Source organism: Oryctolagus cuniculus, chromosome 7, assembly GCF_051225735.1.
Source record: "Oryctolagus cuniculus isolate XC-2025 breed Fujian yellow rabbit chromosome 7, ASM5122573v1, whole genome shotgun sequence".
Classification (NCBI taxonomy): domain Eukaryota; kingdom Metazoa; phylum Chordata; class Mammalia; order Lagomorpha; family Leporidae; genus Oryctolagus; species Oryctolagus cuniculus.
Window position 1 is genome coordinate 55,163,361 of NC_142873.1, and position 106,792 is coordinate 55,270,152.

At 49.3% G+C, this 106,792-nt stretch overlaps 1 protein-coding gene and 1 long non-coding RNA gene across 2 annotated transcripts; one reads left to right on the forward strand and one right to left on the reverse strand.

Moving 5' to 3' along the window:
* Window positions 1-7,809: 7,809 nt before the first annotated feature.
* Window positions 7,810-23,444, reverse strand: LOC138850568 (uncharacterized). Its single transcript, XR_011390509.2, has 3 exons — window positions 23,306-23,444; window positions 13,952-14,234; window positions 7,810-8,188 (listed from the first exon to the last, which is right to left on the reverse strand). It is a non-coding gene; the product is annotated as an uncharacterized LOC138850568 (long non-coding RNA).
* On the forward strand, window positions 23,208-94,889 carry CASQ2 (calsequestrin 2). Its single transcript, NM_001101691.1, is given in 11 exon segments — window positions 23,208-23,524; window positions 50,358-50,442; window positions 53,479-53,579; window positions 55,574-55,685; window positions 63,308-63,381; window positions 68,383-68,513; window positions 73,197-73,242; window positions 80,391-80,445; window positions 89,499-89,599; window positions 92,129-92,203; window positions 93,486-94,889. Coding segments are annotated over 11 exon segments (1,230 nt in total). The 5' UTR covers window positions 23,208-23,290; the 3' UTR covers window positions 93,702-94,889.
* Window positions 94,890-106,792: the final 11,903 nt, after the last annotated feature.

Sequence of the window (106,792 nt, forward strand, 5' to 3'; positions counted from 1 at the left end):
GGCTCCTGGCTCCTGCCATTGGATCGGCGCGGTGCGCCAGCTGCAGCGCGCCGGCCGCGGCGGCCATTGGAGGGTGAACCAACGGCAAAGGAAGACCTTTCTCTCTGTCTCTCTCTCACTGTCCACTCTGCCTGTCAAAAAAAAAAAAAAAAAAAAAAAAAGAGAGAGAGAGAGAGAAGGGGAGGCAGAGAGAGATAGAGAGAGAGTCTTCCATCCAATGGTTCACTCCCTAATTAGCAGCAATAGCCGGAGCTGTGCCGATCTGAAGCCAGGAGCCAGGAGCTTCTTCCGGGTCTCCCATGCATGTGCAGGGGCCCAAGGACTCGGGCCATCTTCTACTGCTTTCCCAGGCCATAGCAGAGAGCTGGATCAAAAGTGGAGCAGCCAGGTCTCAAACCGGCGCTCATATGGGATGCTGGCACTGCAGGTGGTGGCTTTACCTGCTAGGCCACAGCGCTGGCCCCAGGATGTTGGGCTTTAAACATCTGCATAAGTTTGGAACTGAATCATTTTCAAACCATAGCACCATATGTTCTAGTGAAGTGTACTGAAATAATTGGGAAGTTGAATTCTGAGTATTTATTAACTTCCTTTTAATATAATTCACTGAATTATACATTTATATAATCTAATATGGACCAGGTTTTAATAACCAACTTACAAAATTTGTGAAAAATTCACAAATAAATAATTCACAAAAAATAATTTTACCTTTTCTGTAATTTCATGTAGTCTTTTATCTGGCTTCTTGGATTAAATATAATTCTCACAAACTCACTCATGTTGCTGTGTATGTCACTAGTTTGCTCTTTTTTATGGATGATAAGTGGTCCGTTGTATGGCTATACCAAGGGGTTGAATCTGTTCGTACTAGTTTGCTTCTATTTTTCTTTTTTTTAAAGATTTATTTATTTATTTGAAAGTTGGAGTTACACAGAGAGAGGCAGAGGCAGAGGCAGAGGCAGAGGCAGAGGCAGGGGGTGGAGGAGGTCCTCCATCCATTGGTCCGCTCCCCAGTTGGCCACAATGGCCGGATCTGCACCGATCCAAAGACAGAAGCCAGGAGCTTCCCCAGGTCTCCCACGCAGGTGCAGGGGCCCAAAGACTTGGGCCATTTTCCTCTGCCTTCCCAGGCTACAGCAGAGAGCTGGATCGGAAGTGAAGCAGCCAGGACTGGAACCCACGCCTATATGGGATGCCGGCACTGCAGGAGGTGGCTTTACTGGCTAGGACACAGCGCCAGACCCTATTTTTCGACTATTATGCATAAGCTACTATGGAAATTCATTCATGGGCCTTTGTGTGGGCATGAGCTTTCAATTGTGATGGATAAATATCTATGGAGTTGCTGAGTTGTATAGCAAGTGTATGTTTAAAAGAAACCACCGAATTGCTTTCCCAAGTGGCTGTGATATTTTTCACTCTTCCTAGGAGCAAATGAGAGCCCTGGTTGCTCCACACGCTCTCCAACACTGAATGCGCTTGGTCTTTTTCATTTTAGCTATTTATAGCAACATGGGAACGTCTCACTCTGATGTAATATGCATTTCTCTAGTGACAAGTGGCACCTAGCATCTGCACCTGTATTTATGTGCTATCCAAAGTTGAGGGTATTTCAAAAATATGGGAAAACGGAATTAAAAGATACGTTTATTTTGGTACAAAATACTTTTGAAGTGCACGTCAGCATGCCTGGGTTTGAGTGTGAGCTTTGCCCCCAATTCCAGTTTCATGCCAATGCACACACTGTGAGGCAGCAGGGGACAGTTCAGGGACTTGGGTCCCTGCCACCCACGTAGGAGACCCAGGTTTAGCTTGAGACTCCTGCCTCCAGCTCGGCCCCGCCCTGGCTGCTGCAGGTCTCTGGGGAGTGAACAGCACATGCGAGACCTCCCTTTCCTGTCTAACTCTCTTTTATCACCTCTCTCTCCACGTCTCAAAATAAATAAATACCTGAATAAATACATCTTAAAGAAGCAAATGACTGATTTTTAAAAATCCTGCAGATAACTTCATAGTGAAATATTGAATGCATTTTTTTCCTCCTAAAATTTGACAGAGACCAGCTGTCACTACCTTTTATTGAACACTGTACTAGAGGGATAGTGCAATGAAGCAAAAAAGGAAATATAACGTGTACATATTAGAAGAGAGAAGATAAAATTATATCATTTGTGGATGACATAATTGTCTATGTATAAAATTCTAAGGAACTTACAATAATAATTTCTAGAACTAATCGGTGAATTTAGCAAGGTTACAAGATATTATATCAATAAACAAAAATTAAGTGTATCCTCAAAGGCCCATAGTGGAAAATTGGAAAAATAATTTAAAAGTGCCACTTATCATAGCAACATTTAGGGAGATAAATGTAACAACAAATGAACAAGACCTGCATACTTAAAACTCCAGAATATTCTTAGAGGAAATACAAGAATATTTCAACAACTAAAGAAATACATCAGGATAATGGAATGGAAAATTCAACTGTGTGAAGAGTTCAGTTCTTGGGGCTGGTGCTGTGGTGCAGCGGGTTAAGCCACAGCCTGCAGTGCAGGCATCCTATGTGGGAGTCGGTTCATGGCCCCAGTGTTCCATTTCTGATCCAGCTCCCTGCTAGTGGCCTAGAAAAGCAGTGGTTGATGGCTAAGGTCCTAGGACCCCTGCACCCACATGGGAGACCCAGAAGCAGCTCCTCGCCCAGCCCTGGTTGTTGCTGTCATTTAGAAAGTGAGCTAGCGGATGCTAGACCTCTTTTTCTCTGTCTCTCCTTCTAAGTCTGCATTTCAAATAAATAAATAAATCTTAAAAAAATATAAAAAAGATATCAGTTCTCCCCAAAGTGAGCTATAAATCCAATTTAATCCAAGTGAAAAACCTCAGGAGCCAATTTTGTAGAAATTGACAAGCTAATTTAAAAATTTATATGGAAATACAAAGAATGGTGAATAATGAGAACATTAATCAAAGTTGAAATTCCTTTATATTTCTCATTTTGTCAAAAGCTTTTGCTCCATTTATTGAAATGATCATATAGGTTTTTTGTTGTTATTTTTCTGTTTATATGATAAATGACATTGATTTTCAAAACTAATCCTGCATTCCTGGAATAGATTCCACTTGACCATGATGTATATATTGTTGGATTTGATCTGCTAAATTTGTTTTAAGATTTTCTTGTCTATTATTAGAAAAGATTTTGGTCTGCAGTTTTCTTACAATATTTTTTCCTGGTTCTGTTGGACTCACAAAAATTAGTGGGATTGGATTTCCTTGTCTTTTATATTGTGGGAGAATTTGTGTAGAGTTAGAAATTATTTCTTCCTTATATGTGAAACTGTTTGGGCCATTTAAAAATTTTTTTAAATATATACTTATTTATTTGAGAGGCAGAGTTACAAACAGAGAGAGGAAGAGACAGAGAGAGGTCTTCCATCTGCTGGTTCACTCCCCAAATGGCTGCAACAGCCAGAGCTGGGCTGATCTGAAACCAGGAGCCAGGAGCTTCTTCTGGGTCTCCCACATAGGTATAGGGGTCCAATCTCTTGGACCATCTTCTACTGCTTTCCTAGGCCATTAGCAGAGAGCTGGATCCAAAGAGGAGCAGCTGAGACTTGAACTGGAGCCCACATGGGATGCCGGCACCACAGGCGGAGGCTTAATCTACTATACCACAATGTCAGCCCCTGGACCATGTTTTTTGGGATGGTTTTTTGCTTGTTCATTTGTTTCTCTTTAGATTTCTTTATTTATTTGAAAGTTAGAGGTACAGAGAGGGGGAGAGAGAGATTGAGGGAGGATGTGAGAGTGAAAGAGAGAGAGAGACACAGAGACAGAGCTATCTTCCATCCCATCCACTGGCTCACTCCCTGGATGGCTACAACTGTCAGGGCTGCGCCATGGAAGCCAGGAGCCAGGAGTTTAACCCGGGCTTCTCACTTGGGTGCAGGAGGCCAAATACTTGGGCTATATGTTGCTGATTTCCTCGAGCGCATCAGCAGGGAGCTGGATCAGCAGTGGAGCAGCTGGGACTTGAACCTGCACACATGTGGGATGCCAGCATTGCAGACAATGGTTTTACGCAATACACCACAGCTCTGGCCCTAGGAAGGTTTTGATCCAACAACAAATTCGCATTTCTCAGTAGATATAAGGCTATTCTTTTTGAAAGATTGGCAGTGCCCTCCCTCAAATAAATAAATAAATGCATAAATAAGTAAATTGAAAGCCCACTTCCTGTAAAAGAGGACGCCTTGCCACACTGGCATGTTTATCGCGTCTGGCCTGCATCAGGAGGTCCCATCCGATGATTGATGGACACCATCTTTGTTTGTGAAGGCCCCCTCTGTGATGTTCACACAGCGATGACATCAGCTAATGATGCATTTCTCAGAGCACATTCCAGTCATTAAGTGACACACAACTGTGTTTGTTTTTATATACTTCTGTTGCACCTATAACATGAGATCCCTGCAATAGTAAACACTCATCTCTCCCATCCTGCCCTTCGTGCTACTGTTATCATGCATTCCACATTCATTTGTGCTATAAACAAAACAGTGCATTCATATATATATATTTCTCCCAACAGTCATCCTCACCAGAACTTTCTGGAGCTATTCATTCCCTTTCGGAGTGCCATGTTTTCATCTGTCTGTCTTCCTGGAGAACTTCCTCTAACATTTCTATGAATTTTTAATGTGATAGCATTTATTTATCTGAAGAAGCCTTCATTTCTCCTTTTTTATTTTATTTTGCTTTTTTGGAGACACACATACACATTCTGTTGGTTCACTCCCCAAGTGCTGACAGTGGCCAGAGAAGGGCCATGCCAAAGTTGGGAGTGTGGAACTCAATCCAGATCCTTTGTGTGAGTGCAAAGACCCAAACATTTGAGCCATCACAACTCACATCTTCCCGGGGTCTGCAGTAGCAGGAAGCTGGGGGTCAGGAGCCAGAGGCAGGCATTGAACCTGGGAGCTGTGATGTGGGGACATGCGCATCCAAGCCAGTGTCTTCCAACTGCTTGCTCAAATGCCTTCCCCAGTTATTTTCCAAGTTCAGGAGTTCCATTTGGGTTTGCCAGTGGGAATGTATCCTTGTTGCTTAGACTCTTAGATTATTTGAGCAGCTTGCCCAGCATTTAATAATGCTAAGAAATTTCTTGGAAGTAACCCAGCCCAGGATATGGAATTTGAAATACAAGGTCATGAATCACCTGGCGTATTCACTGTGCACCTTCACTTCTCTGGGTTTAAGGCTTCTCATGTTCAGCACTGGAGCGAGTGATAATGAAGCTGAATGTGCAGGAATCTGTTAGAGCAAACAGGTGGAGGGGTGGGTTTAGGGCTCTAGGATCCCTTCTCCAGCTCTAGACGTCAGTGCTTTGGAAGCTGGCTTTAGCCATGAGTCAGAGGGAGGATTAGCAGTCCCTTGGCCCTGGCAAGGAGTGGCACAGGAATGTTTCTGAACGTAACAAACCCAGACCGCATGTTGCAAGACTCAGGAGCTGTACCTGGAGCCTCACCAAGACGAAGGTCCGGAGATAGCCCACGGGCGTCAGGGGCCACTGCACCAGGGCCAGAAGGTCACCTGGATTGCGGTCCATGCACCCTGTGGTGCTGGAGAACCCTGCCCACAAGACAAGACACCACAGAAGGCTGAGCATCCCGGCCCCATCAGGCAGCTCCTGGGCAGGGGACTTCAGAGCATGGATGGCTGCTCCACCAGGCTCCAGCTCACATAAAACCTAACTCTGGGAAGCTAAGAGAACCAGGCACGCTGCAAATGCTTGCCCAGAACAGCTAAGACTGCAGTGTCTCTCCCAGTCTAAACAAATCCCGTAGCTCAGGAGGCAAGGAGACAGAACTATAAAGAGCACAGCCATCAGCCAGGGCTCACATGCTAGACAAGGAGTGAAAAGAGGCGCCCATTCTCCAGGGTCTGTGGGCAGGGTCAGGATTCCCGCTACTCAGGTCACAGGAGTTACCAAGACCCTGGGTGATGGCCACAGCGGGGCAGTCTCAGCGAGCGCACCCTGAGCTCTGTGTTAGTGTAGCCCAGGCCTTTTCAGCCTCGGAGCTAGTGACGTTTCTGGTTGGAAAAATCCCTTCATGTGGGGGAGCTGTCTTGCACACTGTAGAATGTTCCATGCACTGCTGGGCTCTATCTAGTGGGGGTTGGAAACACCCCAGCCTCCTTGCTCTGAATCAAGACCCTCAAAAATGTCCCCAGGCACTGCCGCGTGTCTCCCGGAGTGAGGGCCACTGATCCGGCTGCTCCTAAGCCTCAGAAGAAGTGGCGGTGTTTGAAGTAACATTTCCTGAGACCAGAGCTTGGAGTGGAACACAGAAACCTCTGCATAGTTGATTTTAGATCTGTGATGCCAGAACTGTTGTGTACGTAAGCAATTTGCCCCAGCACCTAACAAAAGCCTCCCAGCTTTGTCACTTGGTACTGCGTGACCCTGGGCAAGGGAACGCCACCTCTGCACCGCTGTGGCTTTACCTGTAAAGTGCAGATAACAACGAGCACTTACACTCAGGGCGTGTATGTGAAGGTTCACACCCACTGTTGCACGTGATATGCCCTGCACAGCACGGGCACGTGGGAGTTCTCCCAGCGACTTCCTCTAGCTCCTCTCAGCTGTGGACTTGTGACAAGGTCCCATTGTTCATGATCCTAATGGCATTAAGGCTTCTTTCTCAATTTTTAAAAATGATTACTCAGGCTGGCGCTGCAGCTCACTAGGCTAATCCTCCGCCTTGCGGCGCCGGCACACCGGGTTCTAGTCCCGGGCGGGGCGCCGGATTCTGTCCCGGTTGCCCCTCTTCCAGGCCAGCTCTCTGCTGTGGCCAGGGAGTGCAGTGGAGGATGGCCCCAGTGCTTGGGCCCTGCACCCGCATGGGAGACCAGGAGAAGCACCTGGCTCCTGCCATCGGATCAGCGCGGTGCGCTGGCCGCAGCGCACCGGCCATGGCGGCCATTGGAGGGTGAACCAACGGCAAAGGAAGACCTTTCTCTCTGTCTCTCTCTCTCACTGTCCACTCTGCCTGTCAAAAAATAAAAAAATTAAAAAAAAATGATTACTTAACCTACTAACTCAAGTGTCTTGCCACTTAAACCCAATGGGGTAGGTGTTTAGACCCTGGTTGGGAAACCCTCATCTCATATCAGAATTCCTGGGTTCGAATTCTAGCACTGCTGCTGAGTCCAGCTTCCTGCCGGTAAGCAGCCTGGAAGGCAGCAGATGAGATGGTTCAAGCAGTTGGGTCCCTGGCACTCACATGGGAGATCTGGGTTGAATTTCTGGCTCCTGGCTTCGGCGCGGTCAAGGTAGGCATTTGGGGAGTGCAGAAGTGGATGGGAACACACACAATCTTTCTCTCTCTCTTTAATAATTAATTAAATACAAATAAGATAAAATGCTGAGCACCTGCAATTAGACATATTAGCACACACGGCCTCCAGCGGGACCAGATGGGCCAGCCCTGACTCAGGCCCGTAGATTAACCTTCGCCGGCCACAGCGATTTTGACTGTTGTGGAGTTTTTGACTACTTTTGTTCTTAGTCATTATGCTGCCTCATTTGCACCAAGAACACACTGCCATTTAAAGACAAGAGCTACAAGAAGAATTGGTGCTGAAACAAAGGTAAGAGGAAGCAGATGCATGCTATTAGTTCCGCAAATTCATCCACAGGAGACTTCGTAACTCCATTCATCAATGTATCTGACCCCAATACCAATTTGCACATCAAGGTGTTTCCAAAATATCTAAAGTCAGAGTCCAAAACATAGTCATAAAGAATTTGGATTTTCATTTATTAGGAATGAATGGTTTCACACATCTATGTTTTCCCCCAAGTGCTTACAAACAGTGTGGTGCCCACCCAAGTGGGCTGCTTCCTTAGAGTTGAGTGTTGTCCGGTGTCCGGCTCCTTCCTGGTAGCCCAGGGCCACCGGGTTGCCGACCCCAGAAGATCCGAGCGATGCAGTGCAAGTGCATCTCCCGGCCTCTGGTTTCCAGGGATGGGCACGTGACTCGCTGTTGGTAGGTGAGCTGGAGGAGACGGCTGCTGCTGGTATCTGGGGACAGTCTCCACGCTCTCTCCCTGCGAGTCGGAGGGAAGGCCTGGAGCCCAGATGTCTGCAGTCATCTTTCAGCAACACGCACGGCCAATAACCTGATAAGGGTTTAAGACAAGAGAGGGCTGAGCAGGGAGGTGAAAACAGAAGATTCCCCGAGGCATGGTGGGGCGCCTGAGCAGTGCTGGCCTTGTCACGGACGAAAGACCAAAGAAGCCAAATGGCACTGGAGGCTTGGGGGAGAGGCACAGTTACCTTATTCACGCGTGTGGGTTTGACTGGGCTCTGTCTCAAGAGCGAAGCCCCATCCTCTGTTTTGCCCTACCTGTATACCCTGAATTTAGCAAGGCAGTTTTGGGGCACTGTTGGGGAGCACACTGTCATCTTAGGTCCTCAGGGATCAGCAAGTCACAGCTGCAAGGTAGGATGCTTTTACAGACAGGAAGGAGTAAACTATAACTTAAAGACAATTTCAGGGGGCACCCACTATCTTATCGTAGGTATGCGACTGGGCCTTTATGGCACGGGGGAAGTGGTTACCAAGAGTCTGTAGTGTTCCCTCCAACTGGCTCCTTCAGGGCAAGCGGGAGTGGGTCTGTAACAGCCTGACGCCCTGCCCTCCCTGTGTGGTGACGCAGGCTATGCTGCTGGCGCTGGGTCTTTCTCACCAGTAACCCTAACGCAATCTCACAGATACACTTTGAGCGTTTCTAATTACTTAGAAACAAACAAAAATCTGGTGAAAATGAAACTGCTTGGAATAATGGCAGCCTGCAAGAATGACCTACATGAGCTCATGGGAGCTTTTTCCTCTGCTTGCTTGTGCAATCAAGCCACGGTTGAGAGCCGCAGACTGAATATCTACGTTGCTTCCCACCCAAACTGACAGGATGAGCACTCAGTGTGATGCTGTCCACAGTGGGGGCCTGTGGGAGGTGATCAGGTCCTTATAAGAGGGACCTCAGAGAGGTCTCCCCACCCTTCTCCCATGTGAGGCTACGGGGAGCAGGCACCCGCTGTGGACCCGAAGCAGAGCCCTCATCAGACGCCAAACCTGCCAGCACCTTGTGAAGTCACCTCAGACTTCACAAGCCCCAGAACTGTGGGAAATAGATTGTTTCTATGCCACTTCATCTTTGGCATTCTGTTGTAGCAGTCTGAATGGAATCAGACACTCCATTTCCATTTTCTAAGACTTCGCATTCCAGCAAAATGGAAAAACAGGGGTCACTTTCCCTTCTTAACTGAAATAACAACAACAACAAAAATCCAAACAACAAATTATTTTTCAATCCTGCAAAACTGGGTGGCGGAAGAACACGATCCCTGGCAGACAGGAGGCAAGTGACCTGAAGCCCGCGATGCCCCCTGCACACTGCCTGGGGAGGGCTGATGGGGGTGACCCAAGGACAGTAGCAAGGGCAGAGTCTTTATGGTGAGAAATGGCGCTAAAGGTCCCAGGAGACCAAGCAGGTTGAAGGTCACAGGCCTCAGAGGAGAGAGCTGCACAGTGACCACCCTGGAGACCGGCAGAGGGCAGCCCCATGCGCTCAGTGGGAAACCACACAACACATGGGGAAAAGGACAATCCAAAGGACTAGACCAAGGGACTAGTATCCAGGGCTCACACCCAAGCAGCAATGCGCCTACCTCCACATTGCATCATCTACAGGGCAGTGGAAGACCTGTGAAGTCTGCTTCCATAGTGGAGAGCAGTTAGGGTTAGGCCATCTGCTGCTCTGATCCTGTCCCAGAAGAAATCCTTACAAGGAATGGCACTGGAGAAAAGAGCCTTGGAAGCTGTGGGGTTCTTGTCTTCATGCAAGAAAGAATTCAGGCATGAGACAGAGAACACAGTAATAAGGTTTTACTAGGGATAGGGCATCCGTCAGATAGAAGGGACACAGAGAGAGTGCCCAGTCGCTTGGACTGGGGGAGAACACAGAGAGAGTGCCCAGTCGCTTGGACTGGGGGAGAGCGAGGTCACCTGGCTGAATGGAGAGAATGCAGAGTGGACAGTAAGAGAGAAACAGAGAGAAAGGTCTTCCTTTGCCGTTGGTTCACCCTCCAATGGCTGCTGCGGCCGGCACACCGCGCTGATCTGAAGGCAGGAGCCAGGTACTTATCCTGGTCTCCCATGGGGTGCAGGGCCCAAGTACTTGGGCCATCCTCCACTGCACTCCTTGGCCACAGCAGAGAGCTGGCCTGGAAGAGGGGCAACCGGGACAGAATCCGGCGTCCCAACCGGGACTAGAACCCCGTGTGCCGGTGCCGCAAGGCGGAGGATTAGCTTAGTGAGCCGCGGCGCTGGCCAAGGAGCATCGGTTTTTAAGGGAGTCTCTTTACCTCCTCCCCCTTCTCCTCCAGGACTAAGGATGAGAAAGGGTTTGTTGGGTGAAAATACAAAAAATTCCTTTCCCAGTTTACCACTGAGGTGTCAGACAGGGAAGCCTTGCTGGTGTCAGTCAAGGGGCTTCTCTATAGAGTGCCCGCCTTAGGGGAAAGATGTTTTTCAGGCCAGGTGGAACGGGTGGAGCCTGGAAGTGTATCAGGATCTGGGTAGGACTTGGAGAAGCAGATGCTGCACTGGGACTGCCACAGTTGTCAGTTTCCTTAGGCCCTTCTCACACACTTAGGCTGATTTCTAACTTCTTGCCTAACAGGAAGACTTGAGTGGATCCCACTGTTTCCAAATAACACCACTGCACTCAGAACAAAGGGCAAGAGGACTTGCAAATATGTGAGAAACACAGCACGAACTCAACTCTCTAGTCCAATTGGAGAGGGCTGAAGAAAGTTCATGGAAAATGAAATGAAAAGACAATGCATATTTTTTCGTAAATGTTTCAGGGCCCTCTCATATTATCATTCAAAGAAGCAGTAAAATATGACTCACGATGGTTAGAATAATAATTGAAATGGACCCAGATTGACAAGCAAGTTAGAATTACCAGACAAGAACATTAAAACAGTTACCATAACTGCATTTCATATGCTCAAAAACCTAATTCAAAACAGGAAGGCTGTGGGGTGAGCATTGTCATACAGCAGGTGAGCCCGCCCTGGGGAGGGCCACATTCCACACTGGAGAACCCGGGATAGAGTCCTGCCTTTCTTCCCATCCAGCTTCCTGCTAGTGTACCTGCGAGGCAGCAGATGGTGGCCCAGGCTCCTGCTACCCATGTGGGAGCCTCACATGGAATTCCTTGCTCCTGGCATTGGCCTGGCCCCATTTGGAACCACAAAAGACCTCAAATAGTCAAATCCCCCTGTGGGCATTTGGGGAGTAAACTAGGAGACAGAAAATCTCTCTCTCACTTTGTCTTTAAAATAAATAAACCTAAATAGAGGGAAAATGTAAAAAAGATCTCAATCAGACTTTTAGAGATAAAAAACATAATGTTCAAGATGAAAAATACAATAATTGGTATTAACCAAAGAGTGCATTTTGAAGAAGAAAAGATTAGCAAACTTGAAGACATGGCAGTAGCAACTACCCAAAAATGAAATACAGAAAGGAAAAAGAATTTTGGAAAAAGAATCACTGAGGTGAATCCAGGTAGCTTATTCTATATATGAATACAATCATGGTCCTTAAGAGAAACTTGAAGAAACAATGCCTGAGCATTGAACAAATCTGAGGGAAACTAGGAACGCACAGTTCCAAGGAGCTCAACAAACCCTAAGCCCAAGAACATGAAGAATGCAAAACTACTAAGCAAGACACACCATAATCAAACTGCCCAAAACTGTTGATAAAAACAGAACACTGAAAACAGCCAGAGGAAAAAAGAGAAGCGATGAGCCAGGAGACAAAGATAAGGATGACAGCAATTACTGGCAGGAAACAGTCAAGCAAGATGACAGTGCAGCAAGCTCTTCAAGGTACTGGAAGCAAAAATCTATCAGCCTGAAGCTTTTACTGTCAAAGCGCCTTCCAACAGAACCAAAATGAAAGCATTTCCAAACAAACACAAGCCTAAGGCATCCTCATGAGCAGTCCTGCACCCCAAGAAGGTTACAGGCAGTCCTGGCAGAGGCAACCGGGAGCGACACAAAGCGCTTCAGACTGGCAGCGTTCCTGAGCACAGGTGTGAACGCTGCCATCACCGCAGCCCCAACATCTATCAACAAGATGCATGTCACAGCCAAATGGGATCCTACAAAGGCTGAAGTGGATTCAACTTTAAGAAATCAATCAGTCTGATCCCTGCAATGAAGATCATGAAACACCGATGGAATCAATTGAAAGATATCCTATGTTCATGGATTAGAAGAATAATCTTGTTGAAATGTCCATTCTACCCAAAGTGACCTATAGATCTCATATAATCCCTAACAAAATACCAATGGCAGTCTTTAGAATCCATTTGGAACCACAAAAGACCTCAAATAGTCAAAGCAATTCTGAACAAGAAAAGCAAAGCTGGAGGCATTATAATATCTGACTTCCAAGTACACTGCAAAGCCAGAGTAACTAAAACAGTGTGGTACTGGCATAAGCCCAGACACATAGACCAATGAAACAGAGCACCCAGAAATAAATCCACATATTTACAGCCAACTGATTTTCAACAAAGGTCCAAGTATATACAGGGGAGAAAGGAAAGTCTCTTCGACAAATGGTGCTGGGAAAACTGGGTATCCATACATGGAAGAAAGAAAATAAATTCCTGTCTCTTACCTTATACAAAAATCAAAGCAAAATCCACAAGACTTTCAGTTCCCAGGCCCAGTGTGACTTAGCTCCAGGCATTGCGGGCATTTGGGGAGTGAACCAGTGGACAAAAACACTCTGTCCATCTTTCTGTGTGTTTTTCTCTGCCTCTCAAGTAAATAAAAATATGGAGGAGAAAGATCATTTTACACACACACACACAGACGTGTGTGTGTGTGTGTATATATATATATATATATATATGTCTTTATTTGCAGATGGTCTACTAGCCATGTAGAAAATCTAATGGAAGCCGGCGCCGCGGCTCAATAGGCTAATCCCGCTGTCTAGCAGCGCCAGCACACCGGGTTCTAGTCCCGGTCGGGGTGCCGGATTCTGTCCCGGTTGCCCCTGTTCCAGGCCAGCTCTCTGCTGTGGCCAGGGAGTGCAGTGGAGGATGGCCCAAGTGCTTGGGTCCTGCACCCCATGGGAGACCAGGAGAAGCTCCTGGCTCCTGCCTTCGGATCAGTGCAGTGCGCCGGCCGCAGCGCGCCGGCCACAGCGGCCATTGGAGGCAAAGGAAGACCTTTCTCTCTGTCTCTCTCTCTCACTGTCCACTCTGCCTGTCAAAAAAAAAAAAAAAAATCTAATGGAACCTACAAGGGTCTCTAGAATTAATTAAGGAATCTAGCAAATTTACAGGATAAAAGATCAATTGTATTTCTATTTACTATCAACAAACAGAAATCAAATGTAATATTTATCACTTAAAAAGTTTTTAAAGACTTATTATTCATTTGAAAGAGTTACACAAGAGAGGGAGAGACAGAGACACAGAGATCTTCCATCCTCTGGTTCACTCCCTAGATGGCCACAACAGCCAATGCTGAGTCAGGCCAAAGCCAGAAACCAGGAGCTTCATCTGGGTCTCCTCCACGAGGGGGCAGGGGCACAAGTGCTTGGGCCATCTTCCACTGCTTTTCCCAGGCCACTAGCAGGGAGCTGGATCAGAAGTGGAGCAGCAGGGACATGAACTGGCATCCATATGTGACACTGGTGTTGTAGGTGGCAGTTTTACCTGTTAGGCCACAGCTCCAGCCCCCACTTAAATTGTTTAAAAGTTTACTTATTTGAGAAGCAGAGAGAGAGAGAGAGAGAGGGCTATCTACTGGTTCACTCCGCAGATGCCCTCAACAGCTCCTACCTGGGGCTGAAGCTGGGGACCGGGAGCTCAGTCTGATGCTCAGATGTGGGTGGGAGGTCCCAAGCGCTTGAGCTGTCATCTGCTGCCTTCTGGAGTGTGCGTTAGCAGGAAGCTGGATCCAGGAGTGGAGCTAGGACTTGAACTCAGGCACTCTGGTACAGGACGTGGGCATCCCGAGCAGTATCTTAACTACTAGGCCAGATGCCATCCCCAAATTTATCACTTTAACAGTATTCAAAATATAAAACACTTGCAGATCAATCTAACTAGAGATGTAGAAGACCTGTAGGGTGAAAATTACAAAATATTACTGACAGAAGTTGAAGACAAATTTATGGTAAGAAATATCTTGCTCATGTTCAAAAAGACTCAGTATTGCAAAGATGGTAATCTTCCCCAATCAAAATCTCAACAGATAATTGTTAATGATTTTTAATGTATTTGTTTTCATTTCATTTGAAAGGCAGAGGGGAGACCTTCCCTCCGCTGGTTCATGCCCCAGATGCTTTCAACAGGGTTCTGCTGAGCCAGGGGCTCAACCTAGATCTCCCCGGTGGGTGGTGGGCGATGGAGCCCCCGCCACTGGAGCCGTCATCACCTGCTGCCTCCTATGCTGTGCGTTAGACGACATGTGTTTTTAAACTTGATAAGCTGATTTCAAAGTTTACATGGAAATGCAAGGACCCAGGGTAACCGAAACAAAGCTGGAGGGCTGACTATCTGATCCAAAGACTTTCAAAGCTCCAGGCATCAAGATGAGATGGTGTTAACATTTAAAAAATAAATAGCTCAAGGGGACAAAATATAGAGACCGGAAAAAGATGTGCACGTTAACAAAAAAACAATTTTTGACAAAGGTACAAAAGCAACACCATGGAGATGGAAAATAATTTCAAGAAATGGTACAAAACTATTGGATAGCCATGTGCAAAAACTAATAGCAACTTTGATCCTTTCTCCACGTCTTTGCACTAAAATGAATCACAGAGCCGAACTTACTAGTGGAAGCAGCTTTACGGTGAAAACAATCCAAACCTCCACCAATGAGGAATGGGCCGACTATAGATGTTGACACGAGGCAATTCTAGTTAGCAATAAACATGATGGATTATTGCAACAGGCAGCCACGTAATTGACTCTCACAATAATTATGCTGAGTGAAGAAGCCCAACAACAGAATAATGTATGATTCCTTTTACACAAAATTCTACAAAATGAAAACTAACCCATAGTGTCAAAAAAAAAAAAAAAATGAGAGGCTTCCCAGTGCCGAGGTAAGGGAGGGAATGACAGGAAAAGGGAGGAGTGATGGAATATAAAAATCTCAGGAAACTGTGGGCAGTGGCTATGCTCACTATCTTGATTGTGGTTACATGGCTTTGGGCACACATCAAACATCAAAAGTTTAGCTTATTGCATGGCAATTATATCTTGATTTTAAAAAAATTAAAAAGAAAACATTCCAATTTTTCATTTCTTACATATGTATTTGTTTGCCAAAACAGTATGCTATTTAAGCATCTGTTGACAAATCGATTTTTCTCTTGCATAATTATTTTAATTACGTTAAACAGAATGAATCATTTAGAACCTGGCAAACTGAAATTTATCTTTGCTCTCTGTATAATAATAATTATTAGAAGAGGAATTAGAATGAACGTTTTTTTTTTTTAAAAAAAAGGCTTTATTAATTTACTTAAAAGGCAGAGTTACAAAGAGAGAGAGAGAGGGAGAGAAGGAGATCTTCCATCTGCTGGTTCACTTCCCAAAAGGCTGCCAATGGCTGGGGCTGGGCCAAGTCGAACCCAGGAGGCTGGAACTGTGTCTGGGTCTTATGTGTGGGTGGCAGAGCCCAAACACTTGGGCCATCTTCTGCTGCTTTCCCAGGTACATTAGCAGGGAGCTGGATCAGAAGTGAAGCAACCAGGACTCGAACCTGTGCCCATATGGGATGCTGGTGCTGTAGGTGGCAGTTTTACCCGCTGTGACACAGCACCAGCCCCAAAAGGAACTTTAATAGAGTCAGGAAAAATAGATCAATCTAAAATATTTAACAATCATTTCTTTTTTTTTCTTTTTTCTTTTTTCTCTTTTCTTTTCTTTTCTTTTCTTTTCTTTTCTTTTCTTTTCTTTTCTTTTCTTTTCTTTTCTTTCTTTTTTTTTGACAGGCAGAGTGGACAGTGAGAGAGACAGAGAGAAAGGTCTTCCTTTGCCGTTGGTTCACCCTCCAATGGCCGCCGCGACCGGCGCACTGTGGCCGGCGCACCGCACTGATCTGATGGCAGGAGCCAGGTACTTATCCTGGTCTCCCATGCAGGTACAGGGCCCAAGCACCTGGGCCATCCTCCACTGCACTCCCTGGCCACAGCAGAGAGCTGGCCTGGAAGAGGGGCAACCGGGACAAAAACTGGCGCCCCGACCGGGACTAGAACCCGGTGTGCGGGCGCCGCAAGGCGGAGGATTAGCTTAGTGAGCCGCGGCGCTGGCAACAATCATTTCTTTTTAAATTTCCCAGGGGAGAGAATGGAGACTGCATCATCACAGAGACACAAAGTCAGGACAGTAATGCCCCTCCCCCATAGCAGACGTCTTGGGAGAGAATGCCATGTGCTCAGAGAGACACACATCCCGGCTCCTTGAAAAGTGGTGGTCAAAGGGGCCGCGCGTGTGAAGGGCCTGGTCCTCGGTACTGGGCGGAGCGTCCCATCATCTTCTGGAAGCCGGCGGCAGGCGAGGGGAAGCTCCAGCCTCCCACGGGTGAACAGCAGAAGCCCTCCTTCATCCCAGGAGTACCGCTCCCCTCCATGGTAGCTCCGGCTGCTGTGGCTCTGAGCTTAGCACCTGCACACCACAGCCACTTGCCCACTTGGATGCCACCTCCAGAGCCATTTTTTTTTTAAAGATTTATTTATTTATTTCAAATTCAGAGTTGCACAGAGAGAGGCAAAGACAAACGGGGTTAGGGGTGGAGGTGCTTTTATCTGTTTGTTCACTCCCCAAATGGCCACAATGGCTGGGGCTGGGCCAGGCTGAAGCCAGGATCCAGGAGCTTCTTCAGGGTCTCCCACATGGGTGCAGGGGCCCAAGGACTTGGACCATATTCTGCTACTTTCTCAAGTACATCAGCAGGGAGCTGGATCAGAAGTGGAGCAGTTGGGACTTGAACTGGCGCCCATAAGGTGTCGCAAGTGGCAGTTTTACTTGCTACGCCGTAGCTGGCCCCTTTCTGTTTTCTTATTGCTGTCCCTGCAAAATCTCTCTTCCCCTCTGTTTCCATGACAAATTAGCTCTGTGTTTTCTGCTGATCTGTTCTCTGCTACTTTTTTTTTTTTTTAACCAGGCAGAGTTAGACAGTGAGAGCTATAGACAGTGAGAGAGAGAGAGAGAGAGACAGAGAGAAAGGTCTTCCTTCCGTTGGTTCACCCCCCAAATGGCAGCTATGGCTGGCATGCCGTGCTGATCTGAAGCCAGGAGCCAGGTGCTTCTCCTGGTCTCCCATGCGGGTGCAGAGCCCAAGCACTTGGACCATCCTCCACTGCCCTGCCGGGCCACAGCAGAGAGCTGGCCTGGAAGAGGAGCAACCAGGACAGAATCTGGCACCCTGACCAGGACTAGAACCCGGTGTGCCGGCACCACAGGCAGAGGATTAGCCTAGTGAGCCGCGGCACCACCTCTGCTACCTTTTCTTCTGAACTAAGTTCATCCCTCCCTCCCTCCTTCTAAACTATTCTAGCTTCTCCCATGGAAACATGAGGTTTCTCTTAGTGTGTGCTGTGGTTCTATGCAATCTAAGCATTTCCGTTTTTGTTTTTCTCCGAAGCAGCCCCAGAGAAGCCTCCGTGCTTAGCGGAGAGCCAGGGGCCATCACAAGCCAGGCAGACCTGGCTCCAAGTCCAGTCTCTGCTGTGTCCCAGATGCGTGGTGCGGGCAGACACTTCACCTTGCTGGCCCTCAGGTCTGTGAAATGGGGGGCCAGGCGCCCAGCTTGGTGGGGTGGAAATGGGCCGAGAACCAGGACCCCGCTCTGATGGAGCAGCTGCCCCTGTGGGCAGCCAGCTGAGGCTCTGCTGCAGCTCCTGGCTTGTCCCCGTGACCCCATGAGCAAGCAGCAGAAGGCAGACACAGGGGCTCACTACTTAGCTCAAAGCCCAGCTCTCCCTTTACTGGTCATGCAACCCTAGGCAAGCTACTTAATCACTGTGAGCCTCAGTTTACCCATCTGTTAAATGGGGATATGAAAATGCCCAAGCTCAGGGGGTTGACAAGAGGATGAATGAGTCAAATTTATAATGACTTAACATAAGGCCCCTGCACAAGGTTATGCTTCCACTCTAATTAACACATATTTGATAAGATGCGCTACTGGCTCCCCGGGTGGCTATGAGGAATACTGTGAATGGGTACATGTGGGCGAGGGGCTGCAGCCCCAGGGGAAGGAGTGCTCCCAAGGAGGAGAAGGACATTGAGCAGGGGAGTGACGTTAGCCCCCGAGTCATCAGGAGGGCCTCCTGGAGGAGGTGGCATTTTTCAGAACAAGGAATCCCTTGATGGGACTTTGAGGCTCTTCCTGCTAGCATTGCTCTCTCTCTGCTATGTTCTGCTGAGAAGGAGTTTCCTGGTGCTGGGGAGGTGGGAAGGCTCCTGGGATGTTCGGGAGTTAGGAGGCAGGGAGGCCTCGGGGCTGAGAACAGGCCTGAGTTCATGGAGCTTGGGTCTGGACACAAGCATTTCCGCCCTCTCTCTACCAGGCTCACTTGCTACCGCCCTGCCCACTGGCCGGGCAGAACTGGAGGGAAGAGTAACGCCAAGGAAACAAAGGTGCCATGTTCCGCTTTGTCCACTGGGGGGAGTGTTTTAGCCACAGACGGGCGCCTCGGAGCCGCTAGCAACTGCGGGAGAGGAGCAGACTTGGGGCCGACGAGAGGCGGCCCATCAGAACCCTGCCCCACAGACGGCATTCGGGAGACTCAGGCCTGCCCTGGTGCCAGGAATCCAAGAGGCCTGGGAGATCCGCGAACCTGACACCCGGAGCAGGGCCGGAGGGCGGGAGGCCCGAGGCAGGTGGGATGCAGGTCGGGAGCAGCAGCCTCCCGCCTTCCTGGTGGAGGCGCCCGCACTTCAAGCCCCCTGAGTTTCTCGGTGCCCCGGAGGCTCCTCGGGGTGGGGGTGAGCGCGTCTGCGAAACAGTCTGAGCGAGGACACTGGTGCTGGGCCAGGAGGAAGGAAGGGGTGGCTGCAAGCCCTGGTAGCCCGGCTTCCCCAGAGCCCCTGAGAACGGCGCCAGCCACCTCCTCCCGGGGCTCACTGCCCTCGGCAGCTTTCCGCCTGCCCCTCACCCTCCTCTCCCAAGCCTCTGTCCTCAAGGATGCTTTGCCGGTGACCTGTGCGACACTCCCGCCTACAGCCGCTGGCTCTCAAGGGTTCTTCCAATTGTTGGGCACAGTTCACGCCTGCTTGTCATCACACACACACACTTTTTGTCCATTTCTTGTTGAAGGGTACGATCCCTTATAGGAGGTGAGCTCGGTGAATTCAGGATTACAACGTATCCATCCTCTCCCCCTGGAAAAGTGTCTCCTACATACAAAGTGCTCCATGGAAGTATCTTTATAATCTACAGGTTACTGACAGATCCTGGCTTCACATCCTTCCATGATGAAGATCACTTAAAGGACCCCTGGAAAATCGTCCTGCCACCTGTTGGAAGGAACTCCTGGAAGCTGGGTTAGCTCCGGGTTTTGGCATGGTGCCCACGCACAGTGACGCACTGGAGCTTCAGTAAAGCAACAGGCCCGCGTCGAGGTTGGGACGGTGGCTAACACCGGCTTGGGTTGATCTGTTCGTTTTGTTTTACTCCATTCTTGTTTAAAAAAAAAAAAACACACAGAAAGTACCTGCCAATGGCACAGAAAAACACACAGCTTGGCCTGACCCCAGAGCTAGGAGCACATGCGGATCCCACTGGTTGGGCCGCCTCTCGCTCTGCTGTGAGGCAGCTGATTGGCAGGATGCGAGGGTGGGGCTTCCTTATGGACAAGCTAAACAAGGCTGGGAGGCAGTGAGGCAAAGGAAAAGCAAAGCTTGGGAAAAGAACAGCAAGTAGGAAATCAGGACGGTACCGGGAAAGGCATCTATGCAGCCTCCGTCTCCTTGGAGGGAGCCCGATCTGCCAGCGGGGGGACAAACACTCACCCCAGCAGTGGTCCCTGGCTGCAAGGCCCAGGTCCGCCTCTGGGGCAGCCACCTGCTCAGTTAGCTGGGTTGGATACAAGCCAGTAGGAAATGCAAAGACTCTGACCTTAAATATTTCTCTCTCTCTCTTTTTAGTAACAGCTCTTTCTTTTTTTTTAAAAAAGCACATATTAAGAAAAGTGGAGCGAATTCTAAATAAAGGTAACCCAACAAGACTGAAGCAACTGGGAAATGCTTTGGGAGGCTGACCTGGAAAACACAAGGCTTACATTGTCTCACCAAGACTTCTCTTTCCTAAAGAGAGCAGAGCCCCCACACGCGCCACAGCTGACCATGCCTTAGAAGGCTTGTTCTTGGTTCCATCTTTTTTTAAAATTTTTTTTAAGATTTATTTATTTATTTGAAAGTCAGAGTTACACAGAGAGAGGAAAGGCAGAGAGGGAGAGAGAGAGAGAGGTCTTCCAGCCGATGGTTCACTTTCCAAATGGCCACAATGGCCGGAGCTGCACTGATCCAAAGCTAGGAGCCAGGAGCTTCTTCCCGGTCTCCCATGTGGGTGCTGGGGCCCAAAGACTTGGGCCGTATTCTACTGCTTTCCCAGGTCATAGCAGAGAGCTGGATCGAAGTGGAACAGCCAGGACTAGAACTGGCATCCATATGGGATGCAGGCACTGCAGGCCAGGGCTTTAACTCGCTGTACCACAGCACCGGCCGCTCTTGGCCCCATCTTTGAAAGCCGTGGAGACCACATGGTTGGAAAGAATGCAGTCTGGGGTGTCCGTGATGGGCTCTCCAAGGCCCTGGCTTCCTGGATGCGCACAGGTGGAGCCGAGGCCGCGGCTCTCAGCATTGAGGCTCTCGGCTGCAGCGCAGGCCTCGCCCCCACCCCCCAGACTCCTGCCTTCCTTCCAACCCCTGTGAAAGCTGCAAAGGACTCTCCCAGCCCAAGGCGAGGGAAAATGGCTATGATGATCAGGACCTGAGATCCTTGTGGCGAGTCAAAACCACGAGGGGACCAATGTCTTCCCAGCAGAGAAGGACTAAGGAAAAAGGATGGACGCAGGAGAACTGTTGGGGGCAGTGCCGAGCGCTCCCATGGCAGCTGGCACTGCTGCTGTCTCAGAGCAGTCTCCGATCTCTCTGAACTTCACTCAGTGAGCTCATCTGTCAAATGGGGACGTGTCACTGCTGCCCCAACTGCCCGCCGGGCTCCAGGGGAGAGTGGACAGGAAAGGGTTGACGAGCCGTTAACACTAGAAACCAACATAGAGTTAGCGATGGCTCACGCCTCCACAAGGCTGAAGGTTAGCAGGTGCTGTTTCCCAGCAGCCTTTGGTTCTGTGCTTTTCCCTCTGTTTCTGGGCTTCCCCAGCTTCCACAGAGGGGTGCAGAGAATGGGATCATCCGCTATTACAAGGCAGAGCCGGGGCTGGAGCTCTGATCTGTCTGGCTTCCAGACTTCCTGCAACCATCTGTCTCCAATGAAGAGGGAAGGGCCATAGTGATTGATTGGGGTTAATGGAAGGGGAAAAAAATTGAAGGAATATGACAGGAATGGCAGCAAGGAACCTCAGAGGGTTTCTGAGCAAGCCTGTTGAACCTCTATTTATTTAGTTTTTTTTTTTTTTTAAAGATTTATTTATTTGAAAGAGTTACAGAGAGGCAGAGGCAGAGAGAGAGAGAGAGAGAGAGAGAGAGGTCTTCCATATGCTGGTTCATTCCTTAAGTGGCCACAATGGCAGGAGCTGGGCCAGATTGAAGCCAGGAGCCAGGAGCTTCTTCTGGGTCTCCCACACAGGTGCAGGGGCCCAAGCACTTGGGCCATCCCCCACTGTTTTCCCAGGCCATAGCAGAGAGCTGGATTGGAAATGGAGCAGCTAAGACTGGAACCGGTGCCCATATGGGATGCTGGCACTGTAGACAATGGTTTTAGCTACTATGCCACAGTGCCCACCCTATTTTATTTAGTTTTAAAACAAGGACATTGGGGCTGGCACTGTGGCACAGTGGGTTAAAGCCCTGGCCTAAAGCGCCAACATCCCATATGGGCACTGGTTCTAGTCCCAGCTGTTCCTCTTCTGATCCAGCTCTCTGCTATGGCCTGGGAAAGCAGTAGAAGATGGCCCAAGTTCTTGGGCCCCTGCACCCACATGGGAGACCCAGAAGAAGCTCCTGGCTCCTGGCTTCAGATTGGCGTAGCTCCAGCCATTGCGGCTATCTGGGGAGTGAACCAGAGGAAGACCTCTCTCTCTGTCTCTACCTCTCTCTGTAACTCTCTTTCAAATAAATAAAAATAAATCTTAAAAAAAAAAAAAGGACATGCTTGATATGCTCCCCTGATGTGGACAGGGCTTGGCGGCAGCCAGGAAAGGAACAAGGAACAAGGTGGCCTGGGGCCTCTTGCAGCCCTGTGTGTGCAGGGCTGGGGCAAAGGGTGTCCTCATGTCCCTCTCCCAGGGGGCACCATGCACAGGGTTTCTCTCAGGGTCTCTAAACAGGGAAGACAGGTGCAGAGCATGGAGCTGCCCCCTGGGGCACTCCCTTTTGCTGCGGTGTTGCAGTGGGTAGGAGGGGTGCTAGCCTGCCAGGAGGGGCCAGGCTGTGTGGCCTCCATAGAGGCACTCAGCAGGGCATTAACGTGCAGGCTGCGGCCTGGCCATCTGCTCATGGGAGCCACAGAGCCAGCTGCCCCGCCTCTCACTTTTCTCTCCCCTCGTCTCCGCGCGCCTCCTCTCCTCTGACCTTCCGGGCTCGCATCCCCCTCGTGTGCCTCCAGCCACTCCACCAGGCTGACAGGCTGTATCAGCGAATCCCTCCACAGTGTCATATCTAACTTTTTTATTCATTGCATGATTTATTTTTAGCCCGAAACAACTGCATCCTAAAAATGGAGTTCCCAATGAGACAGGGGCTGGGCCGAGCTATGTAAGGTATCCGGGGCTGGGCCTGGCCGTGCGCATGTGGCGATGCGCCGCCCCTCGGTGTCCTGAGCCCACGCATACAAGGAGCTGGGGGCCCCGGGCGGAGCTGGGCAGAGGTCAGCCTCCCTGTGTCCTGCCCAGCGGGCTCATCCAGGCCTCCAGGAATCTGCCGTGCTCCCTCGGGCACACAGCACGTTTGGGGAAGGAGACGGGAAACTTGTCCCAGATGAAGAGAGCTCACCTGTTCGTCGTGGGGGTCTACCTGCTGTCCTCTTGCAGGGCCGAAGAGGGTCTCAACTTCCCCACGTACGACGGGAAGGACCGGGTGGTGAGTCTTTCGGAGAAGAACTTCAAGCAGATTTTGAAGAAATACGACTTGCTGTGCCTCTACTACCACGCGCCGGTGTCGGCCGACAAGGTGGCCCAGAAGCAGTTCCAGCTGAAGGAGATTGTGCTCGAGGTAGGGGGCGTGCGGGGCGCGGGAGAGCGCGGCGCCTGCGCACCCACGGCTGCCGCGTTTTACTTCCCGGTGGTGGGTGGTGCGGCCGGGCTGGGGTGTGTGAACAACGGGGCGGCGGCGTGGGGGCAGGGGGTGCGTCGTGGTCCTCTTGGTTTCCCAGGGGCTCTTGTCCCAGCCATGGTTTTGCCCCGAAGAACGTTGGAATCCTTGCTGGAGCTGTAGTCTGAAATGGAAGCCAGAGGGAACCGGTGGGCTTCATCCACTGTGCCCATCCCGGCTCCTCCCTGGCTGATGCCTCCCCAGGGTGCTGGGGGAACAGGAGCCTGTTTGGCCTCGGCTGTTCCAGGGCCGGATGGGGGCTGCACCCCAGAGATTTCTCCTCTTGGACGATTTCCTTTCGGACAGTATTGTGGAGTGCAGATGTGTGCAGCCAATGGGTTTATCTCCTCAGAAAGTGCCTGGGCAGGGTTTGGGGTGGAGATGAAGTCAGTTCTTATTTTATCTGCATTACATGGCCTGTTGGTGGCCTGGCAAGGGGGGCCATTCCGACTGCATTGTGAGAGCCCCGGAGCCTGTTCCCGCAGCTCCTCCTGGACAGCTGGAGATCCCTTACACCATGGGAGTACCAGCGGCTGCCAAGAATGTGGCAGGCACTGAGACACCTCCCGTGCCCAGGCCAGTGCGGGATGAAAAGGGCTGTCTGAGAATCATGCAGTTTGCTAACCAGCGCAATCAGAGAACTGGGGTTAACGAGTTTCACAGAATTCCCATAGACAAGCATGTGGATTTGAGCCCCCCTACCACCGCAACTGACTATAACAAAGGCCAGTACAGCTATCCCAAATACACCACAAGGTGTAAAAACCGCTTCAGAATCCTGTCTCCTGATTGTCATACAAACACTTATTTTCATGGCATTTATACATGGTGGTGTGGTCATTTCAGAGAGCGCTGGCTGCCAAAATGCTAAGCATCTGAAAAATATCACCACTACCAGCCTGGGGTTGTGGCACAGCATGTGAGGCCAGCACTTGGGTTGCTGGCATGCATTATGGGAGTACCTGGTTTGAGTCCTGATAATGTGCCCGGGGGGCAGCAGATGACGGTCCAAATACTGGAGTCCCCTCCTACCCATATGGGAATCCTGATGGAATTCCTGGCTCCTGGTTTCAGCTCGGCCTACCCTCAACTCTGGCAGGCATTGGGGGTAAATAATTAAGTAAATCTTTTTCAAAAATCAAAATAGCACTGCTCCTGCGCGTTTGTTTGTCAGGCTGCATGCTGGGTGCTGGCTGTGGAGGGCCAGGTCCCTGTGTGGGGAAGCAGCCTCAGTCGCTGGGTCCTTAGAGTACAGAAAAGGGGCAGTCACAGCCGGGCAAGAGCAGGACCCAGAGCGTGGCTGCTGCTCAGCTGCTGAGGTCAGCCCTCACACGGCTGTCTCCGTCTGCATCGCCACCTGCCGGGCTCGGCTACCCTGCATGCCTGTCCTTGCCCAGTTAGCCCGGAACCCAGAAGGGTGCCTCTGGGTGGCGGTGCAAGTAATGGCACCCATTGCTGACTCCCTGTCAGATGAATTTGCATGTATGAGGGCACTCAACGCATTCATGGAAGGATAGAATGAAAAGACCAGGTACATAAACATTGAAATCTATGCATCTTGTTCTTATAATATGCGTTTTCCAGGAATTTTTAGAAGACCTCTCATAGGCATGGATTTCAAAATGTTCTTGAATCAAAACAAACTTACCTTTTAATTTTTTTCCACAAGCGTTTTGAAGTCCGTGTGTATGTGTGTGTGTGTGTGTGTCTCAGTATAAACTCCCTAAAGACTACGTTGGGAACCACCATGAGGAGGGGATCCCCTCCCCCCAGGCACCTTTGGTCCCACGCTGCCCTTTTGGGCGTGAGGGCCTAGGCCCAGCAGAGGCTGGTGAGTGACAGCTCAGGAGCTGGTCCCCTGCTGCTGCCTCCTCTAGCTCAAGGAGGCATCTTTAGGGATAGGAGATCTGGATTTGGGTTGTGGCTGGGCCTCTGCTAGCCACATGACACGTGACACAGGGCAGGTTACTTTCTGGGTGCCTCGTTTTTCTTATCTATAAATATGGAAAAACTAGTGACTACCACCCAGGTGGATGGTGATTCTGTAACAGTGATTAGCACGCACGGAATGGCCGCTGTGTGCAGGGACCACAGTGAGCACTTGGCATGTGTGTGCTGGGTTAAGCTCTGCAGAGGGGCTGTGGACCAAGTGCGGTTATGACCTGCATTTTATAAACGAGGAAACGGAGGCACAGTGTGACCCAGTTACCCAGAGCCACACACCTGATGCAGGGACAGGCAGCTTAGGGTCTCCGGGTCACTCCTCTAGCACCGAGAAAGCAATGCACAGGGAGCCGCTGCGTATCCCGTGCAGGAGCACAGACAACAGCCTTCCAGAAACACGTGCTCAGCCTCCCCCAGCCTGGCCTAGTGAGCCCGGCCGTCTCCCCAGCAGGCTGAGGCACACGCAGCCCTGAGGCACAGCCCGGGCAGGGTCCAGGAGCAGGCCTGGGCTCCTCTGTGAATGTAGAGAGGGCTGGCTCTTTGTGGAGATACCTGTCAGCTGCAGGCTCTTGACTTCCAAGTAAATAAATTACAAAGAGAGCGAGCAAGCAAGTGAGCAGAGGTGAGCCTTTAAGCTTTCTGCACAGGTCAAACAACTGTTTTACCCTCTTACTCCCTTGGACCCCAAACTTACACTAAGAAGAATATTCTCCCGGTCCCAGGGCTGTGGAGGGAGGCGGGGAGGCACCCCAGCGCACACCCCTGAGGCTGACAGCTGCCGTGGAGGCGGGGCCTCTTCTCAGCTTAGGGAGGGGCTCCTACTATCTTCAGCATCTGCGTGTCCCAGGAAACATGGACACACATGGAAAATACTTGTATTTCTTTTTTAAAGATTTACTTATTTATTTCAAAGTCAGAGTTACACAGCAAGAGAAGGAGAGGCAGAAAGATAGAGAGAGAGAGAGAGAGAGAGTGGTCTTCCATCTGCTGGTTCACTCCCCAATAAACTGCAATGGCCAAAGCTGAGCTGATCTGAAGCCAGAGCCCAGGAGATTCCTCCGGGTCTCCCACGTGGGTGCAGGGGCCCAAGGTCTTGGGCCATCTTCCATTGCCTTCCCAGGCTACAGCTGAGAGCTGAATTGGAAGTGGAGCAGCTGGGACTCAAGCTGGTGCCACCCACTAGGATGCTGGCACAGCAGGTGGCAGCTTTACCTGCTTTGCCACAGTGCCAGCCCCAAATACTTGGATTTAAAAGAAAAACTTTTCTTTTTTGAAAAGATTTATTTATTTTGCTTGAAAGTCAGAATTACACATAGAGAGGAGAGGCAGAGAGAGAGAGAGAGGTCTTCCATCCACTGGTTCACTCCCCAGATGGCTGCAACGGCTGGAGCTGCACTGATCTGAAGCCAGGAGCCAGGAGCTTCTTCCGGGTCTCTCACGTGGGTGCAGGGGCCCAAGAACTTGAGCCATCTTCTACTGCTTTCCCAGGCCATAGCAGAGAGCTGGATTCAAGTGGAACAGCCGGGTCTCGAACCAGCGCCCATATAGGATGCTGGCACAGCAGGCGGCGGCTTTAGCGGCTATGCCACAGCACCAGCCCTAAAAGAAAACTTTTCTATTTTTATTCTGTTCTCTGTTTTACTTATGAATGATTGATCCCAATCTATTAAATGTCACTCCCAAGCCGTGAGTTGCTACCCTCAGATGGAAATACCCGAGGAATATTTAGGGGATCAAGCTTTGGAGTTGAAAGTCCTTATCCGGCCAGTGCCGCGGCTCACTAGGCTAATCCTCCACCTGCGGCGCCAGTACTCCGGGTTCTAGTCCCAGTTGGGGCCCCGGATTCTGTCCCAGTTGTCCCTCTTCCAGTCCAGATCTTTGCTGTGGCCCCAGAAGGCAGTGGAGGATGGCCCAAGTCCTTGGGCCCTGCACCCGCATGGGAGACCAGGAGGAAGCACCTGGCTCCTGGTTTTGGATCAGTGCAGCGCTGGCCGTAGTGGCCATTTGGGAGGTGAACCAACGGAAGGAAGAACTTTCTCTGTGTCTCTCTCACTGTCTAGCTCTGCCTGTCTAAAAAAAAAAGTCCTTATCCCTCAAGGGCTGGGTCAATCTGGTAGAAACCCAAAGGCACTGTGGTCAGCTGTGTGTATGTTGTCTGCTGCTCCAGCTGTGTCAATGAAAAGACTCAAAAACAGCCCCTGGGGTCGGTGCTGTGGCGAGGTAGGTTAAACCTCTGGCTGTGGTACCGGCATCCTATGTGGGTGCCTGCTCAAGTCCCGGCTGCTCCACTTCCCATCCCGCTCCCTGCTAATGGCCTGGGAAGGCAGCAGAGGATGGCTCAAGTGCTTGGGCCCCTGCACCCATGTGGGAGACCCAGAAGATGGACCCAGCTCCAGCCATTGCGGCCATTTGGGGAGCGAACCAGTGGATGGAAGATCTCTCAGTCTCTGTCTCTCCTTCTCTTTCTATAACTCTGCCTTTTGAATAAATAAATAAATCTTTTTAAAAAATAAAAACAGCCCCAGCCACAGGACAAGGGAGTCCTTCTTGAGATGTCCTTCAATTAGTCTTGCACTTGCCACTTCCTCTTCAGGGGCCCTGGGGTTGGTACAGGGGGAATGAGACACTCCTGAGGGGAAGACAGGCAATAGAATGCAGACAGTCCCTGTGACCCAGAGCTTCTCTGGGAGTGGCCAGGAGGACTGGGGGGGGGGGCGGGGAGGGGGGAGAAGGGAAAGAAGAGGGCTCCCACTTTCTGGAGGAAGCTTTGCCAATTCTTGCTCCCTCTGCGCTTAGCGTTTTTCCTGGCCTCAGGGCCCTCGTTGCTGGAGGGCATGGTTTTTATTCTGCTTGGTTGAGTCCCTCTGGCAAAATAACATTGCCAGTTATTTTCACCTCTGTATAGCCAGGTCTGAGTTCTGTGCTGGGAACACGGTTTGGACAGGGGAGAGAATACAAGGTCACTGCAAGCTTAGCGGGAAAAGGGCGAGTAAAGTCTTGCCAGCTGCACCAGACCCAAACCCTGCTTTCCGGTTTGAGCAGGGTCCAGCTCCGGGGGCCTCGGGGCCAGTGCATGCCACATGGGTTCGGGGGATGGTCTGTTAATACTTGTCGAATGAATGAACGAAACGTTAGTGCTCAGAGGAGCCTCAACGTTGGGAATCATCTCGATGGTTCTTAGGCTCTCGCTGCACGGATGTGGCCTTGACCTAAGCAGTGAGTCGTCCCAGCTCCTGGCTGGGCACCCCTCATCAAGAAGATAACACTCATGCATTTGCCACTGTTGAATATGTGGGAAGGGAGGGAGAAGGCCATAAAAACAACTGCCTAGCCGTAAACATGTTCACATTCTGCTGAGACTCTATGTACAAGTGCACGTGTTTCAATCAGGATTATCTCATTTATGCAGTTTTGTTTCCTGCACATTTCATTTCCACCTATTGTGTGTTCCTGTGGCATTTGAAAGTTTTATGTTCTTTGCTACCCTAGTGTTTATGCCAGTGGGGCACTCCATTTTATCCCTACTCATATTTGAAAAATAATTTTCCTGTTTGAGGATCGCACCATGATTTTCAGGGTTTTAAAAATCTTTGTCTATTTAGATTTCCATTGTTGTTTCACAGAGCATTTCTTTGGTTTCTGGTTAAATTAAATTTTTTCATCTTATTTTTTTCTATGCATTTGCCCCATTTTTCTTTCTTTTTTAAAAGATTTATGTATTTATTCAAAGGTCAGAGTTACACAGAGAGGAGAGGCAGAGAGAGAGAGAGAAAGAGAGAAAGAGGTCTTCTATCTGATGGTTCACTCCCCAGTTGGCTACAATGGCTGGAGCTATGCCAATCCGAAGCCAGGAGCGAGCAAGGAGCTTCTTCCAGGTCTCCCACGTGGGTACAGGGGCCCAAGGTCTTGGGCCATCTTCCACTGCCTTCCCAGGCCACAGCAGAGAGCTGGATGGGAAGTAGAGCAGCTGGGTCCCGAACCAGCGCCCATATGGGATGCTGGCACCTCAGGCTAGAGGGTTAACCCACTGCGTCTGTCCCTGCCCCATTTTTCTAGTGGGGTGTCAACACTGAATATAAAAGGCTTTAGGGTTTTGTATGCTGTCTACCACAGCTCAGCTAGGATAGCAGATCCAGTCACATCACAGTGGCCGGCTCCTGTTAGCATCAGCTGAGACCCAGAGGCAGGTACTGGCGGTGGATTCAGTCCCTCCCTGCCCCTTGTTTTCTGCCTCCTCTTCCTCCTTGAAACCGCTCCTGTCACATTCTATAAATACTATGGGAGAAAGTCCTCCAGCAGCGCCAGACCACTCTCAGGTTGACAAGCTCGAGAGACATGGTGTGCTCAGTGCCGGCCTCTGCCACGTGGACCTGGGTTCATCTCCTGAGCAGGCAACGGCTGTGTTCAGGTGCCTGAAGCAGCAGATGGTGTGGTGAGGGGGGAGCGAAGGCCCCCAGGCAGAGCCAAGTCATAAACGCTGGGTCCTGTTGACCCTCACTCCCCAACTAGGTCCAGACATGAGCAGCCCACTCCATCAGTTCACAGGTGGGGGCACCAGGCCTTGGGAGCTCCAGCTGGGGAGGTGAGGGCGTGTTGCCTCCCAGCAGCCAGCTGAGCCCTGAAGGAGGAGTGACTTGGCCATGGTCAGACTCTGGCCACCCCTGACTTGTCAGTGGCCTCGCTGAGCCTGTGTCAGCTACAACCTAGTAAGCACCACTTACTAAATGAGGCCTCTTCTGCGCTCCAAGCTGCACAGCTCAATCTCACTCCCCTGGGAGGAGCTCCAGGGTTCCTTCGAGCCCCCTTCTACCTTTTCCCTGGTGGAGACAAATGTAGGGTTTTGCCCTCTGCAACGCTGGCCTCCCAAGAGCAACCTGAATTCAAGGCGAGCTTGATCCCAGGGGAAGCCAAAACAGAACAAAGACACTGAAACAATGCAGTTCACATTGAGTGAGAAAGATCAAGAAGCTGCCTGTAGATCAAAAACACAATGGGGCCGGCGCCGCGGCTCACATGGCTAATCCTCTGCCTGTGGCGCTGGCGCTGGCACCCCAGGTTCTAGCCTCAGTTGGAGGGCTGGATTCTGTCCCGGTTGCTCCTCTTCCAGTCCAGCTCTCTGCTGTGGCCCGGGAGCGCAGTGGAGGATGGCCCAGGTCCTTGGGCCCTGCACCTGCATGGGAGACCAGGAGAAGCACCTGGCTCCTGGCTTCGGATCGGTGCAGTGCACCGGCTGCAGCAGCCATTTGGGGAGTAAACCAACGGAAGGAAGACCTTTCTCTCTGTCTCTCTCTCACTGTCTAACTGCCTGTCAAAGCACACACACACACACACACACACACACACACCGGAACGTGACTGGCATCGTGGCACAGAGATCTCAGCGGCCGCCTGCAATACCAGCATCCCATATCGGGGTATCTGAGTCCTGGCTATTCCACTTCCAATCCTGCTCCCTGCTGATGCACCCAGGGAGGCAGCAGAGGATGGCCCAAGTACCAGATGGAGTTCTAGACTCCTGGCTTTGGCCTGGCCTAGTCTTGGTAGTTGCAGCCATTTGGGGAGTGAACCAGCAGATGGAAGATCTCTTTCTATCATTGTGTCTCCTCTCTCTGTGTCACTCTGCCTTTCAAATAAATACATAAATTGTCACACACACACACACAATTGACTGGATTGAGGGGTCTCGTGGCAGTGTGGCTGTGGAGGCCCTGATGTTAGAAGGATCCCACTGGCCATGCCTAAGCGATAATGGACATCCCTCTGGGAGCTCCTGCGTGCTCTGGGAAAGTGTCCCTGTGCTGCCCAGCACCAAAGCCAGAGGTGGGTGTCATTAATGCTCCCCTCCCCTCCTACCTTATCCCTAAACCCCAGAACAATCTCCCTTCCTCTGACCCATTGCACTGCATAGCAAGAAGGAAGGAAGACGACCAAAGCTTTTACCTGGTAGGCTTCATCTTTGCATGGAAGCAACTCTGTAGCCACATAAGCCTCTAGACAGAAAGGAGAAAGGAGATGTGCAGGGGTCCCAGACTAGTTTTAGGATCTCTGGGCACTTTTTATTTCCTAGTCACACACTTACAGTTAAGGCTGGTGCTTGTCACTGCCTTCACGTGTGTTGGGTGGTAATGGGTTACTGTGATGGGAGCAACAAAATAGAACAACCTGTAACCAAGATGCAGTTTTGCAATTTTTTAAAAAAATTATTTGTTTGAGAGAGAGAGAGTTACAGAGAGAGAGAGAGGGAGAGACAGAGAAAAGTCTTCCATCCAGCATGGCTGGAGCTAGGTGGATCCGAAGCCAGGAGCTAGGAGCTTCTTCTGGGTCTTCCACACAGGTGCAGGGGCCCAAGGACTTGAGCCATCTTCCACTGCTTTTCCAGGCTATAGCAGAAAGTTGAATCAGAAGAGGAGCAGCTGGGACTAGAACCGATGCCCATATGGGATGCTGGCACTGCAGGTGGACGCTTAGTTTACTGTGCCACAGTGATTGAGGGAAGCCACAAGGGATTTTCTCAGGCCAGTTAGTGAGTGTTTAGCACATGGGAATAAGATCTGTGAATCCCTTATTGTTCATTCCTTCATCAAACATTCATTGCTCTCAGTAGACCCTCAACAGTCTAAGCACAGACACGAGATGGGCTAAGTGCATGTGTGGATGGAGAGTGAGCGGTGCTTCCCAGTGCTGACCACAGGAACAGTGAGAATGTGCTCATTTGGTTTGGGTGAACATTGGACTGGCAGGCAATCGGGAGTCCTGGGACCAAAACAGCTTTATGGCTTGGTGTGGGCATGGGTATAGTCTAATCTCTATTTTAAGTCCTTGAGACATGTATAAGGTGCACAAAGTGATGACAAGATTTATTTTAAAAATGAGAAAGAGAATACAGATTCACACCTGAGTGTGGGTACAGAGAACTACCTGTTATGAGTGGGCCAGAGGATTGCCTGAAAAGGGAGAGGGAGGAAAACTAGAGTAACCCACTCCACACACAGTCTGCAGTGGTAAGAAGCCACTGGGATTTTAGGATAACTCCTTAAATTCCACGTGGAGTGTAATTTTCATATTGTCATGGCATCTCCCTCTTCTGGGTCCCAGATGAAACAGGTGCATCCTGGGAAAGAAGGTGTTTGATTGACAGGTAGAGGGGATAGCATTACACTGGGGACTTACCGGGACATCCAGCTCACTCAGACCTGAACTGGCTGCCTGGTTATACCACGTCAATCTCCGTGACTGAGCACTGGCTGACCTGCTGCTCCTGGTCATCTTCCCTAGGCCATAGCTGGAGTTTGAGGCCTGAGGCTACTCCTCTCTGTCCCCTCTTTGGGGCCCTTCTGCTCCTCCTGCCTAAGGACATAATCACTATAGCTCACCACATGGTAGCTGAGGGGATACGCTGCTACCATCCTCACGGGGACTCCCTCTCAAGCCCTCTTGGATATTAGAAAATGATTGGTAGGGGCCTTTCCATCAGCAGGAAGGGTTAGTGCTAAGACCAGTTTCCCTGTGCTGGGACACAGGTTACTTTTCAATAATTTTTAGAAGATTACTCTAACACAGTTATTCATTAGACCTGTGGGGAGGGACAGGTTAGTCCATCATCCATGGCAGAATCAAGAATCAGAATCCGGGGCCAGTGTTGTGGCGTGGTGAGTAAAGCCGCTGCCTGCGACAGTGGCATCCTGCACTGCCATGTCCCGGCTGCTCCACTTCTGATCCAGCTCTCTGTTAATGGCCTGGGAAAAGCAGTGGAACCCAAGTACTTGGTCCCCTGCCACCCATATGGAAGACCCAGATGAAGTTCCTGGCTCCTGGCTTCAGCCTGGCCCAGCACTGGCCATTGTAGCCATCTGGGGAGTGAATCAGCAGATGGAAGATCTCTGTCTCTCCCTCTTTCTCTGAGTTGCAAAATAAACAAATAGATCTTTTTTTAAAGCAATAAAAGAAATCAGTTCTTGTGCGAGGGAGGCCTATGGGTTCTACAGCTGAGTCTCACTCCCTTTCTCTTTCTCTCTCTCCATCTCTTTTTTCTAAATTTTGTTCCTTATTTGAGAGACAGGTGAGAGAGAAAGCACTCTCACCCATTGGTTCCCAGTGGAAGCCAGGGGCAGGGAACTCAGTCCAGATCTCCCACATGGGTAGAAGGGATTAAGTCACTGGGCCATCACCAGGCCTCCCAGGTTCTATTTTGGTGGAAGTTGGAGTGGGGAGTGAGAGCCAGGTGTTGAAGCCCGGAACACCGACATGGGATGCAGGTGTCTTAACTGCTAGACCAAATGCCTACTCCTGGTGAGTGTACTGCTGCTGCTGTTCTCAGTCTGCCAAGGCCCCTAAAACACTGAGCTCTCGTCTTTGTTCTGGTCTCAGTCTCCTAAGTCATCTATCAGTGAAAAGTAACCTTTAGCTGGGCGTGGCCGCAGCCTCTGGCCCAGCCTCTGCCGTGTGCCCAGCACCACAGGCAAGACTCTTGGATGCATGGAGACCAGGCCATGCTTGTACATTCCACTTAGATGAAGCAGCTGGAAGTCAGAGCACCTGAACCAGTGTTCCGTTTACAAGTTGGTGCTGGGCAAGTGGAAGGTGCGTCTCATTGCCCAGGTAGTTTCCACATCAGTGAACTAAGCGAATTCATTGAACATGGATGAATAAGAGTTTCATCAATGCAGATGAATAAAATCATAAAATGTACAAGAGTTAGGGATTATTATTTTTGTTATATGAATTTCTGTTTAAGAGATCATTATTTTTGTTAATTCATCTACAGGGGTACTTTTTAAAATCCATGGAAAAATAGAATTCAAAGATAGGTTTATTTGGCACAAAAATTTTGAAATCCATGCATAGTTTTCATAGTATAAATTTTCCATGAACTTTTTGAAGACTTCCTATATATAGAATGTCTAATCAAGTGCTTGATTAGTGCTTACCAGATACAGATTTTTCTCACCTGCCTCTTGAACTTCGGTACATGGTCTTAGCTCTAATAATTCTCAACTTCGGTCGTTCATTAGAATTGCCTAGGAGTCGTAAAAATTACTGTTGCTACATATAGTCGCTGCTGTCCAAGATACTGGCTTCACTGGTCATGGGATTAGGGTTGATGTCCGGGAACTATAGTTTTAAAAAGATCCCTGGTGGAAGCCGGCACCCTGGCTCACTTGGTTAATTCTCCACCTGCAGCACCAGCATCCCATATGGGCACCGGGTTCTAGTCCCGGTTGCTCCTCTTCCAGTCCAGCTCTCTGCTGTGGCCTGGGAGTGCAGTGGAGGATGGCCCAGGTCCTTGGCCCCTGCACCCGCATGGGAGACCAGGAGGAAGCACCTGGCTCCTGGCTTTGGATTGGCGCAGCGCTGGCTGTGGCAGCCATTTGGGGAGTGAGCCAACGGAAGGAAGACCTCTCTCTCTCTCTCTCTCTCTCTCTCTCTCTCTCACTGTCTAACTCTATCTTTCAAATTAAAAAAAAAAAAAGATACAAGCAATTATGCATGGATTTCATAAATTTTTGCCTGGAAATAAATTTGTCCTTGATTTCCATTTGAAGAATGCTTATATTTGCTTGCTGTGTCATGTTTCCCCTTTCCCCAAAAGAGATGGCAAATGGAAAACCCTGGAGGTATGTGGATGCTGTGATGTGTAATGGAAAACTGAGAAAGCTGCTCGGAGCAAACCAGAGTGCTTCATAATGTGGAAGCAAGACGTGTGAGTGCTCAGAGAGGTTCTTCTTCTTCTTCTTCTTCTTTTTTTTTTTTTTTAAGATTTATTTATCATTTATTTGAAAGGCAGAGTGACAGAATGGGAGAGAGCGAGAGACAGGAGCAAGTGAGTGAGAGTGAGTTTCCATCTTCTGGTTCACTCTCCTAAATGACCTTAATGGTAGGGGCTGGGCCAGGCTGAAACCAGGAGCCAGGAGCTGCATCCTGGTCTCCCACATGAGTGGTGGGGGCCCAAGCACTTGGGCCATCTTCCACTGCTTTCCCAGGTGCAATTGTAGGGAGCTGGATCAGAAGCAGAGCAGCCAGGACTTGAACTCCAATATGGGATGCCAGGATTGCCAGCGGCTGCTTAACCCACTCCATCACAACACAGACCCCAAGGGGGTCATTCTTTCCTTTCAGTGAACGCTCACCTTACTTAGGCACAGATGGCATGGCCCCCGATGACTGAGGAGATGTTCGTTCTTTTGTGGATGGTAAGAACATACTTCCTCTAGTCTATGCTAAATGTCAGCCTCTCAGGGAAGCTTTTCCCTGAGCGCTTGTATGAAGCCCACTGCTCTCACCTCTTCTATCCTCCTTTATGTTTCTCTGTAGCACTTGGCTGTCATTTTGCAGCCATCTGACACCCCACAGGGGTAGGGCACCTTTTCTCTGCCAAGGGCCATTGGATATTTATAACATCATGTGTGGGCCCTACAAAATGATCAGCTTAAAAATGAGCCTGCTGTAGATTTATGGAATTTCGAGTCCTGCCTGCTGTTGCCTTGGCAGGGCCAGCCCAAATGATTTCTCAGGACTTATAAGGCCCATGGGCCAGGTGTTCCCCACCCACACTACAGAATCGAAATCCACAAAGGCCAGGACGTACTCTCTTCTATTGCTGCACCTTAGCCCTTAGATCGGTGGGTATTCAATGGTGTTTGCTGCCTGAATGCTGAGTGAACAGAGGACAAGGAAGAGAAGGGGAATAGCACTTGGAAGAGACTTCATAAACCATGCCCAATGTACACGCTTTGGGAATGTTATTTTACTTATTTCTTACATTCTCATATTGCCAGCAGAGAGGTGAGCCAGAGAGTTCATGAAAATTGCCCAAAGTCACAAAGCAATGATGTAGCAGAGCATGAAACTGGGATTTGAATTCACACTGATGTGGTTGCAAATGGAATGTTCTTGCCGCTACGCCAAGGGACAGCTGACAGGGATTACAAGCCCTGCACACTTACACTGGGACAATATCTTTAGTTTGTAGTTTGGATTTCAACCCATACTTGAACAACATGAAATTATATACTGGGCTAACTGTGCATAGAAGCTAAATGACTAGTGTGACTAAGATGGACTAACGTTTAAGCTACTTGGAACTTAAAGGTTAGAGGGATGGATGGATGGAGAGATGGATGGATGGATGGATGGATGGATAGGTGGATTGATGGATGGATGGAAGATGGATGGATGGGTAGATGGATGATGATAGGTGGATGGATGGATGAATGGGTAGATGGATGGGTGGATGGGTAGGTGAATGGAAAGAGGGCAAGAAGGAGAAGACAAGGGATTAAAAATACATGGTCTATATTGGAAGTACATTTCTCCTTGATCTCTTTAAAATTAAGTTAAATTAAAATTTATTGGAGTTTTGAGTAGAATAGTAGGGGTTGACTCAGATTCAGGGGTCTATTGCTCACCATTACTTAATCTCACTGAAATGTGAGTAAAACTGATTCTTTTTTAAACCATGGGACTCTCAGCTTAAAATATCTACACACATGGGCTCAAACCTCAGGCTCTGTAAGGCTGACCCGGCATTCTGAAGTCTAAACCTGCTTAGCACTGGCAAATGTCCCAGTGGTTGTGTTTCCAAACCCCAAGAGAGGGAGGCCAGATAAAGTTGCTGGAGTCAAGCAGATCTGCAGATGGAGGATGTGGGAACACTGGGCAGAGAATAGCAACACACACAGGACTCAGGTATTTTTTCCAAGGGTTCATGGCCCAAAGATGGTATTCTCCAAACCCACACCTGCTCCCCTCTGAAAAATTAGATGAGGTCAGGATTATTTTGGTCTGGATTGAAGAAGGCATCCTCACATAGAACCTGTGGTCATTTGGGAGATGCTTGCTCTTAAACTGTGGCTCCATAAAGCTCAAGAGCCAGTGAAGGAATGTGTGATGAGTGTTTGCTGTGCGCTTTTCAGTAACATGACTGATGCCTTGTGTGAGATGGCGGAAGAGCAAGAAGGACTATTTTAAGAACATGGACTGAGTAGACGGTAGTTAAGTTCTTCCTTGTGCATAGAGAACTGTTAAAGACATAGAGATTTTACAAAATGGAAAATACATTTTTGAGACCATGGGAAGCTGCTTCTCTCACTGCTCCCACCCCCAGAAAGCCCCCAGTAAGACTCAAGCCCAAACAGGACAGCTGGCCACTGTATTCCTGAAACAGATCTCCTCCCAAAGTTACAATTTTTAAATGAGGACCCAAGGCACCATGAAAGCCACCATGATGGAAATATGATCAGGGCTATGATAATGTAAAGCAGAAAAACAAGGCCGGTGCCGAGCTCACTAGGCTAATCCTCTGCCTTGCAGCGCCGGCACCCCGGGTTCCAGTCCCAGTCGGGGTGCCGGATTCTGTCCCGGTTGCCCCTCTTCCAGGCCAGCTCTCTGCTGTGGCCAGGGAATGCAGTGGAGGATGGCCCAAGTGCTTGGGCCCTGCACCCCATGGGAGACCAGGATAAGCACCTGGCTCCTGCCTTCGGATCAGCGCGGTGCGCCGGCCGCAGCGCGCCAGCCGCAGCGGCCATTGGAGGGTGAACCAACGGCAAAGGAAGACCTTTCTCTCTGTCTCTCTCTTTCACTGTCCACTCTGCCTGTAAAAAAAAAAAAAGGCAGAAAAACAAAAAGTAATGTATAGGGGCCAGCGCTGTGGCACAGTAGGTTAATCCTCTGCCTTGCCTGTGGTGCTTGCATCCATATGGGCACCGGTTCTAGTCCCGGTTGCTCCAGCTCTCTGCTAACAGCCAGGGACAGCAGTGGAAGTTGGTCTAAGTGCTTGGACCCCTGCATCCATGTGGGAAACCCAGAGGAGACTCCTGGCTTCTGGCTTTGGATCGGCTCAGCTCTGGCCCATGTGGTCATTTGGAGAGTGAACCAGTGGATGGAAGATCTCTCTGTCTCTCCCACTCCTTCTCACATCTGAAACTCTACCTCTCAGATAAATAAATAAAATCTTTATAAAAAAAGGAATGTAAAAAATCTGCTTCAGAATCACAAGATTTCTCTTTAAAATCAGCAACCTTGCCCTCTTAACAGCTGGAGCTTTTGCTAGTTGGTGTGGAGCATGTTTGCGTAGTTATCAGCTTAGTCTTTGCACTTGTCTGAGATGACTTGTTGCTCCTAGAAAGCCAGCCCCCTGAAGGACTGGGCCTGTTCAAAGAAGCCACTGAGGCTTCCCTGTTTTATCAACTGAATGTGGCAAGCCAGAGTTATCTCGATAAGCTGCTTCTGTTTGGACAGCCATGTGGGACGATGGCCAGGTTGCCGTCTTGCAATGTGACGAGCTGGGCAGGCCAGAGCCGCTTCTGAGTGCCCAGAGTGCCTCGTTCCAGAAGCTTCTGCCTGCTGCTGGGTGTCCCATGCCAGGCAGACCACTCTCCCCCCATCTGCTGTGTGCTGGATGGGCCAGGAGAGCCGCTGATAGGTACACCCTGACACGCTCACCTGCCTCTGCCTTACACCCACATATTCAGCACTTTGGCTCAGGATACCAAACGGCTGGTCAGCCTGATCACATATCTAGATTATCTAGGAAGGAAACGAGAGCATCCCACAGACTCAGAGGAAAGTAAATGCAACACGTGCACAGCGGTGAGTACCAGCACCCAGGAGGGTAAGCAGCAGAGGCTTGGTGCTGGCCCCAGCTGGAGTTGATGCCTTGCACTGCAGACATGTCCCTCAACTCCCAAAGGCCGAGTGCTTCCTTTGTGAATATAAACCACAGGCTGCACCTTGCTCACCAGGGCCTTCTGAACGTAAAAGGGGTGACCTGTTGGGAACCACCGGGATGGGGAAGCACATTGCAACCTGCAGCTCTCTGCATACCTTAACTCTGTGTGGCGTCTCTTGTCACCAAAATAGATGCCAAGCAGACATCTCACAAAGCTCAGCCAGGCAGTGGCAGGTTCCTTCTCTGCTTTGCTCTGTGTACCATGGGAGAGAGAAGTCAGGGGCTTTTGTCCACTCATTAGTTCACATTTGGGAGATTCCCCGCAGGAGCTGGAGCACCCTTTTGTAAAAATGAGAAGGACCAACCCATGGCAGGTTCATTTGCAAAATCTCTCTCTGGCGCCAGAAGGGCACTGACTATTGCGTGGGACTCCCTCCCAGGGAGAGCTGGGGCGGAGGCTAGCAGGGATGTCGTGGCGTCGGCTGCTCTTGGGTGCAGAATTTGGTAGGGAAAGCTTGAGAAAGGGTGTGGCCTAACCCCACATCAGTCAAATCTAATTTTTAAAAAAATCCCATGCAATGGTGTTTTTAGTATCACGACAAAACAGAGCAAAACCCAAACCCTAGAGGCTCCCTCATTCAGTGATTTGGATAGCACATCATGCTACACAAGCTAAGGATGTGACTGTGTGTTAGCAGCTACTGTGTAGAGCACAGGTGCTCAGCATCCAGGCCCAGGTGCAGCCATGTCTCATCACCTCGGACCTGCTCAGAAATGCACGCTCTTGGGATCCATCCCGGACCTACTGAGTCAGAAACTCAGGGGTGAGCCTGGAAATTTGCATCTCACCAGCCCTCCTTCCAGAAAATTCCAGGGTGGGTGGGGCACATGTTCAAGCACAACAGGTTCAGCATAAGGGGTCTCCCCTTAGAGGAACTAAGCTTCCACTGTGAGCCGCCTCGGGTCCCTGCTGCAACCATTAGGTCTCATTTGTTTCTTTTTAGATGAGCAAATTGAAAGTCAGTGAGGTTGCAACCTGCTCAGAATTATAATAAGTCTGCTCAGCTAAAAAGGGAGCAGAGCCAGGTCCCTCTGAGGCCCGGTGCAGGAGTAGAATGGGTGAGGCTGATAAGGACTTGAACTTGAACTCTAGGTGCTACAGTGTCAGGCTTGGAATCCCAGCTGAGCTGGATGAAGTGCTGTGAGGCCTTGGATGAGGTAGTTAACCTCTCTGTGCCTCCACTTGCTTCCTTATCTACAAACCTCTTCCTCATGAGGATTTTGTGAAGATTCAGTAAGATAAGTCGTGGAAGGTAGTTGGAGTTGACACAGTAAACGCCCCTGAAACACTACTGTTGCTGTTATGTGGCCTGTTAGCCTGGTGTACAGAGAAGACAGCATTGGCCCTTGGGTCCGTTCCTTAGCCTGGCCTAAGGGGTCAGCACCTAAAGTGACAATAGAAACCATCCACAGACTCCCTCCCCTCCGAGGCTCCTACAGGGATCGCCCATTCCTGCTCTAAGAGGCACAGGGATTTACCTGAATAAAATAAAATAGCTGTCCCATCGTTCAGCCAGCCTCCTCCATGGGCCCGTCACGTGCCAGCCACCCGGCTATACATAGCCCAGGCCTCAGTTGAGGGCAGCAGCAAGTGACAGGAGCTTACCGGAGATAAACTCAGCTCTCTGGTCTCGGGGGAGCACGCACAGTTGTTGAATGCTTGATGTGTTGCCAGAGAGACGCGGGTCAAAACAGCCTTTGGGCTCCTGGCTGACTTGGAAAGAGCCAGCGTGCAGCCAGGAGACTTTTCCCGCTGGCCTGAGGGACCCTCCCTTTGAGCACAGACCTGCGCCATGTTCCCCCAGGCTCCTCAGTGCTTGAGGTTGTGTATCACCTTTTTCACCTCCCCTCCAATGAGCAGTCGCCTCCTGTATCTGCGCTGGCCCATACCTGCCCCACCTTCCCACAGCCACCAAGTGAGGGGGCTTTTCTCCTCCCCAGACACTGCTCTCTGCATGTGCTGCAAGGGGAGCTTTCTCCCGTCTCCCTGGATTCAGGCTGCCAAGAGCTGCAGAGGGCCTTGAAAAGATGGATGGGATGTGCTGTCCTCAGAGGCCTGGGGCCCGCCGGCGGCACGGGGAGCCGGCCCCTCTCACTGCCCTGTGAGCTTGCCCCTCCTTTCATGGGCAAACTTCTCGAACAAGTGATCCACACCTGCTCTGACTTGTCCCTGCCACCCACTCAATTCCTTAACTCCCAGTGCTTTGGCTCTTGTCCCAGCTCTTCCCTGCAAGGTCACCCGTGACTTTCCAGTCCTGAAATGAGACACCTCATGGGGGTCCCACCCCTCCCTGATGCCCTGCGACACCTGATATGCCCACCCACGCCTTTGCGGCTTTGGAGTTGTGACCACGGGATCCCTTCCCTCCTTCTGCGTCTCTGTCTGCTCCTCGGCCTCCAGGACGGGCTCTCCCTGCTGCTCTTGCCTCCAGGTTGGTCGCCCTCAATTCTCTGGATTTCTAGCACCTCGCCTCCCAAAGACGTCGCCCACCCTCCTGCCTCCGCCTCCGCCTCCCACAGTTCCTTGCAAGCCCCAGGTCAGCCCCTTCATCCCCCAGCTGGGCTTCCATGACTGTAAACTCGCTCTGAGCAGAGCTGGGCCCCCTTCTGGCATGCCCTGCTGGCCTCACTATTTGTCCTTCTCTCTGTCCCCAGATTGGAGACCCTGGGACCGTCGTGTCTCCCCCTGTCCTTCGTCTCCACCCTTCTCTCTCTCTGAAGCCAAAAAAGAGTTTCCAGATCTGACTGACTCTCAGCTCGCCCCATCCCTATACAATTGCTTCTCCTCCTCCACTGCCACCGCCTTTGTGTGACACCAGGGCCACCTGCCTCGGTCTCTGGCATCAGTGTCTCCCACAGGTCACCTTTCCCTTCCACGCTTCTTCCTACCTGTCAGATCCATCAGCCCACGACACGAGTCCTGTTGTCCTTCTTCCCGAATCAGAGCTTCTGGTCTCACTCCTGGGCTATCACATAGATGGTTGATAGACAATAATGGTGTGAATTTACTTGCACTTACACTCTGAAAGGGTTGCAAAGGAAAAACAGAAGGTTTGTGGTCAAAGGGGAAAGGGGCACCTGACTGGGACTGGGAGTCTGAGAATGCCTTTTGAGGAACTGACATTCAAGTGTAGGATCAAGGAAAGCAGGACTTGGTGAGGAATGGGGGGAAAGAGATGGGCGTAATGGGAAGCAGAGTGGGTTTTGGTGCCTTTGTGCACATTAGGACAAGGGGTGCCCTGCGGGCAGCTGCAGCCTGTGCCCAGCCTTGGGATTGGGAGTGCAGCTGCATGAGCTGATGCCATCTGTGCCAAGTCCTGAGGCAGGCAAGAGCCTGATGCTTTGAGAAATGAAAGAAGAGCATGTTACTAAGTGAGAGCGTGGCCCTGAGTAAGGCTGGCGAGGCAGGAAGGCCTCCTGGGGCAGAGACTTGCTGGTTTAGATTCATCCTGGCTGAATTCAATTCACAGTGGGTAACACAGCCCACCGGGCTCTGCATGACTGGCTGTCCCTGCTTGACAGCTCTCTCTTTTAAGTCTCCATAGCCCTTTATTTTCTGCCCGGGCCCTTTAGCACCTAAAGCTAAGTTTTCAACAACTCCCTCCCTTATTTTTTTTTAAAGATTGATTTTATTTATTTGAAAGACAGAGTTACAGAGAGAGGTAGAGACACAGAGAGAGGTCTTCCATCTGCTGGTACACTCTCCAGATGGCCACAATGGCTGGAGCTGGGCCAATTCAAAGCCAGGAGCCAGAAACCAGGAGCTTATTCCAGGTCTCCCATGCGGGTGCAGGGATCCAAGGACTTGGGCCATCCTCCACTGCTTTCCCAGGCCATAGCAGAGAGCTGGATTGGAAGAGGAGCAGCTGGGACTAGAACCGGTGCCCACATGGGATGCTGGCACCTCAGGCCAGGGCCCTAACCCATTGCGCCACAGCACCAGCCCCAATTCCCTCCTTTATTAAATCAAGGTCTTTGAAGCTGACGCATGTCTGACAGGTTTTCATTTTACAAACTACCTTGAACCTACTAGATACTCATTTATTGATTGTTGCTCCTTCTGTTCCAATAGTTTAAACATTGGTAGTTTTGAATTGGTACATAAAATCAAAAAGAAAATCTAACATTTATTAGACCCTTACAACATGGCAAGAATTGAATCATGCACTCTACAGGGATTATCTCAGTTCATCTTCAAAACAGCCCTGTGAACTAGATATTGTTACTGTCCACACTGTGAACTAGATACTGTTGCTGTCCACACTCTACAGTGTAGTCTCAGTGCCAGCTTGTGACCAGGTCAGGAATCTAGGTGTCTGATTTTAAGCCCTGTGCTCCTAACCACTGGGATATATACTCAGAGGTCATTTATTCATCTATAGGGGAATGCTGGACTTCAGCATTATGGAAGTTAACAGTGACACAATAAGTACCCATAGAATGCAACAAAAAGAGAGATAGCAAGAAGTATACTGTAAACTTTCTCTGCTTTACTATGGAATTATGACTATTGTCTATGGTGAACTTTTTTTTAAAGTTATTTTTTGCACTCAAAAGAGTCAGTCAAGGGTAAAGCAAATCCTAATGTTTCTGGAAGGAGCGAGCACTGTGCCGATGCCCAGGGGCGGCATCTAACTGACTCTCAGACAGCCCCTACTCTGCAGGATGGGCTGGCTCAGGCAACACTGAGAAGCAGCCAACCAGCCAACCACAGCCAGCAGAGGGACATTTAGAAGTCAACAGGAGAAACTGCAACCCCATCTGAAAGGGTAATTCAGTTTTCTGGGGATCTAGGAGACATAGCTGACCTCTTCTCGTCAGGTATGAGACTTGGTCACTGTCTTTGATGACAGTTGCTTCTTGCCCCTTTGAACTGGGGAAGTACTTGGGCCATCCATTCATCCTCAAGTATGCTGAGTGTCTCCAAGGAACTGGGCAAGATCATAAAGGAAGCATAAAACAGTCTTTCTTCTCAGGGAGGAAAGAGTCACAAGACAGAAGAGACTTAAACCCAAGGCTAGCATGGACAAAATAAGTACCAGAGGGCTTTGTCCCTGTCATAGGCTCTTTGAATTCCAGAAAGCAGAATGGGGTGAAAGATGAACCTGGAGCTGGGCTTGACACCCAACCAAGGGTTGGCAGGGCTGGCAGGGCTGGCCACAACCTGAGTGACTGGTTTGCAGAAGAGAAAAGCGGGGAGGGGAGGGGAGGGGAGGAGAGAAGAGGGGAGAAGGGGAGGGGAGAAGGGGAGGGGAGCTAGAGAGTTAGGGGTAGGGCAAGAGCAGTGACAAGGCTCAGAGGCAGACAGTGTCCCAGTGTTACAGGAAAATGGCAGCAGAGAAATTATTATTATCTCGGTTCTTTGTCTCACGTGGAAGAAGAATTTCCAGGTGGACAAGCAGAGAGATTTAAAAAGAAAGATTTATTAGAGTCAAAGACCTCCAGCCAGAGCAGCATGGAGGAGGGTTTCCAAGAGAGGAAAAAACATGAAGTGGTCTGTGGCAGTTTTTAGGCACAATTTTGATTGACATTCAGTTACAAGGCAGGGACAAAACCCTGCAAAAGGCCTGATTTACCATCCTTGATCCCATCTGGCTTGCTCATGATAACACAAAAAACCATCCAGAAGAGTGGGATAGGTAACTTGTTTCCACAATAAACTGTGAACTCAGGAGGATGCAGTCATCACTCCCTGGCTATTCTCATGGTAAATTTGGAGATTCAGAAGGAAGGAGGGCAGACATTTTGATTTTGTAAAGATAACCCTTTGAGGGGGGGAGCAAGCATTCTGCACTCCAAATTCCACGGGGACCACCCTGACTGCCTATTAACCAGTCTGACTCCTCACACCACCTGCCCCACTGCCCCAGCAGGGGCTCCTGTTTCCGTGGGAACTAGGCAAATGAGGAGTCAGGAGGTTCGGCACTTTCACTCCACCATTCTCCCCCACCCAGCTTCAAGATGCTTCTGGGTTGCTGCCATTCCTGGCCACCCTGGAGTGTGAAGGGACCTCGAAGATGGCAGTGATGACAGAGCTCAGCTGGGCCAGCTTGGGCCTAATCAGGGTGGAAGGTGGCAGGGTTGAAGATAAAGGTGCAGAGGAGGCAGTGGGCGGGTCTCCGCTCACATGAATTCTAGACCCATCTGTGATTGCCTGCTCTGTCCATCCATCCATAACACAGGACCATGATTGGCTGGGCTTAGTTAACCAGAGAATCAGGAAAACAGAACTGAGTTCATCTGAGATGGCACCTGCCACGCATTTGTCTTCAAGTTCATATAAAATCAGTGTGCTCATGGGAAGGGTGTGCTTCACATGCCTGGGAGAGGTACACAATTACGTCCACCTGAAAACAAACAAAACCTGGTAGTGTGTGCTGAGGAGAGGTCAGAGTTAAATTATATTTAATCCTCAGAGGTAATTCCTCATTTTCTCACTTGCTTTTTACTATTATTCTTATTTTTCTCTTAGACCATCAGTAGCGGAGCCTAATGGGCCCACATGGACCCAGGGGTCAGAGAAGCTGTGCCGTATCACTTGGGATGAACTGACAGCCATCTGGAGCAATGTTTCCAGAGTGTGGGTTGAGATCTGCTGTGTCAGAATCATGGGGTGTGGTCGTGTGGTTCAGACAAATGTGGATTCCTGAGCCCCAGCCTCGCTCGGTTCCCTACCCTGGTTGTTAGGCCTGGGAAGCCCTATTTTACCAGCGATCCCTGTGATTCTTTAAGAACCACTGTCAGAGGCTCCTGCTCTGGGCAGGTACTTGTGCTAGGGCACAAAGCCAGTGGATCTCATCATTGTTGGCTTTGAACCACAGACATGGGGACACTTAAGTTAAGGTTTTGATGGCACTGAATAGGACAGAGTGGCCTACACTAATGACAAGAAAATTCATTCAAAAACCACCGTGTCAGACAGATTGAATGCAATGCACTAAAGTTGAGCAATTTTGCAGTAAGACCGGCCTGGTTAGGCATTGCAGGCTAGCTCTGGTCGAATCATTATACAAATACGGGTGATGATGACGCCTTTCACCCTCGCCTTTCCTAGTCCCAGCGAAGCTCACGAAGGGAGAGAAAGCTGCCCCTCCACCCGCTGGTCACCAAAGACGTTCCTTGCAGCCGCCAGCTGTGCTTCTGCCCGGTGCCCTTTGCTTTAGAAGAAAGGAAGTGGTTGGGAACCAGAGGGGAAGAAAGAGAAAGAGGTGCAGGCGAGGAGGTCAGGGAGGGAAGAATGACAGCAAAGGAAGACCTCAGGGGGTTGTAACAGGAGAGGACGCAGGTCCTGGGAACAGTAGAAGGAAGACACGTGGAAGGAGAAATGAAAGAACAGAAAGGAGAGGGACTTCCAGAATGAGCTGTAGACACGGGGGCAATCCACTAGCGAGGTAAGAAATCTTAAGCCTGTCTGTCTGAAATGATGGAGCTGAAAATATGTGCTAGACCCAAATGGGAAGACAGACAAATCCCTAAGAGTGAGAAACAAAGAAGCGGCAAGGTGAGAGAAAGGAGACTGTTATAGTTCTTATTCCAAATAGCGCTGGAATTTCTTGTTGTGCAATAAGAAAACAGGAGAGAATGCAAAGGCATACAGACTGAAAAGGAAGAAATTATTTGCAGATGACCTGATTGTTTACATAGAAAATCCCAAGGACTCTAAAATAAATAAAATAGAACCTTCTTGGAACTAATAAATGAATTTAACAAGGTTTAAAGATCCAAGAGAAACATTAAGAAATCAACTGTATATCTCTCTACTAGCGATAAACATGTAGATGCTAAAATAAAAAATATAATGTTCCTTATAATTGCTGAAATAGTTCAGATATGCTGTATAAATCTAACAAAACTTGTACAAGTTTTCAGTTTTCAGAAAATTATGCAATGCTGATGAAAGAAACCAAAGGAGATTAAATAAATGGAGACCTATACCATATTCATGAATTAGAGGCCTCAATGTACTAAGTGTGTCATTCTCTCCAAGTTGACGTATAAATTGAATGCAATTCCTAGTAAGATTTTTTTTTCTGTAAATATAAGCAGGATTATTCTGAGGTTTATACAGTAATGCAAAAGCAACTAGCATAGTTAAGGCAATTTTGGAAAAGAAGAATAAAGTAGCAGAAACAGTTGGCCAGCTTTCAAGGCTCCCTATACAGCTATGCTAAAAAAACTGTGGTATCAGTAAGGGACAGACACAGAATCAATGGAATAGAACACAGAAATAGAGCCACATCAATTTGCCAATTGATTTAGGCAAAGTCGCAAAAGCAATTTAATAGGTAAAAGATGCCCTTTTCAACAAGTGATATTGGAACAGGTAGACATCTACTACTAGGAAAAAAAAAATCTCTTAATCCGCCTCACTCTTTACACAAAATTTAACTCAAAGTGGATCATGGACTTAAATGTGAAACTATAAAACTTTTTAAAATAAATCAGGGAAAATTTCAGGATCTAGGCTGGACTAAGAGTTCTTAGGCTTAACATAAAGAAACACAATCCATAAATTTAAAAAATTGGTAACTTGGATTTCTTCAAAATTAAAAACTTTTGCTCTGTGCAAACCTCCACCAAGAAGATGAAAAGAGGCTAAAGAGAGAAAATATTTATAAGCCACACATCCAAAAATGGACTAGAATTTAAATAACTCAAAATTCAATAATCAATAATAACAACTCAGTGATAAAAATGGGCAAAAGATATGAGCTGGCATTTCATAGATGAAAACCTGCATTCCATAATTATGCACATGAAACATGTTCAGCATCACTAGCCATTAGGAAAATGTAAATTGAAATAATGCCATATCACCAAATACCTATTAGGGTGACTAAAAAATAGTGACACCACCAAATACTGGAAAGGATGTGGAGAAACTGGATCACTCATCCATTCCTTATGGGCATGTAAAATAGTACAGCCACACTGGAAAAGTTGAGCAGTTTCATTAAAAACTAAACATGGAGCTAAACATGCAATTCAGCAATTGTACTCCTTAGCATTTATCCCAGAGAAATGAAGACTAACACTTAGCTCAAAAACCTATACACAAAATTTTAACCAGCTCAGCTCTCTTCATAGTAGCTGGTAACTGGGAGGAACCTAGATATCCTTCAACAAAGAGATCTTTAAAAAACATAGAGAATCCAGTTTATATTTTATTTTATTTTAAGATTTAAAAAATTGTTTATTTAAAAGAGTCACAAGGACAGGGGGAGAGACAGAGAGGTCTACCATCCACTAGTTTATTCCCACGTGGCTGCAACTAGAAGCCAGGAGCCAGGAGCTTCTTCCAGGTCTCCAATGTGGGTAGCAAGGGCCCATACACTTGGACCATCCTCTGCTGCTTTCCCAGGCACATTATCAGGGAGCTGGATCTGAAGTGGAGCAGCTGGGACTTGAACTGGTGCTCACATGGGATGGTGGCATTGCAGGCAGTGGCTTACCCACTAAGCCATAATAATGCCCCTCCAGTTTATATTTTAAAGAAAGATTTATTTATTTGAAAGGCAGAGTGACAGAGAGAGAGAGAGCTGGTTCACTCCCAAAAGCCTGCAACAACTGGGAAGGGGTAAGGCTGAAACTATAAGCCAGGAGCTTCATCTGGGTCTCCCATGTGCATGGCAGGCACCCAAGTACCTGGGTTATCATCTGCTGCATCCCAGGTGCATTAACAGGAAGCTGGATTGGGAGCACAAAGCTGTCTGAATTTGAACCAGGCACTCTGATGTGGGATGCTGTCATTGCAAGTGGCAGCTTAATCTATTGCACTTTAATACTCACCCTCAAATTTATGATAGTATCTGAGTTTGCAAGATGTTACTAATAGGAGAACCTGTTTAAAATATGCAAAGGATGTCTCTGTATTATTTCTTACAAGAATATATTAATCTACAATTATTTATTTTTTAAAGAAGATTTATGTACTTATTTGAAAGGTGGAGTTGAGAGAGAGAGAGAGAGAGAGATCCATCTTCCACCCACTGGTTCACTCCCCAGATGGCTGCAATGGCCAGGACTGGGCTAGGCCAAAGCCAGAAGCCAGGAACTCCATCTAGGTCTCCCACATGGGTGGCAGGTGCCCAAGTATTTGGGCCAGCTTCTGCAGCTTTCCCAGGTGCAGAAGCAGTAAGCTGGACCAGAAGTGGAGCAGCCAAGGCTGGAACCAGCAGTCACATTGGATGCCGGTGCCACAGGCAGTAGTTTAACCAGCTGTGCCACAATGCCACCCCCTACAATTATTTTTTAAAAGTAACTCAAGCACAATAATACTAGTATTTCATGATCTCTCTGATAACTTCTCCACCCTACTTTTGTCTGAAGCCCCCATTCATCCAAATGGCAATTGAGAATTCCCTTTGCTTGCTCACGACTGAGTTTCAGGAAGCCTATGGTGATGTCAGTCTTACACCGGTGTCTACCCTGAGCAGTCCTCAGTCCTGTGTCCACGTGGAATGCAACCACACCTTCCTTGCCTTTGGGGCTGATGTTCGCCTGACCCCATGTTCTCCCACTTCTTCCTCTGATTGGGCTGCAGGAAACTAGAGAAGGCCACCTCAGGTCTACCTGCAGGATGTGCGCAATGGTCGCCCTTCCTGTACAAGCCCGAGGAGGTGGCGGGGACTCCAGGACTATGCTTGGGTATTGGCGTCGTAGGCGCCCTTTGCCCTCTGCTCCTCATAGGTCCACCCCAGGATCACCTGCCGCTGAGATGGGCCTCGTGTCAGGTGCCCACAGGTGTTCCAGCCTCTCTGCTCCCTTCCTGATTCTCCGTTCAAATTTTATCTGCACTGAGGGCAGAAAAGGGCATATATTCTCCCACACGAGATATCTGAGTCTGTTCCTCAGGTTTTCTCTCCCTGATTCCCAGCATTCTGCTGAGTCAGCCTTCTCCGGAGGGGACGAGCATGGAGTCCCTCTGGTGCGGCTGGAGTTGGTCACAGAGTAACAGGAAGTATGGAGGAAAAGCCCCATGTCAACATATCAGCCGTGAATCCTGTGTTATTTCTGGCCATCTCTCTGCCCTCCGTCCACTTATCCTCCTATCTGTCCCTCCAGCTGGTGGCCCAGGTCCTGGAACACAAAGAGATAGGCTTTGTGATGGTGGATGCCAAGAAAGAAGCCAAACTTGCCAAGAAACTGGGTGAGTGGGATTTTTTTTAAATTTATTTATTGATTTGAAAGTCAGAGTTGCAGAGAGTAAGAGAGAGAGAGAGAGAGAAGAGAAGAGAGAGAGGTCTTCCATCCTTTTGTTCACCCCCCAAATGGTTGCAATGGCTAGAACTGAGCCCTTCTGAAGCCAGGAGCCAGGAGCTTCTTCCAGGTCTCCCATGCAGGTACAGGGGCCCACACACTTGGGTTGTCCTCCACTGCTTTCCCAGGGCATTAGCAGGGAGCTGGATGGGAAGTGGTGCAGCCAGGACTCGAACAGGTGCCCATATGGGATTGCCAACATTTCAGGCAGTGGCCTTAACTGCTAAGCCATAGTGATGGCCCTGGTGAGTGGGATTATTGAGCTACATCTGGAAGAGACAAAATGTTGTAATAAAAGTACGCTTGCATTTTTTCTTGTATGATAACTGAACTACTTTTAAGTAAATATAAAATGTCTTGAGTTCAGAGATAGTTTCACAGAAGTAAATATTGGCCTAAAGCAAATTATTTCACTGCAATCTTTCACTCGATTTTGCATCTGTGTATAGAGGACAGGGTTTCTTCCTGGAGAAATTGACACTAGGGATTCAAGCCTAATTTTCATTTCCCGAAGCAGACCAGAGGCCAGTTCTCAATCTCACCACCACGCTGATCTCTGTGAGTTAGTCTCCTCTCCCATCACCTGTCTTGAGGCTGGAGCAGACAACAAAAGATAACATTAACAGCAATGACTTGGTGTCCCAGGGGTCTGGATTTCAACCTGGGTGTTATCACCATGGATGAGAGGCAGGATTTGGGGGAGGTGTGGCTAAGTGACTGCACAGTGGCAGTTATAATCTCGTGTCACTTTGTCATGCTCAAGGGCAAGTGCACATTAAGATTCTCACCTTTGTATTCCCAAGGAGGGAGGATATAGGTGACTCCTCTGGTTTCCAAACTCCCACACACATGCACTGCCCATTTGGCGTTTTCTGCATGACCAGTGAAGAATGGCTATTAAAAAATAGCAGGAGGTTATAAAACAGGACCTTTGAAGAAAGGTTAATTGGATTCGGAGTAGTAAGCACAGGAAAAAAAAAAAAAAGATTAGTGGTGGTTCAATAAATACCTTCAGGTACATGAAAGTTATTATCTTAGAAAATTATGAACAACTGTTTCCTGCGTTATTTTCATGAAAACCAGCCCCCCCCCCTTTTTAAAAAATGTAATTAAAGGAGTCTAGTTTAGACACAAAGAACTCATGGCCCTAAAATGATAATGAGTTACTCAGAATGCCTGAGATATCTTTTCTCCTAGAGACATATTAAGAAAATTTTTTCCCCTTGAGCATGGGCTCAAAGTATGTTCAACTCTTTCCTTAGAGCCAAAAACAATTTAGTGAGTCCTGCCTCCTCCCTCGGCTGTCTGTGGATTCCTAGTCTTCTCTTTCCCACTGTTTTCATGAGAAGTTGACTTGGGGATAATTTCCAGTGAGTGTGGCTAGAGGGAGGTACAAGTGTTCCCGTCATCTGCAAGTCTGGGGAGCACATGCTGGACAGGCACCCCTAAGACTGGACCAGAGAGGGACACAGTGGGGCTTGGTACAAGCAAATAAGCTCTTCCCCAAGCTCAGCATGCAGCTGGGCCAGCTGGTTCCTGGCCATCTGAGTCGTGTGTTTCCCAGGACAGTGGCTGTATTTTGTGAATCTGATGTTACATCTTCACTCCCCTACCCCTGCCATTTACCTTAGTCTGGCCTCCATCCGCTTGTGCCAGAGCTAACACACCAGCCTCCTAACTGGTTTCAACCCAGGACAAACTCCAATAGCCGGACACTTGCTGAAGTTGAGGTCAGCCAATGCACGCTTCAAGACATTCAGTCGCTTTGCTCCTTTTGATGTACCGACAGCCAGGGGCTGTGTGCCAGGGGCGCCCCAGGTGTGCCTGGGGACAGCAGACAGCATTCCAGCCTCCTTGTCCCTGGAGGTTCCACAGAGGAATTCATTTGCAGAAAGCATTCTCCAGCTAAGAGAGGGTTTGAAAGCAATTAATCTAAGGAATGAAGGATGCCATAATGGGACAAAATGCCAGCCTCAGCTATTTAACATTCCCAGGGGTGGGCAAAGGGGGTGCAATTTCCCAGCAAGCACTTGTTAAAATAAGCAACATTACACCGTGGTCACTCTAGGTGCAAAGGTGAGATGCAGAACCTGCCCTCCTAGCACCTTTCAGCTAACAGAGTAGACGACATGTAGGATTCAGCCAGAATAGGACAGCAAGCATGTGTTCTGGCCACGTACAGTTATGGCCAATGTGTCTGAGCTCTGTGCAAGGCACCAGAATACAAAGATAGCAACGACTCACCCTCAAAAGCTTACTTTTAAAGTGCAGATGGAGCTGAGGAATGATCAGTAGTGGGATGAGCCTGGTAAGAGGGACATGACCTTCTTGGGCAAAATGAGATTCCTATGCTGACTTCTAAGGAGTGGGTGCAGTGGAGATTTCTCCAGTTTTAAGGAGCAAGGCGAACCTAAGTGCAGACAGACACTTGTTCCCTGTGACTCTTGCTTTATGCACCCCCTCGTGTCAGTGAGGGGCAAGAAGCAAAAGGGACTAGGGAGCAGTTCTCAGGAGTGTGGCTCTACCTGAGGGTAGAAGAGGTTGTGGTGGAATTAGATGGCGGAGGGACTTGAATGCAGGCTAAAGAGTCAGGTGGCAGTGGGTAGTAAAGAATCTTTGCTAAGGGGAATGACATGGGGTCAGCAGTATTCTTTGAAAACTAAAGCAGTGGAGGAGTAGAAAGTAGATTTTTTTTTCCTTAAGCTAAAATCCAGGTGAAATTGTTACTTCTTGGCCATCTCTAATTCAATGTCCCCTCTGGGAGCCCTTTAGAAGTACTGTTTCAAGGGAGTGGTCCTATGTTAATGCTGGTTGCACTAATCCTGACCCCACTGACCCCCAGTGACCCTGAGCCAGCCCTTGGCCTACATGGTGGCTCTTCCTACGTCAGTATAACATTGCCTTTGGGCCTCTTTCTTTCTTCCAGGTTTTGATGAAGAAGGAAGCCTGTATATTCTTAAGGGTGATCGCACAATTGAGTTTGATGGCGAGTTTGCGGCTGATGTCCTGGTGGAGTTTCTCTTGGACGTAAGCACTTACACTGGCTTTGTACAGTGCTGTCTGGGCTCAGATACAGGGCGAGATAAAACTCCAGACAAGGGCAGAGAAGCTAGAGAGCCTGACATGGTCTACAAAGGATTCTCAGGTTTTGCAAAGCATTAAGAAATACCCTATGAAACCCTACTGGCAAGCTGGCCCTCAAGTCACCCTGGGAGCGCTGTTTCAGTAGCCAGAGGGCCACTAATTGGGACCATGCCGTGGTAACATGCTAATTCTCTTACCAGCTGTATGTACACTGCACAGAAATTCCCTTGGCTTTGCCCTTGTTGAAGAGGACATGGAGTGTGGGAAAAGATGGAGGTAGCAAGTCACCCAAAGAGAGAGGGGTGTCCACAGTAACCTATTAGCCAGGTCCCCCCAAGTTGCCCTAGGAATAATATAAAGAAGAAGCAAGGCTAAACCTGCCCCCCCCCAATATCTCTGTCACGGATGTACCACACGCTCAGATTTATGTGCTCAGATAAACAGAGGAACAAACACCATAAAAATACTTTATCCATAGATAAATGCACACCTTCAGTAGCAACTTTGAAGTTAAATGCTTTTGAACACACTTTCTTGTATAGATAAAGAACCTACCACTGCATCTCCATACTGATAACTTCTTTGCTACCAAGTATACCCCACTGGCTATTGTTTGCTCTCTGGAGCCTCAAGAACCAGAGAGGTTAGAAGTAAGTTGAAGGCCACCTCCCACCTAAAAATGCACCCATAGTGTCTCATCGACCCACACTCACAAACCCTAAAAGAATTGAGAGACGCAACAGAATAACTGAGCATGGCCCTGGATTTACCTGCGAGGAGGAGGAGTTGGAAATGAGATTCAAACTGCTTTAAACAATGAACAGGGGGATGGACCCACATAGGTGTTAGACCAGAGTCAGGGCAAATTTTAGCCTTGATCGCATCAGAGCTCCAGCTCCGGTTTTCCCTGTGGCCCACAGGCAGTTCTGCTTTCAGTGTGGTGTCTTTGTCCTCAAGTTCATGTAAAATGGCCAGCGGCAGGGCACAGCACATTTCCTCGTTCGTATCCAAGGAGAGGGACAAACAAACCGGCTGCCCAGTGCTCTCTGAAGAGCAAAGCACTTTTTCAAAGCCATCAACAAATCTATCCTCATTGGTTCACAGTTGGGTCACTGGCTCATTCCTGAACCAAGAGTTTTATGGAAGTAGATAAAGAAGTTGCAGTATATATATACCATGGATTACTCTTCTGCTTTAAGAAAGAATTTTGTCATTTGCACTAATACGAATGGAACTAGAGGACAGTATGCTAAGTGAGATAAGCCAGGCACAGAAAGACAGATGCACATGTTCTCACTTCTACTTTACGTGGGGCCTAAAACAATGGGACTCAAAGAAGCAGAGTAGAATGGTGGGTACTGGAGGCTGAGGGTGGGAGGGGACAAGAATGTGAGGGTGATGGCCAAAGAGTATGGAAGGTCAGTTAAACAGGTGGAGCAAGGTTTCTTCTCTTTGAGATATATTGCATAACATGATGAACATGATGAATAACAATGCACTTCAAAATTGCTAGGAGTAAGTTTCAAATGCTTTCATCCTAAAAATGATAAATATTTGAGCTGATGGATATGTTAACTATCTTGATTTTATTATGCCCCATTGTATTTGTTAATTATAATATCACTTTATCCCATAAATACATACTACTATAATTTATCAATTTATAATTAGAATTAAATTCTTTTTTAAAAATTTAAATACATTATTTTAAAACCTGGAATAGAATTGCCCCCAGACAAATTGTCCCACCTCTTGAATTAAGAACAATTCCTCAAAAAGTATTGCTGCCCTGTTCTCTGGAGGGAGGCGGGCTGGGTGCTTGAAGTACCAGCTACACATTCTGTGACCGCGTCCCTCCAAAGCACTCCGTTTCCCCACCGGGGAAGGGAGCACGTAGCTGAACATCCTTCTGTGTGCGCGTGTGTGTGGCTTTCCAGCTGATTGAAGACCCCGTGGAGATCATCAACAGCAAGCTGGAAGTGCAGGCCTTTGAGCGCATCGAGGACCACATCAAACTCATCGGCTTTTTCAAGAGCGCGGACTCAGAATGTAAGTCGCCTGGCCACTCCCACCTGTCAGTCTCGAGGCTGGGTTCCCGGCAGTGTGCATTAGGCTCTCCTCAAAGACGATGGCTCTTCAGCATCTCTTTTGCGGGGGAGAATAGAAGTTACCATCTTCCCGTGCTCTCTGCAGTGAGATACAAATGCACACTTTGCAAAACAGCCACCAGAGGAGCTGAAAGACCATCAGGGTTGGGCCACTTTGTCAGGCCTTGGGTGGGGGGAGTGTTTCAGAGCAGAGAGAAAAGGCCTTCCTGCACAGCCCTCACTGCCCTCTTCTGGTGGGATTCTCCTCTCCAGGGAGACACGCTGGGGGCCGCCTCCCTGACCCTGGCAGCCCCTGCTGTCACCAGCTGCGGTGCTTCTCGGTTGATTGGAAAGCACTGGAGGAAGATCTGGGCCGGAATGGCCTTAGCAACTGCTACTGAGTGTGAAAAACGGCTCAGTAGGCTAATCCTCCGCCTAGCGGCGCTGGCACACCAGGTTCTAGTCCCGGTCGGAGCGCCGGATTCTGTCCCAGTTGCCCCTCTTCCAGGCTAGCTCTCTGCTGTGGCCCGGGAGTGCAGTGGAGGATGACCCAAGTCCTTGGGCCCTGCACCCCATGGGAGACCAGGATAAGTACCTGGCTCCTGCCTTCAGATCAGCGCGGTGCGCTGGCCGCAGCAGCCATTGGAGGGCGAACCAACGGCAAAAGGAAGACCTTTCTCTCTGTCTCTCTCTCTCACTGTCCACTCTGCCTGTCAAAAAAAGAAAAAAAGAAAAAAGAAAAACGGCGGGCCAAGCCCATCGCTGACCCCAAGGCTGCCTGCCTTTGGGAAGCCACACCCAAGGGCATGTTCCCTGTGAGTTTTGTAGCCAGATTTTGGGTGGGCACAGGGGCCTCTCACAGCATCACCGTGGCCCATGAAGGGATGAGAGCATGATGGGTGGACGTAGGAAGGAGCAGGGAGCAAGAGCCAGGAAGGCCCATTACCTGGGCACATTTGTAAAAACTGCTTCGGCAGCCCGGGCCCAGGAGTTGAGCCTGGGAGAGAGGGAAAGCGTTGGAGGGGGCTGGCATAACTGTGACATGGAATCTCATGTGTAGGAGGGACAAACGTGGGCTGCTTGTGACTATTTCTGGAAATCCCCAAATATTTTGAAGTTATTTACAAAACCATGCCTTTACCCAATAGCCAGTCTGTCCAGAGGCCTCCTTTGTCACCTCATCAGTAGCCCACGTTTCTTCTCTCTTCCATGCCCCAGTTTAGATCTCTTCCCATTTGCTCCCTCGAAGCCTCCACTGGCCGTGCTCACCGTGGACGTGCTGGGGGAGCTGGCGGGCCCGGAGTTCTGCCCCAGCTCTTCCGTAGGCGACTTACAACCGCACTGACTGCCTCAGGGGGCTCCTCCTGCCCCTCTGCTTTCTCCTCTCTGTGTCCTTTCCTTCTACTTCCCTTCCCCCTTCCCTGCCCCTTCCTCTCACACTGTTCTCACCCTTGTGTTCTCTCTCCTCTCCTGCTAAAGTCAGGGGCAGGTGAGGATGGAGGCGGGGCAAGCTGAGGAGGCGGAGCACAGCTTCCAGTGTCTTCCTTCCGCTGCCTGGTACTAGCGGTCTTCACTCCCTGTAATGAGCGCCACCGCGTGCCAGGGCCCGCGCTGGGAGCTGGATGGTCACCTGAATTTCCGTCTCACAAGCCCCTGAGTGGCTGTCATTATTATCTGCACTTTAGTGATGATGAAAAGGATGGGGCGGAAAGGCTTGATGAGCCCACACAGTATCACGGCGAGTGGAGCCAAGATTGAAAGCCCAGGAATCTGACTTTCGAGTTCAAACAGTTAACTGCTGGGCTGTACTTCTAAGACTTTGCAAATTTTGTCAGGTCCCCAGCACGTATAAAATATAATAGTGCTTTATAGTAGGGACTTGGGCTTAGTGGAAAAAAATTTACTTTCTTTATATTATACAATAATACAATACACAATAATAGGAAATATATCACATGTTTCACTTTCAAGATTTCAAATGAGAATCTTGTGCTGGCTTCGAGAATAAATTTTTGATACTAGATTTTGGGTTTAAAATAGCAACATTTAATTCCTGATCAAAATTCTTTTTTTAAGTTTTAATTTATATATTTGAAAAAGTTAGAGAGAGAGACAGACAAACAGACAGGGAGAGAGACAGACACAGAGAGAGAGAGAGCTGTTCCATCTGCTGATTCACTCCCCAAGTGGTTGCAACAGGAGCAGGAGCCTGGAGCCAGGAGCCTCATCTGGATCTCCCATATAGGTGCAGGGACCCAAGCACTTGAGCCATCCTTCACTGCCTTCTCATGTGCATTAGCAGGGAGCTGGACCAGAAGTAGAGCAGCCAGGACTGGAACCGGAACCCACAGGGGGTGCTGGCGTCTCAGGTGGCCCCCTCTTTGAATTCTTGACAGTCATCATTGAAAGAGACTTCCACATAAGGATGGTGGCAAGTGGATGGACAGCACTGGCTGATTTTTATTTGTTAAATGAACATTCTTTTCTTGCCTCTGGATGTAATTAAGATAATTCTGTCTGTAAGTTGTCTTTCGAGATTGTTAACATTCTTTTAAAAAAAAAATTTATTTATTTATTTAAAAGGCAGAGTTAGAGCGAGAGTGAGAAAAAGAAAGAGAGAGCTTCCATCTGCTGGTTCACTCCCCAAGTGGCCGCAATGGCTGGAGCTGGACTGATCTGAAGCCAGGAGCCAGGAGCTTCCTCTGGGTCTCCCACATGGGTGCAGGGCCCAATCTCTTTGCCATCTTCTGCTGCCTGCCTCGCCAGGTGCATTAGCAGGGAGCTGGATCAGAAGTGGAGCAGTGGGTACTCAAACGCAAAAAATATGGGATGCTGACACTGCAGGTGGCAGCTTTACCTGCTAAGCCACAGTGGTGGCCCCAGGAGCATTCTTTCAATATGATAATTCTTATTTTTCTCTTCATTGACAGATATGATGTTCATATTTCTTGTGATAATATGAATGGTTTGCAAATCAAACTGAACATTTTCATATTACGTATTCCAAAAATTATAATGAAACTTTCCCATAGGAATACACAGATAGAGTTCTACTGGTCTTACTGCTTATTCTTCAGATCTAAATAATACAATTACTAGTAAGCCATTTCAGCCTTTTTTCAAGGTTGAAGTTTTTCTCTCAGACTAGTAACGTTCATCAGCATACTATCTCACAAGGACCATGCAGCTTTCAATTAAGCTCATTCAGGTGCTCAGCAGGGTCCAGCGTTTTTTGAAATCAATAATTATATTTCAAACTTTTTTCTAAGTGAGGATAATTTACAATTTAGTTTTCAATCCATGTGTTAGTTGATAAGCCCTTAATAAAACTCTCCTTGTTCAGGTAATCTGAGAGAAGTCTTTTGACCTGATTTCTTCACTGCAAACTAAACAGAGCAGGCTGATGCCGGCTTAGATGTTAAAGTCACCTGTTTTGTTTTATTTACTTAGTTTCGATATTAAGGCATATTTTTATCTTTCAGAGTGAGGTTAGGTAACAATTTAAATAATTATCAGGATGTAGAAATGAACATCTGTTCTGGTAAAATATTTCTGCTGAAAAGTGGCTATCTAAGAAATATTTTGCATGTAATAAATATATTTTATGTTTAGGTTCAGACACCATGTTGAGAGCAGAAAAGCTGATTTCTTAACCAATAAATAAACTACATTCAATACAACAGGTGTTTATATTTGAAGTATGATGTATTCGTAAGTGTTTTTCTTTACATAGCACCCAAACTTCCAAACTGTCCAGAAAGTACGTCCTAAAATAAAACTCATACCATAAGTCATAAAAATAAAGGCCAAGAAAAAACTATTTAAGACAAAATTTACAGTTCATATTCCTAATTTACCATTCAATAAAATATCAATATCCAATGTATTAAAAGTAAATGAAGTGTATATATGGCATCTGCTAGTGCTGGAAATATGAAATATAGATTCTTAAAGTCACTCTTTGTGACAGTGTTTAAAATATTGCATCTCTGGTGGCAAACCTGAACATTATTTAGATTTTCTTCCCTAGTTGTCACACTTCCAGGTCCTCCCCATCCTTCTTCATCCAGTGCTTGCTTGCTCTCTCTTTCCATATACATAAAACTTTGCGAGTGTGTATATATGCATATATGTATATATATTAACTACACTCTCTTATATTCCAAGTGTAAACCTTGACAATATTCCTTGGTAAACAGGGAAATCTCAGAATGGCCCTAGCCTGCAGCTTTGCTCCCCAAGTGGGGCACAGGCTAAATAATAGGGACAAACAGCAATCAGTGGTCCCTGTAGATACAGTCGGACTGCTCCTGAGAGTCCATAACTGAGAATTCGCTGATGCAATCCTGAAGAAAATTCCAGCAGATTTTACAGACACATATCAGAGAATAAATCTTTGGTGGATATTGTTTCTATTTATTTCTGCCAAGGCGACTGAATACCTGAACGCCTTCTCATCAGAGGGTTAGCACAGATGGCAATTTCTTTTTCCTATTTCTCTCTTTCTTATGTTTTCTTTTTTTTTTTTTGACAGATGTGCTTTTTGGTCTTCCTCCTCCTCATCTGATAGAATCTGAATGCCTGGTGCTTCAAGATCTCTTTCCATTTTCTAAATATTTATTTGCTGTAGAATTTATTTTCTCTCTCAGTTCTGTTTGCCTCCTCTTGGCCTCGTGCTTGCTTTCTGTAGGAAGTGATGATCTCTCTGAGTGATTTGCATTTAAGCTTTCTGCCGATACATATGTGACCGCAGGGACATGATTTAATGCAACAGGAACCTGCTGGCCACACTCGGCCAGACGTGCCCCTCTCCCTCGACGGCAGCGGAGGTCGCCGTCAAGTCACCTTGTTTGCAATAGCCTTTTGTGTGCTGTGGAGGTGCAGCGCTTTTCTGTGAGTAAATTCTACTGGAGTCTCAGGACAGCCAGAAGGAGCTCAGGGTGGAGTTGTTACACCTTCTTGTCCTTCCATCAGTTAGTACGTGAACGTGGGCAATGGTTCCAAAATCTGTTTTGATGGGTTTGCCTGCTTATTTGAATTTTTCTTATTTATTTATTTTTATTTTTATTTATTTATTTATTTTTTTAACAGGCAGAGTGGACAGTGAGAGAGAGAGACAGAGAGAAAGGTCTTCCTTTGCCTTTGGTTCACCCTCCAACGGCCGCCGCAGCCGGCGCGCTGCGGCCGGCGCACCGCGCTGATCCGATGGCAGGAGCCAGGAGCCAGGTGCTTCTCCTGGTCTCCCATGCGGGTGCAGGGCCCAAGCACCTGGGCCATCCTCCACTGCACTCCCTGGCCACAGCAGAGAGCTGGCCTGGAAGAGGGGCAACCGGGACAGAATCCGGCGCCCCAACCGGGACTAGAACCCGGTGTGCCGGCGCCGCTAGGCGGAGGATTGGCCTAGTGAGCCGCGGCGCCGGCCCTTATTTGAATTTTTCATCCCCAACAAATTGGTTTGGTTCCTCTTTGAAAGAAACTGCTTTTGGTCCAAATATTTCTCTTCAGGGTTTAACTGATGCTACTAACCACACCAGTTACTGAAGTTCAATGTGCTGAGATCCAGTATGAACAGTCCTGAGGGGTGGGGAGGAGAGCGGAGGGAATGCCACGGTGAGTCTTTAGCCAGCTGCAGGTTGGGGGCTGAATGGTCAAGAGTCTAAGTTAGAAGTAGAAAGAGTTATCAAGGTAACTGGGGGGTGGGGCTTGGAGCAGTGCTGTGGAGTAGTAGGTTAAGCATCCACCTGCAGTGCCGGCATCCCATATGGGCACCAGTTTGAGTCCCGGCTGCTCCACTTCCAATCCAGCTCCCTGCTGATAGCCTGGAAAAGCAGAGGAAGAGGGGAGAACCGAAATAAGCTCTTGGTTCAGCTCTGGCTTTTTGTGGCCATTTGGGGAGTGAACCAGCAGATGGGAGACCTCTCTGTCTGGCTCTCCCTCTCTATGTAACTATGCCTCTCTAGTAAATAAATAAATCTTAAAAACAAAAAAGGTAATGGGAGTCAGAGTGGGAGGTAGCATTATTAAAGCAGGACACAGGACAGGGGAAACCTAGAGCGACCTGAGGTCTAGCAGAGTAGAAGCAAGAGCAGGCAGACACCTGGAAGACCACTGCTGTTTGGGTGAGGCTTGAAGCTCACGCTTTGAACCACTGACCTGGGGATCCCCCTGCCCCATCCTTTTTCTTAGAAGTAGTGAAGACAAGCTCTCCACAAGGAGCAGGGCTGCCAGCTCTTCTTCCTGTCAGGGGAGGAGTTCTTGGAGGTAGGGAGGGCTAACCATGGAGGTGGGGACTGGGAAAGAGAGAGCAAGGGATTCTGATGGAGCCCACGGCTGCTTTAGGCTGGCTGGGGCAACCCTCTAGCCTCTCCACTCCCTCACCTCCTTTCCATGTTCATTCTTCAAATACTCCCAACCCTCTTCTCCCCTCTGCTCACCCTTCTACCCCAACTCTACAACCAAGCTGCAGGATGTCTTTTTCACACTCCCCACCCCTTTTTTGAGGATGCATTTGTGTGAGTGTGTATCAGCAGATAAAAATATTCTTGTAAATTTTCAGCCTTTGTCTCAAGTGTTTGCAGCACTCACCTCTGTTAGAGCAAGCATTGCAGTGCACGGTGAGTCTTTTAGGGATCCGTAGCCATCTCTAGGCTTAGAGTGTTTGGAGATCAGTTTTTTTGTTTTTTTTTTTTCAGTCATCTCAGTAATCCCTGAGTCAGTGATGTTCCAAGAATAAATTTTACTAGGCTCTTAGAAACTTCTGCATAGTCCCAGAATTCTTACAAAAGCTTTATACTCATACTTGTGGTAGTTAAGGAATGTGGAATTTCATGAAATGGCAAGAAATTAATCTCAAGAATAAATCATGGGCTCATTATTCTCAGGACTATAGAATTTATTGGGAAAAATCACCACCACCATCCCCTCCAATCTAAGGCTTGAATGTGAGCATCTTTGCCAGATACCTGCCTAGGCATACCAAGACACAGCATTCCCAGGCCTACATGGTCTCATACCTACTAAACAGATGGAAGGTTGGGGCCAGAGTCAAGGACAGGCTTGAGTCGATTTCAGTAGTTCTCTCAAGGGATCAGATCTGAAAGAGAAAGGGAGAGAGGGAGAGAGGACAAACTAGGATTCACCCATGAAGGTAAGTCCTTCTAAGAAGTTTAAAATACTCCTTGATTGAGGATACTTTACACAGTAAGGTGAATGTCCTGCTTAGGGTTCATTTCTAGAGAAATCTTTGCTGCCACTAGGGGGCACTATTATAAGTAGAAGTGAGTTGGAATGAAAGCAGTTTTGCCCCACCCCCCGCCCCCTTTGCTCCCTCCATTTTCTCTGTTTCCTGCTCTCCTCCTCTGCCCTCCCCACCCCTGTGGTGCCGAGGTCTGCGCCTGGGCTGTTGAATGCCAGCCCATTCCACCTCCATGGGATTAGATGGTATCACAATTATCTGTCTACATCATATCTACGAAGTAGTAACCCGACCTCCACTGACTGGCTTTCCACTCTCTCTACATCACTTAAAAAGATGATTGTTCGGTGTGCATCTGGGCCATGTCTCTCCCTTTCATCTTGTTTTAGATTACAAGGCTTTTGAAGAAGCAGCGGAACACTTCCAGCCCTACATCAAATTCTTTGCCACCTTCGACAAAGGGGTAAGTACCTATGAAACCCCAAGCCGAACATTTTTCTCAGCATGCAGGATTAAACTTGGAACTTCCCAATTTTTCTTTCTTTTCTTTGATCTACATTCACCATCCTCACTTGCCCCTTTCTCTGGAACTGCTGAAAGTATGCTGATGAATCACTTACACACGAGTACGAAGATGGCTAATCTGAGGACGTAAGGGTCTTTCTAACAGAAAGTGATGAGTCACCTCTTATCTTGCTGTGTGCTGAGAATGGGGAGCTGTGAGCCCACAGTGTGCTTGGGCCCTGAGTCATGCATTCTTTTTTCTCAAGAGATACCTTTGCCCTTCCTGGGGGTGGCTACTTCCCCTTCCACCGCATGACCCTCTGCTGCCCTGGCACTATAGAAAGGTGCCAGGTTTCCAGGAGATTTCACTAAAGTGCACATTTAAAATCCAATTACTCTTTATGTTCTGAATGTGGCAAGCAATTTCATAAGCCAAAGAACAGGATAGGCAGAGAGACCCTGCAGCAATGCATAATTCATTTGAAGTCTTTGGCGTCAGAGTACTGTACTCTGGCTCCTGTTACTACTACGATGGCTCTTCTTTTACGGAGTGCTTTTCCTACGTTGGGTACAATTTGATATATTGCATCTTTGTTATCTATAATCCTTTAAACAACTTTGTAAGGTAAGAACTCCCATTTCTCAGAGAGAAAGTAGATTTGGAAAATTTGGAATAATATCCAAGGTCTTCCGTAAATCAAAGATAGCATTGAGGTCCCGATATAGGACATTTAGCCCAAATCTGTGCACTTCCCTCTATACCATACCATTGCATAGAAGACCTGCTGTTGAGATTTAGAGCACACACACATTACACACAGAAATGCACACCCCACTGAAACCCCTAAATGATCATCTTTTCCAGAAACAAATGAATCTACCCTTGATCAAATTAAAGTGCAAATTAATCAGAGAGTGGGCTATTGAAGAGTAAGGCAGTGGTGTGCAGGGCGCCTGGGCTGCTAGACTGTGATGAAGTCACGTGTTCTGTGAAAAATGAGAGGAAGCCATGGGTGCTGATGCAGAGCCAGGGCATGATGGAAAGACATCCTGAACCCCTCCTGTGGACATAGCCTGTGTTTTCAAGCCTAAACCCGAAGCAAGGTCTATAAGCTCAGTACCATAAGCTAACCTTGCAAGTTGACCCTAGTTGGCTGGATTAGAATTGGGAGAGATTTTGAGCAAAAGTGTGGGACAGAACAACAGCGATCACCTACCAAAAGATAGTCGTGGCCAACCACGAAGTGTTCTGTGTTGAGAGGGCTCCACAGGGTTTCTCACTTCATCCTCTCAACACTCCTGTAGGAGAGGAATTAGCATTCTCATTCCGCAGAGAAATGAAGTGACTTGCCCGCAGTCACACAGGTAATGATTAGTGAATCTTGGTGTAATTGCAGGTCAGCCTGACTTCAAAGTCAATGCTGTGTGCTACCGTGCTCCAGAACAAGAAGCAATTTGGTAAAATGCAACAAATGTTAGCCAGCTGTGATTACTGTCGCTAGTAAACAGGCAGTCATCTAAGCCCAGGAGGAGGGGAGGTCGGGATAGGATATTATTTAAAAAGAGAGATACAGAGAAGCCTTAGTTCTCAGAAGGGATGTCCAACTCTGAGTTCAGTAGTATCTGGAGTGCCTCCCAATCCAACCACGTGGTCATGCCTTCATTTGTGTGGACCTATTCAGCTTTTGATAGCATGGTCCATTTTTTTAAAAAAAGATTTCTTTCTGAAAATCAGAGTTACAGAAAGAGAGAGAAATAGAGAGAGAGAAAGAAAGAGTGGGAGAGAGAGAGAGAGAACAAGCTTCAGTCACTGGCTCATTCCCCAGGTGGCCACAATGGCTGGGGTTGGGCCAGGCTGAAGCCAGCAGTCAGATGCTTCATCTGGGTCTCCCCAAGTTGGTGCAAGGGCCCAAACACTTGGATAATCTTCTGCCGCATTTCCCAGGTCATTAGCAGGAAGCTGGATTGGAAATGGTGCAGTCAGGACATGAACTGGCATCCATGTGGGATGCTGGAATAGCACGCAGCAGCTTAACCTGCTACGCCACAGCACCATACCCAGCATAATCCATTCTTATGTAACTGCAGTGCCCATGAACCAGGTCTGTTCCTAGAACATGACCTTGGCTACCGTAGGCCACCATTACCACCACCACCACACACACACACACACATGCACACCCTCCTGCTTGCCTTAACAGTCATTCTAATGAGCTCCTTCTGGTCTTCAGGGAGCCTGAATGAGAGCAGACTGCAGTGAAGGGGGTTGGTGGCAAATGTATGGGAACGCTTATCAAAGGAATGGAAACAGCTCAGTAAAACGTGTGCAGCATCAATGCAGGGTCTGTAGACACGTGTGCAGGGCTGGCATTGCGGCACAGCGGGGTAAGCTACCACCTGCAATGCCAGCATCCCATACAAGAGCCAGTTTGCAACACAGCTGCTCCGTTTCTGATCCACTCCCTGCTAACGCACCTGGGAAAGCAGAGGAAGACAGTACAAGTGCTGGGGCCCTTGAACCCATGTGGGAGACCAGGATGGAGTTTTAAGTTACTGACCTGGGCTTGGCTCAGTACCAGCCATTATAGCCGTTTGAGGAGTAAAGCAACAGATGGAAGATTGCTTCTCTCTCTCTCTCCCTCCCTCCCTCCCTTCCTCCCTCTAACTCTACCTACTTTTAAATAAATAAACAAATATTTTTTTTAAGAAACACCAGGAACATGTGCATGCTTCCTTATTTACACTGTCAGGGAGGAGTTACCTTTTGAATAAGAAGTGTAAAATGGTTCTTATCTCAATCAAGAGAGGATTCAATGAAGTGTGAAATCTAAAACCCTTGGCAACAGCGCCTAGCACACCATAGGCTCCCCGTGTGCTTCTTCTCATCACTGTTTCTATTCCTTCACTTGCCATTTCAGAGCAGCACAGTTTCCTGAGTCTAGAGCATACAGTAACAGCACGAACAACCAGAATCCAATGTCATTCTCAAGTCTGTTCTACTGCAGGTCCAGCTTTGCAGAAAACGGCGAGTGAACCCAGGCACTGGGTGTGTGTTTGCTGCTCCCTGTCCCCAGTTCCCTGCCTCGTCACTCCATCGACACCACGCCCTGCCTAAGAGAAGAGAGGGGAAAAGAATAAGAAAAATTCCACACCCACCTCTCTTAAAACAAAACTAATATGAGAGCAACGTCTCCCTTGATTGACTGTGGCTCTTAACCTGGCCTCTTTGCCTTAGCTCTGATGGGATGCTGGGATTTCTGTCCCTGAAACACTGTGAGAGGTGTCTTTAGAAATACAGTGACCTGGCAGTAACAGCCATTGATGGCAAAAACCATACGAAGCCAGCAGAATGACCCTCCTCATGAAAGAGCTTGTGTGACACTCATAGCCCCAGGCCCCTGGCTCGCTGCACACCATGGATTACCACCACAAGGCATCAGCCCTTATCTGATCCCTCTCTGGTTTCAAGGGAACCACTGTTCATTCCTGTGCTGTCTGGATCGCAGCTCTGAACTAGAAAAGAATGGTGTTTGGTTTTCTCTAGAGCTTGCACATTCCAGGCCTCTCACATCACTCCGCAAAGAGAGGACCTGATTTCAGTGCTTATGCAGGCGAACGTAGCAACACACACACAGTGTGGCTGCTTGAATCAAGAGGGAAGAATGTCTTCTGGCCTGTGGGCTGGCTCCCTCAGCGTTGTGTCTGTTATAGAGTGAGCATGCTGGAGGCATCCAGATGTTAGTGCTGAGAATCCTGCATCCAAGGAAGCTGCTCCCTGGAGACCAAAGCAGGACGGTTGGTCACCTTAGGACTGGGAGCAAATGGGGCAGCTCCCAGAGCCTGACAAGCCACCAAGCAAGCCCAGTACTGAGGGATTTAACCCTAGGGCCAGTGCTTCAACCCAGTAGGGTTTATGAACTGATCAAGCACAGATTAACAGATTGTCTTCTGAATCTGTGTACCTGCGTGCTGTTAGGGTTGCCATCAATTGCCTGTTCCAGCAAAATTGGTTCAATAAAATCCACCCAAAGCAGGTCGGGAGACTTGCTACGCTGGCATTCCTGTGATCCTCCAGGTCTGGCAGGTGTGTGAGGGATCTTCAGAATGCTCACGGGGTCTCTGCTGATAGGACCCCAGCAGCAGGTGCTCAGTGATTCTCAAGGCAGTGCATGCCATCCTCACGATCAAATTAGTAAGCCTTTATCCTTTTGTAGGAAAATAGAATTATCTTTTAATCCATTTTTCTATGCACTGCTAAAAATGTTTACTTATTTATTTTCATCTACTGCAAAAGCAGAATGAGAGTGAGAGTGAGAGTGAGAGTGAGAGAGAGAGAGAGAGAGAGAGAGATCGAGATCCTTTATCTTCTGTTTTACTCTCCAAATGCCTGCAATAGCCAGGACAGGGCTAGGCTGCAGCCAGGAGCCTAGAACTCTGTTTGGGTCTCCCATGTGGATGGTAGGTGCACTAACACTTGAGATCTTCCGCTGCCTCCCAGGGTGCAGCAACAGGAAGCTGGATCAGAAACAGGGTAGCTGGTGCTCATATTGGCATTCTGATATGGGATGTGGGCGTACCCAAGTGGCGGCTTAAGCGCTGTGCTATTAGCCTGCCTCCTCCACACACACACACACACACACTTTGCAGTTCCCTTATACAGTAGAGAGAAGGTGATTGTACAGTTACATTTCCCTCTTTCCATTCCAACTGCCCCGGCCTATGCTTGATCCTCATTGGCCACATAAGGCTTTTCTCCCTCTCTCTCCTTTGAGCACAAAAGGAGACTGGTCCATTGCAGGCCATAGATGGCAACTTGTTGTCACTTCAGTATTGAAGTTAGAACTGTACATGTGCCTCCATGCCTTTGCAGAGAACACAACGTGCACCTCTTAGATGCACAGGCCATTGTTCTTTTAGACTAGCCTCAAGGGAACGTCTGTCTGATTTCTCACTGCTACAGGTTGCAAAGAAACTGTCTTTGAAGATGAATGAAGTCGATTTCTATGAGCCCTTTATGGATGAGCCCACTCCCATCCCCAACAAACCTTACACGGAAGAGGAGCTCGTGGAGTTTGTGAAGGAGCACCAGAGGTAATGGAGATGGCACTCAGGAGAGGGAGAATGGGGAAGAGACTCTCAGTGGTGACATCTCGGGCCCATCAACAGCAACAACTTAGGGTTCACGCCCAGCACAACAGTCACTGATACAGGGCAGGAGGCTGCTCTGGCTCCTGAATATAGACCTATCCGTGCAAGCAGAATTGGCCCACCTCCCTCCACTTGGTAAACTCTTCAGGGTCAGAGTAAGGAAGTAACATCCCACACCATTCATGAGAGCGATTTAGTGAAAGCCTTCGACGTACCAAGTGCTATGCTAGGTACTTTATGGAAGTTATTTTATCTCACCTCCAACGCTATGGCATAATTATTATTATCCCAATTTACAGATCAAGGAGTTGGGTCCAGCGTAGTTGAGTAATCACAGAGCTTCTGGGAGAGGAATATTTGATGCCACTCGGAATAGCCTTAGCAGAGTCATTACGTTTTTTCCTGTAAAGGGCCAGGTAGTAAATCTTTCAGGCTTCGTGGGCTAGCTGGTATCCATTGTGACACCTCAGCTGTGCAGTTGTCCCGTGAAAGCAGCCATAGACCCTATGAAAGTAAATGGGTGTGTTTGCATCACAATACAAGTGTGTTTACAAAAACAAGAAGCATCGGCTGGAGTTAGTCCACCAGCTGTGGCTTGCTAACCTCTGCTCCTGAGGGAAGGACAGCAGGGGAACGTGGGACGTGGTAGTGGGCTCACTGCCTCGGCCATCCACCCTCCCCATGTGTACACAGGTGCGTCCATTGCCCCTGCACCACCACGATCTTCCACCTGGAGCAAATGTTAACACGCCTGGCACCATGCCAACAGTGGGAAGACGCAAACCATGCACAAAATACCAGAGTGTTTCAAAAAGATACTTTTATACATTTGAGAGGGCGGAGAGAGAGAGAGAGAGAGAGAGAGAGACTGAGACTGACTACCTCCATCTGCTGATTCACTCCCCAAATTCCTGCTAGGGGAGGCCAAAGAGCCAGGATTGGACCCAGGAACTCAATCCAGAACTCCCATGTGGGTGGCAGGGACCCGATCACATGAGCCATCATCACCTCTGGGTCCGCACTGACAAGGAGTTAGAGTCAGGATCAGGAGAAGGGTATCAAATTCATTACCAGAGGGAGAGAACCACACTGCGCAAGGTACCACAGAGTGAGGACCAGCACTGCACACGGTACCACAGGGTAGGACCACACTGCACATGGTACCACAGGGTGAGACCAGCACTGCACACGGTACCACAGGGTGAGGACCACACTGCACACGGTACCACAGGGTAGGACCACACTGCACATGGTACCACAGGGTGAGGACCAGCATAGCACACAGTACCACAGGGTAAGGACCACACTGCACACAGTACCACAGGGAGAGGACCACACTGCACACGGTACCACAGGGTGAGGAACAGCACTGCACACAGTACCACAGGGGCCAGGAACCACACTGCACACAGTACCACAGGGTGAGGACCAGCACTGCACACAGTACCACAGGGGCCAGGGACCACACTGCACACAGTACCACAGGGGCCAGAGACCACACTGCACACGGTACCACAGGGTGGGGACCACACTGCACATGGTACCGCAGGGGCCAGGAACCACACTGCACACGGGACCACATGGTGAGGACAGGCACTGCACACGGTACCACAGGGTGAGGACCACACTGCACATGGTACCACAGGGTGAGGACCAGCATAGCACACAGTACCACAGGGAGAGGACCACACTGCACACGGTACCACAGGGAGAGGACCACACTGCACACAGTACCACAGGGGCCAGGGACCACACTGCACACAGTACCACAGGGGCCAGGGACCACACTGCACACAGTACCACAGGGTGGGGACCACACTGCACATGGTACCGCAGGGGCCAGGAACCACACTGCACACAGTACCACAGGGTGAGGACCAGCACTGCACACAGTACCACAGGGGCCAGGGACCACACTGCACACAGTACCACAGGGGCCAGAGACCACACTGCACACGGTACCACAGGGTGGGGACCACACTGCACATGGTACCGCAGGGGCCAGGAACCACACTGCACACGGGACCACATGGTGAGGACAGGCACTGCACACGGTACCACAGGGTGAGGACCACACTGCACATGGTACCACAGGGTGAGGACCAGCATAGCACACAGTACCACAGGGAGAGGACCACACTGCACATGGTACCACAGGGAGAGGACCACACTGCACACAGTACCACAGGGGCCAGGGACCACACTGCACACAGTACCACAGGGCCAGGGACCACACTGCACACGGTACCACAGGGTGAGGAACAGCACTGCACACGGTACCACAGGGGCCAGGGACCACACTGCACACAGTACCACAGGGGCCAGAGACCACACTGCACACAGTACCACAGGGGCCAGAGACCACACTGCACACGGTACCACAGGGGCCAGGGACCACACTGCACACGGTACCATAGGGGCCAGGGACCACACTGCACACGGTACCACAGGGTGAGGACCAGTACTGCACACAGTACCACAGGGGCTAGGGACCACACTGCACACAATATAACAGGGTGAGGACCAGCACTGCACATGGTATCACAGGGGTCAGGGACCACACTGCACACAGTACCACAGGGTGAGGACCACATTGCACAAGGTACCACAGAGGCCAGGGACAGCAGAATACACTGTACCAAAGGGGCCAGGGACCACACTGCACACGGTACCATAGGGTGAAGACCAGCACTGCACACAGTACCAAAGGGTGAGGACCAGCACTGCACACAGTACCACAGGGTGAGGACCAGCACTGCACACGGTACCACAGGATGAGAACCAGCATTGCACAAGGTACCACAGGGGCCAGGGACCACACTGCACACAGTACCACAGGGGCCAGGGACCACACTGCACACGATACCACAGGGTGAGGACCACACTACACAAGGTACCACAGGGTGAGGACCACACTGCACACGGTACCACAGGGTGAGGACCAGCATTGCACACAGTACCACAGGGGCTAGGGACCACACTGCACATGGTACCACAGGGGCCAGGGACCACACTGCACATAGTACCACAGGGGCTGGGGACCACACTGCACACAGTTCCACAGGGGCCAGGGACCACACTGCACATGGTACCACAGGGTGAGGACCACACTGCACACAGTTCCACAGGGTGAGGACCACACTGCACATGGTACCAAAGGGTGAGGAACAGCACTGCACATGGTACCACAGGGACTGGGGACCACACTGCACACGGTACCACAGGGGCCAGGGACCACACTGCACACGGTACCACAGGGGCCAGGGACCACACTGCACACAGTACCACAGGGGCCAGAGACCACACTGCACATGGTACCACAGGGGCCAGGGACCACACTGCACACAGTACTACAGGGGCCAGAGACCACACTGCACACGGTACCACAGGGTGAGGACCACACTGCACACAGTTCCACAGGGGCCAGGGACCACACTGCACACGGTACCACAGGGGCTAGGGACCACACTGCACATGGTACCACAGGGTGAGGACTAGCACTGCACATGGTACCAGAGGGGCTGGGGACCACATTGTACACAGTACCACAGGGGCCAGGGACCACACTGCACACGGTACCACAGGGTAAGGACCACACTGCACACGGGACCACAGGGGCTAGGGACCACACTGTACACAGTACCACAGGGGCCAGGGACTACACTGCACACGGTACCACAGGGTTAGGATCAGCACTGCGCATGTTACCACAGGGGCTAGGGACCACACTGCACACGGGACCACATGGTGAGGACAGGCACTGCACACGGTACCACAGGGGCCAGAGACCACACTGCACACAGTACCACAGGGTGAGGACCACACTGCACACAGTTCTACAGGGGCCAGGAATCACACTGCACACAGTACCACAAGGGCCAGGAACCACACGGCATACAGTTCCACAGGGGCCAGGGACCACACTGCACACGGTACCACAGGGTTAAGACCACACTGCACATGTTACCACAGGGGCTAGGGACCACACTGCACACGGTACCACAGGGGTAGGGATCAGCACTGCACACGGTACCACAGGGTAGAACTTGGGTGTGTTCACTGGCATCCTTTCATTTTGGTGGCAAAAAAAGAAAACCCACACATAATTTTTTCCTAATACTCGTTTTCCATGAACTTTGTAAGGAGCCCTCCTGTGCCTCCCACCTGCAGCCCCCAGGATTCCTCCTTGGCTCTTGTGGGATGACCCTGATGAGAAGACAAAAGCCACTCTAGGAAAACCCATTTTCTCTAGACCTCCCATTTTCTGTCTCCCATTTCCTTATTGCTGGCTTGCTCCATGATGTCAGGAGGGGCTCCTGTGTGTGGGGAAGGACGTGGCGTCTTGTCCCAGCAATGAGCTGACCCCATGGCCTCTGACCAACCATAATGGACTTTGTGCCCCTTGGAGCAAACAGGCCTCTTCAGGGCTGAGTAGTTTGGGCCCAGCATGTCTGACACAGCAGGCTAGAACAGTTCTTCCTGCAGCGAGGTGGTTTGCCTGGGCTCATGATGCTCGTGCAAAGTAGCCAGCATTTCTGTGCTTTTCATGGTGAGGAGGCTGACGCACCTGCCAAGGCCATCCCAACTCAAGGAAGCCTCCTTTTGTTTTTTTTTGTTTTTTTTCAGACCCACTCTACGCCGGCTGCGCCCGGAGGATATGTTTGAGACCTGGGTAAGGAAGTTGCAGACGCTTCCCTGTGGTAGAGATGAGGATATTCCCCCGAGGAGTGCTTGCTTGGTTAGATCCCCCTACTCAGGCACAGTCTTACTCGGCTGGGACAGACGTCCCGATGGTGGCCTACTTAAAACATGGACAGCACCGTGCTCCATCAACCCAGCCAGTTGTGGATTCAGTGTTCAACTCTTTGGTGCAACTGGGCAGGCAATGCTCTCTGTCTGCGTTCATTTCCCAAGTCCCTATTGGCTTCCATTCCTGGGCCACCAGAGCCCCTAGGAAACAGAGTGGCGGGAGCTCAGGCCATGAAGTCACAGAAACTCGAGTTCCGGTCCAGAACCTGTTGCTGAGTACCTTTGCGTCCTACGCCAAGTCGTGTGGTCTTTCAAAGCTTTAGTTGCCTCATCTAAAAAGGGATGTTTTTTATAAGGATGTGTGACATAAAGAGTTCACAACATGACTCATGAATAGTAACCACTTTTTTTTTAAAGATTTATTTATTTATTTGAAAGAGTTACACAGAGAGAGAAGGAGAGGCAGAGAGAAAGAGAGAGGTCTTCCATCCACTGGTTTACACCTCAATTGGCCACAACAGCAGGAGCTGTGCCGATCCGAAACCAGGAGCCAGAAGCTTCTTCCAGGTCTCCCACATGGGTTCAGGGGCCCGAGGACTTGGGCCATCTTCTCCTGCTTTCCCAGGCCACAGCAGGGAGCTGGATAGGAAGAGGAGTAGCTGGGACTTGAACTGGCACCCGTATGGGATGCCAGCACTGTGGATGGTGGCTTTACCTGCTGTGCCACAGCACCGGCTCTGTAACCACTTTTTAAAATCTCAGCTCAAGGTAGTGGAAGTGGCTGAGACAGCTTGCTCTGCATTATGGAAAAAGATGCCAGGTGGCTCAAACTGGTATGAGAAAAAGAGCCTTGGAGATAACCACTCCCGCCCTGCTGCAGCTTTACACAGAACTCCATAAACAACACAGCCAAAGCGTGTGGGACACTTCCCAGAGCATTTCACATGTCTTGTTCCATAGACCTGCTCACAGCTCTAGAAAACAATGTCCCATGAGCAAGTGCGGTTTTAGCCCCATTAAATACATGCAGGTGACAATCATATAAATAGATTACTCACTCAAGAACCCATTACTATCAAGTATTGATTTTTTGGACTTTTTTTAAAAAAAGATTTTATTTATTTGAGAGGCAGAGTTACAGACAGAGAGAGAGAAAGGTCTTCCATCCACTCATTCACTCCTCAGATGGCCACAATGGCAGGAGCTGAGCCCATCCAAAGCCAGGAGCCAGGAGCTTCTTCCAGGTCTCCCACACTTGGGCCATCTCCTACTGCCTTCTAGGCCACAGCAGACAGCTGGATTGGAAGAGGAGCAGCTGGGACTTGAACAAGCGCCCATATGGAATGCTGGCCCTGCAGGTGAAGGCTTTGCCTACTGGGCCACAGTGCCAGCCCAATTTTAGGCCTTAAATTAAAGCTGTTTGGAGGCAGGTCTCACAGCCTCTCCAGTATCCATGTCCCCACCAGGAACCATTTTGGGTAGGGGAGTGGGGAGAAAGGGATTAACATGGAAAGGAATCAGAACCAGCGATGACCTGACACTGGCTGTTTGACTGCAGTGTGACTTCTCTGGATATCTGAAGGAGAGCGAACTTTTTTTTTTTTTTATATGACAGGTAGAGTCATAGACAGTGAGAGAGAGACAGAGAGAAAGGTCTTCCTTCTGTTGGTTCACTCCCCAAATGGCCACCACAGCTGGCATGCTGTGCCGATCTGAAGCCAGGAGCCAGGTGCTTCCTCCTGGTCTCCCATGCGGGTGCAGGGCCCAAGCACTTGGGCCATCCTCCACTGCCTTCCCAGGCCACAGCAGAGAGCTGGACTGGAAGAGAAGCAACCGGGACTAGAACCCAGAGCCCATATGGGATGCTGGCGCCACAGACGAAGGATCCAACCAAGTGAGCCACAGTGCCGGCCTGGAAAGCGAACATTTCACAACACAGTGAAGGACAAGCAGTCTAGGCATGAGGGGTGGGCCCAACATGGCAGAGACCTGTTTTCCTGACATTCATCTCCTCAAGATATCAACATTTGAAAGTTCTTTTTTACTGGATTTGAAAAGAACAATAACAAAATGGTACAACAGTGGTTTAAAACTAATACTCCTTTTTAAAGTTGTTTTTGCTTTAGTATAAAATAATTCCAGACCTAGAAAAATAGTGAAAAGAATTCCATGAACTCTTCACCAGGATTACCTAAATGTTAACAGATTACCCCTTTCTCTTTGTCATGTTCTCTATCTGCATATATTTATATTCTTTAAAATGATTTATTTATTTGAAAGGCAGAGTTACAGATAGATAGGAAGAGACAGAGAGATCTTCCTTCCACTGGTTCACTCCCCAAATCCCCAAGTCCTGCAACAGCCAGGACTGAGTCAGACCAAAGCCAGGACTCAGGAACTCCATCCAGGTCTCCCACATGGGTGCAGGGGCCCAAGGACTTGGCCTATCTTCCGCTGCTTTCCCAGATGTATTAGGAGGGAGCCAGATTGGAAGTGGAGCAGCCAGGATGTGAAGCAGAGCCCATATCAGGTGCCAGCACTGCAGGCAGCATCTTAACCCACTGTGCCAATATTTTTAATTAAAAAAAATTTTATAACAATTATATATATATATATATATATATGGAACTATTTGAGAGTAGGGGCAGTCACAATTCCCCTTACCCACAAATACTTCAAGTGTTTTCTAAAAACAAGGACTTTCTCTCATAGTCACACTTACCACAATCAGGAAACTGTCATTGATGGAATTCCCCTTGGAGTCTCCATCCTCCATTCTGGCAAGCAGTCAACCAGAGTCCTTGGCAAGACTCATGGGGAGGGGAGTCTGCAGTCACTTCTAAAGGAACCCTTCCCCTCTTGTGACAGCCAAGCACTTGCGTGGTGCGGCCAGGGACTCCCCTACAAGCCCTGTGTCACTCCATTGCTCCGTAGGTGGAGAGCCTGCTGGTCTTAACTGCGTGTTTTCCTTTCTGTCTCTTCATTGACATGAGAACAAGCATTCAGCAGAGATGAAGGAAGCAGCACAAAATATTATCCACAGGGGCCGGCACCGTGGCTCACTTGGTTAATCCTCTGCCTGCGGCGCCAGCATCCCATATGGGTGCTGGGTTCTAGTCCTGGTTGCTCCTCTTCCAGTCCAGCTCTCTGCTGTGGCCCGGGAAGGCAGTGGAGGATGGCCCAGATGCTTGGGCCCCTGTATCCGTATGGAAGACCAGGAGGAAGCACCTGGCTCCTGGCTTTGGATTGGCGCAGCGCCGGCCGTGGTGTCCATTTGGGGAGTGAACCAACGGAAGGAAGACCTTCTCTCTGTCTCTCTCTCTCTCACTGCCTGTAACTCTACCTGTCAAAAAAAAAAAAAAAAAAAACCTTCCATGGTAAACTCATCTGGTTGCTGGGTAATTGATAAGGTTCCTTTCTTCTTGGCATCCTTGATATTTTCTAATTTGCTTCAATGACTCTGTGAGATGTTTGAGCCCAGACTCTTTTTGAGTCAGTACACATTGGTAAGATGTGATTACATTGCGCTAAGCATAGAGCTTATAGTGTGAGTGTTGCTGTATTGTCTGGAGGAGCTTTGAGGAATGAAATGGTCTTAAGACATCAGGCTAGCCCGGTCTGCTCACAGCTATAATGCACAGGTGTACGAAGTGCGGGGGACTCCAGAGGAAGGCCATCGCCAAAGTCACTCAGAGATTTCCGGTTCCTTCCCGGATCTGGTACTTGGCCAGTTTGCATATGGGCCTTCCTGGTTCAACTTAAAAGCCACTGTTCCGTGTTTTCAGTGTTGCAACCCCTGGCAGGGTGGGCAATCAGCTCACGGAGCCCATTCTGCTGTGTGGTTGGTGGTGAGGAAGGAAAGGTGTGGACGCTGTGGTTGGCCTGTTCGTGTCCCCCATGTGTTGATGATGTTAGCAGGTGGGGCCTTTGCAACATGACTGGGCCTTGCCCTCAGGTTCGAGACCACTGTTCCTTGTAGAGTGGACTGTCGCACCCCTTCCACTGTGAGGAACAGCTAGGAAGTGCCCTCTGTGGACCAGAAAGTGTGCCTTCCCCAGACATGGCCTGTGCCATGGGCTTTGATCTTGAACTTCCTATGGCCCTAGAACTTGAGAAATAAGTTTCCATTGGTTATAAGACAATGAGTGTGTGGTTTTTTTTGTTAGGGGAGCCCTAATGGACCAAGGCAACCGGGCTTTGGTGCCAGGCAGAACTGACTTGAATCCTACTTAATGGCACTACCAGCTCTGTGGCCTTAGGAAAGTCATCGCATTCTTTTGGAATAACACTTTCATTTGAGATTTAGAGATAATGTCCTTACAAAGCACTTACACAGAAAAGGAGCAAGTGACAGATACTTGGCACCGTTTTCATCCTTGCTGTTCACTTAAGGCATTATCCATTCCCTTGGAGAACCTGCCATCTAGCTGAGAAAAAGAAGATTCTAGCTGTAAAAAAGAGCTTTCCAAGGCAATGGGATCGGACGACCAAATGAGTGATGGGGTTTACAGAGGCTGTGGGTTCCGAGAAAGCTCTCGAGTTGGCTCCAGGACTTTGGCTTGCTCAGTGCCGTGATCAGCACAGCTGTTCCTCGCGCCTGTGGACACGGTCTCGCTGGGTAACCCCAGCTCCTGGCTTGCCCTTGCTTTCTTGCTCTGTGAGTTTCTGATGGAAAATGCCGGGCAGCTAGTATGTGCCGGCTTCTTTGCAGGTCTGTGTGCTCAGTCGTTGAGACACACACAGGGAGGGGCTCTGGCCTCTGGCTATCGTTCTCCATCCGGGGTCCCTCTCAGGCCTGGGGCCACAGCCATTTTATAAGCAGCCTCTTAGAAAACAAATATGGATTCTGAATTGTAAAAACCAATTTCCAAATGCATTCTAGAAGGGCACACAGAAATGAAGCGTGCCTCGCGGACTTCACAGCCCTCACTTCCAATTGATGGCAGGAGACAGAGACACAGAGCAGCCTAATGAGAACTGATGGAGGTGTGCTGTCTGGCAGTAATAGCAAATGTAAAACAGTGAAACCGCACACTCGCCTTCTGGCTGCTGTCGCATTTGTGTAATAAACCCGTGTGCGCACACACACACACGCACACACACACTCACAGAAATTCAATTCCCCAGACATTCTGACCAAGGCAGTGTCTACTCTCTTGTTTTTAATAATAATGTTTTCCATTTAATCTCTCTTAGAATTTTTGGAGGTTTTGTCCATCCCCAACTCAAAGGCAAAAAAAAAAAAAAAAAAGAAGAAGAAGAAAAATTAGCATTTAGATAGAATTGCTCCAGCATTAAAATCAACTGAAGTGTAAGCTGAGATCAGGGGAGGGTGGAGATGCCTGGAGTTTTTCTTTTTCTTTTCTTTTTTTTTTTTTCCTGTATGGTGCTTCTGTGATGACATTCAGGGTGTCCAGCAAATACCTCTCTCCTTGTCAGCCATGATCAGTATTCACTCGGCTTTGTCCCTAGACACCTCACTCCCACACACACTCCTCTCCTCCCCAGAGGATCACATTTCTCATAATAGAGTCCCCACCAAGCTCCCCCTCCTCCCTTCCCAGGAATAATCAATGCACAGGAGACACAAGGCAGATGGTCCTTCCTGTCCAGGATGCAGAAGCATGAAATTGCCCCATGGATGTGAAATGTCCCTGGCTTCGTCCTTGCCTCATCCTCCGCACCCATGCCCACCTCTCCTCCCCAGACCCTTCTTGGAGCACCCCATGCTGGCAGAAATGACCTATTCTGATCCCACAAGGTTTTGGGGAAAAGCAGAAAGGACCAATGGACCCACCTGGAGGGCGGCCAGCAAGATGTCCTCTACCTACTGCCTGGGTGCTAGTTCTTCAATCAGTGGTGCTGCCAGTCTCACAGAGAAGTGCTACACCTGCACATCATTTTTTTAAAGATTAGTTGGGGCTGGCGCTATGCATAGTGGGCTAAGCCTCCGCCTGTAGCCCTGGCATCCCATATGCGTGCCCGTTCAAGTCCCAGCTTCTCCACTTCTGATCCAGCTCTCTGCTATGGCCTGGGAAAGCAGTAGAAGATGGCCCAAGTGCTTGGGCCCCTGCATGCATAGGAGACCCGGAAGAAGCTCCTGGCTCCTGGCTTCGGATCGGCCCAGCTACAAATGCTGTTGCAGCCATTTGGGGAGTGAACCTCGGGATGGAAGACCTTTCTCTCTGTCTCTCCCTCTCTCTGTTTTTAACTCTGCCTCTCAAATAAACAGATAAATCTTTAAAAAAATAAAAAATAGAAAGATTTGTTTATTTGAAAGCCAGAGTTATAGACAGGGACACACACACAGAGATAAAAAGAGAGAGAGAGAGACTTCCATCTGCTGGTTTACTTCCCTAAATGGCTGCAACATCCAGCCAGGAGACAGGACTTCCATCCAGGTCTCTTACTTGGGTAGCAGGGGCTCAACACTTGGGCCATCTTCTGCTGCTTCCCCAGGCACATTAGCAGGGAGCTAGAAGGGAAGTGGAGCAGTAGGAGCTTGGACTGTCACTCAAAACGGGATGGCGGCTTAACCCACACATCATCCGGGTGTGAACATCACTGACCACATCCTAACTGGCGGTGGAGCTTCCTGTCTGCCGCCCATGGGGGAGTGTGGGGCTCCGTCTGCAGCATTCAGAGGCTTCACAATGCGCTGCCTCCCCTTTGACGGCCTCCGGCACTGTGGTCCCCTTACCGTGCCTGTTGCCCTGGCAGCTGCGGACCAGCCAGACTCACTTTCTTCCTCATTTTGTCTTTTGCTGCTGCTCTCCTGGACACATCAGATCATGGGAGTGAGACCTCACTTAGTGCCTGTGTCTTGCGTGTAGTTGGTGGCTTCCTGTCTTGCAACCCCATCTGTCCAAACCTCCGACCTAGCTCCATGCATCCCTGCAAGTCGCTCATCAGCATCCCCCTCCTGAGTGTGCGGTGGCCCTGCTCGGCGCCTCTGTGTCCATCCCCCATTAGCACCTCCCCCCGCCTCCCTGTCTCTGAGTCCCTGTCTCTGGCTCACGCCTTTGTATCTGTCCACCCGGGAGTGTAACCTTGGGTTCGTTCCTCCCACAGGAAGATGATTTGAATGGGATCCACATTGTGGCCTTTGCAGAGAAGAGTGACCCAGGTAGGCAACCCCCAGTCTGCTCTTTCAGGCCTTCAAGGAAAGCTGACTTCGCACCTTTGTCAGCCCTCCCCTTCTTCCCCACCACAATGCCCATCTACAAAGCCAATGGAAGCTATCGGGCACCCCCAGGTGGTCACCTGTTAGGTAAGGTTTAACTGTGCACATGGCTAAGGGAGGAGAAGCTATGGACAGACGGGAAATGCGAACATTCTGCCAGCTGCCCAAACTGGGAAGCTGTGTTGGGCCTTTGGGAGCGTATTTGAAACATCCTCGCTTTGTAGGGTGTGTGTGTGTATGAACTTTTGTTCACGTGGCAAGTTTATTTGTCCAGCTTGTGATCCAGCCTGTTTCAACCACAGTCCTACCTGAAAATAATGATAAACACGTCCTTTGAGCTGTACCCTAGTATCTGTGCAGGAGAGACAGAAAAGGAAAGAGCCCGCTAAATGATGAGACCCAGGACCAGGCAAAACAAGTGTTTGAAAGGCCAGCGATGTTCCCCTGGTCTTGGTCTTTCCAGCACTGGTGTGGAGTGAAGTTATATTTGCAGGTGGTAAAATGCTAGTCCCCTGAGGCAGTGCTCAGTGAGACCCAGGGTGCCCAAACGGAAGGCAGAAGTGGGGTCTGGGAGACCTGGGACAAGTCAGGACAGGGCCAGAGAAGGCCAGGACATCATTGAGGGTGGCTTTAAGGCCAGGCCTTGGCCCATGAGGTGGCTGAGCTGGGCTCCCCAACTTGCAGTGCACAGAGCTGCAAGCACTGGGGCTACCTGTGCCTGGCCGAGACAGCACCTTTGGGAAATGCAACTCGAACCAGGTCCTGAGCGGGTTCTGATACGGCACGATACGCCACCAGGCGTGGGAACCGCAGCTCCCAACGAGCTATACGTGGACCTGTCAGGATGCTCAGCCTCTCGTGCACTCGTAGGAGGAGATCTAGAGATGCATGGACCAGGGAACAGAGGATCGAGATGCTAACAGACTAAAACACAGGTAGCAGCCGGAGGGCCAGCCTGTCTGCTGGCTGACATGTACCTGACCCTTGCACAGCTCCCTGGCATGCAGTGGGAGCTCAGAGAGTATGCGCTGGGCAGATGATGCTTGGCCAAGACTGAGGCCCCAACTCTGCACAACAGACCAGCTGGTTTTTGTTGGGGGGGGAGGAGTTGTGGCAATACATTGTCACCTTCCATAGTTTCTTATAGACCAAATCCAATTTTTTTTAAAAAAACATACAATCTTCAGAATAAAGACATAATCCACATAGCATAATTAAAGTGTACAATTCAGTGGTTTTTGGTTTAATTCCAGAACCTTTCCATCAACTCCCATTCCCAGCCCCTCTCCACTGTCCCCCTCCTGCCCCACCCCCAAACCATGAATCACTGAATCTATAGATGTGCCTAGTTTGGAAATTTATATAAATGGAGTCGTGCAATATATTCCTTTGGTGGCTGGCATCTTTCACTTAGCCTGTTTTCCGAGTGTATCCGTCATAGCCTGCTCTCTGTGGCCACATCTGCAGAATCAACCAATGAGGACTGAAGGTGTAGCTGTGGCCGACAGTGCTTACGGCGGTACTGAACACGGGCAGATTATTTTCTTGCCACCATTTCCTAAATGATGCGGTATGACAACTGTTCACACAGCATCTGCACTGTTAGGTATTGTGTCATCCAGGCATGATTTAAAGTACACAGGAAGAGGTGCACAGGCTGCAGGCAAATACTTTACCACCTTCTATAAGGGACTGGAGCATCTGCAGATTTGGGTTCCTGCAAGGGATCATGGAACCAAGCTCCTTCAGAATCCAAGGGACGACTGTATACACAGTATATGCATCAACACTTCAGTCTTTTTTAGGGCTGAGTAATATTCCATTATCTCCAAATCTGATTTATGCTCCAAGTTACCTGAGGGCTTCCCCACTTTTTCCATCGCATTTTTTTTGGAATGTCCACTGGTGTGCCAGGTTTCTAATGCTAGATCTGCAGAGTCGGGTAAATTCTCCCCCTCTCCCACCCCCAAAGCCAGTGTGGCTTCAACTTCTTTCTGCAGACTCTGGCCCCTGCTCCACCCCTGGAGGGAAAAACAGCCATGGAAGCCAGTTGCCTAAGGTTTACAAGCTGTAATTAAACAGGATCAGATCCCTGGTGTGTGTGAACAGAGAAGTTGCCCTCGGCAGCTGCCTGCTGGCCAGACTCCAGGGCCTTCCTTCCCGCCCTGCCTGCTCCCTTCCAGGACTGTGGGGAGGCCCGTCTGGCCCTCGGGAACAATGGAACAAAGAGGCCTCCCTTGAGTTGCAGGAACCTGTTTGACGGAGATTGTGGCTGTAATGAATCAGGCTCCCGAAACTACTTCCACCTCCTCCCTGCACAAATATCCCTGGGCCCAAAGCTGTTTCTTTCTGCAAAGGAGCCCAAGCTGGGGCTTGTAACAGGGCATCTGTAAGCCATGCAGAGGGGAGGTGGGATGGGCAGGAGCCCTGGAAGCCCCTGGCCACTTGGAGCTGGGGAGGGAGAGGCCTTTCTGTGAAAGCCTCCTGGCACGGTGACTTAGTGCTTCACCCACAGGGCACTGATGTGTAACCCAGGGCCTGGCTGCAGGACTGGGATTTTCATTCCGCACACTCGACAGCACAGGTCCTCGCATACCTTTGCTCTTACTAACCAGTTACACCCAGCTGGTTGCCCCAGCCAGACTCCCATCCAGCCACCAAAGGAAGAAGGTCATAAATCCAGTTCTTAAAGAGCTAACGGTATGGAGGAGCTAGGAGTGCTATGTAGATGACCTCACTGAGTTCCTGCAGCCACTCTGTGATATGTGCGTCAGTGTCAGAGTGGTCTTAGAGCTGAAATACCTCCCCAGATCTCTCACTGCATCCCAGCCAAGCCGCAGCTTCCAGCAGGCTCTCCTCACCTCTGCTGCTGCTGTAGGCACCGATGACGTCACTGTATGCTTGTATCATGTAGCAGCCCCCTGAGCGAGGGACTGGGTTTCTAACATTTCTTTAAAACATTTTTTTAGAAGCGTTCTTAATTGACTTGCAAGGCAGAGTGAGGAGGGTGGTGAAGAAACACAGAGAAAGAGAGAGAGAGAGAGAGAGAGGTCTTCCATTTGCTGGTTCACTCCCCAGTTGCTGCCCCAGGCTGAGGCCAGGAGCCAGGAGCTCCATCCAGGTCTCCCACATGAGTGCAGGGGCCCTAGCACTGGGGCCATCCTCCGCTGCTTTTCCAGGTGCATAGCAGGGAACTGGATTGGGAAGTAGAAGAGTTGGGATTCCAGCTGGATTGCCAGGATGGCAAGCGGGGGCTTAACCCACTGCCTCTAAAAGCCAGCCCTTAGACTTAAATGTTTTGAATGATCACTATACAAAGCATTTCCAGGGTGCAGTGTGATGTTCTTATACGTGTATACATGGGGTGAAAGGGGGTACTATTTTCATTCCCAGTTTACAGCTGAGCAAACTGAACTTGAGAGGGATTAGCTCTGGGAAGCAGCACAGGTGGAATTAAACTGAGAGGCGTCTGGCCTCCCGAGCCACTCAGGAGGGTTTCCTCCCTCTGTCCTTGACCACGCCTCCAACTCCCCAACATTTGCAGGACCCAGGGACGTTCGGTGGGTGGCGTGTCCACCACCACAGGGTTACAGGCACAGTACAAACACAAGCCTCGACTTCCCAAGGGCTCCCTCGGGCCAGGTCCACGCTGTCACACCCCATCCCTGCAGCGCCGCAGTCGGGGGGCGGGGGCCTCCGGGCATGCGCAGTGGCAGGGCTGCAGGCTGGGAGAACCGGGGAGGGGCACAGAGGGGTGCGAGGAGCGCAGAGCCGCTTGGACGCTTGAGCGCTCCATGAATGAAGAAAAGCTCGCTTTTCTCCCACAGTCCGCTGATGTCCCCAGATGGGCAGTTTGATTACAGAGCAGCAGTGGCAAATGTGTACACCAGCGACTGGCGCCCCGGGGCCTCGCTGTCTAGTGCACCTGACCCAGCACGGACCCGAGGGCAGCCAGGCCTCCCCGTCGCTCAGTCCATAGCAGGCCGTCTCTCCTGCAAGTTCTCACTGCAGTGACCACAGGCAGGCCGGCCGGCCGGGAGGGTATCTCTGGGGGGGGGCGGGGGTTGGGGGGTGGGTCCCACTCTGGCAGGTTGCTTCTCCATCCCCGAAGCCTTCTCTCGGGCTCGTGTGCCCAAGGACAGCCAGAGCTGCCTGTTTAACAGGTTTGAATGAACGACTGTCTTTCTCCGCGCTCCCAGACTCCCAGATGCGGCGGCGGCGGCAGGCTGACATCTTCTTTATGATCCCAGATGAGAGGTTTCTCCATGAGTGCGCTCCGGATGGGTACTCTTCAGGGGAAAAGGCCTATTAGCACTCACAAGCCGGGAACACCAGGACAGGCTGCTGTCTGCGGCGGAAGCCGGCGCTGGGACTGTCTCAGCCCCGCTCCCAGCCGGCTGCCACTGCCCGTCTTCTTGCACGTGTGTTTGACCAGTTGTCTCAGCCAGGGATGCTAGCTGCTGTTTGAGAGCTTTCAGAGTTAAATTGTAGTATTTGGTTCTTACTAGGTCCTGAATGTCATTCCTAGCACTTAACACAGGTCAATGCATTTTATCTTCACATCCCCACTCCCAGGCAGCTACTGTTACTCTGTCCCAGTGCAAGGAGACCCAGGGAGTCAAGTTCAAGAGCAGCCCCAGCAGAAGTGGCAGAAGCAGGATTTCCACCCTGTATGCCTGAGACCCCCTCTTTACGCTCCTCTCCATCACAAAACTGAACTGTTCTGTTCCCTGGCCACAGCTTAGTTAGCCTGGGACCACATGTCTCTCCAGAATGGGACCTTGGCTCCCAAAATGGCTGTGTCTGGCCTGGAACTGGTCCCCCAGGACTCAGGGCAGGCGCATTCCCACAGGCCTGTGCCAGGGGAGCAGGAAAGATAATCACCGGCTTTACCCCATGGAGATGAGTCCCGGAGGCCCTGGGCCGTGGGAAACCTGGCTCCACGTGTGTCCTTCGGCCCTGGTCAGCTACTCTCAGGCCTCAAACTCACCTGGAGGGGAAGGGATCGGAAGTCTCACAGCTCAGGCTCCTTTCATTTTAGCCCATGTCTGAGGCTCCAGGCCGGGACACTGTGCTCTGGCTGTGGGGAGGAGATGCAGAGTGGGGGGCACGGTGACACCATGCTCCATGGGGAGGGCAGGGACCACCTGCCAGCACCCAGGTCAGAGCCAGGCTGTTGTTACCTTGGTATCCCAGCCCAGGCTTCCCCGATGTCAAAGCTTTGACAGAACGCTTGGCGATCTCCAGCTGGAACTCCAGGAAGGGAACTGGCAGCCCCACGGGCAAGGGTGATGAGACCTGAGAGGGAAGCCAGCAGACTGAAGAGCTTGCGGCACCTCCCAGCTCTGCCACTCGCTTGCCCGAGATGCTGGGCAAGTCACAGCAGCCCCAGGGTTGTAATGCCTGAGCTAGTGCCAAGTGAGGGGGCCCTGCACAGAAGCTCCCGGTGGGGACAAAGTGAACTTGGGACTTTGCATTTTGGCAACTGAATATGTGTGAGACCATTTGACCGTCTTCTCTCTGCATTCCCAGATATGTGTGTCCATTGGGACAGGTCTGCCATCCAGGCTGGGGGGCTGGAAATGGGGGGAGAGCCACTGAGGCTGGTAAGCTTTGAATCAGGAGTTCCCCAGGAAGCTACTGCCTTCTAAACAAAGAAATCAAACCTGGTTCTACCCCAAGAAAGGAGGCAGGGTTCTCAGGGCTGCACCTGCTGGCATCGCCATCCTGTCGTGTCATTTCCTGGGATCATCTCCCCTGCCACGTGAGCCTGTCCTGGTGCCCAGTTGTCTGCACTGATACACACGTATCAGTGTGTATATACAGGAGCAGATGAACGGCCAGGGTTAGCAGATCCACCCTGCTCCCCTGCCTTCCGACGTTTAGGAGGAATCAAGGCCAAACCCTTCGATGTGCTAAGTGTTTCTTAGACTCAGACTCACTCAAGCCACAGGTGCTCCCAGGAAGCAGGTACTGTCATTGTCATCACCCCCGTTTTGCAAATGGAAAAAAAACATGACATTCAAAAACTTGCTGCAGCTCGCACGCTGAACACACAACCAGCGTCAGAGCCGAAGTCATTTGGCTCCGTGGCCTGCGTGTTGAAGTGTTACGGTGAACTGCCTCCCTGGGCAACGAGCTCTATTCTGTTGACAATGACCAGAGCCCCAGCCGGTTGCCCGTTATGGAACCCGTCTCCCGGAAAGCAGAAGAGCTGCCCGTGGATGGAGATGGAGCTGCCGTGGCTTAGATATCCGCCTCGTTTATTAGTTTGCTCTGTGCAGGGCTTTCTGAGCACTCCTTACTGCCCCATGGACACAGAGCCCGTTTTCCTCACAAAAACCTTTGCTTAGTCTTCACAGTGGGCCTGAAGCCACACTTTAGACTTCTTTCTCATAGGCAAAAACTCCGATCCATTTGCTTCTTCTTGCAGAAACTGATTTTTATTCTTTCACTCCTTGTTCCTGGCCCTGCTGTGGAATGCAGAGTGAATTTTGGACCTACCCTTCCTTTGTATAAATGCCAGCATCGTGCAGATTTTTTCCATCTGACAACCCGGGGGTTAGGCTGTGTGTCCAGTGTACGGTTCTCACTGTTCCTCCGCCATCCTGCACATGGGCAGCCTCTCCTTTTCCCTCCTGTGAAACAGGCACAAATTTACTCTTTAGTGAAATCTGGGTCTGTGTGGTTGAGCTCCATCCTCTTTGTGAATTTCAGGTTTGGCAAGGTCACTTTTACATCTGGATCAAATCCTCCAGTGATGATTATCATTATTACATAATGATAACAATTATTATACCTTTCTTCTCTGCAGCTAAGAGCAGGTGTTAGGGAGGAAGTCACCTGTGTGGTCTGTGTCTTATGATCTGTAAGTGCACAGATAACCAGAGTGGTATGTATTTCACTTGGCACAGCCACCTGCTCCCATGAGACACTGCAGTATCCAGGGATGACACTCTGAAGGGGCATGACCTTCTGAGTCCACCCCCAGGCGGTGGGAGTAGCACCCCATCCCCCACCCCCACCTCCATCTTCATCCCCACAATGACAGATAATGTACTTTGAAGCTGCAGGGTGTTTTCCATCTCAGCTGTCTGTCATATGAGCTCATTTGCAATATGGATAGGAGCATCGGTTGGAAAAATCCCTCAGGACAGCCTACACCTGTGCGGGAAAGAGCTGCAGGTTGTAAAGACTCTCTTCTCCACCAGAGGTCGCTCTGCTTGCCAGGGACTAAGGCTTTAGGGGTCTTAGTATCAGTGTTGAAAGTGACCACACCCACACAGTGGAGCTGCCAGGGGTAGAATGCCTTGTGCCTGGGATGTATGAGATGAGAAGTGGAGAAACAATCTTTACCAAGTGGCGAAATTACCAGAGGTGGGCTTACCTGGAAAGGAGAGGCTTGTCACACAGACGCCACAGAGCAGCCCAGGTTTGCAAAGACAGGGCAGATGTCTCACCAAGTGTCCTGGCTGCTGGTGAGCTGCTGGTGCACAGGTAGACATCTTAGGCCGCAAATTCAGCTATGCAAGCAATACACTTCATTTTTAGAACTGAACCTAAATTTCTATCTAAAAAAAGATTTATGTATTTATTTGAACAGCAGAGTGACACAGAGGGAGGGAGAAACAGAAGTCTTGAATCTGCTGGTTCACTTGCCAAATGGCTGCAGTGGCCTGAGCTGGTCTAGGCTGAAGCCAGGAGCCTGGAGCTCCATCCAGGTCTCCCACAAGAGTGCAGCGACACAAGCACTTGGGCCATTTTCCATTGCTTCCCCAGGCCAACTAGCAGGGAGCTGGGTGGGAAGTGGAGCAGCCGGGACTCAAGCCAGTGTACATATGGAATGCTGGCATTGCAGGTGTTGGCTTAACCTGCTGTAGCACAGGGTCAGCCTCCAAATTTCTATTTTGAGTCCGCCCCACGCAGCCCCCACCATGGAGTCTAGATCTTGCAGGATCTCAGATGTGGACATCTGTCACAATGGGGTCATTGTCATCTGGCCTCCCTGGCACCTGCTGGGAAGTCTGTCATTCAGTCTGCCCCCAACCCTTGTTCTAAGCAGGTCACTGGTCCTCTGCATTCCAGCTGCAGGGCCTCAAATGGCCTCCCCTCTCAGCTTACCCACACATGGACACGCAGAGGCATACACACATGCATGCACACACACACGCACACACACACACAAGCACAGAGTTTATTCTCAGGCACCTGACAGAATCTGAACTCTCTGTTTCTAGTTGGAGCGGGGTAGCAGTGCTGAGGGTTGCAGCACGTTACGTCTTACCGAACAATCTTCCAAAACATTTGCTTATGACAAAAATTGAATTCTCCCAGTGCTTGGTGGTTGAGACTTCCAAAGCTAAAAGTCTGTGTTCTTGAAGCCTGTATGACTTGTGCCTGCTTTTCCTCTGACTCAGCCCTCCCTGGGAGCAGCTAGTGCTGCTGACTGAAGAGAGGGCGGCCGGAGGATGCAAGGACATGGGGAGGGAGGGCGGGGGACCCCAGCGACCGTCTCGAAGCCGTGAAAGCTCTATGAATCAGCAGCTCCCTCCGTTTGCAGGTTCGAGGAATTCTAAGTGGTAGACAGTCAAGGGCCCAGACGGGAATGTTCTTGGTCCACACAGTGAATGTGGTGGGAAGCTCTGAGGGGCAGCAAGTCTGGTGTCTTGAGAGCTGGCCCAGGGTCAGTGAGAGCAGGCTGGTGTGAGTTCTGTCCCGGGGCTGAGCTTTCTGACCCAGGGTGGAGGAACGCTGGAACTTGGCTGCCGGCTGAACAGCACTCAGCGTCCCACGCTCTTGTGATTTTCTGTTGTTTCCTTTGTATCCTGTGCTCTGTGGCTGCAGCTGTCATCCGAGTCATTTTATTACCCAATCTTGCAGTTGAGGGTATGCACCAAATAGCCCAAGAACCCCTGTGGGTAAATCACACTCTGCTCCCCTTGCTGAAGTCCTGTAGGTGCAGGGGTTACTCAGTCTTTTTGAACCCTGTGCTTCAGATGGCTATGAGTTCCTGGAGATCCTGAAACAGGTGGCCCGTGACAATACCGACAACCCGGACCTGAGCATCGTGTGGATCGACCCGGACGACTTTCCTCTGGTGAGCAGCTCAGACCAGGGCCCTAGCACTACCTTCACAGCCCTGTGTTTGTGTCAGGCCCAGGATTCTCAAGCATGAAGGAGGGTTGAACTTTGTAGGAGCACTTGAAAAACACCCAGTGACCACCCCAGCCAGTGTAGGAGATCTTTGTTTTGGAATGGCATTGAACTTGGGGTCTGGTGCTGACTCTGAAATGCTTCCACTTACTGTTTGCACTCTCTGGAGACCGGAAGTTGCAGACCCTCAGAGGGGACCACCCAAGTGAGCTGGGCAGATTCTTTTACATCCCACAATGACCCCTCCCTATAACCTCTTTCATTTTCTGGGCGGGGACCTCCCTTCTGAGGGAACCTGAATTACTAAGTAATTAAAACCAGCGATGAACATGTTGCATGGAGTTCACGTTGTGCAGAGAGGGAGTAACCTCTGGGAGGACAGAGACCGTGCTTATCTTGTTTATCATGTTCTTCCCAGAACCCAGCATAATGATTAATACCTGGAAAGCTTTTGATTGTGTTTTAAGAAGAATAAGCAGAATGTATGCAATCCACAGACCCAGTGGTAACAATAATGAGCAGAGCTAATATGCTCTGTGTTAGAACTAGAGTGAAATTCCTCAAGTGCATCAGCAGAGCTGATTCTCTTAACTTGTGATGTGGGTGGTGTGAGACTCCCTATCATACAGGTGAAAAGAATGACAGCTGGAGAGGCTGGGCTGGGAAGGGTAGTTGTGATTTCCAATCTAGATCTATGGAACGCCAAAGCTTAGTCGAGTGACTGCTCTAGGTGAGAACTCACTGGCAGTCAGTACAAATTTAGTTAGCAGCAGGTTATAAGTGGTAACTTAACTTCCAGGCATTGTCATCAGTTGCCTATGTCATGACTTTGCTTACATAGAGAAAAGCGAGGGTTTTTGGTGATGGCGAGGGTCTGAGAACCCAGCCCTATGTGGAGAATGGGTGAATCAAAGGCAGAGACTTCCGTGACACTGGAGGCCAATGTCGTAATTCTGGGCAACTATAACAAAGTCATGGCCACATATTACTGCTCATAGTACAGCTTTGTTTGTTTAGCTTCTGCCTGGTTGTATCTTGAGTTTATCTGCACTGTTTTATTATGCAAGCTTGCAGATGGTCTCCGGTTCTTCCGGCCAGCTCTATATGTTTGCTGGTTTTTGGAAAGAAAGAATCTGCGACTATTCTGATTTCCAGATTTCTGAGTCCCCCCGGTCCCCATCAGGCCACATCTGTTCTTTAGAGACTTTCTCCCTCCGACCCTTTCCATCATCTTTGCACTGTGGTCCCTGGCCCCTGGATCCTTGCATTCTGCCCCAAAGATTTGTCCACATGTACCCCAGCCAGGCTGAATGAAGAAACCCTCTTGTCACTTTTCTGTCAGTTTACAGCACATCGTTGCTTTCCTGTCTCTCTCATGTAGCAAAGTGGCACAAAGTAAGGGATTTTAAAAATGTATACAGTATTATTACTTACACATGGGTCTTTTTAAATCCTTTTTTTTTTTTTTTAAGTTTTCAGAGCAGAGAAAAAGAGACAGCGATAGTCCATCCTCTGGTTCACTCTCTAGTACCTATAACAGCCAAGACTGGGCCAAGCTAAGCCAGGAGCCCAGAACTCAATCCAGGTCTCCCATGTTGGATGCCAGGGTCACAAGTACTTGAGCCATCATCTGCTGCCTCCCAGGGTGTGCTTAGCAGGAAGCAGAGTAGCCGAGACTCCAACTGGGCACTCTGGGCAGTGGGGGCATCCCAAGTGGTGACTTAATTGTTGCTCCAAATGCCCAACCCAGGATTTCTTTTTGTTTGCTTGTTTGTTTGTTTGTTACTACTATTTGAAAGGCAGAGAGACAGTGAGAGATCTCCCATCTGCTGGTTCACTCCTCAAGGGCCCACAATACCTAGGGTTAGGTCAGACTACAGCCAGAAGGGAAGATACTCAACCCAGGTCTCTCAAATGGGTGGCAGGAACTCAGCATCTTGAGTGATCACCTCCTGCTTCCCAGGGTGTACATTAGCAGGAAGCTGGACTCTGGACCAGAGCTGGACTGGAACGTAGGCACTCTAATATGAGATGGGGGCACCCAAAAGTGTCCCAACTGCTGTGCCAAATGCCCATGTCAAGACAACGGATTTCTTTAAATGGGCCATTGAAAGAGAAGCAGAAGTAAATGGCTCTTTCCCTACTCATAAACGAATAAGAGATCCACAAGGAATTTGGGGATCAGAACTGGGCCATCTCTGCAGTAGCCTTCCCGACAGCTGTAAGAGCTTTTACATTACGTGTTCTCATAGTTTGTGCTATGACATCTTTTATTTAATGTTTATTTAAAGTGCTTGAGATGGAGGCCAAGTCTTCAATTTTCTAAGTACCCACAGCTGTTTTAAAGACCTTGCACCACTGGTGACCCAGATACAGTGGTGGGCTGGCAGGTGGGTCCAGCCACAAGATGGGCCTTTTATAGGGAGTAGCCTCGTCTGCTGTGTAAGCTTTTTTTTTTTTTTTATTGCTGCAGCTTGTTGCCTATTGGGAGAAGACTTTCAAGATTGACCTGTTCAAGCCCCAGATTGGGGTGGTGAATGTGACGGACGTGAGTATCTCCCAGGACGGCTTCCGCAGGCGCCCTCGGCCTGCCCCGTTTCCTGCCCTGCTGCCCAGACTGTGAGATCGTCTTTAGGAGGGCCTGGGAGCCTTTTTCTACCAAGGCCTATTTGGGTATTTACAGCATAATTCACAGGCTGGACAAAATGAGCAACTTAAAATTGATTGAATTTCAAGTCTTACCTGTGGTTGTGTTGGCACAGACACAGACCAGATACCATGGGCCTTATTCAGGCATTCCCCACCCCTGGTCTACAGGCATGCAGCCCCTTCAGAAATGGACAGGACCCTTGGCCCTGCCCAAACTCCAGAAACTTGCTGGGGTGGCCCAGGCATGGTCCCTGAGCCAGTCCCAATCTATGAAAGCGTGACTCTTTCCCATGGCCCACATCCTTGCTTATGGGGCCAATCTGATACAACTCACTGATTGGAGCTCTCCACCCACATAAACATCTCTTTATCTCCATTCCCCCCACCCTACCCCCTCACCAGCCAACAAGGTCTCTGTCTTTACACAAGGGAACCCACCTGGAGCTCTCATTGCACAGTGAGGGATGATGGGCCGTTGTGGCCAGCACCCCTCAACAGGCCTCCAGGCCTCTCGGAGGGCAGGAAGGAAACCAGGTGTGAGTCAAGGACTGGCAGAAGGGGAGTGCTTTTAGAACTCAGACAAGACACCTGATCCCGCCCCAGCAAACCAGAACAGAAGTGGGGCAGACACAGCCAGGGACGTGATGGGTAGACAAGGATGGCCACATAGATGCCCTTGCAGCCATGGATGACTGAGCTGGAATCCCTTGGGGATGGGGAGCGGTTAACAACATCCTTTTGTTCTGTTCAAGCAGCAGAGGAACTCAGCCTCCATTTATTCTGTGCACTGCTTTTAAAGTTAGTGTAATAACAACAAGTCGTTTGAGGATATGTTCAAGTAAGAATGTAGAATGGGACAGTAGACCATAAAGCCTAAAGGAGAAATAGTTTTCACTGCCCTGACCTGCCCCTAGTCCCATCCCCTGAGGATCCAGTGGTGGTTATTGCAACGGTATCCTACTAGAAATTTCATGTACTCAGGTATATACGTTTCCTTCCATGTCACACAAACAGGACATTACACACATCATTGTGCAGGTTGGCTGTTCTGTGTAATAATGTGCATACATTCCTGATAAGTGCATGAGTCCTGGGACCCACTGAGCACCGCTACGTGGAACCCTCTGACCTGGCTGAAGCTACGCAGCTTCACGCCTCCCTCCTCCTTCCCCTCCCTGCAGGCTGACAGTGTCTGGATGGAGATTCCAGACGACGATGACCTGCCCACAGCTGAGGAGCTGGAAGACTGGATTGAGGACGTGCTCTCCGGAAAGATCAACACCGAAGATGATGACAATGAAGATGAAGATGACGACGATGACAATGATGACGACGATGACGACAATGGCAACTCCGATGAGGAGGATAATGATGACAGTGATGAGGATGATGAATAGCCCCAATTTTATAAGACTCCGCTGAAAACAAAGTCACAGCTATCCACTACTGTGCAGACAGCACGAGGCAGCAGTGAGTAGCCCTGCCCCACGCCCAGCCAGCTCCTTTCCCTTTCCCGGCCTCTCTTTCCACTGCCAACTCGCACGGAGCAGCACAGTTCAACAGCTGCCTTGCCGGGTCCAGCCATCCCACTCACCGGGGACAGGGGAGGAATCACTCTCACACGAACTGCTTTGACCGTCATGGAAAGAAAGCTCCTGTTCTTTGTTAGATTGTTAATAGTCATGACTTTGCTGGGGTCTGGCAGCCTGGGGAGAACAAGCCCCCGGCACCTCGCTTCGGGTTTCCTTGTTGTCTTTGGCAATGGCAGTAACAGAACTAACAGCTTGCTAACTCACAAGCGTGGAGTGACCTTGTACACAGAGCCGGGGAAGACACACGATCAGGCAGTTTATCTCCCCTGCCTAGCACATCAACTGAGGGTCCTTCCTAAGTGAAGAGGAGCCCCTGGAGGGAAGGCTGAGCCTTCTAAACAGGTTTATGAATCAGCTTCTCTGGCTCTATTAAGCATTTCATCCCACATGTGAGTCAGACCATGATGAACTCAGGTCCAAGCCTTTGAGTGACTGCGGAGAGGCCTTGAAACAGGTGTGCAGGTGCCACCCTCATTTCCAGCAGATTCCAATACTGGGGTGGGAGGTTAATTTGCCCTCTGAACTTCCCGGTATGTGACAAGTCTCCAGTATTCAGCAGTGGTGGGGGAGGGATACAAGATTTTCCTTACTTTGATGGGGTTAATGTCTCTGAATGGGTCAGCTGGCTTCCGGGGCTGAGCTGGGACCTGAATGCCCGCTCTCTGTCGCTGCTCATGTGCCTTCCCACTTAGACTAAAGATTGCTCTGTCCAGCAGTCAATGAATGCTCCCACGGCTGACCAGGGCAACCATAATTGGAGTTTATAATGATGCCCTGGGGCACTGAAAAAATTCCCAAGTGCCTTCCAAATGGTCTGAACATTACACTGTGCTTGGTAGTTCTAGTGCTAAGTGTGCAGTATGATGCTCTAATTTATTTTCTCATTCTCTCAACACAAGTGTAAAACACCGTGCAAACTTTTTGAAAGTCAGGAAATCCTTTTGTGGAATTATAGCTAATTAACTCTGTCATTAAACTCATATTTTGAAAATATCGAGGCTCTCTGGAAGTCCTGTCTTGATTTTTCTGACCCCACTCATTCTCATCTGGCTGCCGTCTGCCTCTCTATTCTTTCCATTGCCCTTCCTTGCCCTTCTTCTGACTGCCCTCTAAATGTTGGTGATTCACAGTGGCTCTCAATGCAATACACTCTTTCTTTTTTATTTTATTTGTTTTTATTTATTTTTTAAGGAATATAACTTTCATAAGTACAACTTTAGGAATATAGTTATTCTTCCCACCATACCTACCCTCCCACCCCCCACTCTCATCCCTCTACAATACACTTTTTTAAAAAAGATTTATTTATTTCTTTGAAAGTCAGAGTTACACAGAGATGGAAGGGGAAAGAGAGAGAGTCCTCCGTCCACTGGTTCACTCCCTGATTGGCTGCAATGGCTGGAGCTGCGCCAATCCAAAGCCAGGAGCCAGGCGCCTCCTCTAGGTCCCCCACGTGGGTGTAGGGGCCCAAGGACTTGGGCCAACTTCTACTGCTTTCCCAGGCCATAGCAGAGAGCTGGATCAGAAGTGGAGCAGCCGGAACTTGAACCGGTGGCCATATGGGATGCCGGCACTGCAGGCAGCAGCTCTACCCACTACGCCACAGCCCTGGCCCCAGTACACTCTTTCAAGGCAGTATCAGCCATGCACATCATCTGCTACATGTGCTAAGGAGCTCCAAATATGAGTCTCTAATCTTAATCTTCCACTTCCGTTTTAGACTCACTCATTCACCTGCCTATGGACATTTTGGCTTGGTGTTATACAAGCATTTCAAACTCAACACAACAAAACCTGAACTCTTCCTTCTTCCTTAAACTTCTCGTTCTCCTCTTCAGGGAGCCAGGCGCCTCCTCTAGGTCCCCCACGTGGGTGTAGGGGCCCAAGGACTTGGGCCAACTTCTACTGCTTAGGGAGATTGGATGAGCGATATCACCATTTATCCAGTTACACAGATGACCTGTAGGTGTCTTCTTCCCCTCTGCTCCCATGGCATTTTGTACATACTGGGGATCGTGGCGCTTGTTTAAATTTTAATACATATTCATGTCTGTCTTTCACTAAATTGTACGCTCCTTGTAGGCAAGGAATTTGTTTCTCTTTGTATGCCTGAATTTATTATTTTGCTTATCAGAAAGAAGGGGGTCTTCTGCTGAATTGATAGAAGAATCATTGATTACTCAGGATGCCCACTGCTGACTTGAATGGGGTTTATCCTTCAAGGTTCCATGTGCTGGAGGCTTGGTCCTTAGTGTGGCGATGTCAGGTGTGTGAGACTTTTAGGAGGTGGGACCTAGTGATTCCCTGGGGCATGGCTTTTAAAGGGATGTGGGACCCTCGTCTCTCTTCTGGCCTCCTGTTTGGAGATGGAGCCCTTCCTGCTCTATGAGCTCCCACCATGCCCTCCACCATGGGGTGATGCGGCTAACTGGGGCCTGTGCCAGAGCCTGTGCCTAGCTGTTCAAGCTTCCAGTCTACGCAACTGGAACCTCTTTTCTTTTTAAAGTCAGCTTACCTGGGGCATTTCATTATAGCTATGCAAAATTGTCCAGTACACCACAATTCCCCAGCATGGTTAGATGACAGCTTTGGCTGCCATAACAGAAACCCACAAACCCAGTGACTTAAACAATAGTACCATTTTACCCAACAGTTCTAGAGGCTGAAGTCTGAGGTCAAGGTGCCAGCAGAAGGGGTGGTGGGAATGTGCTCTTCCTCTTCTCTACTGTCCTACTGAATCAAGGCCCCACATGTAGGACTTCATCTAACTTTAGTGACCTCTGAAAAGGCCCTGTCTCTAAACACAGTCACACTGGAGATAGGGCAGCAACATGTACCTGCAGGAAGGGCTCCACACTTATTTCGCCCCCTACAAAACCAAGCAGAAGCTTCCGGAGCTGTACTGTGTTGGCATCTAACCAGGCCCAGCCACACCTCTCAGAAGCTCTCCGGGAAGTGAGTCTCCAAAGCCATCTATAAAGTTAATCTTTCACACAGCCAAGGCACGTGGTCCATCTTGAAAGTGTTCTAGGTATCTCAGGAAAATGCCCTTGTTCTCAGAGGCCTGAGAAATTAAGTTTAAATCGATGTTATGGTGCTTCTATGTTGAAGCGTTGAGTGTTAAGTGGTACTGTCAGTATTAGCTCTGTTTAGTGATTGGTTTCACACTTTTTTAAAAAAATTATTATTTGAAAGGCAGAGTCAACAGACAGGGTCAGAGGTAGGAGAGAGAGAGCGAGCAAGCTCTTGCATCCATTTGTTCACTTCTCAAATAGCGGCAACAGCCTGGGCTGGGCCAGGCTGAAGCCAGGAGCCAGGAACTTCATCTGGGTCTCCTACATGGGTGCGGGGGCCCATGCATATTTTATATGCATATTCACATGTCTGTCTTGGACTTGGGCCATCTTCTGCTGCTTTCCCAGGCTCATTAGCAGGGAGCTGATCAGAAGTAGAGCAGCCAGGGCTTGAACCAGTGCCCATAGGAGATGCTGGCACTGTAGGTAGTAGTTTATCCCGCTGCACCAGAGCACCAGCCTTATGTCTAACACTTCTTAAGTTGATATTTCTTGAACATTTATGTGCCTGGAGCACTGTGCTAAGTGCTTTACATATGTTGTCTCATTTAATTCTCACAAAGGCTGTGAGAGAGGCCTTGTTATTATCCCATTGTACAGATCAGGAAACCAAGAGAACACACAGAGGGATCAAGAGATTTTCCCAGGATCATGCAAACACTTTGAAGGAGTATAAATGTCATCTTATTTTTATATGTTAATCAAAATTTAAAATTAAACTCGGTTCCGTAAATTAAGGATCAAAAGTTTCCCTTTTTTCTAATGGTATCTAAAGATGGATTCAAGTCAATCTTCTACAATCTCTTTTAGTGCTTGAACCCAGACATCTTGTGTTCTTTCATTCTGAAGCCATAATCAATTTATTTTTTAATGTTTTTTAAATAGAAGAGATATAGGACAAAGAATCAGCAGGAAGAAGAAAGAGACAAGGCACAGCATTTCCAAAGTCCAGATTGTTGGTCGACAGGAAGTACTTTTTTTTTTTTAAGATTTATTTATTTATTTGAAAGGCAGAGTTGCAGAGAGAGAGAGGTCTTCCATCCGCTGGTTCACTCCCCAATTGGCCACAACGGCTGGAACTGAGCTGATCGGAAGCCAGGAGCCAGAAGCTTCTTCTGGGTCTCCCACGTGGGTGTGGGCCCCAAGGACTTGGGCCATCCTCTACTGCTTTCTCAAGCTATAACAGAGAGTTGGATCAAAAGTGGAGCAGCCGGGACTCGAACCGGCGCTCATATGGGATGCTGGCACTGCAGACAGTGGCTTTACCAGCTATACCACAGCGGTGGCCCCCATATCAATTTAAAAAGTATCAGAGTGGTTGTTGTGGCACAGTGGGTTAAGGCACCCATTGCAAAGCCAACATTCCATACCAGAGTGCTGGTTAACTTCCTGCGTCACTGCTTCTGATACAGCTCCCTATTAATGTGCCTGGGAAACAGAAGATGATTCAAGTACTTGAGTCCCTGCATCCACCTGGGAGACCCAGATGAAGCTCTTGGATTCTGGTTCCTGGTTCCTGGCTTTAGTCTGGCCCTTTGCCTGTTGTGGCCATTTGGGAGCGAACCAGTGTATGGAAGATATTTCTCTCTCCCCCTCTGTCACCCTGCCTTTCAAATATATAGGCGAATAACTAAATAAATATATTTTTTAAAAGTATTGGAGAGGTAGGCTAATTAGAATGGCAAGATCTGGCCATCTGTTAGAAAAAAAAGTAAAAACTATCATGTTTCTCAGAATGCATAACCATTTTCAGAGTCTGCTGTTCAGCTATAATGGTGGAACTTGCAATGAGCTTGTCTTTTTTTGTAACAAGGTTGTGAACTCCCAGACACTACTTGGTTTCACCCAGGGAGGCCATTCTGGTAACACTATCGCCAGTCATTGGTCATTACCAAGTAGCTTTTGATCAAGGATCCCTGATAAACACAGACAACAAATGCCTCTTAAGTGCTGCTGCCTGAGACTCTCAAGGGTTTCTCAGCCCTGCTCAGTGAGAATCCTGCTCGAGGTTATTTTAGAAAACACAGCTGCCTGCCACAAGCCCAGACGTACAACGCACCATCTCCAGGGCTGGGGCCTGGCCAGCTGGGTTTTAACAAGAGCCACCAAGAGTGACACAAGTCAGGATTGGGAGCCGCTGCTCTCCCCACTCCCTGGTCTTGTGCATCCTGTGGCGTCCTTGCCAACTCTGTCCTGACTTCTAAGCCCCTCCATCCACTATCTGCTCTAGCTCCTTACGTCTGTCCCAGGGGCGCTCAGATCAGCAGAGCTTGGGGCTTTTTAAAGGGGTGCTCTTAGAAAGTAACCCTGGGGGCCAGTGCTGTGCCACAGCGGGTTAAGCTGCTCCCTGCAGCGCTGGCATCCCAGATGGGCGTGTTTGAGTCCCTGGCTGCTCCACTTCCAATCCAACTCCCTGCTAATGTGCTTGGGAAGGCAATGGAAGATGGCCCAAGTGCTTGGGCCCCTGCACCCACGTGGAAGACCCAGAAGCTCCTGGCTTCTGACTTCAGCCTGGCCCAGCCCAGGCCATTGTGGCCATTTAGGCAATGAATCAGCAGATGGAAGAACTCTCTCTCTCTCCCTCTCTGACTTTCAAATAAATAAATAAATCTTAAAAAAAAAAAAAGTAAACCTGTTTTCATGACTGAGAACGGAACTAACATATTATTAGGATAAAATGTCAACAATGTCAGAAATATCACCGTTATTATAGAAAAGCGGCATTTTGCAGACCGGTGCTCCTCCTCCAAGTGCAGCTCTGCCAAGGGAATGGGAGAGGGCCAAGCCATTATCTCTCTATGGCCTAGGGTGAAGGAGGAGGAGGAGAAGACCGGATCCCATGGAGGAACCTCGTCCTAAGAAACACAATGGCTATTGCCAGCTAACCAGTTCTCAGGGCAGCAATCAGGCCTGGGCAAAAGGCTGGGTGTGTTTCGGCACAGGTCCTCCTTCACAAAACAGAGGAGCAAAGAGGGCCGGAAGGCGTTGTCTCATTCCCCGGTCCAGTGGGGAGCAAGGCCTGCCCTTGTCCCCCGCTGTTACTGGGTTCACTTGAGGCTCTTCCGGGCTCTCACATGGGGGACCTCGAGGTTCTGCCTGGGCTCCCGGCTCCACCCCTGCCTGCCAATGAGGGACTTTTACAAAATGGAAAACCAATCATGTGCTTCTCGTTCTTCAGTGACTATGCCCCATAGGAGCGAGAAAAATATTTTTCTGTTTTTAACTGCCAGTCAAGGGTCTGGGCTGTGGCCCCTGAGCTTCTAGAGGAGAAACCGATGGGTAGCCTAGAAACTGAAAGTCCGGGAGGCGTCCATCCTCCGGGCAGGAGACGTTGGCGATGGCGGGGCTCTGGGACGCGTGCGCGCTGTAGCCGTAGGGGTGATTTCCACTGGGTGCGCAGAGAGAGTGTGCAGTGACCGGGGAGGAATACTGGTATTAATTTGTTATTGTAGCAGACAGCGAGTCAGCACTGCTGGCAACAAGGCAAGCGTCAGGTTTAGCTTTGTCATGGGATGGAAGTCGACCTCCTTTGCAGGGACGGTCTACCTGAGCTTCCTCTATCATGAAGCCTTCCAAGTCCGGGCCCCTCTGTCTAAGAACTTGACACTGGTGGTTGGGGCTGGCTGTGGCCTAGAGGGTTAAGCCACCTCCTGTAATGCCAGCATCCCCTATGGGCTCTGGTTCAGATCCCCATTGCTCCACTTTGCAGCCAGCTCCCTGCCAATGTGCCTGGGAAAGCAGCATTAGATGGCCCAAATACTTGGGGCCCCTGCCACCCATGTAGGAAACCTAGGTGGCACTCCTGGTTCTTGTTTTCTATCTGGCCCAGTCCTGGCCTTTACAGATGCTTGGGGAGTGAACCAGTGGGTGGAAGATCTCTGTCTCTCTGTAACTTTCAAATAAATAAAATATATTTGAAAAAAGGAACTTGATGCTGGTGAAAGCTGCCCGATTACTCAACATCTGTAAGCTGTTGGTTCATGCCGTTCTGACTCCTGGAATGCTGTCTTTCCCTGTCTGTGCCTATCTGGCTGACTCCCAGCTCTCTCACCTGGTGTGCCTCCTACTCAACACCTCATTTCCAGCCGTGCCCCAGGCACATGGGCCACCTCCTCGCCACCGCCACCGGAGACCCCACTCTACCCTTTGCAGATTTCTTCCATGGAACTTAAAATTTTCTGTGATTTTATTTGTGTATCTCCCTCCTCCTGTGAGGCAATCTGAAAGCAAACAGGGAAACATTGGCTGATTTGACTCTATCTTAGTGCCTAGGTTCTGATAGGATCTTGTTTACCTAAACATTCTTGAAGCCTGATGCAAAGTAATTTGGCAGCTTTTATTTCCCATGAAGAATGTGCAAAAACAAATCTAGTGATTATTGAAAGTCAATCTTATCTGAAAGCTTTTGGCAACATGGTGTCATCCTGTTTGGATTTGCTTAGGATGGTCAATTGCTAAAGAAAGGGGAACACAGAAAGTACTTGGCTCAGTGAGAGGGTCTCCATTGTAGAATGTCCTCCGAAGTTAACAAAGACCCCCCCAGAAATGCAACCATCGTCATTGTTGGAAGCCAACCAGCCTGTGCAAGAACAGAAACACCATTCCCCACTCTCTAGGAACCGTCCCCTAAATGTCAGTTCATTCATTTCAATGCACCCGCAGACCCAAATGTTTGCAAGGCGGGTTAAGGACCTCTTTTAGAATGAATGTGGCCTTTTATCAATCTGTATTTTCTGAAGCAACACTGACTAGACTTGCTAGTGGTAACCTGGGACTTCCGTTCAGTAATCACGTGATTAGGCCATAGCTGATGGTCTTAGATGGAGTATATTCTCATTTATTCTATCACTCATGTAAGCCTTCAACAAGTGGACCCTTAAAGCTTGCTATTTATTTATTTATTTATTTTTGATAGGCAGAGTGCACAGTGAGAGAGAGACAGACAGAGAGAAAGGTCTTCCTTTTGCCGTTTGTTCACCCTCCAATGGCCACCCCGGCCAGCACATCGTGCTGATCCAAATCCAGGAGCCGGGTGCTTCTCCTGGTCTCCCATGGGGTGCAGGGCCCAAGCACCTGGGCCAACCTCCACTGCACTCCCAGGCCACAGCAGAGAGCTGGCCTAGAAGAGGGGCAACTGGGACAGAATCCGGCGCCCCAACCGGGACTAGAACCCGGTGTGCCGGCGCCGCTAGGCGGAGGATTAGCCTATTGAGCAACGGCGCTGGCCTAAAGTTTACTCTGTGTAGGTGACAAAAGATATGAATGAATGGGTAAATGGGAGATCTGAGTAGGAAGCTAGCGAAGGGAAAATATGTGAAGCACGTAGTGTCAGTTCTCCAAATGCATCATCATCTTGACTGAGATATGAAGCCTCAGACTGCAGGAACACATTGGGCTATGAATGCAGAGGACAATCCAAGAGTCAAATACAGTCTTAGGTGACCCTTGCCCATATCGATCTGGATGACTAGAAGGTGCACGATGTGCTGACACCAACGGGGGCTCGCCGGGTCTCTCCTAAAGCAGGAGCATCGTCAACAGCCACTCTGCTGCCAGTGGGCACGGCCTCTGGCTCAGGCTGAGCAGGCAGTGGCTTTATCTGGTACCATCCTGACACTCCACACCCCCTTTCAAAATCCAAGAGTCTTCCATCTGAGATTCTCAAAGCTCTTTCAAATTATACAATTATATAGCTGTATCCTGGCTGATTTATGAGAAAGAGGAGTCCTTGGTTTATATTGGATTTATTCGTTCCTTTTTTCTTTTTCTTTTTCTTTTTTTTTTACAGGCAGAGTTAGACAGTGAGAGAGAGAGAGAGAGAGAAAGGTCTTCCTTCCGTTGGTTCACCCACCAAGTGGCCGCTATGGCCGGCGTGTTGCAGCAGGCACACTGCGCCGATCTGAAGTCAGGAGCCAGGTGCTTCCTCCTAGTCTCCCATGCAGGTGCAGGGCCCAGGGGCCTGGGCCATCCTCCACTGCACTCCCAGGCCACAGCAGAGAGCTGGACTGGAAGAGGAGCAACCGGGACAGAATCCAGCGCCCCGACCGGGACTAGAACCTGGGGTACCAGCGCTGCAGGTGGAGGGTTAGCCTAATGAGCCGTGGCGCCGGCCTCCACACCTCTTTTCAAAATCCAAGAGTTTTCCAACTGAGATTCTCAAAGCTCTTCTGAATTATATTGCTGTATCCTGGCTGATTAATGAAAAAGAGGAGTCCTTGGTTTATATTGGATTTATTCGTTTCTTGAGTAGAGTTGGCAGACTGAACATGTGCCCATCTTGGCTGACGGCCCAAAGGGACCACTTATCAATAATCTATACAATGAACATCTTCCAGTCAATTGCTTTGCCTGATCCCTGTCTATGCAACAGATAAGAATTTGTGTGGTATCAGCCTTGGCAAAAGACAAGTCATCAAGGTCCTTTAAAATAGATCTATATAAAATAAGTTGATAATTTAAACTGAATCACACCCACAAAAACAATCCAATACTTACCACTCCAAATCGAGGTTCTGAGACTTTTCTGAAACTTTGCTCCTTCCTTACTTGACTCAAAGATCTTTTTCATTTAATTTATTCAAAAGATCTGTTTCACCTTCAAGTTTTAGAACTCAAGGACTTCGTCTTTAGTGATCTATTAATTAAAAACACTTTCTTCACCATAAAATGATGGACAACTAGTAGTTTCTGTTACAGTGGTAATGTTATTTGCCAATCTATCAAAATTGTCTTGGTTGTTTTCACAGAAACATGAAAGGATGTCTTTGAGAGGTCGCCAACATTATGTAAGAGTAAAAACGTTCTGTGAAAAGGAAACAATTTTTTTAGATTTATTTATTCATTTGAAAGTCAGATTACAGAGTTAGACAGACAGAGATATCTTCCATCCACTGGTTCATTTCCCTAATGGCCGCAATGAACAGGGCTGGGCCAGGCCAAAACCAGGAGCCAAGAGCTTCATCCAGTTCTCCTGTGTGAGTGCAGGGGTCCATTAGCAGGGAGCTGGATCAGAAGTGGAGCAGCTGGAACACGAAGTGGTGCCCATATAGGCTTTGCAGGCGGAGGCTTTACCTACTGTGCCGCAAAGCTGGCCCCCAACCACTTTTAAATGGAAGTAAAATCACCATTAGAAAATAACGATGATTAATTTGGAATTTCATTTTAAGTTTACTGTATAAAAAATGTAATAAGCCAAATGTTGTACAGTTATTTGAGATGGGGAAGCTGCAAAACTGGAGGACCGCGGAAGGAACAGAATGACTTGGAGCCAGGAACATGATGTCCTTCATGGACAGTAACAGTGCTACTGGGGTTACAATGAGAAGAGGTTCCACTGCATAAATCTTAGGAATGTAAGTCCCGCAGACTTGTGCAGATAGTTGCTGGTAGTGTAATTCATTCATCTGCACGTTTAGAAATGTCCCAGTCCATCCCCCTACCCGGTTTCTGCAGGAACTCACACTCAGGCTTTGCTATACACAAACGGGGAACCTGAGTAGAGGCTGCTTGGCAGAATGCCCCTCCTGGTTGCAAAGTGCACATTTAACTCCTCCGAAAGAGCACTGAAGGTCCTGGGCCACAGTTTTGCAGTTATGGTTCCGTCAGATAGTGATGGTTCCATCACTGAACTTTCTGGGTGGAGGCTAGATTCAAAATCCGGTAACATAGAATCATTCTCGCAAAAACAACTGTCAAAGCATCTTCTCCCAAATGAGGCCTGGCCCAGGGCTCTCTGGTGCTCTGGCTGGCATCTTTGTTGAGGGTGTGGTCATCCACAAAGCGAGTTGGGTTCACCTCTGCAGTGTGCCAGTGTCTGCTCCCTCGTCAGCCTTGATGAGGTCCTGTGCCCTGGGTGACAGTTACACTCAGCAATGACTGCCTGGAAATCAAGCTGATTAATGTCCTAACTTAGGGGTCCCAGAGGGGCTTACCATTTGAAAATTAAAACCTACCATAAAGCCATTAGAAAAATGAGGAGTTGCCACCAAAGATTAGATCTTTTTATAATAATTTATTTTCTTTGTTAAAGAATGCTGATCAACACTAAGTGAATGTTCCATTGCTTCTGTAACTGAGGGGCCCTGGCCAAGGAAAAGCAGCTGCCACCTCCTTCCACCTGATCCCCGGGACAGGGCTGATGTGCCTCTGTGTAAATTCCTACAACACAAGTTGCACTAAACTTGTCACCTGCAGATCAGACACGGGCGTCCCATTGCTAACTCCCGTAGCCAACAATCTAGTGCTGGCAGATGAAGCTTTCTCAAACTGAGGGCTTTCTAGGGTTCACAACTCCTAAATGATGAACAACTTCACAACTTGAAGCTTGGGCCCACAAGTGATAGCTCAGATAAATAGAAGTGCATACAACATTGACAACTGTATGCTCCCCTATTGTCAATCAAGTATTTCAGTGACAAAGACACCCTTCACATAAGAGCCTGGGGACCCCATCACATTTGTCCCCAAGACTTATGAATGTCTTTATCTCTCTGAGACAGGGACAAAGCACAGATGTTTCGAAGCTGCCAGGGACATAGATCATAGACTCTAATGGCTATATGGAAAGTAGCCTTTGGTGTGAGGTTTCAGTTGTAGGACTCTGCTGTGCTAGGGAGTCTCAAGGAATCCATAGCCAAGATTTATCTCACAGGTCAAACAAACTGGGCTATTTAAATAGAAATGGACTGGCCCTGGGAAAAGGGACTCAGTCCTAAAATCGAATTGCATTTTGTTGTTGTTGTTTTTACATCTCTTTTCCCACATTTTGCAGGCTGAATTCCTCATGGGAAGTGACACTGGGGGACATGGGCACCATCTTCCTCTCCAGTTCTCCACTGAGACGCTGGCAGGGTAGAAAATGATGGTTTGTGCATGTCTGAATCAAAACGCAAAGGCCTTGGAGTAGAGAACATTTGTCAAAAGTCTTCGGGGCAAGTGTGGGCAAGCAGTAGGATGCAAATTGCCTGCTGAAGACACCGGAAGTCCAGCTCCCAACCTCTCAGGCTGGGCCTGCAGGCAGCCCCTCCCCCACCACAACTGGGGCAAGTGGTTGGGGCACCGTATCGCCCTAGCCCCAGGAAGAGGCCAGCAGGCCCCTGCATGCCTCCCTGGGCCCAAGGAGCTCATCCTGCCTACGGCAGCAGGGTGGGGGCGGAAGGTGGGTGCCTGCCGAAGCCCAGGGTGCCTGCCGGGAACAACAGCACCTCTGTCTTGCCCTGGGTGCAGCACTGGCAAGCCCGAGCCTCCCCCGAGGGCAAGCTGTGTTCTCAAGTGCTTCCCACTGAGAATCCTAAGAAACCTGCCAGCATGGTCTGAAGCTTCCCAAAGCCCACACCGTGTAAGCTCAGCATGAAAGAACTCCTGCCTCACAAGGAACCCGTTTCTAGTTCAAAATCGGGTCTCAGGGTCCCTCCTCCACATCCAGAAATGCCAATCACTTAGATCAGACTCCAAGGTACAGGGGAAGGAGGGACTGGAATCAAGCACCTCATCTGAAATTCCATGAGACCCGGGGCAAGCCCTTCCCTATCTGATCTTCCAGTAAACCGGAGGTAACTCCTACCTTGCAAGAGGGTGGGGACAAGGCTGTACAACATCCAATACACAGTACCTGACAAACGCCGTGCTAGCACTCTTCCTTCTTCGACCAAAATAAAATGTTTTGTCCAAATATGACCCCAAACCTAATTTTCTGAGTATCTATTTGGATAAAGCTCAATCTAGTGATTTCAATAGAGTGTCTACACAATCTGAGTTCCCACTGCACTGGGTACCATGCAAGAACTGCTCTATGGACCTAAGAAGCAAGTCATCTTTTATTTA